This window comes from Stegodyphus dumicola, chromosome 3 (assembly GCF_044657685.1).
Source record: "Stegodyphus dumicola isolate Sdum_Otavi_A_Nest chromosome 3, ASM4465768v1".
Taxonomy (NCBI): Eukaryota; Metazoa; Arthropoda; class Arachnida; order Araneae; family Eresidae; genus Stegodyphus; species Stegodyphus dumicola.
In genome coordinates, this window is record NC_140770.1 from 60288380 (window position 1) to 60432558 (window position 144179).

Consider the following 144179-nt stretch of genomic DNA (forward strand, 5'->3'; position numbering starts at 1 on the left):
CATGCCTTCTCCGGGATTCGAACCCGAGCCCTTCGGTATCGCACTCAGTTTTCCCTAACCACCATAACGCTAAAAAAGGCTTGCAGCTACAGATTTAATTTTATTCTTGACTTATCATTATAGTCGTTAGAATATTTTATTCTCACAATTAAATATTGTTTTTTTTAGCTTGTACAACGATGATTCAAATTTTAGTGTTTTTCCAGCATCAAAGCGGTGCGCACATTGATTACAGACATGTTGTTTAAAAAAATAAAATTTACGAAAAAAAAAAACGCAGATCAATTTTTTAACAGTGGGAATCAATTTTTCTTAACTATTTCAGTAGTGTCAGTTAGGTCAGACTTGTAGAGATTAATATTAAAATATTGAAACTGAGACTCGGTCTTTCAGAAAGCCTCACAAGTATTTTCTCTCTTTCCATAACAATGTATGTTATTGTCATTATGATTGACCAATACCTGTATTCATCACCGATAATTTTTAAGAAAATCTGTGATAACTCTTTACCGACGTTTAAACAAAGGAATGAAGCTTATACAGGGTGAGCTGTCAAGTACTTCAGAAACTGTGTTCTTAAACGTTTAAAAATATTTCATATCTTTTAATGAAATACATCTGACACTGAATCATGTCTCCATTCGATGATGCCACCGATGCTTGAAATTATATTCACAGTTTCAGCATGTTTATAATAAAAATTGTAACCAATGTGCTACTCACTAGTTTTCTGATATACTCCTGCGCTTTATGAACTTTAAAATTACAAACGGCTACAACTGTGTCTCTGTTCACCTTGTTTATTTAATCAAACTACTTTGTCTTTAACTGACAGAGTGTTGGCTTTATAGTAATATATACTTTTCACACTTCTGCTGCTTTGTTTTGTGTTTAAAATGTTTCTTCAGTTTTATTTGGACCGTAAACGCTTGAAGAAAGTAATTCAGAAATCTGATTTAGAATGTGCGTGTTGATGATTGACTGATTCAGATTCTTGATTATTTTCTGATTAGATCTCATTTGCGTCTGCAAGAAGTGCTAATAATTAGGTAATAAATCTATGCAGACGTTTCGTCAAAACTCGTTGGTATGCAAGTAAATAAAATGCTCACACAAATGAATAAAATACTCCTCATATTACCATTTCGACGTTTCATATACAGATAATTTGACTAAAACCTGATAATAATTTATATTTTCTCTCTCATTCTAATGTTTCTTTATACTTTTATAAACGTTCTTCCAAATAAATGTTTCCACAAAATTATTACAATAGGTTCTCAAGCATTACCCTCTTAACCTTCTAAAACCGGGCCGAAATTCTCATATTATAGCTTTCAGACCAGCGCGATCCGAAACAGTTTTGCCCCCTCTTTGACATTTTCCTAATGAGAAAAGTCGTTAGTTCCCCTCCATGGATGAAGTAAAATTTACATGTTTGTCGGACGCCTACGTCCCATAGTAGAGGAGTTGCTAGATTTGCAATTTTTTCGATGATTATTTTGCTTTCATATTTAAATGAAAGCAAAATTCTAAATAAATAGTGCATAAATAAATGTGCAGTACTGGATGCATATCCAGTGCACACTTTATTTAGAACAAAATGTATGCAATGTTTATTTTTCATTCATTATTTCTAATCAATCTCGTGAATAATTTGTGAATTTTTTAACTTTGTTTTCACTCTTCATTTATATTCGCGTATTTTCGTATTAGAAATTAGAAAGCGAGAACAAAATTTAACAAAATATAGTAAATACAGACTAGATCTGTAAGTCTTCAGGCCGGAATGCGATTTTTAATAACATATTTTCATTAATAAAATAATGGTAATGACTAATTTAATGAAATAATAATAATAATATTTATTACCATTAGATGATTAGAATGAGATTCAATACAATTAGATTTTGAGATGAACTTACAGCAATAATAAAGCTTTACATAACAATAACAGAGATTTAAATCTGCTTTTTTCGATAATTTTGTTATTATAATATAAAAATCAAAATCCGAGATACATTGGTTGCGTTTAATAATTAATTTTAACAAATATTACATTGGACTATCAGGCAAAGAAGGTATATCTTTAACGAGAACTTTTCTTTGTAAAATTGGCTTTTGTTTATGTTAGCCGAGAAAAAAATTCGTGACTTATACATGCAATTATCAAAAGAATTTTGAGAACAGTTTTAAATGTTGATGAAGAATTAATTATCCGTCAATTTCTTTCCATAGGTAGAAATTTCGTCTAAAACTATCGTTATATCCAAAAGTTGAAGTCTATTTCATTTTCAACGAATATTCTATTTGCACATAATATATTTTCTAATTTATTTTAGAAAGAGTAATCTTTCACGTTTTCAAAAGAATAAGGAAATATTGGATGTTGATACCATGTAGTAAATTTGTTTTTTATATTTCTTCCAGTAATGAAAACGATTACCCTGCAATATTTTCAAAGAAAAATTAAGAAAACCGTTTACGCCAAATTTTGCATAAAGTATCTTCTCGTGTATATTTTTATTTAAAGTGTGGAATTTTCTCTTTGAAAATATCAAAAATCATGAAGAGCAAAATTAATTCATGAGAAATAACTTTGAAATGCAATAATTCCATTGTAATATGACATAGTGGATAAAAGTGCTATACAGTTTATTTATTCACAAATAATCCCCCTCATATGCGTAATTTATGTACTGTCGATTGAGAAATATAGGTTAGTAAATTAAACCGGTTAATTCAATACTTTTCCTTTATCAATATTTTTACCTGCTCTTCAGTAAAGCGGTAAAGGTGGCTGAACACATATAGCTCGCTTGGACTTGAATCCCGGATAAATAGTTGGATTCATGGTTTTGTGTAACGTAAATACAAGCCAGCTTCTCTTAGAAAGTCCTCCGCGAAGACATAACTCCCCTTATACAGGTAATCGTTGGGTGCTTTGATGTAATTCAGTAAGCGAACAAATTAATCCAATCAATACCGAAGAACGGTTTGATTACATGTGGAGTTTTCCACCAGGAATGTAAATGCGAGCAATTTTCTCTTAAAAAGGTTTACACGAAAGCATCCATTCCCTTAAGCAGATAGCGTTCGCGTGCTTTTCCGTAATCCAATCCTAATTTTCATACATTTAGTAGTAAGTTGACATACACCTTATTACAGACAAAATAACAACTTTTTTAAGATATTTTTTTATCAACTTGTCTGAATTCTCTCTATCTCTTGAAGAGTATAAGAATTTCAGCAAATAAAACTGGCCAAAATTTTATAACATTTAACTGATGTTTTGATTCAGTTTAGAAGTAACGTGAGCTTTACTGATATTTATATATTTTTTGGCAGATCTCATCCTAAAAGAGGGTGTAAAGATGAATTGATTTTATTTAATTTACAATCAATGAAAATCATTGAAAGCAATCACTGAATGAATGAAAATCAGAAAAACTATTATGCATACAATTGTCTCTTATTTATCTCCTGATAAATCAGACAAAATTGCCTGCATAATAGAAGCACTTTGAAAGAGTTGACAGTTTTTAAGGGTTTTATGCACTCCACAAAACAATGTCAAAATAAAATCTTATTATTCATAAGTATGAAAAGGAAGCAAACGAGTAAACGATAAAAACGGTTTTACCTATTTTCTAGAAGGGCATTAAATCTAAAATATTAATCTATTCTTATTTGTTATGATTAAAGACCATTAAATATGGTAAGCTTAAAGAGCGTACAAAATCGCTGACGTTTTAATCATAGCAAAAGTCAGTACTAAAAAAAATAGCATTAAAATTATGAGACAGATTGAGAAAGAGATGGCCTCTATTTAATTTTCAAGTATATTGGCGCGAGACGAAACCTGCGGTTTTTGACAAAATGTAGCTAAACTGATAAGAAGAGGGAAATAATGCGTAGCCAGCGGCTACTCTGAGCAGCGACAATGGACCACCCAAAGATCTACAGATAGGCGATTCTCTAAAATGGGGAGGGCATGGATGGTACGACAGTTGTACCGATGCCGGCGTCTGAGAAAGTCATTCTCCTTGTACAACTGCTGTACCAGCCGGCTTCGAGAGGTTAATCGCATTTACGTTTACTCGGCTGGAGAACTCATTAAAGGACTTCTTACCACAATGCCCACAGTTGGATAATCTTCGGTTTCTGGCAAGTACTATCTTAGCTATTAAAAGGCAGCAGACCAACAATAAAGTGCTATTCACATTCAATGTTCGCATGTTTAGCTATTGTCTATTTTGCCTTTCTGCTCACTTTTCGAATATTTGATTTTGAGTGAAACGATCGTTAAGATAGTAGGTGCTTTGAAATTTATAATCATTCATCCTTTGGTATTTAATTAGGAAAATTCTCATCGGAAGACTCAGTGTGAAAGTAATTCAGCGAACAGGGAAGTACTGCTATATGCGGTAGAATTACATTTGCATAAAGGTATAAAACCGGCCCTTTAAAAGAGCTTCAACGTTTTCATATGAACGTGTATTTCTGTTGAAATTCAACTAGTTGCATAAGCACAAATCTTCATAATTTATTTTGAGATGGTGGAAAAACAGTGCTGACGTGTTATCAAGCTAAAAAAAAAAAAAAAAAAGGAGGACTGTGCTATATCTCCCGTTCTACTGGGCCGATTGACAAAACTCAAACTGCGTTTTTCATGTCTCGAAAGCGCGAAATGGCCTTATATTAACAGGAAGCCGTATGTAGTACAGAGAACTGTTAACACTACAATACGTTTAAAAATTATCACGAGGATTAAACCTCTGGCCTGGAAGGCAACCAGCAACTGAGTAAAACTTCTAAGGTAAGCGGCCTGCTTCGACTAACTCCATCCTCTCTCTCGCTTGGCAAAAAGCCACAACTTAAGTACTTGGCGTTCGCCAGACAAATTTCGCATAAATAAGTTAACGCTTTTAATTCTGGCCGGAAGTAGAAAATAAGAAGTGATAGTAAAGATTTAAAATAAAATAAACGTTAGTAAAACTTAAGATCCTTACATAGATGATGCAAAACCATTTGCAGGTATAACTGACGCCAAACCATATGGTTCATTAAATATAGAAAAAATTGAGTGTTGGACATATTCAAAAACGAATGGGAATATGGCTACGCAAATTAAAACTTGAAAGAAAAAAAGTAAAATTAAATGACGGTAAAATCTGTCTGGTAAAGGGAGACTAACAGATAAGTTAATAAATGAAATAACTTCGTATTATGGTAATGCGATTAGAGAATATAATGAGTCTGTTAGTGATATGAGAAAAGCCATTTGGGCAATTTACTACCACAAAATATCGAGTGATGAAAAGCCGATTCATGACGTTTGTCCTACAAATGAAACCACATGGTGCAAATACAATAAAGCTAAGCAAAATAAAGCTGATTATAAGCATATAAATTCTGAACCAGTCGCTGTAATGGAGGCAATAAAGCCAGTTTTTATAGATTTGTCACAACCTTCGTTATTGAGTCGTTGCCTTGACGGCAAAACACAAAATAATAATGAATCATTTAATTCCTTAATTTGGAAATTTTCTCCGAAGACATGTCGTGCTGGTAGTAGGATAGTTCAAATTGCTGGAAATGAAGCAGTAATTGCTTTTACGAAAGGTCTGTTGGTAGACATTCTGTAATGAATGAGCTACAGCTTTTTAGAAGTAAGTTTTCTATTGAAGGATTTTACAAATTGATAACAAGAGAATAGATAACGCAGAAAAGAAAGGCTTGTCAGAAACAAAACAACAGCTAAACTTGAAAGGCAGCAAAAAATGTAAGAAGTGCAGGCCTCCATAAAAATGATGGGGATGTTTATTGTGCTGGTGCGTTTTAATTTGTAAATAAAATTTTAGCAGTTTAGCATACAATTTGAAGTAAGTCGTAAAAGATTTTTTCACCCATGTTAAATAATATGTATATTATACAATATAATACATATCATATGCTTAAATGCTTGAGTTTATTTAACTAAAGTGGTTATGTAAAAATAAATTTTTGTGCAAATATGCCACATGTATTTTAATATACGGCTATCATTCTGTCATGGTAATGTATATAGCAAGGTAAATTTAACGTGTTTCATACTAACAAAAGCTTCTGCAATTTATTAGGATTTATACTTTTTAAATATATTTTGAAAATAAATATACTATGCACTTTATTATTAGAAAGTTATATACTGAAGTATTGGCATTAAAACTCAAATTTCTTAAAATACGGTTTTTCGCAGTTGTATACATAGCATTTAAAGTATGCTAAAGTTACATTGTGGAAGAACTATTAAATGTTTTATATGTTTGATATACAGTAATATATTACAGAGAACTTTAGCTAAGACATTTGGCTATAAGTAAATTCTTATTTGTAAGGAAGTTTTAGTTTTATCATTCTTAGTCGATATGTTATACTTCGATGAATGTAGCAGTTTAGCATTCAATTTCAAATAAGTCGTAAAGGTTTTTTTCCCACATATGTTTAAATAATATTGCATAATATGATACATATCATATGCTTAAATGCTTGAAAGTACTTAAGTGATGTGGTTATGTAAAAATAAATTATTTGTTCAAATATGCTACACGTATTTTAATACACGGCTATCATTCTGTCATGGTATTTTATATAGTATGGTAATTTTAATGTGTTTCATATTGACAAAAGCTTATGCAATTTATTAGGATTTATACTTTTTAAATATATCATTTTGAAAATAAATATACTATGCACTTTATTATTAGAAAGTTGTATACTGAAATATTTGCATCAAAACTCGATTTTCTTAAAATGCATTTTTTCCCAGTTGTATACATAGCATTTAGAGTATGCTAAAGTTACCCTGTGGAAGAACTATTAAATGATTTATATGTTTGATATACAATAATACATTACAGAGAACTTTACCTGAAACATTTGCCTATAAGTAAGTTCCAATTTGTAAGAAAAATTTTAGTTGTATCATTGATAGCGTAGACGTTTCAAATCATTTTTAGTTGATATGTTATACTTTGATGATGGCAGCTTATTTTACATTAATTATGCTTATACCAACTATTGGAAATTGTATAATATTACAATATCTCTCAGAAAATAAGCATTTTATATATTTTATAACAAGAGAAGTATTTAAAAAAATATTTACATTAAAACTTGATTATCTCAAAACATAAATTTTCACTGTTGCGCACATGATATTTTAAAAACGGTTCTTGGTACACACTTTAAATTTAATGGACTTCTTTATGTGAGTTTTATCATCTAACTGAACCAAAAATATATTGAATATTTTAATAGTCAAAAATTTTACGCATGGAAATATTAAAAATTTTTTATTAAAATGCATTGTATAAATTTAGTTCTAAATAAAATGAGAATTTAACATGAAATTCTTAAGATTTTTGGTTCACAGTAGTCTTTAGATGCTATACAAGCTGTATATTAACTATGAAGTTAAAATATATAACAGAATGTTTTAAATTGTGCACGCAAAGTGGGAGTATTACGTGAACATATAAAAAATTACCTCACAAAGAAGATTAAATTTTAAAAACATTTGTGGCAACACAAACTATTTGCTTACTAATTCAGCTGTGCTATGTAGTCAGCTGTAAAAAACTGGAAGTAATAGGTTTAAAAATAAATATGCTATCCCAATTCTTACAACAGGATCATATTCAGAGGTTTTGAGGGTTTTAAGGTGTACGAGACCCCTTAACGTAGTTCAATTGAGAACGTGATGCAACCACTTCGCATTCCCCAAATGACTTTAGCTTTGGCACTTACGTTTCAACCGTCACCGGAATGACGGCCTTGATAATTCAACGAAAGAACATATTATTAGTACTCATTTCGTGCTCTTAACGTTCTTAGCATATTTCATAATGCCTTACCGGAAATTTCTGTTTTCAGCTATAATCCTGGAAGGAAAAGTTCTGTTCATGCTGGTTCTATCATCTCGACTTGAGGATTTGGATGATGGTAAATTACTCATGTATCGATTGTTATACTAAGGGAACTCTATTTGTATGCCTCATGATTGAAAAGTCCATTATTGCCACCAACCATAACCGAAATCTGAAAGGATTTTATGTGGGACTTCTCAATATCTGGCAATCTCTGGCAAATTCCGCTCAACATCCACGATTTGTTTTCGTGACTTCTTGCTGATTAGCAGCATTATCTTCTGTGTAATAATGTGTTCTGCAGTTCTTTCGTAAGTGTTCATCACCACTGCAGTTCTAGCATACTAAGGTCGCGTTCGTCTGACGTCTGTTCCGCCTCAAGGCACTTACTTAAGTGGGTAGACTGCCTGGACGAGCTGTCACTTGTCCACTAGCTTCTGGGTTGGAGTAGTTCCGCTTGGGCAATGATGTGTGCAAGTTTCTGAAAGGACTGCCACTTTTTCATGGCGTACACTCTAGGCATTTTTTAAATCCTTGAGATCCACTATTCGCAGTTCTTTCTATACCTCAGGTTCCCGTATGCCACCGAGGAAGTATTTCATGGATTGTACTTCACGTATTTCTGTTGAGCAGTCAAAAAAGGAGAGATGGGAGAGCATTTCGATATCAGTGGCGAGCTTCTGGATTATTTTGGTGAGCTTCTGCTATCGAGATATTAACTGCAGCCTTCTGTAGCCTTTAAAAACTTCTTAGTAGAGCTTTCGCGTACCAGGTACAGCATCAAAATCTAGCCTCTGGTTTTCTAAAAGAGTGGGACCGATATCGTCTTCTTCTATTCTCAGAGAAGCTGCGAAATTACAGGTTTGTCTTCGGAATCCTACCCATTTCCATTTGGAGCTATACAGAACTGAGTCTTGTACATATGCCAAATGTTTTTTCCATCACACGTGGAAAGCATGAGAAATGGGTCGGAAAACATAGGTACCAATTTAAAGGTATCAGAATCGTCTCCAGTTGTCATTATGAATGTGTTCAAGCTGTCAGATTCTTTGGCGACAACAGCAGAAACTCTGTCATCGATTTGTTGTTCGACATCAGAAACTCTTCCTTTGATTTGTAGTTTGACAGCATTAACTCTTTCTTTGATTTGCTGTTTGACAACAGAAACACGTTCTCCAGTTTCTCTAACTCTCCTTTCGACCATGTTATTTCTGCTTTCAAAATCCTCGAAAATCTTCTACTGTTGTCTTTTATTTCTTCTTGACAGGCTTAAGTATCAATTTTGGATAGATTCCATCTTTCCTTGAACTGGTATTATTTCCCCTTTCCCTCTTTTGTTGGACGCATTTATCTCTTCTGTAAAGGAATCAACCTCTCCTTTTATATCTTCCTGGAACGCAGCAAAGACTGTCACAAGCTGCCTCAGATGCTCCTCAATTGTTCTTGTCACTAGCATTCTGTCCTACTTCTAACACCCAAAATTGTTCCTGGCATAAAGGTTCGTAAAGCATGCGGAAGAGCTGGTAGCTTGTTAGAATTTATTTGTCCCGAAAAAACACTAAACAATTCTGGAGATTTTCGAAAAGTACGAGTGAAAAAATATAATTCCAAAAATATACGAAATATAAAGGAACACTGCTAGTAGTTATCACTTTAAAGTGCTGAGAATGATGAAGAAAATACGATGAAAAGCGCACGTAAAGAGCGAACATAAATCTGTCAATACTCCTTACTCTATGCTGAACTGCAAAGTTCAGAACTGAAGTTCATTCTGGTCTTATCTCATTTTCTCACTCTCCATACCAAAAGCCCGAAACTGACAAAACTGTTGGACGTTCGAAATTTTGGAAGAGAAAACAAATGAAGCCACAAGGAAGAATCTACATGGCTTATAATGATTGTCACATTAAAGAAACTATAAACTGTATTTACAGTGGTACCTCGATATACGAGTGCCCCAACATACGAGTGTTTTGAGACAGGAGCTACCGAGCGAGCGATGTTTTTGCATTGAGACGAGAGGAAGATTTGAGATACGATGAATCGCACGCTACACTGCTGTACACGACCGCAACATGCGCGCACATGTAGATGTCGTGTGCAGCGTCTAACAGTTTCTCCCACCTCAGACTAGTCCTCAGTCTGAGTGCTTGTTTCCCTCGTTTTGGAAGCATTTTTGATAAGTTGGGTTCGCGTTTTTTGCTTTTTGTACATTTAGAAAACATTATCATATTTATTTTTATAACCCTGGGTCCAAAGAAGATGATGATGTCTATTGAATTAAAGCGTTAAATAATAGAAAACCATGAGCAAGGTGTGCGAGTAATTGACTTGGGGAGGATGTACGGGCGTAACACATCAATGATATTTACTGTGCTTGAACAAAAGGAGTTGATAAAGTATAACGCCAACTAAGGGCGTTACAATAATTTTTAAGCTCCGACCTCTCTCCGTCAAGACATGGAGAAACTACTGATGGTGTGAGTGAGAGAGAAGCAGCTTCAAGGAGGAACCTTAACACAAAGCATCATATGTGAGAAGGCACTATTACGAGTTATTTACGAGCGATTTACGGTTATTTTCTAAAGAAGATCCCACACTCTTCTACAAACGTGGAATCGGAAGACCCGTTTAAAGCCAGTCGGGGCTGGTTTGACAACCTTAGGTAAAGGACCGACCTTCACTCCGTCGTCAGGCATGGTGAGGCAGCAAATCCGGATGTAAAGGCAGCTGATGTTTACATCAAAATGTTTTCCGAACAGATAGTAGCCAAAGGATACATCCCCCCCCCCAGCAAGTCCTCAACTGTGACGAGACAGGGCTTTTCTGGAAAAGGATGCCGAATAGAACTTACATAACGGCAGAGGAGAAGATGCCAGGTCACAAACCCATTAAGGATAGATTAAATCTAGCAATTTGCGTCAATGCGAGTGGCGACTGTAAAATCAAGCCTCCGCTAGTATACCATTCGGAAAACCCCAGAGGCTTTAAGTCATATAATATTTTAAAAGAAAACCTGCCAGTTATAATTTTAAGAAGATATGTGGAGGGCAAATCCGAAGGCGTGGGACAGAATGAACTTCTTTGTGGAGTGGATAATTCTGGTGTTCTGTTCTGGTGTTGGCCTCGACAATGCCCCTACTCACCCATCAAATCTCGAAGATGATTTACTCGAAGAGTTCAAGTATATAAAATTCCCTACCTACACCCAACACCACTCCTATCCTGCAGCCCATGGATCAGCAGGAGATTTCTAATTTTAAGAATTTGTACACCAAGCACATTTTTCGCCGCTGCTTTGAGGTGACAGAGAACACAATCCTTACCATTCGAGAATTCTGGAAAAACCACTTTAACATCGTGATGTGCCTAAGAATTATTGTTCAGGCCTGGCTGAGTGTTACAACGTCTGCATGGAAGAAGCTGTGGCCTGAGGCTGTAGCTGAAAGAGAATTCGAAGGATTGGAACCCAAAGTGTCAGTGGTAGAGGAGCTTGTTTCTCTGGGAAAATCCATGAGTCTGGAGGTGGAGGAGAGAGATGTGAACGCGTAGAGGAACAGTCTCAGGAGCTGACAACCGAGGAGTTACACGATCTGCATTTGCAGCAGCATACGGTGGTTCAACGAAAAATTAGTTTTGAAGAGGAGCCAGAGATGGAGGAGGTTATCCCTACAAGAGATATAAAACAGATCTTGAGAATGTGGGATAAAGTTGTAGAGTTCGTGGATAAAAATCACCGCGAAAAAGTTGCAACTAGTCCTAAATCGAAGTTGTTCAACGAAACTTGCCTAATTCGATTCCGCAATACCTTGACAGGTAGTAAGAAACAAACCTCCTTGGACAGTTTTTTTAAACGATCTGCGGGTGAAAATGAGCAGATCATGACAAAAAGAGCGAAGACCAGTGACAAAAATTAAGCGCTTCCGTAGGCACTTTTTCTTTTAATTATGTTTTTATAGAATATGTATTTGTTATTTATAAATAAATGTTTCTTCTTCTTTTTGAATAAGAAACTACATTTTTCGTATTCAAAAACACTTAAAAAAACAGCTGAGGTCGTGTTTTGGGAGCTGGAACGGATTAATGGCATTTCGATTACTTTCAATGCGGAAAATTGCTTTGAGATACGAGCAAGGTTACGAAACATATTAAACTCGTATGTCGAGGTACCACTGTACTTAATTATATAATCGTTAGCAAAGAGATAGTAATAAATAATTTTAAAACTGTGCTGCTATCAATATACAAATTATGTTGACTAGTATAATTAATTTAGAATTATGCGAATACATATAATATAAGATGATGTATCTTACTACAGATACGTGTTAATATAATACATATATAAGTCTGTGCATATATATGAAATCATAATTCTTTTTATACCAGTTAACAGTTAGAATTACTGAACAACCATGAAAGGTTCCCCAAGAATGAAATATGGTGTAACAATGAACACTTAGTTTAGAAATTCGATTCTATTATATATTGTTGTAAAAGTCATTGTAAGGGTGAAAATTCTTCATTCTGCCTTAATGCGATTTTTTGCGTTTAATGCGTTGTTTGGTGATTTTATGATCCCGAATTATATTGATGTGATATATTAATACTGTATTTGTAGATATACGTTTTTTGAGAAACGAGTCAAGGCGATTGATTTTTTGTAAAAATTTGGATTTATCCTTATTTTATTGACGTGCACCAGCACTGAATTGAGAATGGCTTGTGCTATGCTTCGATGGATGAAGAAGCGTTTGTAAGTAATGAATATTATGAAGGTTTGAACATATTTAAATGAATAGTATTAAAAGTATATATTTACTTATATCATATACTAATAGTTTATGGTAAATTTTTCATTATAAATCTCATCACAGTTTCATTTCTCATTCTATTGCATTTCTATAGCGGTACATAAATTTTGTGGTTTACATATTGTAGATTGCATCAGTTTTGCTGCGCAATTTATTCCTCGGTATGTTTAACTTATTTGATAAAATTATGATTTGAAAATTCAAAATAGATTTAAAATCAGAAGATGAATTTAAAAGAAATACTGTGCCTAAATATATTATTAATAATAATTAATGAGCCCACCAGCGGCCGAGCGGTAAAAGCTACTGAACACTGGTAGTTCGATCCTGGGTTCAAGTCCCGGCGAACGGGCTGGCTGCATGCGCGTTTCCGTGATTTCCCCATGTGTAACATGGATACGAGCCAGTTTCCCTTAAAAAGACCTCTGGGCATCCCTCCCTTTCCGTGGAGTGCCTAAGGGCGGAACACGTAATAAGAAAAAAATAAAAATAATTAATAACAAAAAAATTAAGTAATCATATAATAAATATATGCAATATCACACTTACATGATAATTTATACAACACTATTCCTACATGATTTTTCGATGAAATTTTTTTCTTATTCACTGATCACTCAGCATAGCTCTCCAATAACAATAACCGAAATCAGGTTAGGGTTTGCGGGTTAGTTAAGGAATATTTTGAGTTTAAAATTGCTGGTGGCATGTATCCGTTTGGTTTGGTGTGTTTTAATTATGTCAAAGCATGCAAAAAATATCTGCGTAAGAGAAGGTGTGCCTTTGAGGAGAACTTTATAAGGGATTTTTGGCTTTGCATTCCTGTAACATATTGAAGCACCGTGAAAACACCCATGCAATTAGCTGTCTTTTTTTAGATTAGGACCTAAATCAAACTACCAGAATTCAGTCACAGAACATCAGTTGGAAAGTAATGAATCATAGTATGCTTGTTAGAGTTACATGCAAAAAAGTTAAATTCTGCCCTTACTGTTTCTGAGGTTAGCATGATTGTTAATAAAAATAGTGGATATGTTAGTTTTTATTTTATGACACATGCACACATAAGCACACACTTATTTATGCATGCATAAGTAAGTCAGAGCAGAATATAATTTATTCCTATACAAACTTTATTTTTTACCTAGTCAAACAGTTGCAATAGTTTATATTTCAATGAAAACATTGTTTATTTCATTTATGTGATGAGAATTTATTTTCACTCATACTTTGGAAAGCATTTTGAAATTATGTAATGAAGGTACAAGTAGTAAAAGTGCCTTTTTGTTTCTCTTGTGTTTTGACAATTTCCCAAGAAACTGCACTGTTAAAAACAGGAATATTTTCTAATTTTATATTCTTAAAGCATATTTAAAGAAAGATATGAATTTCACTAAGTTATTTTTCAACAAATTGATAACTTTGCCATGAAAGACTCATTATTTGCTGTGATCTGGTTCTCTTTTAAATGGAGAAGACATGTATGTATCACCAAAATAGCTAATGAACAGTCAATTACGATCAACGCATTTCGCGGAAATGCGTTAACAGGCTGTTTTTCATTACAAACAGGAAATGGCATACTGCAAGCCAGAGGGAATATGGAGTTAGGGGATCTATGGGAACATAATATCCAGTCCTTTCATTGCTATTAACGATTTTCAGTTTACGGTTTGTATTACGGTTAACCTTTTTAAATATCTTGTAACGTAACTGTACACCGCTAAACTCATGGCCGATTAGCCGTTGACGAGCTTGGCGAGTAAATACGCTTCGCCGCCAACGGATCCTCTCCGGAAGAAAACCATCTAAGAAATCATTTAATCGAAAAAGTGCTTTACATGTGCACATGCACTTTCACACAGGAGTGAAACCTTATATGTGTGAAGTATGTAAGAAATCATTTAATCGAAAAAATGATTTAAATGTGCACATGCGCATTCACACAGGAGAGAAAACTTATATGTGTGAAGTATGTAAGAAATAATTTAATATAAAATCAAGCTTAAGCAGGCATATGCTTATTCACACAGGAGTGAAACCTCATATGTGTGAAGTATGTAAGAAATCATTTAATCTAAAAAGTTCTTTAAATGTACATTTGCGTGTTCACACAGGAGAGAAACCTCATATGTGTGAAGTATGTAATAAGTCATTTAATCAAAAAAGTTCTTTAAATGTGCATATGCACGTTCACACAGGAGTGAAACCTTATATGTGTGAAGTATGTAAGAAATCATTTAATCGAAAAAATGATTTAAATGTGCAAATGCGCATTCACACAGGAGAGAAAACTTATATGTGTGAAGTATGTAAGAAATCATTTAATATAAAATCAAGTTTAGGCAGGCATATGCTTATTCACACAGGAGTGAAACCTCATATGTGTGAAGTATGTAAGAAATCATTTAATCTAAAAAGTTCTTTAAATGTACATTTGCGTGTTCACACAGGAGAGAAACCCCACATGTGTGAAATTTGTAAGAAGACGTTTAATGAAAAGTATAGTTTAAAAAATCATATGCTTATTCACACAGGAGAGAAACCTTATATGTGTGAAGTATGTAAGAAATCATTTAATCAAAAAAGTGCTTTAAACATGCATGTGCTTATTCATACAGGAGAGAAACCTCATATGTGTGAAGTATGTAAGAAGTCATTTAATCGAAAAAGTGCCTTAAATGTACATTTGCGTGTTCACACAGGAGAGAAACCCCACATGTGTGAAATTTGTAAGAAGACGTTTAATGAAAAGTGTAGTTTAAAAAATCATATGCTTATTTACACAGGAGAAAAACCTCATGTGTGTGAAATATGTAAGAAATCATTTAATATAAAAACAAATTTAAACAGGCATATGCTTATTCACACAGGAGTGAAACCTCATATGTGTGAAGTATGTAAGAAATCATTTAACATAAAAGAATATTTAAGCAGGCATATGCTTATTCACACAGGAGAGAAACCTCATATGTGTGAAGTATGTAAGAAGTCATTTAATAAAAAACAAAATTTAAACACGCATATGCTTATTCATACAGGAGAGAAACCTCATATGTGTGAAGTATGTAAGAAATCATTTAATCTAAAATGTTCTTTAAATGTACATTTGCGTGTTCACACAGGAGAGAAACCCCACATGTGTGAAATTTGTAAGAAGACGTTTAATGAAAAGTGTAGTTTAAAAAATCATATGCTTATTCACACAGGAGAAAAACCTCATGTGTGTGAAATATGTAAGAAATCATTTAATATAAAAACAAATTTAAGCAGGCACATGTTTATTCACACAGGAGTGAAACCTCATATGTGTGAAGTATGTAAGAAATCATTTAATATAAAAGAATATTTAAGCAGGCATATGCTTATTCACACAGGAGAGAAACCTCGTGTGTGAAGTATGTAAGAAATCATTTGATCTAAAAAGAAATTTAAACACACATATGTGTGAAGTTTGGAAGAAATCATGTAGTCTTAACAAGGTTTGCAGGGTGGACATCATACTGCAAAGGCTTGTTCCTGTTCAGTAGTCCTCCTTAGCAGTGTAAAAGTAAAAAAAGTCTTAACAAGTAATTTGAACGTGCATATGCTTATTCACACAGGAGAGAAACCACCATTTGTGTTAAGTATGTAAAAAATCATTTAATTGAAAAAGTGATTTAAACATGCATATGTGCAATCATACAGCAGAGAAACCTCATGTTTGTGAAGTATGTAAGAAGATGTTTACTCAAATGGATAGTTTAAACAAGCTTATTTACATTGGAGAGGAAATTTGTGTGGGAGGGACATAAACATTCTTTTTCATAAAAGGGATTTAAATATGGATATCAACGTAAGAGAGAAATGTTATGAGTTAAGTATGTAACAAGTTGTTTAGGGCGAAAGAGAATGTCTTATCTACACAGAACAGAAACCTCCTGTCTTTTAAGCATAAAATAGAAAAAACATTTGTCTGTACAGTTAGGAAACCTCATTATGTGAAATCAAGTCTGGATTTTTCTCATTGAATTAGAGAATTTAGGTACTGCAAATTTCTTAGAATTTAGAAATGCAAATGCGAATGGCATAAAGATGACAGATGATCCTGTGGGAGAGACATAAATTCTTCTTTGATGAAAATGAATTATAAACCATTAATTTTTTTTCCCTCAAGATGAAATATTTTTCAGGATATTTTTATCTGATAATGGTGTTCAATTTTTATATCTGCTGCATAACAGCGTGTGTTATCTGGATAAGAACTTCAGAAACTGAAACTGTGAAAGTTGTCTAATGTTTTTTTCTGTATATATACTGTAAATTATATGCATGTTAAAGTTGTATGTTCCTGAATTTAATGCAGTTACGAATTGCAGCTCTGCCAGTATTGACGGAAATGTCTTTCTTGTTTCTGTCATGAAGAATATATTAGTATTTCCTCCTCGTGGTGAACCAGTGTTGACCATCCTATGTGATTCTAGTATCATATGTGTCAGTATATAACTAAAACCAGTGCAGGATTCGACAGCATTGTTAGAAAGGTGCTATGATACATCAAATATTTTCAGTCAAACCTTGAACCTACCAAGTAGAGCAATCCCATGTGTTTAATGCATATATATATAAAAAAAAAAAAAAAAAAAAAAAAAATGGGAAACATCATTTCTGTTTGGGTAAGAAATCTGTATATACTAGATATTTATTAAAATTGTTTTATGTATGTATATATATATATATTCCTTTTCATGTAATCATGAGATAAAACTAAAGTAATCCATTTTTATTTTGGGGTGTAATTATTTCTCATTTTTGGAATATTTTGTTTCTCAAATATAAACAGATGTAATTTAAACAGTATGATGCACTTTAAAATCCTATTATTGACAAAATTTTCTTGAAAATGTGAACACTGTTATAGCAGCTAAGGAGAATACATGTACTTTAACCCTGGCAATGGGTATATCTGTTTGAGGAAACGTATTTAGCAAATAGCGTGCTATTGGAAAAAAGATCAATTAAAAGTCTCATTCTTCTGGAAGAATTTAGAATAACTTCTATGATTGCTAAAGTGCTCTCAGGTGGCACTTCTTAAACCTTTTTCATTTATGACCCCTTTTGGTTAGCCTTGACTAAATATAAAGTAGTGATAAAAAAAATCTGAAAACTCAGATTTTATATTGCACGTAAAGAGGTGTTTTCCATGTACAACATGTCTTGCAAACATTTGGGCAGCTACCCCTGTCGTCTAAAAATATTTAAAATACCTTTCAAATTTCCGATAGACGGTATCGCTAAGTATCGACAAGGCCAACTTATACTCAAGGCCTGCCAGACTGAACGAAATTCCGGTTCCCAGTTTTCAGTGGCTTTCGCAAAATTCATCACTAGGTGGCGCTCGCATTCTGCTACAATTTTGCTATACGCTCACTATTTGTAACGTGGTTCGTTATTAACAAAAAGTGTATTTTATGGCTAGCTGCTGTATATTTAAAGGCTATACTTAACGAGCTTGGGTTTTTTGCGTAACTTTATATGCATATAGGTTTAAAATTGTGTATATACATCATTGAACTCAGTTCTGAAATTCCTCATTCTGCTTATTTAATTCTGAAATCTTTGTGCATCTAATGCTGTTATTTTCAAAACTTTGTTTGTAACTTTCTTCTGATTAATCTGGAATGGGAATAATACACATGGATTTATGTCAGCTAGTTACATGTAGGTAATGTATCAAGATGGCACTCATGTATATGTGTGCTTAATAGTGTTAATATTGTTTTGTGAAATTCAGTAATTTTATTTCATGTATACATTATTCTTGATAATGAACTAGGCTGAACTATATCAGTATCTGACGCTGCCAGCGTGTAAATAAATAAATTTTGTAAATAAAATTTTGTATACATGTCATTCTGATAAATGTTGTATGTGTGTAAAAATGTCTACCTGCTGTATGTTTAAGTGATGCATTTAATGAGCTTGTTTTTTTTGCCTAACTTTAAATGCATATATATCTAAAATTGTGTATATACCTCATTCTACTTAGCATTGTGGGCATGTGTGATGGATATATTATTTATATTCAGCCATTGCAAGTTTTCAAATTTTATCCTTGATATACAGAACTGAACTTTTCTTAAGTATATATTGTGATTATGAGAGTTATTATTTTTTTGTGTGCTGTTAAAATATATTTTATAATGCTTGTGTCTCTTTTATTTATAACAAACAGATTGATTTGATCAATAGCTTTATCAAAAATGTCATTATTTTCATTTGATAAATTGAAGTTTCTCTAACACTGAAAATGTAAATTGATGCAGTGCACTTAATTCAGTTACTAGTTTCTTAATGTTAACATCAATGAAATTTAGAATACAAATGAAAGTGAAGAGAAACACACCTGTGTAATATTAAAATTAGTCAAAAAAGCAACTTTGGGTTTGAGTTTCATTCAAAATCTATGCCACAGTAAGACCCCCCTTTTTTTTACTAATAATTTTATAATTTCTTTGAATATCTGCAATGCAAATACTGCAGAGAGATCAAAATCTGCATTATTTAAACTTTTATTGTTTAAGATTTCCTAAAAACAGGTATTTAATAATTTAAAAAAATTCTTCAGTATGTAAATTTAATCTCTTTAAGTAATATTCTTACTTTAATCTCTTTAAGTAATATTTTTACTCCAATGTCGTGGAAAAAGATATACAAATTTTAGATCATGGTGTATTAATATGTTAATTACATCTTTGATTGTATTAATATGTTAATTACATCTTTGATCTTTGATAATTAATTTTTTGGCTCAGTACAGCCGATAAAAATATTTTGAAAATTTTTCACTGAAATAGTACATGATCTGAAGCTATCTGTTAACTTCTTACTACAGTCAAAAGTCGTTAATTCGGACACCCATAATCCGGAATGATCTATAATCCGGACCTCAAAGCTAAAATCTTTCTGTGCATGCGCCGCATTGACGCATGCGCATAGACGTTTTATTCGTGCGCCCAAGACATTTACGACTGCGCATATGCGTCTGCGCAAGTGCAGAATACGTTTTCGCGTGCGCGTTTAATGTATAACGGACGGTATAAGCTAAAATTATCTAATTATCTATTTCAGTTAATGTTGATGATTGCGTTGTTCCTTAATCTTCGAATTGGATCCGGCTTATTATTTTTTTGCAGACTGTAAGAGCAATTTTCTAAAAGTAAGCTTGAACTTTTGATTATGTCAAATAGAATTTCCGATGCTGGAGCTCCCAAAGGATCTAGAAAACGAAAGTATGTTTTGATGTCCATCAAACAAAAAACGAATTGCTAGAAAAAATAGATAAAGGCATATTCTTTGTTTATCTAACCGTTCCGAAATCTGTTTATCAATTTCACGCTGCTCTGCGCGGGGGGGGGGAGACGTCGCGGCGCGCAATGAACTGGAAGTTGATTTGTCAACACTATCGTTATCTTCAGAGCAGATGTTTTTATTTTATTCGGATTATAATTCCTTACTAAATGTAGTATTTAATTTCGATGTACTCCGTCTTTGATATGATTTAAATCAAATTCCTCGTCATTATAAATACCACGAATACAAATCAAATAGTTTTCTGGTTGCAATTTTCTAATTTCGGTTATGCGTAAGGTATGCTTTACGCATCCGCGCGTTGAAAGAAATGTTTAATAAAGTAAACAAATAAATATTAGGCTTCTTTTTTGGTAAATTTTGATACCCTTTAGATCATAATTGCTCATTATTTTATAAATTACAGTTTCATATTTTTAATTTTATAATTTCTGCATGCCATCTTACCAGATTTAAACTGATGATCTATAATCCGGAAAAATCGATAATCCGGAATCGCCGAAGTCCCGACGAGTCCGGATTAAAGACTTTTGACTGTATATACATAATTAAAAAATAAGGTGTATACTCTGAATTACCTTTGAATTAGAATAAGTAGTTGTAATGCGTACAATTCAGAATAGCGCATGTCTAGATCAAAGCAGGAATTAAAATCGAGACCAAATAGCTGGTTAAAAAAAAAAGGTGAGATAGCTTAAAATTCCATGCTTTCCTTCTAATTAAAATATTTTTATTAATAAGAAATCAACAATTTCTGACTACTATGGATTAATCGTTTTTAAACTTTGCATATAACAAGACAGAATTCGTTTTTGGTACTTTTCCTATCTTTGTAAACATTGCAAAGTGTAGCAGAATTGTAGCGCCATCTTGCGATCAGTAGGAATATCACTCAGGCAACCGAAAACACAAAAGAATATTTTCACACTGGCAGGCCTTGAGTATAAGTTGGCCTTGGTATCGATAAAAAAGTTTAGTTCTGTACGGTGTTGCCATTGCTCGATTTGTTAATCCAAAATTCATGCAGAGATAAAAATGTTTTATTCCGTACAGTGCTGCAACTGCTTGCTTTGAAATCATTGAGTTTGCTAATAAAAAATTCTTGAGTTTTACAAAATATAAAATAGACAATAAGACAAATCCAAAATTGGGGCTTCCAAGTGATATTATTCAGGTGGAGGACTATGTTATTAAGCATTTGATGGCTCCAAGTCCCTTTTATTTTCACAGTGCAAGAAACATGCATACTTTCATGCAGATTCTTCATTATTTAATTTTTTTAGTACAGGGGGATAATATTTGGTGGCAACAATCTGAAACAACACTTTGAGTGATTAAACCTTAAATGTCATTTCATGACTAATACTGCTTCTGAGCTAATAAATATAAATATATTCTCAATGATATTTTTTTTCATTACTAGAAATATAAGAAAGAAGTAGTTTTAGGATTTGCTTCAGATATAAAAAAATATATGAAAGGAAATCATATTTTAACGAGATGGATGTGCTTAATTTTTGCAGGAAAAAAAAAAAAAAAATCTTAAGGCAATACTTGACACTGCTGGACATAAAGCACATTCAGCATTTTTCAACATCTAATAATATTTGCATTTAATATTTATTAAAGCTGAAAAATCATTTTGCGTAAGTTTGTGGTGCTAAATGGTAGAACATTCATAAATTGTCCAAAATTCATTTCTAGTCCAGAATACTGTCAAGGATTTTTGTGGAAATGAAAGATTTAAATTTTAGTTGCTCAAGAGCTGAATGTTTTCCTTTGATCTTTATATAGTAGGTGTTTAATCTCATTCATGTCAGTCAAAATATTCTTTTTAATCCAAGGTATGTTTTTGAATTTTGATAAAATATATTTGCCTAACTGTGTTACTCTGATTTTTAAGTTATCTGTAATAGTTTTTGCAATTACTTTCTTTTCAATAATAAAATTTTCACCATTTGAAAACATTTTGAATGGATCATTTTCCATCTTACTCTTCCGATCAGTTTTACCATTTGAAGTAATTATATTGCTAATTTTTCCTCAAAGAGAGAAGTTAAAATTATTTATTATCTCAAAAAAGGTAGTTTTCTGTTTTGCCAGCGCAGGCGATAAAGTCGGCAGTAATGGTACATTGATGCCAAACAGAATATCCTCGCTGGTAACCTTTTACGCGTCATTTTCAAAATAAGTCACAGCCATTTCTTATCAGATTGATTGTTTCTTTAAATACTGGTTTAAATACTGGTATACAATTACATAGAATTTTTACCAGATAATTTAATTTTATGCCCTAAGGTCATTCGCGGTAATTAAGTCAATTAGGGTGCAATCACACCGCTCACCCAAAGGTGAAGTCAAGGCTTAAATTCATCAATTCTAATGAGAATGCACTAGGGAAGTAAAGCACTGTGGAATTTACATAATTTCGGAGTAAGCTATTCATATGAATTGAAATAATTCTAGCACTTATATTCCAAATTAAGATTTAACTTATTAGATTTTTGTAATGTAGTTTACGTGAGATGAGATCACTTGGTGTCAAGTGATATGAACCGGCGAATCAGGATGTTGGAACCATAGTAAATTTTTAAATTAACATCTTTTTACAAATTTATTGACTTTTTACAAAATTTTAAACGATATTAAAATGTTTATGCCTTCAAAATAAAAAATTCTTAGAACTAACATTTGTTAACATTTTTTATTTGTCTATACAGTCAAAAGTCGTTAATTCGGACACCCATAATCCGGACTTCAAAGCTAAAAACTTTCTGCGTATGCGCCGTGTTGACACATGCGCAGAGGCATTTTACACGTGCACGTAAGACCTTTACGACTGCGCAAGCGCAAAATACGTTTTCGCCTGCGCGTTTAATGTATAACGGACGGTATAAGCTAAAATTATCTATTTCAGTTAATGTTGATGATTACGTTGTTCCTTAATCTTCAAATTGGATCAGGCTTATTATTTTTTGCAGACTGTAAGAGCAATTTTATAAAAGTAAACTTGAACTTTTGATTATATCAAATAAAATTTCCGATGCTGGAGCTCCCAAAGGATCTACAAAACGAAAGTATGTTTCGATGTCCATTAAACAAAAAGTGGAATTGCTGCAAAAAAATGGATAAAGACATGAAGAAGGTGACAGAGAGGTTAGTGAAAACGAAAAAATTTCGATTGACAAGCTAGTTGGTATTCTCGGCACAGCAATTACGGGACTTGAACAGCGGAACTTTGTAACTGAACAAGAAATTATGTCTGTTTATAGAATTAATGAGAAAGTATTATCACATAAAACGAAGCAACTTAAACAACTTACATTGAAAGAAATGTTTAATAAAGTAAACAAATAAATATTAAGCTTTTTTTTGTAAATTTCGACACCCATTAGATCATAATTGTTCTTTATTTCATAAATTACGGTTTCATATTTTTAATTTTAGAATTTCTGCATGCCATCTTACGAGATTTAAACTGATGATCGATAATCCGGAAAAATCGATAATCCGGAATCGCCGAAGTCCCGACGAGTCCGGATTAACGACTTTTGACTGTATTGTATGTTGTTGCTAATAAAGTCTGCTTTATGAGATTTGCACCGGCGAAATGGAAAAGTACCCTCAAAATATCTGACAGAAAACACAGGTTCGAGAGTCATTTAAAAAAAAAGCAGCAAGTTCAGATTATGGTTTAGTTAAAAATACTATAATTATATCTTTTATTAATCATAATCTTAAGATACACCTTCTTGACATTCATCTTACTTTTGCATATAATAACAAGTTTTGTATTTGGATCCCATGTCTTTACATATACAGCGCAAAGTCCGTAATCCGGACGTTCATTATCCGGAATGATCTATAATCCGGACCTCAAAGCCAAAAACTTACGCGTGCATGTTTGATGTGCGCATCCGTTATGCATGTGCCTAAAGCCAGTAAAGCGTGTGTGTGCTTCCGATAGTGAAGAAAGTAACAGAGAGGTTAGTAGAAACGAAAAAATTTCGATTGACAAATTAGTCGGTATTCTCGACACAAAAATTACAGGACTTGAGCAGCGGAACTTTATAACTGAACAAGAAATTATGTCTGTTTATAGAATTAAAGAGGAAGTATTACCACATAAAACAAAGCAACTTAAAGAACTTACATTGAAAGAAATGTTTAATAAAGTAAACAAATAAATATTAAGCTTTTTTTTTGTAAATTTTGATACCCTTTAGATCATAATTGCTCTTTATTTCATAAATTACGGTTTCATATTTTTAATTATATGATTTCTGCATGCCATCTTACCAGATTTAAATTGATGATCTATAATCCGGAATCGCCGAAGTCCCAACGAGTCTGGATTGCAAACTTTGTACTGTATTAGAAAATAAACATTTCCTCGTGATAGATCAGGCAATGTGTAAACTTTGCATGCTCATTTACAGCAGCTTTAACTTGTAATTAAAAGCCAGTGTTTTGGGCATTCATCACTTTTGTGTGTAATCCAGAGCAGTTTTTCTATTCTAAACCTTAAGAACATTTCTTCAACTTTGCAGTATATGGCTTCTCCTTACCCTTTAGTGTGTTCTTCCAAATGACAAGAAAATAATAATTCTTCATTGATCTACAAACAGCTATTTTTGAAATCTCGGTTGTAAAGTCGAGGTGAGTTGTAAATTTGAGGTTTTTTTTAAGCCTAGTATGTGTTGTTTGGACACAGCTTTAGCACTAGTCCTTTTGGCAACTTTTGGGAGTGATACATGAAAAATTATGATAACCCAATTATTGATGGTAACCCTGAATACTGAGCTAATATCATTTTTAAAAAAGCCAAAATTTGATAGTCAAGACTGATGCTTTAAATATTGCATCAATGATGCTTGACCCTTTTGTAAATGTCAACTCTGTATGTTATAAACCACTCCCCCCCTCGGAAAAAAAAATAGATTTTTAGTAGAATGAGGTAAACTCTTGGCGTTTTCTTTGCTAAGGAACGACATGGAAATTTAGACTTCTTTACGTGTTTCTTAAACTGGGCCATGATCAAAATTACCATGGTCTAAAAATACTTTTTTGCTTCATTTCGTAAATTATTAGAACTATAGGGATGTGTACTTGTCTGAAGTCCTATAGCAAAACCAGGTTTTCATTATGGCTTTTATAACATTCTTTGACCATAAAAAATGTAATGTTGCCTAGATTATGGAATATACTGCTTCTAATTCACAGTTCTTAAATTTGTGAATCTTACAATCTGATAGCTGTATATGAATAACATTCATTGAGTATCATTACTTTTATTAATATAGTACAAAGTCCGAAATCCGGACTCGTCAGGACTTGGGTGATTTAGGATTTTTCCGGATATTAGATCATCAGTTTAAATCTAGTAAGATGGCTTGTAGAAATTATAAAATTAAAAATATGAAATCGTGATTTATGAAATAATGAAGTATTTATAATCAAAATGTATCAAAATTTACAAAAAAAGCTTAATACTTATTTGTTTACCTTATTAAGCATTTCTTTCAGTGTAAGTTGTTTAAGTTGCTTCGTTTTTTGCGCTAATACTTTCTCCTTAATTCTGTAGACATGTGTAACCTTCAAGTCCTGTAACTGCTGTTTCGAGAATTCGGACTAACTTGTCAACTGAAATTTTCTCATTTTCAGTAACTTCTTTGTCACTTTCTTCACTATCAGTAGCGGTATTTTCTGGATCTAGAATCATACAACAAATTTCGCCATTCATTAATGATTTATAATTGTGAAGCATTGTCATCACAATGAAAAACTTCCTTTTATATCATCTTCATTTATTACCGCTTCTCCACATTTCCTTACAAAATAGGTAAAATCCTAGGAGAGCCCACACTCTTGGCAGCAAACCGGTAAAGTGCAGAATCTTCTTTGCAATCTTCGTACGTTTCTCAAAATCGCCAACTTAAAAATAATAAGTCAGAAAATTGCATAAACTCGGTATCTATGTACACATCGACATATTTACCCTTAAAAAAACATCAGAGAATTGCACAAACTTGGCATTGCATACTCCCTTATCTTTGTACATGTACACATCGATATAAGTGGATGCGCCTAGGGTGTGGGCTCTGCCAGGATGCAACCACAAAATACATTAATTGGAAAACTTCACAGGGTTCATAGCCACATTTTAGTTAATAAAATAGGCACCTATAAGCACTTTTCAAGCACATTTTAAGAAAAAAAAATAAGCACCTGTGTAATAACATGATACACAACTGCATAACCTCAAAAATTAGACTTGTAATTTAAAATATGAGAAATGCAGTATTTATTAAGAGAAAATAATTACTTTTTTTTATATTACATGATTTAATGATGAAATTTCAGTTCAAAATAGAGAAAATAAATAATAATAAGGCATATTTATTGTATTCGCTTGGAACCTAATAATAAATACAATTTATTTTTCCACTCATATTGATATTTTAATAATTTAAATCTAAATTCTGAACATTTTCTAAATTTTCATTGTCTATCAGTTTTATCTTAACAGATATTGCAAGCAAAGTAATTTAAGTAAAAAAGAGGAACATTTCTGAAATCAGACAGAAATTTGCTTCATGCAGTCATCCTTTAACAGTAAAAGCTTAACTAAGCCGCATACTTGGAAATTGGCGAATATTCGGACAGTTGAGCGTAACTTGAAAAAGAGGAGTGGAGGGGGGTAGACTGTAGCCGCTCATTAAATTTTTCCGCTAAATAAACGCTTTTGACATTTCGATATGTGCATCATATAAAAATAAACCAATGGAACTGAAAAATATTCTGCTTAGCAAGCACAGTAAAATTCTTTTAAGTGTTCATAAACAAATCTGGGGCCGAACAGCAAAATTAATTATCTCTGCAAAATATCGCAAACGTTATTGCACAATACGTGCGCCGTAAGCTTATCTGTGTTAAATCACAACCATTTTTTAAAGTTTATTATACTTCAGCAGTTACTGCAACTGTGTTATTATAAACATTCATTCATATGCTCATAATATAAGCATAACAATCATAATAAACACAAATATGAACTCACCAAGCGGAACGAGAATGCAAATTATTAAGATCTTGATAGAAATTCAAACGTGTGTAGTATTTCGGTGGGAGGAAAAGAATTCCGAATGTACCGGAATTTTCTACTGCTTTTGCAATTCTTTGACCAATAGAACGATGGGCACCTGTCTGTATTCTTCGTGCACACCAAAGGTTATGTTAATGCAGAGAAAGGGGAAAAGCTATTTCTGGGAGTATGATTCATCATCTGACATTCCATTTTTAGGAAGAAAAGTTGTTTATTTAGTTTCGGCTTTGGTACGGGGAAAAATAGCGCGTCCATTAAAAAATAAGCACTAAAAACAAAAAAATAAGGGCTTTAAAGAAAAAGTAAGCACCTATAAGGGCCTTTATATTTTATTTTCAAATATAAGGACTTATCAGCACTTATAAGGACTGCTACGAACCCTGCTTCACCTTTGTTTTACGATATCCAAAAACCTTTGAAATTAGCGGCTATCAGTTAGCTATCCTTCACTACAGTACTAAGTCTTTAATCCAGACTCGTCGGGACTTTGCCAATTCCAGATTAGGGTTTTATTCGGATTATAGATCATCAATTTAAATCTGGTAAGATGGCATGTAAAAGTTATAAAATTAAAAATATGAAACCGTAATTTATGAAATAAAGAGCAATTATGATCTAAAGGGTATAAAAATTTACAAAAAAAAAGCTTAATATTTATTTGTTTACTTTATTAAACATTTCTTTCAACGCACGCGTGTGTAAAGCATACATTTACGCATAATCGAAATTAGAAAATTGCAACCAGAAAACTATTTGATGTGTATTTGTGATATTTATAATGACGAGGAATTTTATCCGTCTTTAAATCATATCAAAGACGGAGTACATCGAGATGAAATACTACATTTAGTAAAGAATTATAAGCCGAATAAAATAAAAACATCTGCCTTGAATATGAGGATAGTGCTGACATATCAACTTCCAGTTAATGCGCGCCGCGGCGTCCCCCCCCGCGCAGAGCAGCATGAAATTGATAAACAGATTTCGGAATGGTTAGAAAAACAAAGGATATGCCTTTTTTATCCATTTTTTGCAGCAATTCCACTTTTTGTTTAATGGACATCAAAACATGCTTTCGTTTTGTAGATCCTTTGGCAGCTCCAGAAACGGAAACTCTTTTTGGCATAATCGAAAGTTCAAGCTTACTTTTTATAAATATGCTCTAACAGTCTGCAAAAAATAATTAGCTGGATCCAATTAGAAGATCAAGGAACAACAAATCTGCAACATTAACTGAAATAGGTAATTAGATAATTTTAGTCTAGCTTATATCGTCCGTTATACAGTAAACGCGCATGCGTAAGCGTATTATGCGTATGTGTAAGCGCACAACTTTCTGCCCATGCGTTCACGCATGCACAGAAAGTTTGTAGCTTTGAGGTCCGGATTATGGACGTCTAGATTGAAGACTTTGTACTGTATACATGTTTGGCTATGCATCACAAGCTTGGTGACTAACGACAAGTTGTTCCGTTAAATTTTATATTGCTTCAATCATACACTGAAACTATTAAGCTTGAATTGTATTAGTTGTTTTTTATACTTATGCCTATTTCTTGCACATGCTTAAGGCTTCTCAGAGTTCTGAATAAATAAATTCCCACATATACTAAATGTAATCTTTGGGTCTATGGGTATCATTAACAGAATCTATTTTTAGCATATGGAAAGAGATTTTTGCTAAATTTTCCCTTGTCAACATTTTTTAGTGCATTTAACTTAAATCTGTAATCATCTGTAAGTGTAATGTCAACATAAAAGTTTACCATACTCATTTATTTTTCAATTACTAACATAAAAAAATTGTTTAGGCATCACTACATGAGTCATTATTGAAGTTGTCATGTTGTGATAAACATGCAGTGATGAAAGGAAAGTATAATAAATAATAATTTGCCAGGTTGGCGTGAGATCAATGATGCATCTATGTGGAATTTTTTGGTTTGAGATGTGTGCCAAAGCAGATATGCAGCAACAAATCAAATTACTGATCGTACAAATTTATGCTAAAATCATTATTTCTTCAATAACAAGATATTTTATTTAGTATCGAAGTGAAATTAAGAATCGGGACTCCCGATACTTTATTATGTTCAGAGGAGGTAATTAAATGCGCATGCATGAAGCCTACAAAAAAATTTTGTGGGTGGTTTGAGGTCCGGATTTTAGATCGTTCTGGATAATGGACGTCTGGATTTCGGACTTTGTACTGTAGTATATTGACATAACTGTTAACCTTTTATTTTAAATTTTATGCAAATTTTGTACATTACTTAGACATTTAATCTAACAGAAATCTGAATCTTGTAATAAAAGTAAGACTACAGTTTATATATATGAAAATTTGACTACATGGCAAGTTCTTAAATACTGATTCCAACATCTTTAAATGTAATTGCTATAAAGTTTAGATATGTTCTTTGCAGTCATATAGTGTAACTAAAATTTAGGTAGACATTAAGCAAATTATCGCTATGTCTAAAGTAACAAATGGATCATGAGAATGGTGTAAAAGATCCTTTTTTAAAACTACTAAATAGGAACAGAAGGCACACTTTGTGCTTACGACTCAGCCAGCCACTTGTGGCAAGATAACCTATGATAACAATTAAGTTCAAATGTAAAATTCAAATTCAAATAAAGTAGTAGCGAAAGGCTACACAAATCAGTTTAATGCAAAGTTGGCTCAAAACTTCAGCGTCGCGGAATTCAACTGTCGGCAATTATAATGCAAGACTGAAGACTACAAATCTTATCTTAGCCAGCAACCTAGTTACATGGTCTCGAAAGGCCAAACACACTTCGTTTTACAAACTGGAAACCTCATTGCATTTTGGTGGGAAAACGGGATGGGGAAAGTAACAGTAAAGATCTCAACCGTAAAATAACTCTGGCTACAAAGTAAAGGAACATTACATTCACTTCAGAAATAAGATTTATTTTCTAAGAAATCAATTAATTTCATGTTAAGACACATCACTCAATTGCTGTTGGAAAAACTGTTTCAGGATGAAAAAAGTGAGGTAATTACAAATATTATTATCACAGTTTTAAACTATTGCTATGTAAAGCTTTCCTATAAAAATGATGTGGATTGCTACAGCAGTGTGAAACATAGAACAATAAAAACGAACATTACTTTTTAATATATTTCATTTAACTCATAATGAAAAATGTTCTTTTTTTTTTCTTTTATTCCAGCTAATTTTTGTTGCCCTATAGTTATTATAAAAGGGCAAATAAAATATCAGGATCTTCATTTAAGAAGAGAGAACAGTTTTTATGGATACAAAATTAATATATATGCAGGCTAGCAGAAGAATTCAAAAAGGACTTTTCAAGAGACAATAGCTCAGATTCACGTTACGTGTAAGGTCAACCACAAAAACCCCTATACAGCCAGCCTGAATGACCAGTGTTGAGTGGCTTATCACTCCACCACTAGTGGATGATGAGTTACAACAATTGTTACAGTGCATTATTACCATTGGTACAAAATTTGCTTCTTGTGATAGTTTAATTGTAGCTTTTAACTTATAATCATAAATTACTTGTAATAACTTGAGCAATTAAAAAACACATACTTCTTAATATTATTATTGCCATTTACATAATTTAAATCATAAAAAGTATTTCTAACACTGGTACAAAATTTACTTGTTATTATAGTTTAATTCATTTTATTTCAACATAAAACATTTTTTTATTTACTTTTAATAACAGAAGCTAAGAAACTAAAGTATCATATACTAGCTTTCAAATCCATTTATTAATCTTGTAAATTTCATTACTCATAACATATGATTACTTATAACATATGGCAGTGTCTCAGGAATTTATCTTAGCAGTACTAAGTGCTGAAAATTGGAGAAAGACTTTTTTGCAGTAATCTAATAAAGAGCCTATTTTGTAGCATTTTTATTTAGTCTAGATATGTATAAGCAAACTAAGCAGTATTGTATTTGATGTCAGAATTTTTTTTTTTTTTTTTTTTTTTTTTTAAATTTTATGCTTGTATATTTGTGCTTATGATTGGAATATTAGTACAAATTATTTTGGCATGATGTGGCCTGTTCTCACATAAAATGCATTTTGATTTTTTTTCTTCTGTTATTTGCATTATAATAGTTTGGCCATAAACTATGAATGCCAAATCAACATGCATGGGAATAACTGTATTAAATTTTGAGAAAACCTTTAGGTGTCATTTATTATGAAGATTGAGATGACTGTTTTTATAAATGCATTCTTTCTTATCCATTTAAGAATTATCATTTAACATAAAAATAGGAAAAAGAATAATATATTATAATACTAAATAAAATATACTTTGTCTTTTTTTTTTTTTTTTTTTTGAATATCCAAGGCTACTATATGCACTCTCAAAGAGATACATTTCTTTTTTGTGATGTGTGTAATGATAAATTACTGTTAAGTATCTTAAGTTGTTCATAAATAGTGCTCATTTTTCATAATGCAACAAACAAACCTCACATGATTAATTAATTAATAGACACATTTTTTAAATTGACATTAGTCCTCTATCCATCCGTAACTATGGGCCAGCTCCTGGGGAGATTCCTACTGTCATCTACAATATGCCCAAGCCCTTCGCCAATGACACTTTCTTCTGAATACCCATATTTTACAATTAAATTCACGAATCTGATCTGGCTGAGTTTCATATCAGGAGAATTAATGAAAGCAAAATACATTCATCACCTCAAACCATTTTTCTCCAGCTAGCTGGATGATTATGTGATTGGTGTGCATGGATGGTAATGTGAAAGGATGTGATTAGATTTCTTCTAGGTCACAACAGTTTTTAATAATGAAAAGGAAAAACCTTCAACCTTCAACCTTTTTTTTTTTTTTTTTTCAAAGTTCGTTTTTTAAATTTTCAGATCTCATAGGGGCTGCAACTAGTCAAATGATATTATGAAGACATGCCAATCTTCTAGAAACACTAGGTTGTAAAATGCTGAAGGTGAAACAGATTTAGCAATGATTCTCTGAAACCTAGTCATTGTGACCCGTGAGGAATGCTTTGGTAATGACATTTTAACTTGTAATTTGACAATGCCAAAAGATGTGTCAAGATTTTGTTAGCTAACAAATATTAAAATGTATCGAATTCATCAGAATATTTTTTTAAGAAATTCTGAGTCATCTAAAAAATTTGCGTGGGAAAGTTGTTCTCCTATACACTTTGTGATGCTTGTCAACAGAGAATCAATAAAAAAGCAAAAGTAGGTAGTAATTTTAGAAAAAATACATGATCTAGAGCTCTTAGATGTGTTTTTACAATTAATAATCAGAATCCTTTGTAAAATATGACCCAAGAAAATATAAAATATACTGTTGGAGACGATTACATAATACATAATGCAGACAGACGATTACATAATACATAACGGCTCGGCGAAGGTCAACAGACGGAGCGCCGCATCTTATTGGACTATTTTTTATTATTCTTATTTTTTCTTTAATTGAGAACTAAGCGGGGAAATTCCACTAGACCGTCAATCTCGGAACGCATGTTAGCTGGGCGAGTTCAATATACGTAGGTGAGAGGAATAGAAAGGAAAGGTGCCGGAATGGTTTCTAACGGAAATAATTAGATCATGGAATGGCTTTCAGTGGGTACTAGGGAAAAAAGGGATATGCTTGCTGACTTATTATTATTATAATACAGATCACCAGATGAAGCAGATCCCAAACCTGGTATGCTGGAGGGACTATGCTATTCGCACCACCGGTGCGATTAGCCGCTTAAGCTATTCGCACCAAGAAGGTTAGAATAGAAGGAGGGAAGGTTCAACTCAAACAGTGAAGCTTGGCGGCCATGTTTCTGTTATCGCTGTGACTTGTGCAAGGAAGTCTGTAATTGCAATATTTTTTTCTTTTCTTTTTGAAGCATGTCAGCTTGTGTTGTATATGGATACACAAACAGATTTTCGAAAAAGATTCCTGGGATTACTTTTCACGCGTAAGTATTGATTTTTTTTTATGTAATTTGATAACTATGGAAAAAATATCACAATGTCATGTTTTTTTCTTTCCAGATGTAAAAAAAGGGACTTAATAATAATCAAAATATGTTAAATACATTTTAATGTTTCTGTTTATAGCTGGTATCTTTGTTCCTTATGATGTATGCTAGGATTTAAACTGTATAATTTGAACGTTTGAACTGTATAATTTGAACGTTCGTTTGATAATTTTCATGAAAAGTAAGACACCAATTGTTACTATTTTTATGAATTTTAAAAGTGTTAAATAAAGTAATGCTTTTCTTTATGTATTAATTATTATTCATTTTAAAGTTTTGAACTATTAAGAATATAATTTGTGCATTTGATGAAGATAAACTAACTTTTCTATTGTTAAAATGCTTTTGCATAAATTTACAAATTTGTGGGCAGTATAGCGATAAAAGTAAGTAAAATATTTACACAACTGAACATGTGGAAAGATGTATCCAAAAATATAGGTATAATTCTCTAATTTAGCTTAATTCAAGGCAATTTCTTTGAGATTCATAAATATGAAAGCGCATAAACCGAAATCACTTAATTCACATAAATCTATTTTATTTTATTAATATTTATTTTCTTGTTGTTATAAGGGTGTTAGTTGTGAAAAGAATCTAAAACTTTCATTTAAAAAAATGCAACCTGTGACTATTTTTTTAGATAATTATCTGCTATTAATTTCAGGTTAAATATATTTTAAATGATTCTTTAATAAATTACAATATTGTGAATAAATCAGAAATATCACTTCTTAAAGGAGAAACTGGAAAGTACACCCAACAGGTTGCTAATAAAACCTAAACAAATTCTATTTTTAAAGGCCTTTAATGTTATGCACATGCATTTAGATTTCGAACTACTTCTTAATGATTTTCTGTACGTAGTAAATTACGGATATCACCTTTATAACTTTGAAACAAAAAACTAACAATAGCGAAGTATTTCATTATAAATTTTACGTATTTTTAGTGGAAAATACATGCACGGAACAGCTTGAAAACACGTACGTTTCACTGCCGTAATGCAATGCTTTGAAGTTACAAACATGGACGCCGCTTGTTCGGGAGTTTCATTCCCCGATAGTGGAGGAAACTGCGAACCCTCCCCCCTTATATTCTAACCTTCTTGATTCGCACCAACATTAACCACGCATGCGCATTGAGTTGTCATCCGTCAATTGAACCCCATCGAAAGGAACTGATTCTACGTACGCGAACTGTTGTAGTGAATTTTTTTTTTTTTTTAAGGCGGATTTCTACCTCGGCGCAGTTTATCATTTTTTAAGCGTTGGTAACTTTCAAAAGTTTAGAAAGGAAAATGGGTTCCCTTCCTTATAAAAAGAAGGAACACATTTCCTTTTATTAAAGTATATATAAAAAAGAGCAGATTTTTATGTTCGCAATGTTTATCCTTTTCCTGAACGGTTTGAATTGTTTAAATGTCTGATTTGGGGCGGGGACAAAATCTTATTTACATTTTTTGTACTTCTTAGAATACATTTAGCTTTAAAGATGTGTTTTGCGCAATCAAGACTTTAATTCATTCCTCTTTGAAAAATTTCGTCTGATAAAAGATACTAAAAATTAGACAGACGATTTCTGTCTAGAAAATTTACACGTGAAATAAGTTAAAAGCGATTATATCAACTATTAAATGAATTATTCTGTATGCCTGCTTATTTTTTTTATGGAAATACTTGGCATTTTCAGGACACAAAAAGTGCTTCAAAGAACTTTGAAATATTAGTACAAACACATTAATCAATTAAATTGAAATAAATAATGGGATGTAATTTAAAAGATAGAAATAATTTAATGTAAGAGATTTAGATTTAAAAATTTGCACACACAAATGATTTATCAGATTTTGTAAAGTTTCATTTCATAAATAACTTTGATTTTGAAATATGGCCTATAAACCTGTGTGGATACTGAAAAAGTGATGAATATATAAGAATATTATCATTTTCAGTAATTTTTTATTGAGTAATAAATTCTGATAGTCCTATGCTATAAGAATAGGGTCTAAGTTTGCATAAAAATTCCTCTGTTAAATAAAAGAATTTAAGTAAATTTTGTAGCCTTTTTGTCAATACACTAAAGATTTTTTTAACTAATTACTCGTCCTCGCTTGCAATTAGAACCATCATTAAATTCATATTTTATCTAATCATTTCCTGAACATTATCATGTACAGATTGACCTCGGCTTTGTAACTGATAATTATTACTTGCAAATTATTCTCTTGCTGGTGAACATTAACAACATTCGCTCTCACAACCGTCTGCCTAAAGGAAATCGGCGTAAAATGCTGGTACCCGGGCTGATTGTGCACATGCACCAACGTAGGTGGTGTGAATAGCCTGTTAGCTATTCTCACCGTCGGTTCGATTAGCCACTGCGATGTTGAAGTAATAACTACCCCGACCTCCAGAGGCACCCCCCCCCCTAGGTCAGGGGTCGGCAACCTGCGACTCTTTTGATGTAAAGTTGCGGCTCTCCAGTTCCATACAGAAAAAAAGTATAATTTATTATCAAAACTCTTAAAAAATAAGAAAATATATTTTTAAGTCCATAATTTCTCAATAGCTTCTATTTTTCATAATCGTTAATTACGCTTAACATGACCGTGGAGATAAATTTGAACCATTGTTACTGTACTGTTAATTTGAACTATTGTTCATTTTGTCAGCTCCGCCGTCAGCATGGCAGCTAGTAAAAAAAGAGAAGAACTGAAGAAGAAAACCGACAATTCAACCAGGATTGGGCGGAGTCGTTTGCATTCATATGCAACACAGATGGTCTTCCGAGTTGTTTCAGTTGCCACCAAAAAACCGCGCACAATAAGAAGTCGAATTTGGGGAGACACTTCACTACAAAATATACCCAGTTTGCTGGTAAATATCCAACCGCGAACGCACGAAAAAAGTTCTTGAAGAGCTTAAAAAAAAGGAGAGAGAGAGAAAGCAGTCATATTCCATGCTAAGTAACTGGGTACAATATTCCAATAATGTAAATCTGCCAAGCTCTGCAGTATCATTAGAAATTGCAAAAAGAGTAAACCCATTCACGTCAAATACGTCAAAGATTGTTTTATACGTGCATCTGAATAACTGTTTCGTGGTATTAAAATCAAACCAGAAATCATAAAAAAAATCAAAGATTTGCCGTTATCTGCAAAAACAGTACAAGATAGAACTGCTAAGATGTTTTCAAATGTAACACATATGCAGATGGAAGACATTCAGCTGGCTTCTGCCTTATGACTTGCTATAGATGAGTCTTGTGACATAAAAGACACGACACAAGTTACACTTTTCGTAGGGTATATGTCCTCCCAAGGTCCAAACGAAGAACCGTAGGATTGCTATCGCTCTCAGGGCAAATTCTCGTGGAGAAGATATAGTTGTAACGAAAATGTTATCAAAAATACCCAAAAATCAGAACTACGCCGAGACCCGTTAACGGTTGTTCTGCACAGGTTCATAATATACGTATATAAACCTAAATAATAATTAGACACCGTGAGTCTACTATTAAAATATCTGTTTACAATTTCAATGTTTATAGAAAAAGAAATAAATCTTATCTACTTGAATTCTGCACATGCTTCTTGACGAATAAACACTTTTATTAATACTCGACGTCAGCAATTTCACAGTTTCTTTGAAGCAAAGCAGGAACTATGATATTATTCAATAAAGAGAACACAAAATACAATATAATCATTGAATTCAATTCATATTAACATTCAATTCATAGAACACTTCTATCACTAAGCAAACACGGATTAGAACGTGCATGGCAACGCCGAAAACTGATGCCATCCACAAAAAAAAGGACACATAAAACTCGCGTCATTAAAACATTAATACATTAAAAGTCTCGTGTTCATTCAATAAAGTTATTCATAACCGTGGATATCTTCCGAAGTTTATTGACAGCATTACGTAACATTCTCCCACCTTGGTTTGCCACCTTCGAGGTAAATCAACAAAGTTCGAAAGTTCAATTGCCCAGTCTCTTAGGTATCTTGATCACTCTGCCGCTTCTTGACATCCGAGCTGCTGAAATATCCTTCTGAATTGGAATGTCATTCTGTGATGTTGCTGGTGGGTCACTAGTAGGATGTTGATCTGGTATAATGGGATCCTCAGAAGAATTAACTTCTAGAGGGTAAATCTTTTGGACTGGACGAACGAGATGACCAAGTGGAGTTTTGACTTTGACGACTCTCACATGGCCGTCTCTCCCTGGATACAGTTCTTCAATCACTGCAAGTGGCCAATTAATTCTCTTCTGGTTTTCAGAACCAACAAGGACCACTTCTCCTACTTTGAAAATTTTGTCAGATGTGCCAGCTTTTTGCACCAGCTGACCTAAGTATTCTTTCCAGAATCGTCGTCTGAATTGTTCACGCAGTTCTTGGCAATAACGTTCTCTCTTCACCAGTTTGTTCCTATCCAAATGATCAAGATCAGCCGTTACAATCTCTTTTACATCTTGGAGAAAGTTGGATGGTGTTAGAGGCCTCAACTCATCTGCAGCGTTGGAGATGTATGTTAACGGGCGGTTGTTAACGGTGGCTTCTACGTCGCAAAGAACTGTGAGCAGTTCCTCATACGTAACAGACGACTTACCAAGAACTCGAACAAGTAGATTTTTCACTATGCGAATTAGTCTCTCCAACCAACCGCCCAACCATGCTGCGGTTGGGGAAATGAATTTCCAGTTAATTGGATTTATAGTTTCAAGAGCAGCTATCTTTTACCACACAATTTCGTTCAATGCACCCAGAGACACCGATAAAGTTCGTGCCGTTGTCACTATAGATAACTGTTGGACAGCCTCGTCGAGCTATGAATCTTCACAACGCAAGTGCACAGCAATCTGCACTTAAGGACGTCACGATCTCCAAGTGTATTCTTATGTAGATTGCGCATGTAAACAGCACCACCCAGGCTTTAGTCCTTTTCCTAAGAATAAGGGGACCACACAAGTCAATTCCGGTGACTTCGAAGTTCGAGCGTCCCGCACTCTGTCTAAAGATGATTCGGAATGTTCTAAAGGTGTCTAAAGTTATGGTTGAAGGTGACTTTGCTGTGAATCTCTTGCAGGTAATGCATTTCTTGATTATTGATCTAATTGTTTGTCTAGCTGAAATAATCCAGTATTCTTCTCTAATCATTGACATGAATATTTGAACAACGACATAAGAATTCTTTTTATGGTATTCGAGCACTAGACTTTGGACAATATGATGGTTTGACGGAAGTAGAATTGGATATTTAAATCCAAATTCATCATCTCTTGCGATAATCTTTGTTTTCACACTTATCAGTCCTATTTCATCTCTGACGACTGAGAGACCATTTATTACATCTCCAGTCTGAGAAAACCTTTCACGCTGAACTAGTAGACTCAAAGTGTTTTTGGAATGTTTTAACGCGGCTACAGACAAGAATTTTGTTCTATTTACCGATTTTGCCTGGCAGCTTCTAATAAATCTTAGAATCCATGCTAAAATTCTTACAAATTCTGAAAATTTAGAATATTGGTGCGTGTGTACGGGTTCGTTACGAAATAAATGCATAAGTCCGATGAAAAATGAACAAAAATTTATTATTATCACAACAAATATGATTAAATGTCCTCAAATAATCGTGCAGTATCACAATATATCACACTAGTTATCCTCTAACTACTCAAACGTTCAAGAGAACTTAATTCAAAACAACTAAAGAAAGCTAATCCGCGAATTCGCTACAGTCAACAAGAGCAGTTTTCTAAACAACAACAAACTAAGTAACTCCCTAGAACTGAGAGGTTTTCCTCCTTTTATAAGATTTTAAAATCGCGCGCGAGAATTTTCTAAAATTTTTCTCGAAATCAAAAAGAGATATTTATTAAATGTTACATGCACGCGCTCTTGTATTTTCAATTTTCCGGCTTAGCTTTCTTTTAATATTCGTCACGCGCTGCGCTGCGCGGGAAATAAAAGCTTCTAATTTACAATTCAACTAACGTTAATTATTTAAATGCCAAATTCGTAACAATATTTTTCATACCACTTAGATGTATCAGTACTCACACTAACATTTAATACTACAGCTTTCTTTCTGATTTCCGAAGAAATTAATGCCTCGTTGGGCTTAATTTCAAGGCGTGGCCAACTATCCTTCGGATTCTTTAACCAGTTAGGACCCTCCCACCATGAATTCTTTAGAATTTGATGAGGTGTACAACCACGAGATGGTATATCAGCTGGATTTAACTGACTTCGCACGTATGACCATTGATTTTCCTTTGAAAGTGCACAATTATCTCTGACATGATTTCCTACAAAGGTTTCCCATTGATTATTGCGCTTGACATCCATGACAGAGCTGTGACGGAATCAGACCAGTAATGGTTTTCAATTTCGTCTAAGGATAATGCCTCTACAACATACTTCGCTAGACGTACTCCTAAAGCGCAGACTAAAAGTTCAACACGTGGTATTGTGATCTTTTTTAAAGTGCAACACGAGATTTTGCGATCAAAAAATTTACATATGTGTCACCATTGTTTTCGCAACGTTAAAAAAATTACGGTCACGTAAGCTCTCTGGCTCGAGTCACAAAAAAACATGGAATGTCCATGTTTGTTTGTTTCCATATTCTGTTTTGAGCGGTATTTTCAAATCTGATAAGATCTGTAATTCACCGTACCATTTCAAAAATTTTTGTTTGACCTCTTCTGACAGTGGAGAATCCCAATCTGCTTTAATAGACCAACCTTCTTGAATCAATAACTTAGCCGGTAATAATATAGGACCTAAGACCCCTAGCGGATCGAAAATTCCTTGTGTTAAGGACAAAAATCTCTCTTTTTGACAGGTTGTCTGGATTTCGTACAGGCTTAATATGAATAGAAAGGCTATAATCCGTTCTATCTCATAGAATACCCAAGACTGAAATCTGATTCTTAGAAAGAAATTCCGAATTATCATTCTTCGAAATTTTTTTAACGTCGTTTATAGGGCCGAATGTCCACATCCTTAGGTACATCTCAGCTTCTGCCAAATGTCAATTGATTTATCTATAAAATCTTTCAACTCTTCCTCTGTGTCAAGAGACGTGACACAATTATCGACATAAAAAGAATTTCGAAGCTTTTCTGCTACGTGACTTTGCTCTTCGTTTTTACCTAAGGAGCTCAAAAAATGTTCACAAGCAATATCTTCTTCCGCGTTCTTTGTAGAATTACTGCTGGAATCTGAAATTCCTCTTGTCTCTAAGTTCCAAAGATCGGATACGTTTAGGTCCCGAAACGTTAGACTTACATTCAGAGTAGATATACCACTACTTTGTGGTTCGGAATGCTCCTTAAGTCGACCACAAACAGTCCATCCTAATGTACTGTTAGTTGCAATCAAACCTCCATCGAGCTGTTTGACTTTCCCTGAAAGAATTGTACCGTAAATGTCACTGCCTATTATCATCTCTATATTCGGTCAACCTGTTCCTATGTCTGAAAGCCATATCATTTTACACTTAAGTTCTTTTAAAATAGGGCCCTTAGGTACGCGTGCTATATTTCCACATATAGCTTCCTGATCTAAAAACACAAATTCCATTTCTTTTCTCATATAAGGGTTGAGAGAGCGTAGCTTGATCCGATACTTTTTATGGACGTTCGGTTCAATTTTAACCCCTCCAAAAAGCGTGTGAGGTACAGTTTCCTCGGCAATGGGAATTAGTCCTAATTCCTGTACCGTAGACTTCAAAATGTATGATTTTTGTGATCCGCAATCGAGAAGCTCTTGTACTTCTCTCATGCTTGATTTTCCTAACACATTGACTTTAATTGTCATGAGAGCTACCTCTGTGGAACACATCGTCTCGCCGTAGTTGCCTGAATGGTGTCTGGCTTTGTTGCCTTTTCCTGACTTTCCTGCATCTGCAGATCCGGGCAGAAAGAAATTGTGTGAGCCTTACCACACACATAGCAACGTACAAACTGTTTATATGACTTAGCAACATGCCCAGGCGAAAGGCACTTTAGGCAACACCTCTTGCCTAATTTTATTCTTTTTCTTATCTAATGACAGACAGCGTGCTTCGAAACAGTTCTTACTATCATGTAGTTTATTGCAAAAAATACAGTTATTATCTTTCGTCGTAAGGAAATCTGCCGCCGTAGGGACATTCGTTAACTGTTTCGATTTAAATTTGCTTTTTAATCCCCTTTTCGATTTATTGCAATACTTGTGTTTTTGCCCAAAAATTTCAAATCCACTCTGCGCTAACTTAAGTCTTTCCTCCCCTTCCACTTTGCAACTTAAAAATTTCATCTAGTTAGGCGAGAAATATTCTGACTTTCCTTTACTTCTCCAAAAAGCGGACTTCTTTGCCAGGCTCTGAGGACTTCCTCCAAGAAGCATGATTCTACCATGGGATATAACCAACAAGCATTGCTTTCCGTTTTAATATCTAAGGATTCGAGAGCTCTTAGTTGTGCTTCAATCTTATCAAATAATTGCGGCAATGGTAATTTTTCACTACTGCCTGTCTTAACATTTGTTACAATCAACTTTACAAGCTCTCTTACGTATACCTCAATTAATAAATCATGATTCCCAAAACGTTCCTTAAGAGCACTAATAGCTTTTGAATAATTTTTCGCAAACATTGGGTAACTGTCAATAAAGTCTCTAGCGCGCGTCCCTTGTTTCATGCTTTGCACAAGATACTGAAATTCGTCACTTTCGTGCAAATCAGGGTCCTCGTGTATTTTTTCGAACTGAGACCAAAACGGAAACCAGTTCAATAATTCTCCATCGAACTTCTTAAGCTCTAATTTTGGGAGCTTTAACGATCTAGTATTACGAGGTGAATTACTAGAAACACTACCTTGCGACCTAGTTTCTAAATTTATCTGTTCTAAGGCACCTAACTTCTCACTAACTAAGCGAGAAATGGTAATAAATTCATCCTTATAAATATCCCAGCTTTCCATTTCATATTAACTTTTCAGGCGTTACATCAGTCGAAATTATAAAATTCAAAATCTGCTCGTCACCGTTCCTTGGTACTACTTTGGTAGACGGTTGCGATTTTTGGCGATTTACGTTGGCGCGATTTTTACAAACGTCAGCCATCTTGAAAAAAGCTGTTTTTACTTATAGTAAAGTATTCGAAACTTAAAAAAAACATAAATATCGTTAATAGTAATGGATTAATTTTTTGTTGAAAATGTCGTTTTTTAAGATGGCAGGCAAGTGTAAATAAATACATTTACTATGAGTATAAAATACTAAAATAAGGTTATTATTATTTTCATATAGCAAAGAAGAGAATAAAAACACCGCTATAAAAACATTGTGCCAACGTTTAATTAGATTAAAATATTACTGAAATTGAATATCGAATTAAAAACCATCATACCAACATTTAAAAGAATTAGAATATTATTAAATTCAAATACTTTAAAATACGTTATATAGAATATAATTAACATTAAAACATATGTGGCAATAATTATCTCAGCAATTTTTGAAAATAGTGTATTAATTTTTTTAACAAAAATTGAAGTATACAATTATAAAATAAAAGAAAAAATATGTACTTACATTTTTTAGTCATTTAACCTGTTCTTTATTGATAAGTACCACAAAAAAATCGGAATCATAATTTAGATATCAATGAAAAAAATTTGAAAAATGTAATATCAAGGGCAAAAATAAAAAAAAAATTAAAAGAAAAACCAAAAAAATTTATAAATAGGTAAAGCAATTTAGAGCCAAATTAATGGATCATGAAGATTAAAAATAACAAAAAAAAACTTGAAAAAAAAATCCAATAATAGGTATTATTTCGAAGATAAGATTTCGAAGATCCTTTAACCGCCCCTCCCTGAATTACATGCCAATCATCCCAGGTTATGTCTCGAATAATTTCGAGAAATTTAACCTATGGATGCTCATTCAGTGCAGAACAAATTTTCCTAAACAAATACCAGGCTATGTATCTTTCAAAATCTCCTCGACGATTGTAAACCGGTAAAGAATTTTTGAAGTCACGTCATTGTCTTTCAACTGTGTTAGTATAAGCTCCGGTTTCAGGATCTACGAAATGGAGCGAATGATTAACTTGAAAGTGACTAAAACCTTCTTCGCTCAAAAGGTCATAAGCTTTCCAGCAGTCCAAAATAATCTGGGTTCCCGGTTCGATCCAATCCTTAAAGCGAGAAGAGTATCCGCTATTCTGTTTGGCACAGCAACTTAAAAACAGCGACCTGAATCGCGCTCTATTCCCCCCAAAACCCACTGCCCTTCAACGAATCGACCCTTGGTAAACTTTCTTTTCCCAATTTTGGACTCATCAATCTCCACGATTTTCCCTGGCCCTCCGATTTTCTCCGTTTTAGTTTCTACAAAATTAATTAAAATGTCGGTTACATAACTGCGCCAGTCGGCTACAGCTTCTGAAAAAATACCGAGCTCACATTGAATTCTATCGTACGAATAACCCATGAATATTTCGTGCACTAGAGCTCAAATGACAGCAATTGGAAGTTTAGTGCCGGTAAAAAAGGAGAAATGTCTAATACTTTTTTTTTACCGTTACAGCGATTATTTCTTCCACCGTGACCACAATACCATATACGGCCGTCCTCGGAATCGGCTCTTTTAACCATCTTCATCTGTGATACACATTTCTCCCACTTCATTGAAGAAGCAATAAGCGAGGTTTCCTCCAAAAATTTAAAATAAATTTCTTCTAACCCTTGTAACAATTTGTAAACAAATCTTTGATTAGGAAAGCCAGGCTGGCCAAAATAAGTCTCAAAGGACAATTTTTTGATTCCCATACCAACAATTCTTGGTACTTATCAATAACAACTTTCATCTTAGAAACAGACATCTTTGAAGGAATTCGAAGATATGAATTAAATTTTAAAATGGTGCGGAAATGCACAAATTTTCAGTAACCAATCAGCGAACTGATTACAGCTCGTTAATGCACAAATATTCTATAACCAATCAGAGAGCTTATTACATCACGCCTAGAATTAAAATTATTTAAAAATTCATACATAATAAAAGCATTTTTTTTAAAAAATGCAAAATTAAATTGTATTTTAATATTTAACAGCCATAAATAATGTTTAAAACAATAGATTAAATTTATACATATTAAAACCAATTACTTTTAAAGTAAGGTGACGTCATTGATTACATCATCCACAATATAAAATTTCATAAAGTAACATAAACAATAAAATTTTTATTTCAAATAAAAATGCAAAATTAAATTGATTTTTAATAATTAGAAGCCACAAATAATATTTAAAACATGGAATTTATGCACAATAAAACACATTATTTTTTAAATAAAATGGCAATAAAGTATCGGTTACCATAGATAACTTATCCAGCAGTGGGTTTACCATAAGTCGTATTACTCGCCAAAAGAAAAAACGCCAAAAAATCGCCAAAATTCGTGCAACCGTCTACCAAAGTAACACCGATAATCATATAGTATCTCAATATCTCACAGTAGTTATCTTTTAAACTGCTATAACGTTCAACAGAACTTATTTCAAAACAGAGAAAGGTAGAGAAAGCTAATCCAATCGCGCTGCGAATTCGCTACAGTAAACAACAGCAGTTTTCTAAACAAAACTGAGCTGAGGTGTTCTTTCTCTGACTTTATAGCTTTTTAAATCGGCCGCACGAGATTATTCTAGCAATTTCTCAAAATCAAAAAGAGATATTTATTTATTAAAAGTTAAAGGCACGTGCTCTTGTATTTTTAACTTTCCGGCTTAGCTTTCTGTTAATATCCATCATGCGCTGCACTGCACGGGAAATAAAACAATTTAATTTACAATTCTACTAACATTAGCTATTTAAATACCAAATCTGTAACAATATATTGTTTTATTGAGGTAAGGCTCCCTTCAAAGCTTGGGGTCCCCTGCGCCCGATAGATCCACCCGCCTCTGATCTCTGCATATCAGTTTTAGAATTAAACTAATTTTAACTTCTAAAAAACACAAAAAAAATTAAACTAATAGAGTTATTTTTATTTTTTCAGCATAAAGTGACATTACATGTTGAATGTCAGTAAAGCTAGAAAAGAATATACATACGTGACAAAACACTTGAATTACATAACATTGAACATTGCATTTGGATATCATGTGCTCTGAGGTCCACCAGCGACTGAACACTGGTAGCTCGGTCCGAGGTTCGAATGCCGCGAACGGGCTGGCTGTGTTTTCGTGGTTTTCCCCATGTGTAACGTGTATACGAGCCAGTTTCCCTTAGAAAGTCCTCCACGAAGGAATCCCTACCCTTAGGCAGATAGCCCTAGTGTGCTTTGCAATAATTAAATACACCACCACACTATCATGTGCTCTGAAGCTTTGTCCATACCATAGTTTCAAAATCAAAAGAGGTTTAACCCGAGCTTCGTTGCTCGGGTTATACTTTGCTTTCTCACAAAAACTGGGGAACAGCTTTAGTATAGCCCACCTTCAAAGTTTGGCGAATTTGGTTTGGCGCCAAAGCACATGAAATACGTTGTTTTGAAAAATGGTTGCCATCCAGATTTTCGACGAAACTCCGTGTTTAAAAAAATGGGAGCCATCTTGATTTCACCAGAAATCGTGGATAATAGAAATAAGTTTATGACTATTATACACGGTTTTAAGAGAAAGAAATATTAAGAAATGATTAATAAAAATGATTAAGGTTAAAAGGATGTAATTTTAAAAACAATACCGGAAACCTTTAGCTATTTCACCTTTAATAAATAATTTGGTGTGACGTCACAATGTATTCTCCATGCTACGCGTAATTTGTATTTTCTCTTTAAAAAAAAATAATGAATTGTTTATTATTGTAAATTAACATCAAATTCTTTAAATTTACATTTCTGAGCTTAGGCGTAACTGAAAATAAGTACAATAAATTGTTTATATTTAAAATTATCATGATACAGTAAGCGAATTCTACCAGTTATTACAACGATAAAGAACTTCGCAATCTCTCATACTTGTATTTCATACAGCTTCCATATTTTCAAAGATTTTTAAGCTTTAGGATTTAAACAAATAAAAAAAAGTTTTTTTTTAATTAATACTCTGGAACATATCAATTTTATCATATTTACAAATTAACGTTTTGCTACGTAACAACATAATCCCTTATATACCAGTAAGTAGACAATTTTCATTATTTTCTAAAAATTTTAAACTTCACATTAATGAAAAACAGGTTTTTAAATTTCTAAATCACATTATATTCTCTGTAGGCAGGCATACTAGAATTCTACACATAAATAAATAAAAAATTTAATTTCTCGCAATGAAAGAAAATATTATAAGAAAATAAATACTACAAATTAGGAACACTAAGCAATGCTTCACATACACACACACATACAGTGTCTCACAAAAGTGATGGGACACTTGTGCTTTACAAAAGGAAACTGTAGTAAAATAAATTTAAAAAAAACATGTAAAAATTTTTTGTGGGTGTGTTTCATACTTAAATTTAGTAACAATTACTACATAACATACATTTTCTCAAAATATTAAAATATCAATTTAATAAAAATACAATTGTTTAGAACGGAGCAAAAAATGGCTCACATAAGTGATGGGACACTTACTTTTCCATCAAATATTTATCCAAAAATTTTACTTTATAAAAGGTTTTAATATTTTGTTGGATTTTCTTTTACTTTTAAAACATAATTTAATCTTCTTGGGATGGATTCGACTAATTTTTTTGCGATTTCTGGAGTGATTTTACCCCATTCTTCTTGAAGCACCGATTTTAATTGTTGTTTTGAAGAAATGGTGTGTTTGCGAAATTCTTTCCTGGGTTTTCTCCACACCAAGATTTTACCGTCAGAATCAAATATATTAAATTTACTCTCATCAGCAAATATAACTTCATTCCAGTAATCAGAATTCTTATTTATGTTGGATTTTGCGAAAGCCAGTCTGAGGTTTCTATTCTTTTCACTCACGAAGAATTTTTTCCTGGCTGCTCTACCGTGATATCCAGCAAATCGAATTACTCTTCCAATAGTCTCAGGATTAACAATTACTCCATATAATGCTTGTAAATCAGCAGCAACTTTGGGAGCACTCATTCTTGGATTTTTTTTTAATATTTCGAACGATAATTCGCTTTAGTCCATTGGATAGCTTTGATGGTCGGCCAGGTCTTCTTTATCCTGAATCATATGATTCTTTTTATATCGTTTAATGATATTAAAAACTGTTGAATGACTCAGGTTAACGGTTTCAGCAGTTTCTCTAATAGAATTTCCACCTTCAATATGGAACTTAATAACTAATTTTCGAATTTCAGGCAAAGTTTCTTTTCGTTTAGCATTCATGGCTGCACAGAGATAAAAAACACAAAAATTCCAAAACAAACTGGAGAGAAATACTGCAGACGATTGCGATAAATTATTGCCAATTGCTTTGAGTAAAAATAAAAACCCCAAAAAATATTTTTATTGCTTACTTCAGACGATTTTTGTTGCATAGTACGTAGTAGTATCTAATGGTGTCCCATCACTTATGTGAACCATTTTTTGCTCCGTTCTAAACAATTGTATTTTTATTAAATTAATATTTTGAGAAAATGTATGTGATGTAATAATTGTTACTAAATTTAAGTATGAAACACACCCACAAAAATTTTTACATGTTTTTTTAATTTATTTTATTACAGTTTCCTTTTGTAAAGCACAAGTGTCCCATCACTTTTGTGAGACACTGTATTATCAAAGAACTCATATTATCAAGTGCGATTACGATTGCAAACACTACGTATTATAATGATGAGGTAAAAGTGACTTATAGGGTCAAAGTTTACAGTTTTGCTACTGTTGAGTAGATCGTCGGGCTATCGATATATATCGTAAGTCGGAAAGCATTATAAACATATAAAAACCAAAACATTAAAATACAATTTAAATGAAAAATGATGTCTTAAATATAATTCACAATTAAAACAACAATACAAATTTAAAATACACAAACGATATGTTAAACATTGCATATAAAATACGTTACATTACAGCTCGTCATCACACATTATCTCGTTTTCCTTTGTACACAACGATCCGTATTCGCCCGAAACACATCAAAGCTCGGTGTCCATGTACACATCCATCTATTTCCACCTTAAAAATATCAGAGAATTGCACAACCTCGGCATTGCGCACTACATTGGCTCTGCCCATGTACACATCGATCTATTTGCACTTAAAAAAAACATCCTATAATTGCACAAACTAGGCGACGCGCACAACCTCGGCATTGCGCACTACATTGGCTTTGCCCATGTACACATCGATCTATTTTCACTTAAAAAAACATCCTATAATTGTACAAACTAGGCACCGCGCAAAACCTCGGCAAAGCGCACTACATTGGCTTTGCCCATGTACACATCGATCTATTTTCACTTAAAAAAACATCCTAGAATTGCACAAACTAGGCACCGCGCACAACCTCGGCATAGCGCACTACATTGGCTTTGCCCATGTACACATCGATCTATTTTCACTTAAAAAAACATCCTAGAATTGCACAAACTAGGCACCGCGCACAACCTCGGCATTGCGCACTACATTGGCTTTGCCCATGTACACATCGGTCTATTTTCACTTAAAAAACATCCTAGAATTGCGCAAACTAGGCACCGCGCACAACCTCGGCATTGCGCACTACATTGGCTTTGCCCATGTACACATTGATCTATTTTCATTTAAAAAACATCCTAGAATTGCACAAACTAGGCACCGCGCACAACCTCGGCATTGCGCACTACATTGGCTTTGCCCATGTACACATCGGTCTATTTTCACTTAAAAAACATCCTAGAATTTCGCAAACTAGGCACCGCGCACAACCTCGGCATTGCGCACTACATTGGCTGTGCCAAGTACACATCGATCTATTTTCACTTAAAAAAACATCCTAGAATTGCAAAAACTAGGCACCGCTCACAACCTAGGCATTGTGCACTGCATTGGCTTTGCCCATATACACATCGATCTATTTTCACTTAAAAAACATCCTAGAATTGCACAAACTAGGCACCGCGCACAACCTCGGCATTGCGCACTACATTGGCTTTGCCCATGTACACATCGATCTATTTTCACTTAAAAAACATCCTAGAAATGCGCAAACTAGGCACCGCGCACAACCTCGGCATTGCGCACTACATTGGCTCTGCCCATGTACACATCGATCTATTTTCACTTAAAAAACATCCTAGAACTGCACAAACTAGGCACCGCGCACAACCTCGGCATTGCGCACTACATTGGCTCTGCCCATGTACACATCGATCTATTTTCACTTAAAAAAACATCCTAGAATTGCACAAACTAGGCACCGCGCACAACCTCAGCATTGCGCACTGCATTGGCTTTGCCCATGTATATAGTGATCTCTTTTTACTTAAAAATCAGAAATTGAATAAATTCTGCATTGCTCATATACTAAGAAATCTGCTTTCACTTAAAAGAAATCGGAGAATTGCAGAAATTCGCGCATAAGCAACTCCATTGATTCGCGTTGGGAAAAAAAAAAAAAAAAAAAAAAAATGTTTCTAGAAAAATTGAGCTTACTACAGGCGAATCAACATCCTAGCCTAATTGATTTCTCAGCCGTACATTTCTTGCAAATACTACCATTCGATGACTTTTTCTGACTAACTAACCAGCATGGTATCTTACATTTTTCACAGAAAACGTTATCCTTCAATAATCGACAATCCATCAAAAATCCTCTAAAAAGTTCATACTCTATTGTTAATTCATACATAAAATATCTGTTCCCAAAATTTTACGCTTCTTTGAAAACTCCCACCTTAAATTTTCCTTTATTATCTCCTGATATTTAATTACAACATCACTAACAGCAGTTTTAGAGCAAGCAATAACTAAACGCAAAAATATCACCTCAAGTAGCCAAAAATATATACGAGTATACAAAATAGTATTCACGGTATCTGAGCGTTAAACAATCGCCAATAACAGTGTTACGAATTGTGTATTTAGATATTAATTTTAGTAGAATTCTAATTTAAAATGTTGTATTTCCTCCTGCAACGCAGCGTGAGACAAATTTTAAGAGAAATCTATACCGGAAAAGTAAGAATACAGGGCACGTGCTTTGAGTAAACGGATATGTCGGTAATTTGTATTGAAATTGAATAAATGTAACTGACTACTAAATTAGCTGTAACCGTAATTCCATCCTCTTGTTTACATTGCGTTTGGCAAATAGTATGGGTTACCAGATCATATCATTTATCGCCGCTCTTGGTGATATTTTTTTTGTTTAAAATTCCAGGTGGGCTATACTAAACCTGTGCCAAAACGGGTTTAAGGATTTTGCCAAAAATTTCTGATTTTCAACTTTATGCCGTCTTGGCCTTTTTAACCTTGCAAGCTTAACTTTCAACGTATCCATTATATAAAAAAAAAAAAAAGCAAGTGTAATTTACTTACAAGTACTCTTCCTGTCGTGAAACGTCAGATTTTCAAACGGGGATCTTCTTTATCGAACAGCCTCAACATTTTCCAGAAACTGTAATATTTAATGACTTTACTCAATAAAACTCAGATGCATATAACAAAAAGGACATGTTTATTCTGTATCTTTTGAATTCTACAACATAACCATAAGCTCTCGAGGAGATACATCGCTATTGCCACAAAGGAACTTTTAACATAAAAAATAATTGTTGCTAATTGAAGATATAAATGCTATCATAATACATTAATATTTAACAACACGGCACTTAGTTAAGCACACAGCATTGGGGATGGTGCAGAGAGGATGCTCAGAACGTTTCCAGTGACGGCTTAATTTCTAAAATTAGAAGTGCCAGAGCCCTATATATGTTATACAATAAACGGTAAATAGTTAATTAGTAAAATATAATTTTGAATCTTGTTTTAATTGGAACTCTGGCTGGAATTATAATTTCATTCAAAAACTAAGAAATAGCTCATCTGATCATGAGTCGAATTAAAGCTCTGAATGTGAAAATATACAGTATAATATACTACTTCAAGGAAGATAGAAACAAAAACCGTTCATTTTCCAGAGCACCAATGAAAAACGTTAAAGCGTCAATGATGAGAATAGAGAGAATGCTCTGAACAGTAATAGAATATGGAGGAAATTTTAACGGAGGATGTGTAGGTATGAAGACAAAGAGTGAAGAGTCCACCACAGTTCTCTTGTCGATATAATTCTAACTGACAAGCAGAATGTGACAGGGAAAAACTGTTTTTCGAATCCCAGGATTAACTGAGAACAAAGTTACATGTGGCAATTTTCTTCCCTCACACTTGGTTACATTGTTCCCCAAAAAGGGTGAAAGTACTCTTTTCTGAGGGAAGATGGTAGGGTTGGAACGAAAAAAATTACCCTCATGAATTCATTGGACTTCTCTATGAGAATAAGCCTTTGACATGTGGGTGTGGGCTTTATTTTTCCTTAAGAGTCTCAACTTCCATTCAAGGATTTGTTCCCCAAGGAAAAAGAGGCATTCATTCAGAATATAGAACCGACTTTTAATTATATTTTATTATTAAAAATAAAATTTTCGAGATCAAAATAATTTTCTGCTGCAACCTTACAAAAAAGAAATGCCGGAACCTTCTTATTTTGGGCTCCGGTGTGCTTCGGCTAGAATTACAATTTATCTAAGAAATTCAGAAGTACCGGAGCTGGGTTCCACCGCAATTTAAGCTTTGTTTCCAGTAAATAAATAAATAAAAAAGAATTTACATGGATGAGGGGACTTTATAAGCATTCCTTTCTTCTGGATAGGAATGGAACTCTCTTGGTCCGCTTCCAGCGAGATGTCTAAGATCAGTGGCTGGACGGTATTTAGTGTGGAAGTGTTACGAAATTTCCAGGAGCGGTGAGATAGCTTCCCCGCAAAGCAGGTTTAGGGTTGCCAGAAAATGGCAAAAGAAGGCAGGGTAGCCACATTTGGCGAGAAATCGCCCATTTGGTGACATTTGGCCGCAAAATTGGCGATATGGCGTTGACGGATGGAGAACCTTCTGGAACAAATTGTTATCAGTTTAGCCCAAAAATTCTCGAACACAAAGCAAACGCTATATAAACCTTGCTGGTACGTGGAGAGTCAGTTAGTGAGAGTCCATCGAGTTAATAGACAGTCAGTGAGTGCCGAGTTGATCGAAGAGTGAACCGAAAGAGTCTCTGATTGTATCGCGGTTAGAGCATCGTCGAGAGAGGGTGTTAAGATTCGAGAACGACTAAACTGAGGAGTCGGGAGCTGTACTCTAGTGTATCATCGAGTGCATCACCAGTTGTAGCGTGAGAGCCTTGAGAGTAAGTGAAGTTCTGGGAACGACCGAGCAAAGTCGGGAGCTGTACTCTGATGCTTTGCAGTGAAGCTGTCTCCACCGTTATAGCCTGATAGTGTGAAGGCTATGTCGCTGATCGTGTCAGTGTGTTTATTGTAGTTCTTCGACGACTGTGTAAACGTGTTATTGGAGCTGTTTTGAATAATACTGGTCAATAAAGTGTGTTCCAATACATCAAGTGCTGTTGTCATTATTCTCTCCAAATCCGCAAGAACCCCGTATGTATGTAAAGTAAAGGAAGAAAATAACGTAACAGAAGGAATATCCCTGCGCTGATTGCAGAAGGGTCAGTAAGAGAGCTCCATTTAGATCTCACGACGCACTCGAGAATTTGAAAAATAAACGTAGGTAGTTCATGAGATATATATTAACCATTATTAAAATGCATTGCACTTAACAGGTAAGATGTTTGTCTTTGAATGAATATATATGCCTCAAACCTTGCTCTGAAGGCGCGGTTATTCGGCTATCTCCCAATTTGCTGTAGGCATAGGAAATTCAAAGCGAGAGAAATTCATGCAAATAAGAAATTAAAGAAGCAAGGAAGACGTACATCATTACTTAAAAACTTTATACAGAAATCAAAGTTATTTATTTATATATTTTATTTATTCTGCGTTACACATATTTGAAACAGTAATGATTTGAAGGCATAACCTTATTTTCCATATCATTTTCTTTCATGTTCACTAGATGACAGCACTAATCAACAAAAAGTTTCACTTATAACTTTCACTAACACTAGAAAACAAATAAGAAATACCGAAAATATCAAATGCTCTGACTGTTATTAATTCCACCAAAATAAATAATTAACATCCACATAAAAGATAGCGTGAAACGAAACTAAAATATGTTGAGTGTGCTGGCAAAATGCTCCCTGGTTGAGATGCAAATTCCGAGTTTCCTGCAGGGCTGCATTTGTAGCATAAGCAGCATTTTGCAGTATTGAACACGTTTTTTAAAACACAAATAAATGCAAATATACCTCCCGTAACAGAATTTAAGAAGAGTGAAATAAATTAAATATTACACAAATTTAATTTCATGTGTACGAATATGAAAATTTCTTAACCAAAGATATTGAACGAAATTTAATTTTCTAACCTTCAGGGACAGTGTAGTCAGTGCCGGATTTACGTATAAACTGCACAAGCTATAGCTCAGAGCCCCCACTTTCTTCGGGCCCCCTTAAAAAATTGTACTGTATCCCATATTAAGAAAAGAAATGTCTCATATCCATCTCTATCTCAAATAGCTAAGAATCTCGTCAAATCTGGTCCTGAGTATAGTTCAAAGCTACAATATTGTTCTTCCTTTTTAAGTTTTTCGGGTGAGTTCTTGGGATAAAATAAGATTACAAAAACCTTTTCGTGAATACAGGCTACTTTATTTTAATTATTTATTTATTGTACACGCAACATCAAGATCCATCACTCTCGAAAAAAACATATATCTATACTATGTAAGAGGCCGATCGTTTGCATTCTATGGATTAACCAACCCTGATATATAATTTTGAAATATTCCTTTCATTCTATGAATTCGTCTAGGTAAATTACTTCATTTCGTCAAGCCTAACTAGATCCGTGCTAATAACCCGTATGGAAATTCATTATGCTTTGTCTGTACTGTCAGGCTCCCGTTTGCGTTTTTTCGCCAAGATCCGAAAAAGAAATATTTACTTCAATATGGGTGGCAACAGTAGTTTGTAGTTAGTTTGAGTTTGCTGTTAAAAAGGAAAAGTAATGCGGTTGATTCATTATTAAATAGCTGTGATGCGAAAAAACATGTTTTTGGTACTGGTTTCTTATTGAATAAAAGCTTAAAACACTTAGTGATTGATTTTGTTCCTAAATCACCCCGACTTTGCAAAATTCGGCTAAGGGGAAAGTTTTTTAATTATAGTATTATCAATGGACATGCACCTACAGAGGACAAGGAAGAGAAGGAAATTTTTTATGAGGAACTATGTTATACAGATCTTGTCCCAAGCATGACATTAAAATTGTCATGGGTGATATGAATGCTAAATTGGGTAAAGAGGATGAATTTAGACCAACAATTGGAAAGCATGGCTCACATGATAGTACTAATGACAATGGACAGCGGCTAGTACTTTTTGCTTCTGAACACAACATGATAATACCACTATGTTCAGCCACAAGAGAATACACAAGATGACTTGGCGTTCACCTGATGGAGAAACCTGGAATCAAATTGATCACGTACTCATCGATTCTAGGCATTCTTCCGATATCCAGGATGTTAGAACTTATCGAGGCGCCACCTGTGATTCCGACCACTAGCTGGTTATTGCTAAACTAATTGCTAAAATTTCAAACGCTCGAAAGATACGGAGAGAAAGGCAGAAAAAGTTTGATTGTGAAAAGCTGAAAATTGAAGCAATTGAACGAAATTTCCAGTACTCATTCAGGGAAGAATTAAGATCTAAAAATATGATTGAACTGGAAACTCTGGAAAATAAGTGGAGCTTGCTCAAAGACTCGATCACACGTTCAGCTGACAACACACTGGGATATATAGAAAAACCCAAACCAAGGGATTGCTTTGATAATGAATGCTTCTTTGTAACACAGGCAAAAAGAGATGGTCAAAATATGGTCCAGAAGCGACATTCAAGACTCTCTGTTGAGGGATATAAGAGATCTAGAAAACAGAAGATCCACCGGCTTAAGAAAAGACTTTTTCACGACGACCCATTTAAGGATGGTGAACATCTGAGGGGGGTCCAATGAAAGCCGTGCTTTCTATCGTGAAATTAATCTTAGCCACAAAGATTTTAAGCCTAGAACTACTGCCTGTAGAAATAAAAAGAACATCATCCTAAATGACAGAAAAGAGGTACTCCACAGGTGGAATGAGCACTTAAGTCATTTGTTGAACGACCATACACGGGATGGGTCTTCAACCTACCCAAATACCTCTGTAAACACCGATAATATCCCGCCACCAACTTTGGCAGAAGTTAGAGAAGGAATTAAAAAGCTCAAAAATGACTTAATTACTTCAGAACTCATTAAAAGTGCTGCAGGCCAAAACATTGAGGAAATACACCACTTCATCGAATCAGTTTGGAACCAAGAAATTTTACCCAAAGATTGGAAACTGAGCATCATCTGCCCTATACAAAAAAAAAAAAAAAAAAAAAAAAAAAAAAAAAAAAGATACATTTTTGGAATGTATCAACTATAAGGGAATCAGTCTCCTTTGTGGTTTCTACAAACTCTATTTTCCAATATACTTTATACTGGTAACTTATACAGAAAATATTGTGGGTGATTACCTATGTGGTTTCCGCAAAGGAAGATCTACAGCAGAACAAATCTTTAACATTAGGCAAATTTTGGAAAAACTAATGAATTGCATTGCAGCGCACCACCTTTTTGTTGATTTTAAGACTGCCTACGATTCAATAAACAGAAAATATATAATTGAAGCTATGGGAGTATTTGCAATACCTGAAAAACTTATAAATTGGTCACCATTATTCTTATTGAGACAAAACTTAGGGTTAAAATCCAGAATCATCTTTCTGAGCCTATTGTTGTTTCACATGGGTTCAGACAGGGTGATGCACTGGCTTGCTTGCTTTTTAACCTTGCCCTTCAAAAAATCATAAAAGACACCAACATTAATACTTGTAGAACGATCTTTAACAAATCTCTTCAGATTTTTGCGTTTGCTGACGATATTGACATAGTCGCACGCAGTTCCGAGTCAATTAGAGAGACTTTTACATCTGTAGAGGCTGCAGCCAGCAAAATGCATCTAGCAATCAACCAAAATAAAACTAAATACATGCCATGTGGTAATAACAGAAATTCCTATTTTGAAATTGGGAATTACAAATTTGAAACTGTTAGCAATTTAAATATTTAGGATCAGAGGTTAATAATCTCAATGATTTAATGCCCGAGATCCGTAGTAGAGCCAAAGATGCTAACCGATGTTTTTTCGGTCTAAAAAAATACTTGAAGTCTAACTTCATTAGCAGAAAAACGAAGATTTTAATTTACAAAAGCTTAATCAGACCCTTTCTTACATACTCTGCTGAGACCTGGGCGATGACAGAAAAAGCTAAAAGTATTATTTCTGTCTTTGAAAGAAAACATTTTGAGAAGTATTTTTGGTGGCATAAAATGTAACAATATCTGGAGAAGAAGAACTAACTCTGAACTCTATAAATGCTTTAAAGAAATAGATATAGTAAAATATATAAGGATTCAGAGATTTAAATAGGCAGGACACCTGTGCAGAATGGATGAAAATCGAGTAACTAAAAAGATCTTCTCGGCCAGCCCATTCGGCACTCGAAAAAGAGGAAGACATAAATGGCTCGACTGCTTGGAAACAGACTTAAGAATTTTAAAAGATAACCAATTGGATGTCCATGGCCAGGAATAGAAGAGCTTGGAATTCGATTCTGAGGAAGGCAAGGGCCCATCCTGGGCTGTCTGGCCATTGAAGAAGAAGAAGAAGAAGATTCATTATGAAACATGTTGTCGGTCATATAAATTAAAAAGGAAATGGAGAATAGTCTTTGTTTTCGTTTTAATACAAGAATTGTAATTAACTTCATCTCTAAATTGAACTATTATTTCAAAACTTTATCAGCCTCTTTATGGCGCAGCCAGTTTCTTTTTAAAAAAATAACAAAGAATAGTTGAATTTTTTCCGTGCAAGTTTCTAAGTAGTCACTATTTCTACGCTATTTCATCGTATCGAGTCGCTGTCGCCGACACTCAAAAGAAATATTTACTTGAATATATATGGCAACAGTGATTCGCAGTTCGTTATCAAAAAAGGAATAAAATGCTTTTGTTCTTATAGTCTTTCTTCGTTTTCGATTTAATAAATGAGTTCTAATCAACTTTATCTCTAAATTCCACTATATTTCAAAACTTTATTTTTCCTTATATTACATTCTATCCTATATCTTATCATATTATCTTTTCTCGAATCTTTATCAATGTTCTTTGGAAAAGATTCACGAGTTTTGGTTGCATAGATAGAGATAAAAATAATATCTATGAATATTAATACAAACTGACTATTGTTTCCTCGAAATCTTCAATAGAAAAAGAAAGGACCAATCTATGCTTGAGTTAACTTTAGTAACGCCAGTATACCCAGAAAAATAGAATAACACACCAGAAATAATATAAATATTACTGAGAAACTCTGAGAGAGAGAAATAAATTTATCTATACTTCATATTCCGATTTAATTATTAGATAATAAGAAATTTTTATGCACAGAAAAATAAAATAACATATATAAATTATTTTAATAAATTACTGGAAAGAAACAAATATAATCAAAAAGGAAAGTTTATATTTTTCTCGCTAAAAACCCACACAAGAAATGTTTGGTAACCAATGTTTGGTAACCACACCAAAAACCAATTTTTTGGTATTTCAGACGTTTATTCCACGCAATTTTCAAAATTTAATCTCTCATGCTCAAGGTCGTAAATGAATCGTTCATCATTATAATAATGTGCGTGCAGGAATAAACCAATGCTGTAAGCTACAGCTTCGTGGAAGGCCCTTTCAATAATCACCCCACAGGAGAAGGAAGTAACTGACAATTCTTTGAAACTAATCATAAAAAACCTTAAAATTAATGATACATAAATAATACAAAAAATCTTAAAAGATTCAGATTTTAACTGTCTCCCAAGAGGACTCTTTTTTAAACTTTAAATGTTTTTTATCATCAGAGGTTACTATTGGATATAGCCCAGGTGAAACAGCAGGACGTTGGTTTAATCCTAGCATACGGTACACACGGCGAATTTTGGCGATATTATGATTTTGGCGAATTTTGGCGATATTATGATGAGAAGTAAATGCGGTATTTATGCAGTCCATGACGCATTTGATGTTGGTTACAGTTTTCAAAATCGCGCCAAAGCTGTATCGTATACAAGGATGTTACTCAAACGTTTTATGGGATACTACATTTAGACATCTTGGAAATATTACGTATTTGAAAAATGAAAAAAAAAATATAATATATATATATATTATATTTGCATTATACCTTGCATAGTTTTGTAAAAATAGTTAATGATTTTTATGAGATATATTATAAATTAAATGCATTTTTATTTACATCAATCAGATTAAAAGAAAAAAATATTCCTAAGAACTGCATCTGTTGCTTTTAACTAGCTTAGTTTGCTAATAAGACACCGACAAATTAAATTTGAAAAAGAACTATCTTACATTTTGCCGAAAGACAGCAGTCCCGAATAAAAACCGTAATAGCTCAAGAAGAGCGAATATACTAAGCAAATACTCCTTAGCATAGAAAAAACTGTATTGTAAATTCCCAATATCACTTGCAGAGCAAATTCTAAAACACAATTCAGCTAATGCCTTTTCAGCGGTCTGTCTGAAGTACTCAGAAATCAATCATAAGTGATTCATGTTTTACTCTTCCTGATATGCATGCTGATCTATTGCTATATATCGAAGCCTATAACCAAATGGGCCATCACTTGTTCAATAAAATCAAATCTATAAGAGCCGATAATTCTAAGAGTGAGTATAGTGAGTCCTTCAAAGAAAAGCTTTAAAGAGCCGCATCCTGATTTTGGGAGCAGTAGCTACACAGCGTTGCATGAACATGGAAGGGAAAAATCACTCCTACTGGGTTTCAAAGATGCTTTTTCCCGAAGTTTCTAGACTTCGGAGATTTGTTAAATGTCTCCAGTATCAAGAAATTGTTAAATGTCTCCAGTCTCCGCCAGAAGAGCTTTTGCATCTACCTTGCATTCTTCTTGAGTTAAAATAACAATTGAAACGTTGTTCAAGTTAGAAGCGGAGAAATATACAATTGTATAGAAGAATTGAATATTTATTTATAAAATATGCATCCGCAAATTCAGTTAAATGCAAAATAAACCTTAAATCTAGTATTCTAAATGCAAGAATTAAAGAAATAAATGCCTAAAACAATACACAAAAACTACAGTGCAACCAAAATTATTTAAATGTTTGAAGAAATTTACGATACTATGACCTGATTTCATGAATGTTTTTAATTATAAAATTCATTAAATTCATACAACAAAATGTGAAAGCTCTAGATATCCCATTCTGTCCATAGTGCAATGAACTTTCCTATAGATTCTTCATTTTTTCGTAACAGATGAAACGGATTATTAGTTAATAGCGAAACACTTTTTAGATTTTTATCCCTTCTGTAAGAATGGTTTCGAAGATTTTATGGCCTGTTTGATATCAGTGATTGCATTAGATTTGTAGCGCCTTTCTGTATTACAGATTCTATCATTTAACTTATGAATGTTTGAGATAAGTTAAATTTAAAAAAGTGACACTTTAATAAATCGTAAATTAGACATTACAATTTCGTGTTAATATCGAAATCTAGTCCTAGTCTGCTTGGAAATCCTAGTCTGCTTGGAAAGAAGCAGTACTTGGCGGAGGCCGTAGAGATTCTCAAAAAATGACTGAAGTTGAAAAATACCCTGCTTCTAGTAATTTTTATTAGTGACGTAGTGAGAGAATATTTAGGTACTTTATTTGAAAGGAATTGATTTTTGATTCCAAAGCAAATTGTCTAGATTGTCTATTATAGCAAATTGTCTATTATTTCCGAGAAGAGAATCAACTTTCTAGTTGCCTATTCTGGTTTTAGTTTTAACTCACCAGCAGTAAATAAATAAACAATAAACCGTACAATAATAATCTTACCGAATTTTAAATTCGTATTTGCCCCCCATGTTGTAAATTGATTGTTAAGAGGACAAGTGTAGTTTCTAACACTTCATAAGGAACTGTGTATGAAATACCATTAGGTGAACATATGTTTAAGAACATTTAAGTGGTAGAAAACGAGTGTTTGCCGAGTGAAAAACGCATCTTGCCGTTCGGCGCATTTTCTGACGATCCTAAAGTCTGAAGTCCCGTGACTCACTAAATTCGAAAAATTTTCCATCTCTAAATTCTACTACCTGGTGCTTCTCTAACATCTAAAATTTTGCCTCTCTAAAATTCTGCCTTTCGGTGCGGCTGCACCGGTTACACTACCTCAAGTGTCGGCTGTGGGTGATGAATCAATATTTACAAGAATCTATCGCCGAAGATTCGGACTACTTTAAAACTGAAAAAGCGTACTTTTTACTGCATCAAGCTGTAATTAGAGAAAGCAAAGAAACCACAAAACTTCGCGTTGTCTTCCATGCATCATCAATTGCTGAAGGTAAACTCAGATTAAATGATTGTTTAGAATCAGACGTTTCGTTCCATTTTAAACCTATCTCATTACTTTTTAAATGACATAAATTTGGGCTTATATCTTTTGAAAGAGGCTGTTAGCACGTTTTTAGACGATTCCGCTTTGCTATAAAAAGAAATCTTCAGCTTGGAATTTCTTTTTTTTTTTTTTTAACTGCAACTATGTTTTTGAAAGTATAAATTACCGTCTGCCACTTGACAGTTTTGTTTTCATGCAAAATATCACTTTTAAGAAAGCAGTGGAAGAAAGGCTATGTTTGTGTTCCTTCCGAAGAAAAATATTTAAATCTAGTTAATAAAAAAACGTTGTAAAAGCCGTGGTTTTTCGATATCTAAAGCTATGATGGACAATGTTGTCAACAACAAAGGAAAAAAACGCCAAAATTTAGCTTCAAGTGGAAAAAATTGTTCTAAATACGTATCCAAGGATAAAAAACTGAATGTTTCGAATGTTGCAAAAGTAAGATCTTTATGTTAGTAATGTTAAAAAAAAATGCGCCATGGTCAAAGGACAGTTGCAAAATCATTGAAATGCTCAGTGTCAACTGTAAATAAAGTGATTAATGCTGATTTGAATCTTAAAAAGGTGAAAAAGCCTGAAGTGCATCGTTTTTGTCCATGACATATCGCCGAACGTAGAACGCCCTCCAGAATTCTTTACGAGAAATATTTATACGGACAAAAATTAAAAAACGTCGTCACAATAGACGAATCTTGAGTACTCTTAAATGACTGTAATAAAAAGAGATCCATTTACTACCATAAAAGAGGAGAAAATAATCTTAAAACATGGTTAAAGAAATCTAAAGAAAGGTTTTCTAAGAGATTTATGATTGGCTCTGTTTTATCATACAACGGCAAATTCAAAATGAGGAGAGTGGAGAAAAATGTTAAGGTCAATTCCATATATTATCAAAAATATATTTTACACCCAATTTTCAAATATGAAATACTTCTGTTTATTACAGTGTGATAAATCAGTAGATCTCCATCAAGACGAAACAAGCAGAGACAAGTCAAAATCTACTGTTAATTTCCTGGAAAAATGGAACAAGAAACGGGTATCAAGGTTATATCCCTCGTTCGTATCTCTATCTCTTAATCTATCAGCAAAGTATTTTTGCGCTTTTGAAGTTTTGAAACGCGGGTTGTCCACTCGTCGACCTACAACCTCCTTAGACTTTGGAAAGCTGTTCAAGAGCAAATGGATAAAATAACACTTTTGATACTACCAAAGTCTTTATTATCTTGAATATTACGGTGTATAAAGATACCGAAGAATAAGGGTTATCAAACAGAACATTTTAGGCAAAATATTTTTGTAATTACAATGAAAATCGTCTAAAATGTGTGCAAACAGCCCTTGCAGTTGTGTCTCTGGAACAATGACATTCAAGCATTATCAGCATAGTTTTCATAATGTTTAATATAATATTTCTTACTATCGGAAATATCAACATGGAATTATTGCCGTATAATGACTAGTAAAATAAATGCAGAAATTAATCTGTTAATTTGTGAGCCGTTAACTACGTTCCCAGTGCCGTCGTTTATTCGAATTAAGCTTTTCATTAAAGATTCTAAAACCACTAAAACCTTTAAACCATTAAAGATATATGTATATACACTTAAATATTCGGAACATACAATGTAACGAAATTAGCATTTAAAATACACTCATATTTATACTGATATCATCATAAGTTTCGCAACTAATTTTGCCATAGAAATTGATAATACTGTTAGCACATTACCTTTCTGCATAGATTAAATAACACTACATAAAACAGTTATAATCAGTATGAGATGAAAAAAGCCATGAATTATTATTATAAATTTTCCTGGTGCTTTAATAGGGTGCTAGAAAGATAGCCGAAACCAAAAGGAAAAATAGTAATTAACTACTCAGCCTGGTGTTAATACTAATGAAGTATACAGAATTATAAAGTGCGACATAAGATTCTTATGAAACTAATAGCACGATAAAATAAAATAATGAACAGGTAAATACATAGAAGAATAATGAGGTTCCTTTGGTTTTGAAACATTACTGGGATCAAAGAAACGATAAATCATTAGAAATAATTGAACGTACGGATGAAATATGTGAAGCACTTTCTTATCGCTGTTGATCTATAATTGTATGGCTGAGTATAACACCTGGAGATCTATCAAAGAAGGTGAGAAGTTTTCTTATTCGCAAATTTCTATGATTTAAGGAAATATTTTCAGAAAAGAAATAAAAAAAAAGTGAGTCAAAGGTTTAAATAATCTTATTCATGAAAGTAAATTATTATAATTAATCACCGGCTTAATTGTACTTTAATTAAGCAAACCTGCTAAGACAATAATGGTAGAAGTACTTTACACTTATTGTAGGACTTATTTTAATCAGCTTGTTATTTTTCTACATTTAATCTGCCTTGTACTTATGTTTCTTTCATTAGCTCCTCAAGAAATGTTAAGTGGTTTTAGATTTCGGTTGAAAGTGAAAGTTGAGAGAGAGTGTTAGGCAATACTTCTAATAACGACATTCTTTTTTTTTCCTCTCACTTACATCCACGCTAGTTTCAGTGAATGGCTTCTAGACTAATTATAAGGTATTTCTCCCGCCTTCTTGGCATGCCTTCGTGGTGTGGTAGTCTGCACGTAGGGCGTGTATTCCAGAGGTTTGTGGTTCGATTCCCGGCGGAGGTGTTTGCATATTTTTCACGACAGCCTGCTTCCAGAAATACCTAACGACTCTACACTGGCGCCCGAACTAAAAAATGGTGGTAGGTGATGATTCTCTACCATCTGGATTTGGAGATTGGGTCCATTAAAACTCCATCGCCCTTTAAAAGGAGGAGTACATAAAGTATTTCTCCTCACTTCTTGGCATGCCTTCATGGTGTGGTGGTCTGAACGCTGGGCATGTATTTCAGAGTTCCATGGCTCGATTCCAGGCGAAGGCATTTGCATATTTTTCATGACTGCCTGCTTCCAAAAATACCTAACGACTTTACATAGTTACTATTTATGTTTAAAGATTGCGCATCTTTAAGAGCCGGATAGATAGCATTTGGTATACTATTTGTGTTATATATATATATATATATATATTTAACCTCGAGGTATTCCAAGAACTTCGCAAAAAACGTAATTGAATTAAACAAGTGTTTAATTTAATGTACATTATCTGTAACTTTACAGTATCATTATAATTTAATTTTTCTGTTATAAAGCGAGTTTCTTGAAATTTTTAAAGTTTTAACGTGATACATATTCTTAATTTTAAACTTTTAAGAACGTAAATTTATCTATCTAAACAGAATTCTCATAAAAGTTCTCTCTCCCTCAGATATGCTGAAAGCATAGCACGCATTTGTAAAGTTCCAGACTGGTTTTGTGTGAGTTTCAGGTGTTTTTTCCGGCAGAACATTTTAAATCAAAATTATATGTGCTATTATTAATTTCTTTAAAGAATGATACTTATCCTATATTAAAGACTACAGAAATGGAATTGTTTTACTTTGTAGCCGTGCACCATCAGAGGCACGCGTTTTGACAGAATATGGGGCTATATTCTGCATTAAGAAAATGGATTCTTTCACTTTGACTCGTCTTCTATAGAATATTTTTCCAGTCATTTCAGATTCCTTGTATGTCTGTCTGTCCCAATTCAATAGGGAATCGAAACTTAATCCGCAGTATGCAAGATAAGTCAATTGAAATGCTTTCTAGCATACTTGTTTTCAGTCGAAGATGCATTTATAAATATAGTGAAACCTATCATTAGTCCCTGATGCTACTATGTTGGTTCACCAAGCACAGGTGTCCCTTATCTAAAGGGATCAAGAATCGTAGTTGATTTATATTTTTTTAGTTTTATTATTATATTCTGCTAAAATAATGTATATAATGTAATAAATATTCTTAATAAGCATGTTATGCATATTACTATAACAAATAAAAATTACTATACATAATTTATCTTTGAACGCCCAATAAACATTACCTTAAATGGACACACTTTTATTTAAATGCTTTGACATATAGTAGGTATATACAGTGGTGTCTAGCAAAACGAAGGCGCTGTTGGACTATAAACGGTTTCACAAAACGAACTCATTACAAATAACAACAGAGCATTACAAATCATACTCGAGTATCCTCGTACGTATTTAACGCATTGAACCAGGATCTAAATTGTTTTATTTTCTGTTCAGGAGATGAAGAGATAAAATATAAATAGAGAAAAATGACAGTATGCATGTAGAAAATAAATAATAATTCAGTAAGGGGCAGTCAGCAGATACACGGACTAAGAAACATATTTCTTAATATTATATAATCACTGAAGCGTAGCAAGCCCTCTTTAGATAAGAACAAAGAAACCCAAAGTTGAAGCATAAATAATTTTCTCTGATGAGTACGAGGAAGTTTATTCTGGGAAAAAGAAGAATAGAAACGATCTCTGCTTTCTGTAACCATCAAGGACATAACGAACAAAAAATGAGAAATCCACGTTACAACCAAGCAGTGACATCTCAATTAATCTAATTTATACACCCACATTTGATTTTGAAAGATGGGAAAAATGATAGTCTGTTATTAAATTTCATTTCGGATCTGGATTTTGACACAATTCTGTGTGCAACTGCCAGTCCTTACGGCATTCCCTCGAAAATTTTGAAACTCTTTGAAGCTTTTTGTGCAGCGAAAATGTTATGAAGCTTATTCCAAGGCTTTTGAATGGATTGTTATGTCTGAGATTACACTCTAAAATAGCAAAAATTTCGCTTTTTCGAGCATTCTGAAAGCGTTCTAAGAGCAGTCCTATCTAATACACTGCTGATTGTTGAAATTGTTACACCATGAAAGCAGTGCATGACAAACCTGAAGGAGGGTTTGGAAAGAATGAAAGGTAGAATATGCTTGGATATGCAGATGATTAACATTTCAGAGCATGTAGTCATTGCGGTGGTGCCCCAGCTCAAACTTTCCCCAATTCAACCGTTACAATTTTATTTCTAGTTCAGCTGGAACCGAAAATAGTTCTTGAGTATTACTTCTAATCCGGTCATCTTTTCTCGCCCCCTCAAATAAACGTGAAAGTCAGCGAGTTTGGACTTTTTACACTCCGTTCTTACTCTAAAATAACCATATAATTCATATTAACCTATCTCGGCAGATGACCGTTCCTATGGGTCAAACTTTAACAGCACTTATTTTCTTCTTTTCACTTGTTAGCTGATTACATAGTACTATAATGATAACAAGAAAATGGTTTGCCCTTTTTTTTTCTTTCTTTTCCTTAATTTTTAGTCCAAAGGACCTTTGTCCCTGAAGCACTATCGTTTTCGTTTTGCGTTGGTCACTATAAATATCCGCTTCACTTTTCAAACTGTTTCCACCAAATGTTAGAGTCCTGCATTATATTTGAAGAAATTTAATAATGAAAAATCTGCATAAATGTATGCGTATTTCTCACGTTATCATAAAACAACGGTACCTAGATCCATCGAATTTTGAATGACGTAATCCTACTGCGAATTTGGGCACGTGGAAGCCCACAATTGAAATTTGGAGTTTGTTCAAGAGGTTTTTAGAATTTTGTTAAGACTCTGGTGACAGACACAGATCCATTTCTCATCAGCATAGATTAGAATGCAAGACTCTACACCAGCGGTTCTCAACCTTTTGACTAACACGTACCATCTGAACAAAACTTGAAAATCTTTAGTACCACCACTACATTTTACAATGATTATTTTTCAAATTCTGAATAGAAATATTTAAAAAAGAATTTCTAAAAGCTTGCATATTTATATTACGCCTAAAGAGGCATTTTTTAACGTTTTGGGTGTCCCTTTATTTATTAAATATCATGTTCTTCGCACTTAAAACATAAAATTCAATTCAAACAACGCAGAAAATGATTCTCATTGAAAATGGAGCAATATGATCCCGGAAGTGGTGACAAAGTGCTGACAATGCTCATAAATCAATCAAAGCTAAGAGAATTAATGAGCTATTATCTTTTTTATAGCAAACTTATTTTTATTTCCTATTAAATACACCATCCATTTCTATCATTCCTTTTAAAAACATTTATAGCCAACTTTTTAATGTCTACGGCTAAGAGAATATTTACGAAACATACAACATGGAAGAATCACGAAAAGTGCCACGCAGACAGATCGTTCGCCTCTTGCTAAAGTCTGTAACTACTGACTTTGAACAAAGCTCAAAATGCAAAATTTACACGTGTTAGAGAAAACAAACCTGACCAGGATGTTGTGGTTTGGTTTTAATACTTAAAAATACTTTGCTTCTTTGTGTACCACACTTAGTTTTCTTTTGCGTAGCATCGGTTGAGAACCCCCGCTCTACAGCAATGAGTAAATGAATAAAAATGTCTTGGATATTTAGAATAAGTTTGAAATGATTATAAAATTGTATTTTGATTGTAAAATATTATTAAAGCGTACAAACTGCTTGAAGCCTTTTACGTGTTTGCGGCTTGAAGTATCTTCTGTTTTACTGGTTGCACCCAAAATGTGAGGCAAAATTTCTTTATTTATGATGATAATTGAATGTTTTTAAAGCACTGGCAGCAGCATCTACTTTTAAACATTTTCCGATTGCTATTCTTAAGTTGAACCAAAATCTTTGATGGTGTCGGCTGATGACGATGGTGTCGGCTGCGCGAGGCTCCAGCTTACGTCACGCTTTTTCATAATAGATGCTGGCGCGACCAGCTGGCGACACACATTGCCTTTACTTTCGAGTGCTGAAAGTTCTGAGTATAATGTAGAACCTTGATCAATTTAATGAAAATTTGTGTAAATAAAGTGATTGTTAAGGAGGTGGAGTCACGTGTTAAAGGAACTAACACAAGTCACATCCTTCCCGGTTACAACGATTACCATATTTTATTCAATTTGTTCCTAGGCACATTGGAATAAGAAAGAAGCAAGTTACGTTAATACTGCAGTTCAGAGTGTTGATGATTTTTCTAACAAGCCTATGTATATATTCGCAAGGTCATCAATAAAAATAGTCCTCATTAAATGGTAGCTGTAGTAAAGTACGCAAGAGAACAATAAATTTAAAAATTTAAAGCCCAGAGCTGAAATTTGGAATTTTAGTAGCAATCAAAGAAAAAATTTCTGAAGTCTGTCTCACTCAAAAATATAACATGCTTCATTTCCGTAGTCTTATTTAGGCTATTTATAAGTTGACAGTATAAATACCGTCATCAGCCAATCTTTCGTTTTTATAAACATGGCAGTTTTGTCTCTTGTATTGAAAGCTATGCTACATTCTTCTACTAAGCAACCACAAATTATCATTCTAATCTGTAATCCATGATTAATATCACAGATGAAAATATTATAGATCTGCATAATTGGTTTAATATTAATATCTGAAATATTATAAAATAATTATAGAATAATTAAGTTATAAAAATTGTGAGGTAGATAAAAGAAAGAGAAGATAAAGCAAAGAAAGCATCTCTTTGTTTTGTCTGAAACAAAGAGAATATTCATACAGTTGATAAGCGGGTACAGAATTCTTCTAAAATGAGTAGAAGTCGCTGTGGTTGTCAGGAATATTCTCAATATTATAATGCCTATTCATCCGAGGAATTCAGAGAATATAGCATCTGTTGAATTAATATTTTTTGTTACATATAATATGCGGCCAAAACAGAAATCCATGTTAAACATCGAGACAGTAAAACTATGTTACATTTTAAAATAAAATTATTTTATCAAGTGAAATGTTTATGATAAATATATGTTTAAGATATTATAATATGTTCTATGTTAATTATAAACATAGAAAGTTCAAAGTGATATGTGTAAGATAAGGTCTTAAGAGAACTATTCATAATACAATTATAGTAAAATTTGTAAGCATATTTTAATATGTATATAGACCTATTACTGAAAAATAACTATAAGTTCTGCTTATTTTTCATTAAATATTTTGGGTTACCTTCTTTAAGATTAATTCCTTTTTTTACGCCATCTTAGTGTCCCACTTTATTCCCTTATACAAAAGAGAGGAAATATTGTAATCGTAAAAACATTTGGATTTTTAAATTTCAAAGAAAAATCTATTTTGACTATTTCCGAATCCATATTGGCTATTCGTTTTTTGCTTGACATCGGTATGCACGGACATAATAAAGGAGTCATAATTCCAAAATAGGTTGTTAAATGAATTCAAAGTGGATTTTTTATGACGTCTGTACATACGTATGTTCGTATGTGTCTTGCATAACTCAGAGAAGATTATCCGTAGAACTTTGAAATTTTGTATATATATATAGGCTATAAAATCTAGTTGTGCGCTTTCCCCTTTTTATGGCAATCGTCAGTACCAAATATATATATATATATATACCTCTCTTACCCAGCTTTTATTTTCAAAATTAGTCGGAGACGCATAACTCTAGTTAAAGAAGTGTTTTAAATGGCAAAAATATTCATTTTGTCAATTTCAAATTTTAGAAAGTTTAATTTTAGGTAAATAACTAAATCTAACTTTTAATGTGGTCTCTTGGTTTCTATACCTGTATTTGGAAATGTTTATACTGTTTATGGCAAAATAAAATTATAAGAAATTTGACTCCCATATGAAAAAAATTCAGGATATTTCAACATTTTCAATTTTTTTGATACTACTTTCAACTTGCCTTTAGGGTTCGGTTAGTTAAATTCGGGATCAGTTAATAATTCGAAGAAATAAGCTTCAATGAAGTGCAGCAAAAAATGTGTATAATTTGGTAGGCTTACAAAAATGTCATGTGGTGTCTACAACAGATTTTTCCGTCTCATGGAAATACAGTCAGTCTATTTTACTTGTTTTGATTATTACTATATTACAGTAGGGTAACTTTTTTTAAAATAAATTTCACCCATCTAAGCTTCCACAGGATAACTATTTTCTTTTTATAACCTTTTATTAAATTCCCAGATTTGTTTGTTTGTCTCTAGAGTTAAAAGATTGCCATCGGTTTTTAAACTACCTCCTGATAAACAATTGAGTTCTAAAACATATAGACACACTTAGTGTGGATAACAGTACAATGTAGTAAAGTGATCTTTTCAAAATTCGATTCACAATTTTTGAAATTTAATATTAAAACGGTTTTTCGCACATCTTCGTTTAACAAATAAACTGAAATTCGGAAAATCGCAGAATTTTATTGTTTGCATTGTCATATAGAGAAAGGAAAACCTTTTTAAATGAAATTTGCATGAAAGTTTTAATGTAATTTCTGAATTTTCAAAATTTGCTCGTTTTTATAAAATTTTTTAACATGAATTATGTTTAAATTTTAGCATCTAAAAACGTATCGGTTATGAAGTTTTGAAATTTGTATAGAGTATAAAACAAACATTTCTCCTCCTTTTATATCAAGCACGATAAAGAAAAGTTCTAACTGGGTTATTTTTGCATTCCCTAAAAGAATACATTACCAAGTAGAAGCGGAACTATTCGTTCTTCCTGTTGCTTAGAAAACAGTTTTAAAGCTATTATGTCATCATATCACACTAATCAGTGAATTCTTGTTTCGATTTCAAGTAAATCAACAAAGCATTAAAAATAAATCAGCGATCCCAGTGATTCGAGGTGAGAGCACTTTTTTTTTTTTTTCGTTTAGTTTTGTTTCTAGTTAAAAGAAGTTATTCTCAGCCTGTTTTGCTCCATGACCCCTTTTACCATCATTACAAGATTATTCCTCCCTCTTCCTTTACACAATTAAACAAATAAATATATACATTTATTTAAATTTGGATTACTTTTTAATGTGTTTCATAAATTAAACAACAAATGTTCAGAAAATTTTGATCAATACCAAAACTTAGATAATAGTAGATTTTTATAGTTATAACCTGAACCTATACAGTCAAAAGTCGTTAATTCGGACACCCATAATCCGGAATGATCTATAATCCGGACCTCAAAGCTAAAAACTTTCTGCGCATGCGCTGCGTTGACACATGCGCATGGGCGTTTACGCGCTTACGACTGCGCATATGCGTGTGCGCAAGTGCAGAATACGTTTTCGCGTGCGCGTTTAATGTATAACGGACAGTATAAGCTAAAATTATCTAATTATCTATTTCAGTTAATGTTGATGATTGCGTTGTTCCTTAATCTTCGAACTGGATCCGTCTTATTATTTTTTGCAGATTGTAAGAGCAATTTTACAAAAGTAAACTTGAACTTTCGATTATGTCAAATAGAATTTCCGATGCTGGAGCGCCCAAAGGATCTACAAAACGAAAGTATGTTTCGATTCGATGTCCATCAAACAAAAAGTGGAATTGCTGCAAAAAATGGATAAAGACATGAAGAAGGTGACAGAGAGGTTAGTGAAAACGAAAAAATTTCGATTGACAAGTTAGTCGGTATTCTCGGCACAGCAATTACGGGACTTGAACAGCGGAACTTTGTAACTGAACAAGAAATTATGTCTGTTTATAGAATTAAAGAGAAAGTATTATCACATAAAACGAAGCAACTTAAACAACTTACATTGAAAGAAATGTTTAATAAAGTAAAAAATAAATATTAAGCTTTTTTTTTTTTTTTAATTTTGATACCCTTTAGATCATAATTGTTCTTTATTTCATAAATTATGGTTTCATATTTTTTATTTTAGAATTTCTGCATGCCATCTTACGAGATTTAAACTGATTATCTATAATCCGGAAAAATCGATAATCCGGAGTCACCGAAGTCCCAACGAGTCCGGATCAACGACTTTTGACTGTATTCGCAACAGTTAAGCAAAAAGTTGACAACGTTCTCTTCCTTGAAATTATGAAATTTCATTCCCTGATTTAAAGTAAGTCTCCAGTTGCTAAACTAATGAAGAACGAATTAAAACTTGTGGCTGAGGAATTAGACTTAACTTTTACTGGAGGCACAAACAGTTGATCAGAATAATTTGATGGAGAATAGTAATGTTTTAAAATCTGATCTTGTATTAGTGGAACATGCAGTACACACTGATGTTTATGGATTACAATATAATGTAATTAACCTATTGTTTTCGAAATTTAATTAACATTTGTGTTAAATTTACTTTTTGCACTTATCTTCCTATAAAGATAATCTAAAAAGCTTAAAATTTTACTGTTTACACCATCGGATGCAGGAGAAAAAAAGTCTTTTAAATGAAGCTTATAATATATTTTAACGTAATTTCTGATGTATTTGCAAAATTGTTGGATATTTTTGATCATTTCGTGTAAAAATTTTTTTGGAGGTAAAAGCAGAATTATTTATTGCTTAAAAATGTTTTCCCGTTATTTCTAGTTATAAATTTACGATTTTATTGAGTGTTTTGTTTGATAACCGGTTATCGAAATAAAAAAAATATTTTTAAGAATAAGCGTGGGTTCCTAAATAATAAAACCTAGCAATCAAATCGCATTGTCAAAAGTTTAAGCCATTATCTTTACATATTTAAAATCGCGTTCAATGCTTTTATTATTCGTGATAAAATATTGTACCTGAATTTTGTAAAGATAATTATTTAATCTCTTGCTCCTAGTAAAAGGAAGTGATGAAAGGCAGACAGATCGGGCTTTTCCTCATATTCTTTTATCGTCTGCAGCTTTATCTCAGAATGAAAAGAGGAACGGGAAATACGTCTTCGGCTGCGATATTATTTTAAGCCAATCAACATGCGGAGGATAAAAACCAGTTATTAGCACGAGTTGCGAAACAAAAACGTCTCTTCAGCTTGTCAAATGTTTTGCGGGAACGACTTTCTAGTTTCACTTTCGAGTTAATAAAACGGGCTGAAATTACCGCACGGTAACGACAGTTGATCTTTATTCAGAAGCGTATGTCTCAGCCTATACTTCTGATTAGAATCCAAACGCTTAAAGAATGGTTTTTATGGAAAATATTTGCGGCCGGATTTTTCATTTAAAAATGGAAAAAATTGTTATAGGACTCAAAATAGCATTAGATATTTTCCTCTTTTTATTAGCGGCCTGGTCTGAGATTGGATATTCTCTGTTTACTGGATCTTCAACATCAGAATCTATTTTGCACCCGTTGAAAAGGTATCTATATCCTTCAATATCTTCTGATACTGCAAATAAGATTACTCAATATTTAAACATCGTAACGCAGGCGTTAAGTTATTCTGATGCAATGCTTACTATAGCAACAATCCTCGATGTAAAGAAAAAGAGAGAAAAATTTGTCAATGAAACAAAGAAAGGATTCACAGAGCTTAAGAATGGAGAAATTAAGATTGTTCCATTTTTACTTAATTTATCAATATTCACATTCTCTTTCATGATTATTTCTCTTTCTCCCTGGGTTGGTCTTACAATGAGAAGTGACAACAGAATTTTTACTACAATTTCTGGTAGTACTATGTTTCTAGGACAGATGACTATATATATTTTACAGTACGGTAGTTATATTTTTGCTACACCAGCTAGGATTGCATATTTTTGCAAACTATCCAAATGTGAAAAATTGTCTATTTTGAAAAACATATTTTGTACTAAGAAAGGTATCAGCGTAGTTTTACGAACTTTGGCTAACACTACAGTAATGGGATTACGTTTCCAAGGAATTGCCTTGTTTACTAATAAACTTATATTTGGTAATAAGCAAATAGCCGGAACAGCATATGCAGCAGCAGCATCCGCTTCTATAGTTTACAGGACTTTAATGACACAGTCTTTAAATGACTATAAAACTAATTTTTCGAAAGAAACTGTATCTCAACAAGCAGATGTTGAGAATGTGGAAGTAGAAACGGAATGCCAAAATCAGAATATTACTGGAGTAGAAAATGTATTTAGAAAATTATTATTATCATTTTTAGGTGTGTTAATTGCCATGACATTCTTGCTACGGACCTTCTCAACTCCTGTGTTGTGTACGGGGCCGATAGATAATCCTGAAGAAAACTATGATGTTAAAAGCACAGTGTTAGCATGTTTTGGTTTATTATTAGGGGCGTTTGCTGCCTTTCAATACTGCAGATTTATGTGGAGCCTGGGCAAAGTTGCTTCAGAAAATATATCAAAAAATTTACCAAACTGTAGTTGCTTCAAATCAAAATCAATTAACTTGACTGATAGTCACAACGTAAGCAAAAACTATCGTAATAAAAATTTACGTCCTGATATTGCAGGGGTAACAATAAATAGTGTATCTCCAGTTGAACCTATATACTATATTCCTTACCATGTGTGTTAAAATGCCTCGTTACATATCTTCTCTGTTTTGTTAAACATATCATCACAGAAGAAAACTGAAAAGTTATACATATCATGAATAATTTTTCTATTGTTTTAGCTATTTAAATCTGTTGCATCAAACTTCATTAGACTGTGTGTATATGTTTGCCGTTTATACTTCATACTGCATATTCACACTTGAGGCGTAGCAGAAGTGAGAATTTGAATTTTTATGTTTATGTGCAATGCAATTTTAGTCTTATTTATTATTGAATGTTTTTAGATAAAATATGTTTGTGTATGTAAAATTTTTATATTTGTACATAAATTATATTTATACATTTCATATGAATGTTCTTTTGTATATATACTTGGTATACATGAACTATGCTAATTTACCACACAAGTTCCTAATATAGTGATATAGTGAATAAATGTATCTTTTAATTTATTACATATGCATATATGTACATATACCAACATTATTTGCAGTATGTATAAACAGATGTATATATTAATGCATGTGCAAATATGCATATGCATAAACAATATTTTGCAATACATATTGTTAGTTTTCAAATGTTCAGAAATAATGCAAAGTATTGTTTATGCATATGCATAACAATACTTTGAAATACATTTTGTTAGTTTTCAAGTGTTCAGAAAGTAATAATCACTAATTTAACTTTACATTATTTAAAAGGTATCATTTACAATACATTCAAATTTATGTTAAATATTTTGTTGCTTTCACATGGAAATATTTTCCATCCTGGTTTGTATAAAAACGATAATATAATCTGAATGTTTATAAGAACATGAAAATTTTATAAATATGTTAATGAAAACGTAGAATTTTGAGAATGTATGTTACAACTAAAAGAATAGAATAAATTATACTAGGCATTCACTATTAATTTGCAGCTGCAAATATGAAATTTGTCAACTCCAGACAAAGAAAGTTAATTCTTCTTCTATATAGTAGCAAGTAACGCAGCAAAAGTTCATAATCAAATGTGATATAAAATGAATACTTTAGATAGTACAATTTCTTCTGTGATTATGTATCTATAGCTATTTATCTGTCTCTATATAAAATATTTTCTTTATACGTGCCAAACTTTTATGTATTAAAGCTGATATATTTTTTTAAAAAGCATTTTCTTGCATTTTTTTGTACTTATATTTAGAAAATTACAATATTACATTACACTTTTATTACAATTTGATTTTTGATCAGCAACAAGTATAAGTGTATTAATTAATCAAATTGGCTTATTACAAGTTACTGTAATTATAGTATTCTTTTCATGACGCTTTATGTATCGTTAGGATTGCCTCAATCTAATTATATTCCATACCGAAGTTTATGTCTGACACTAAGTGGCATCCCGTTAACAGAAAAGTACCATATTTTGAGAGTATTTCAAATAATTAGCCAAATGTAATAAGGAAATTACAAAACATGTCACTTCTTCTATGGCATAACAGAAAGTCTATGAAAATGTTAAGATTTTATAACAATACACTAAAGATCTGCAGGTAAAAAATCAGTGATAAATTTTCCTTTTAATTTGGAATTTTCATGCATTAAAATGTAAAAGATACACTATAAAACACTGTATTTAAGTTATTTTCTTAATCCTAAAAATAAAATTGATTTTCAAATTAGAATGTATTTTCTGAAACGCTTACATACCTGTGAATATAAAAAAAATCTTAAATAACTTTTAATAACAAACACAAACATTTAACTTAAATAATTAAAGTATATACAGTTATATAAGTAATTAAATACCATAGCTGGTCTTAAAAACTGAAATTATAACACTTCTGTATAACATAGGTTTATTATCCTTCGTTAATCTTTATCAGTTCTATTTCCAACTAGTCATATAATATTTTTTCAGGTACTAAAATTGAGAGACATGTTAAAAATTATCTAGTTTTCAGTCTAGCGCTCTTATAAAAGACATGTTGAATAAAAAGGTCCTATTGAAAAAATGTTTTATGTCATAATTTTAATGTTTTAGAAATTAAGACCAATTAGCAATATAAATTTAAAATAAGTTGATAGGTTAGCTAAAACTTTCTACAGCATTAAATTTGTAATTATACTTTTTAATAATCTACTTAGCAGCTTACTTATTAAATTCTTTATACGGCTATTTCTGTGGACCCTTAAATTATATGAGAATCAAGACTGCAGATGTGCAGTTGAGCTGAAAATCTACATATAATGGTTACTTCCTTACAAACTAAGATTATTAATAGTCTGATGTTGATCAAAAGCATAAACAGTAGATTAAAATATATTTTGTGCATGTATCATGGGCTGCATTTTTATAATAAAATAATTCGATAATATACAATAAAATAATCTGATGGATAAAATCGCTGAAACTACGTAGTTCATCCCAATTTGAATTCTCTGCATTTCTTCTCTGCGATATGTGAACAGGAAGCCATTTTTTAGAAAGTCTTACACAACTAGATCTTACATGAGGCAGAAAGTGTGCTTTGTCTTAAGTTATTTAGCAAACTGTAGGAAACTACATTTTATTGTAAAGACTAATTTGGTAAATAAATGTAATGTTCAGATGGAAACAATCCAGGTGTTTTAAACAGATACAATACTCGTTACATAGCTGTGACAATAAGAGTAACTTCAATAGCTAACTTCATATAGATATGATTTCTCATCACATTTGCTTACATTTCTTTCACTGCCAGTAGTGCATATGAAAACTGCAAATGTTTATCCAGTAATTTGTGGCTAATTCCAACTTTGTTTTAATAGAATGGCTTTTGTTTTAGGCCAGTGAATTATAAAAGCAGTATTTAACTTTTTAAAGTCATTTGATATTTATAGACTACACGATTTCTTAGTTTTTCTATTTTCTGTAAATCTTCAAAACATTTTCATGTATATTTATTAAAACAAATCTGTATATAAGTGAACCCGTGCAATTTAAACTTATATTGTAAAGGTCAAGTGTTTTTATAAATTTATTCAGTAAGAAATCCTAAGGATATACTGTAAAAATATCTTACAGATATGTGTCTTTTTAGATTATATGATCTATCATTGTATAATTTATAAAAAATTAAAATGACGTTAAAGTACTGCTCATTACATACTGCAAGATAGTAAGCATTGTATATTATTTGTTTACATTTTACATGATATTTATCAAACGTATAAGTTTTTTCATTATACACTGCAAGACAAGCATTACATTCTACTTTAGGAGAAAAAGAACTAATGTAAATCCTTTTTGTGGTATATGATATGACAAGCTTCTGAGTACTTCATTACAGACACTAGAAATTTTACTCTTCTACATAAAATTACGGATGCTGTTGATTGGATGTGCACTTTATGCTATAATAATCATTTGGCCTACACCACTGGCTCCGAAATCGTCAACATAACTTGTTTGTTTTTTAGTTGAAGTAACTAGTTACTTTATAAGCTAACAGCATGTCAGTGTTGTCCATGATCAGCTTTCTTTAGCTTTTGTATTATATCTGTAGAAGTAACAAAGTATTGTATAATCATTTAAAAGCTGAAGAATCGATTGATCAACAGGTAAAATTCAGGAATGGTAATTTTGTGAAGTACAGTCTTAGAATGGTTTTAATTTAAAAGATCAGTATACGGAAATAGCATTAAAAATGAAACATTACTTTCCTATTTGCAATAAAAATACTGTTAAGATTTCCCGTCATAAAATATTATGCTTACATATTAAATATTTAAGGGTTAGATCTCTTTCATAAGTATTGTTTACAGCCACATTTGCCATATAGATGCACAGATACGTACAAATGAATATGAGAGTCTATGTATGGATATGACATATTGTTTGAATTTACATTTACAGACTATTTCATGTACTAACTTAACCAGATCAGAACTGAATAACAGACCAGAATGGAAAACTCACAAGAAATAGCATTACTCGTTCTTTTTCATTTGTAAACTAAATATATTTAAAAGATGTAGTAAATATACGGTTTATAAAAAGTATTATGTGATAATGATATCAAATGTTAAAAAAATTAAGCTTTCTTATATTTTAAAACAGTATTGATTGTAGTAATAACAGAATTCAATCATTTGGCAAAACAAATCCCGAAACTTTTGTAAAATGACTTGCTTCATCATCAAATATTCACGCTTTATATATGGGCATCATGACTGCGTCATGATTTCAGCACCATGGTTGGATTTTCCTTAAATAAGGCTTATTTTGCACTTTAACATTAACACAACAACTATAGGAAGGCCAGATTACTGAGTATTAATAAATGTGGTTATCAATCAAAATAGAAGTTCCTAAATGCAATCTTGAGGATTTTGAATGCTAAACAATGGTTAACAAGCTATTTTTTCAAAACAGTTTGAACTCCTCGAAGTGACCTGTAGGTACCTCGAATTACCTCTAGGTAACAGAAGAGATAGAATTCAGTGAAAATACATGGTTTTTTATTTCTAGGTTGATTAACAAAACTATTTGGGAATTATTTCAGATATTAAGTTAACTAACTTCCTAACCTAATTTTATTCAAGAATGCATTTTTACATAAGTCTGTCATATTGTACCTTAAGCATACTAAAATAAAATAACGTTGATACGTTTGATATAGGGGTTCTACTGCATTCGCAGTACTTTCCTGTAAACATGAAGGAAATCCACAAGTAAAATAACTTGCTATCTCTTAAACATTTATATATGAAATGATTCTTTAATAAATTATGTTAACATTATGAATAAATTAGAAATATAACTTCTTAAAGGAAAAATCGGAAAGTACACGCAACAGGTTGCTGATAAAACCTAAACAAATCCTTGAGATACGTAGAAGCATCATTTTTAAAGGCTTTAATATTATGCACATGCATTTAGATTCCGAACTATTTCTTAATAATTTTTTTACATAGTAAATTATGGATATCATCTTTATTACTTTAAAACAAAAGTTTAACTATAGAGAGGCATTTCATAATAAATGTAACATATTTTTACTGAAAAATGCATGCATAGAACAGCTTTAATGATCCAAGAAAATACTTTTAGCATTCCGCACAGTTGAATTAATGATAAAATTCGCTGATGAAGATTAATTTGCCATTTCATTCAAGATTATGCCAAGCTTAATCTCTTCGCCGACTTTCAGATTATACTCATAGACGGCGACACATTAGTCGCAAACTTCTACAGCTGGCTTAGTAGTCCATAGATGGCGCCACATTGGATCAACTTCGTTTAGGAAAGTTTCTCTTTAATGTTCCACCTCAGCGGATTTTACGATTTACCACTAATAATTTTGGAGTGAAAGCTGTCAGGCCGTATACTTTCTACAATCTGATTCACAGGATTCACGGAACAGCTAAGAAACACATACATTTCACTGCCATCATGCAATGTTTTGATATAACATGGACGGCGCTTGTTAGGTAGGGTTTCATTCCCCGATAGTGAAGGAAACTGCGATCTCTCCCTCCTCCTATTGTAACTTCCATGGCTTACTCCATCTTAGGCTCATGCAAAGGGCTCTAGTAACTTTAACTCCATCTATATGTAACCTCCATGTACAGTACTAGCTCAAAGAGGTCAGAAGGAGTATTACTCCATTATGCTTATAAATCCTTTTTAATTTAATAATGTAATATATTTATTCGTTAAAAATAAGATAAAAAAATTTCTCTAATAAATAGCACCAAATTTACCGAATAATCCCAATTTAATTTTAGATTTTCGATAATATACCGCTGATTCGGAAAGCAGTTTTTCTGGGTTTGCTTATCTATACATCAAAACTAGCAAAATGCACTGTCTTTCCTTTATAGGTGTACTCGTGTTAGTACTTAGTCAAACATTTATAATGAATTTTGCGTGTTTGTCTAAAGACAGAAGAAAAAGAAATTCTTAAAAATGAAAAAGGACAATTAGAAACAGCTTAGAAAGAGTTAAGCACATTTGTCCTCTTTCCAACGAAAGGGACTTTTGCATCGCGTTTTTGGGTAGGTATAATTCACTTTGTTTTGGCTATTATTTTGTGGTACACTAATATGATTAAATATTTAATTTTCCATTGCTGTGACGGCTTAATTTCTAAAATCAAGCGTGGAGCCCTACTGAAAGCCGTCAGGAAAGTAGGAAAAAATTAAAAAAATAAATAAAGAAGTAAAATAAATATTACAGTAATAATACACTTAATAATTAAAATAATAAAATACTTAATAATTAAAATAATAAAAAAGTAGTGATTAAAATAATGAATAATTAAAGTAACATAATAATTAGCAACTGAAACATAAAATAATTAAAATTCAATAAAAATGTAAACACAAATAAAAGTTTAAATAATTCTTAAATTTATGATGAATAGTTAAATAATAAAATATAATACCAGACCTCGTCTTATTGGCTTAGTACCATTTCGTCTCTTCTCGTTTCATCCCGAGCTCGAGAAAGTGTCGTTTCGTCCTCTGCCTTTCGTCACCAATTCCCTCTTTCCCGTTTCATCCGCTGTTCGAAAAACAGGTGTTCACTTTACGATAAGGCGAACGCCTGTTTACTTCAATTAAAATAGTTTAGAGGAGATGACTGTTTCTACTTTGACTTAGCTTTTGATTTTAAATACTATTTAATATTTTATGCAGAAAAATTATGCTGAGCAGCATAAGTAATTTCAGACGTGTTCAAAATGTGTGTATCTGAATATAATAATACTTTTGCTATATAGTATCCATTTTGTTAATTTCACGCATTTCTAAAGCAGCAGAACCACGATATCACTATTTTGACACACACACACACAAAAATGTATAATTAAGATTTATGTTACATTCGTTATTAAACGTAATGGGTTCTCTTTAAATGCAACCATTCATGCTTTTAGAGGATTTTACATGTGGTGGTCTTAAGGAAGGTGATGTTCAATACCAATGTTTGTTTATGTTCCCAAAAATAAGGTTTCTTTTAAAAAGTGACCTCTTCGAGATGTCGTCAATAGATGATTTGCTATAATTATTTTCTAATAGATAATGGAATTAATGTAATTTAATGTCAATTTAAAAAAATGTCTCTTTATATTAAGAGAGATTTATGGTTTTAATGTTTCTTTCGCAATTAGCTGTTATTTAAGCTTAATTATTTTCTTACACCATTTATTCTACATAACTGAAATATTTACTTTGAGACAGGCACACACACACACACGTGATAATAGTAAATCTTACATATAAACTCACGTTTGCGAAAATTGCAACACCATGAAGGACTTACGCGAGTGAGCTGAAATTTTCAGGAAATGCAAAGTAGCGCATGATATGCAAATGATTAGAATTGCAAATCCGTAGCGCATGCGTATGCTGAGCAGCGCCCTCTGAACGGCTGATGGATCCGAATAAATAGACGGCTGTAGCGAGGCGTGTATGGTTATCGGTGGTTATCTGCTAGTGGTAAACGTTAACTCAATCTGTACTTATGCCTCGTCGACGAAAGAGAGCGAGATTTGAACAACTTACAGAGTTTGAACGAGGGAGAATCATCGGCCTTCGTGAAGCTGGATTGTCGTATCGTGCAGTAGCCTCTCGTGTGCAGCGTAACAGCAGCACAGTGATGCGCGTTTGGAAGCAGTGGACGGACAAGTGTCGGACAACTCGGAAATCCGGGAGTGGACCCCGAAATGTGACGTCAGCTCGCGATGATAGACACTTGGTCCGCATGGCGCGGACGGACCGTACAGCTTCCTCTAGACAATTGGCAGCACTGTGGTCAATAGCTATAGGTGTTTCATTGTGTGCTTCATCAATTCGTAGACGTCTGCTGCAGTGTGGACTGCGCGCACGGACTCCTTTATACAGGATCCCCCTAACGCACGACCATCGCCGCCTGCGGCTACAATGGGCCAATCAGCATAGAGACTGGCGTGTTGATTGGCAGCATGTCGTGTTTTCTGACGAATCCCGCTTTAATTTGTGGTACCATGATGGCCGCATTCGTGTCAGACGCTATGCCGGTGAACGCCACCTTCCGGAGTGCATTATCGAACGCCACCGTGGACGAACACCCAGAGTTATGGTCTGGGGCGCCATAGCATATCATAGAAGATCTCAATTGCTACGAATTGTGGGCAATCTGAACAGCAACCGGTATATCCGTGAAGTTCTACAGCCCGAAGCTGTTCCCTTCCTTCAAAGCTTTCCAGGCGCTGTATTTCAACAGGACAATGCCCGCCCTCATACTGCTCGGATTGTTAAATCCTTCTTTGCAGCGCAGCAGGTACAGCTTCTTCCTTGGCCTGCGTGTTCCCCGGATATGTCGCCAATTGAACATGTGTGGGATGTCATTGGTCGGCGTCTTGCTCGTGATCCTCGTCCTGTTGCGTCTGCAGACGAACTTTGGGTACGCGTACAAACGATATGGAATGCTCTTCCTCAGTCAGACATTCAAACTTTGTTTGACTCCATGCCACGTCGTGTAGCAGCACTTATTGCGGCGCGTGGTGGCCACACAAAATACTGATTCTGATCTCTTGTTCTTGTTTGTTTGCTTTGAACATTTAATCATTTATTTGTACCACTACCACTCAACTGTGTATTAAATTGCATTCAATTATGACGATTCCTTCTTGGTGTTGAAATTTTCACAAACGTGAGTGTATATTAAAAAGTACAAAGAATATTCTCTATTACATTTTTATTTCAGCACAGTAGATTTAAATTATTTTGGAAATGAATATGATCTCTTTTAGGGAAATGAATATGATCTCTTTTGGAAATGAATATGATCTCTTTTAGAATAAAAATTTAAAATGAAAATTCTCTTTTTCAAAACCTTTTCTCAACTTGTATCATTTCATACTTTGTTATAATAATAATTCACATGTACACAATAAAATTTGTCCGAATACAAAGAATATCCTTGATTACATTTTTTATTTCGACACAACACATGTAAGTGATTAAAAAAATGCTGTTCCTTTTTCAGAAACTTTTTTTTCAGCATAAATCATCTACTTTTTTTATTGCATGTGGGTGGGCCAATAAGCGACCGAGCCGTAGTCGCTGAACACTGCTCCGGGGTTCGAATCCCGGCGAGCAGGCTGGCTGCATGAGCGTTTTCGTGGTTTTCTCCATGTATAACGTGTATACGAGCCAGTTTCCCTTAGAACGTCCTCCACGAAGGCATCACTCTCCTTAGGCAGATAGTCCTAGTGTGCTTTGCCAAATAAACCGGAATCGAAACTATAAAGAGGGAATGGTGGGGGAAGGCAGTGACGAAACAGCACTTTTTTAAGCTGGGGATGAGACGGTACTAAGAATCTGAGATTAGGAGGACAGTGGGTCAAAGTATTCTTATGCAGGTGACAGGCGATAGGAGAAAAATTCGACGAAATGTCATTTTAGAAGAATGGACTGCATAACCAAATTTCTATCCTTACTCTGGTAAACAGTACATTATCTGCTCATCCACGGCCTAAATTTAGCTAATGCTGGGCTTAGTTCTTAAGAAATTGCAATTTCAGCCACAGCCCCCAAACAAGAACAAATATTTTATTATTTAGCTATTCATCATGAATTAATTACATTTTCTTTTATCTTTACAGTTTTATTGAATTTTAATAATAATTAATTAATATTCTAGTTGCTAACTATTTTATTATGGTAATAAATATTAGTCCAAAGAGGCTATTTGCAGAGAAGGACTATTAACTTGGTTTTGGCATTTAGCGTTGATTCACGATAAGACTTGTTTCAGTTTTCAAATTGAATATTTTCGTCCTGTATAACATTTAAAGAAATTAAATAATGAAGAATCTGCATGAATATATTATGTTTCTCGCATTGTGTTAAAACAGCAGTACCTAGAGACATCAAAATTTGAATAACGCAATCTTTCACAGAATATGGGCATGTAGAAGCACTAATTTGAATTCGAAATTTGTATTATTATCGATTACATATTTTGTAACACTTCACAGAATTTTTGATTAAAAAACTAAACGATTTCAAAGCAAGAAATGGCAACATTGTACGAAAAATAAAAACTATTTTATCACCAACGCGCGAGACTCTGTATGGGAAATTGTAAAGAATGCTCATTTTAAAATTATTTTGCCATATTGATGTTGAACTAAATTTTATGGCTTGCGTACGTAGAACATGATATTTAATAAATAAAGGTAACCCACAAAACGTTATAAAAAAGCCCCTTACTGGAAAGGAAGAAAATTGACTTTTTAAATCGGGTTGAGTTGTAGGATGATTGATAAAATGGAAAATAAAAATTTTAGTATTGAGATAAATTGTGTAGAAGTTGTCTGCAAACGTGAAAAATGAAAATGATGAAGGAGAACAATATAAATGCAGTGATAAAATAGTAAATGTAATAACTGAAAGAAAATACTCTAATTTGGGAATAATTAAAAATGAAATTAAGTTTTTAATTTTTTTAAAAAAATTAATAAATTTTATAAAATTAGTTAAGTGTATTGAAAAACATAATTTTTCTTGAATTTAACAATTTAAAACTAAAAGTAATTTGTATGTAAAAGGGAGTAGGTAAAACTGTGGAAAGGAAAAATGCGAGTAACTGTGAAATATCTTCACGTATAATATGACAGAAATAGAAATTGCCATTTCATAGTAACAGAGATAAAGGGATTATGTACCATGGACATTTACTATTGTTATGCCTCCAATAAATACCTCGAACTTTGGTTTAAACGTTTCATATCCAAAGTAAAAAGAAAAACTAAATTGATCTTAAAATGTAATTCATGGAGAATTAATTTAAATTAAGGGGAATTTGATTACTAATACGTACAATTTCGAGATATGGAATTTCTTGAAGAAAAGTCTTCAGCGTCAGGGTAAATATTTTTAATTCTCATTATCTGCTTAATAATGGTGTTAGTAATTACTTTTTTTTAGAAATATTATAATTCCAATAAATTCAATAGTATAAAAGTTAAAAAGCCTTTTTGGGAAGAGGTCAAAATTTTTTTGCAGTTGAAAACATTAAGGTCAAGGTATTCAATTTTGCCATTACTGGTTTATTGATTTTATTAAGTTTTAAACATTTAGGTAAATATTAACAGTTTAAATTAACCCAGTATTATTGAAAGTGATATGGCCATCTATGTATCTAAATCTATGATAAAATTTTTCATATTATTCTCAATTTTGCATAACGTCTCGTACAAAAAAGAATAGATTTCAAATGGAAGTTCAATAATTCATCCCCATGGTAATTCCGCTTATCGATTGGAAGATTATAATTTCTAAATCTGAAAAATTGGGGAAAGTGAACATTCAAGACAGGTTATCCATTTTTCAAAATTAAGAGTACTGTTGAGTTGAGCTGAATACTAGCAAAACTTCGTGAAATTAGATAGGGTTCTTATTGATTTCTTTTAAGGAAAGAGAGGAGTATTAATTTCTGAAATGATTTCTTCTATTGAGCAGATACAGGGAAATAAAAATATTTGCACTTATGTTGAAGACCTTCTTAAAAAAATTCAGTTTCTCAAAATTACACTTTTTAATAATCAAATTTCCTTTAATTTTATTAATTTCTTTTTCCGTAGGTTACATACGAGGTCGTTTTTTCGTTTTTAGTTAATTTGTTACTTATAAGAAATACTTTAAACAGATTTCGTGGTATTTACTGGATGAGTAACAATATTAAATATCCAAGTAAATATGTAAGTAGTCGATCAATATTTGCTACTAATAAATGGCCGTTTCAGTTCCAGTCTTTTTAAACTTTTACTGTTACTCACATTTTTCTTTTTCACAACTTTTTCATCTACACTTTGAGTACAAATTAAATTTAATTTTAAATTATTAAATTCCAGCACAATTCTATTTTCCTACACACTTAAAATTATTTTTTTAAATTTATTAAAAAATTAATTAAAAATTTAATTTTATCTCATTTTAAATTTTCCCCAAATAGAACATTTTGCCGTAATTAAATATACTGTTTTATCACTACTTTTATACCCTCCACAATTTTCATTTTACGGTTCTGTACAGGAGACTTCTGTACGAACTGATGAAAAAGATATTAAAAGTGCAACTGGACAAGAACATGTGCCTGCTGAATTTTTGCATACTTACCGCCTGAGTCCATAGGTTGTTTTTCGTCGATACCTCTTTTGTTCTAACGTAATTTTAAAATCTTCGAAATTCTTAACAAAGCTGCTTCTCGTATCCGTGTAGTATTCTTCGTATCCGTAAGAGAAAAGTATGCAGTATGTGCTACCAACGTGGGCTTATTGCAACGAGTAGGCGTGCTCTGTATAATCTCATATTACTATCACGATAGGGAACAAGCACATGATGCACCAGGATTTTACTATATGGGGATACAGGTATTGTCCCAGGATGTTACTAATCTGACACCCACAGTTTCTCTTCGTTACCTGTCCAAAAGATTCATGCAGTTATTACTTTCATGACACTTATTTTAGCACTGCTTGGAAAGTTATTGGCATTTTTTAAATTTTTATGACGTTTTGAAGTGTTTATCAAATATGTTCGGAATTCAAGTTTTTTCGCAATTGGTTTGTTACTGGGTTGTGTTAATGAAAATGAGAAGAGGTAATGCTTTGATGTGTCTCTTTAATTGCAGATGCAGTTAGTTATCTTCAGCTCTGTGGGCTGCATGTAAGGGAAACACTCGACAACAAACTTCTGGACGAACTAGACTAAGTTTCTCAAGCCTTCAACACCAAATTTTGGTTTACGTTTTATCATGTTTCAACCACATCTCGCTTCCTGTCTTTGTTTGTTCCATAAGATTCCCAATCACTTCTGCAAGAAGCGCGTGCTAGTGTACTTGTATTATCCTAGGTAATAATTTTTCCTTTTTGGAGGAATTTAGTCATGTAACATAGTTACGTTCCGCTGGAGGGGCATTTGCCTTCGAATGAGCAATTGTATCGTAATAGTAGTTATAAATAAAGAGCAGTAAGATTCTGAGAACCATCAGCTGAGATTTGAACCATCAGCTCTGAGAGCCATGTCATGTCCATATCCTAAGGTCCATATCCATGTCCATATCCACTTGGGCTTGAACTCAGGAATAATAAGCAGGTGACAGGTGAGAGCACGTCCGGACACCCGGACGGCTTACATAGACTGATCGAGTATCGTCCAGATCCCGCAACTATCTGAAGCTACACTCCGAAAACAATACAAGGGTAAGTTACATGGCCATACATGGTCAGAATATAGACTTTTCTGCATGAGAAATTAAACATTTTCCTGGCTACATCGCATGTTAACACATTGCTACACATACTCGCGACACTATACATTTCATAATATGCATTGCGTTGATCATTGCACTGTACTTAAGGCACATTTACAACTCAATACTACACTTAATTCATTATATATTCTTTTCAGAATATTACGCTGAACATTTTTCTTGACAATTCAACATAGATTCTGAACAATTAATTAAATAAGACACAACTTGACTATATAGTACATAACTTGTTTATATACAGGCTTAAATAAATAACTTGATACAACAGATAAATAAATTAAGAGTTCTTTAAATAAAAAGCAAAATTGCACATTACAAACAAATTACACACAGAAATACACGTTGTTTACTTTGTGATGTACTTATAATATACAAAATACAGATTTAAGGACACAGTACAGCCCATATTACTTATTAATAATAAAATTAATAATAAGCATAATAAGCATGTTACTTAATATTAATAATAAGCAATAAAACTTAATTAAAAAGATATAGCCGAAGCTATTCAGATTCTAACAGAGTTGGCCCCTTAGTGCTAACGGGAAAGTTATCAAGCGCCTAAAGTACGGCCGAGCGTAATAATAGCTTTAGAGAGACAGAGTAGCCTAAAAGGCGAATGCGCACTGCTAAGAATATCTGGCTCTCTAATGAAGTCAGTAGAACTTCACAGTTAAATACTTCTTCTTCTCATTTGCATTCAACCGCGATTCTGAAAATACGTTCTGGCCGGAAGTTGCAAGCTGAAATTCAGGAAAGACAAGAAAGTAACTTTTAACTAAAAATTAACTGTTAGATAAATTAAGATAAACCTTACAGGGTTATTATTTAAATTAACCAGTTGTTATGATTCAGATCTTTGCAGTAACTTTTCTCCGCTTGCCTCACCAGAATACAAATGAGATAACCAGTATTTAAACAGAGGGCTTTTGGTATTTTAAGACCAGAACGTGTTCTTGACTTCGTGTACCCGCTACTTGTTAGCTCCCTGGGTGAGTTGCATACTCGGTTTTGCGTTTTTTCGCTGCCAATACTTTTATTTTGATGTCCCGGTAGAATTATTAAGCCAGCTTATAGTAATATTCAATTGTGTAGTCTTTGACTACTGTTGAACGTTCATTTTAAATTTGACTACTAGTCTATTTAGTTGCATAACCACGAGCTGTAGCTCATATTTTAGCACAACAGAGTGCGTTTATATTCTAAGCTCAGTTTAAATAAAGCAGTTCTGTAAACCTTCTCACGACTTTATAATTGCTTTAGATATAGCTATAATTCGCTTCATGTGTGTTAGGTTGATTTGGTTTGGTTTAGTTCATTACGGCAAAGTGCACTAAGGAAGGGATGCCTTCGTAGAGGGCTTTCTAAGGGAAACTTGCTCTTATATTCGTTACACATAGGGAAAACTACGAAAACGCCCATGCAGCTAGCCTATTCGTCTGGAATCGAAACTAGGTCGAAACTACCAGTGTTAACGATTTTACTGCTCGGCCGCTAATGGGCCCCCACGTCTGTTAGAATTTTTGGACTAACTGATATTGACAGATCAAGTAAAATCCCATAGAATTTTAGAGAGGAAGATAATTTAAACGAGAATTTGCCTATCTTGAAATGACTTGAAAAAAAGGCATTTCAACATTTTTGGAATATGATAAAGCTTTTCCAGACATGCGATGTCATGTTGTTACATGCAAAGTTTCGACTGGTGATGTTAGAAATTGAAATGAAAAACGCTGACGTCGAAGATTTTTCTTGTTGATAAAAATGTTGAATAAGCACAACAACATGGAAAGCGAGCTCTTTACCACAGCGGATGCCAAAGCAGTGAAATGTGTTATTAGTTAAGTTTTTATCGAAAAAGTGTAGAACCAGAACTGAGGGACTCTCTGCGATTTTTGGGAAAAAGTATGGATCATATTTTCCTTCAAATTATTTTTATACTTGGAAGTTAAAGGTAAATCCGTCAATATTTTTTTGGTTGTTAATTTATAGTGGTTTTATATTTTTTGGGATAACAAAATTATAAATGTGTTCTTTGGCGTGAGATGTCTAATTTGAGTAAAGGGTATGAACAATGACTTTTATGATAAGTAATTTGTAATTAAGACACAATAACATGCCGAATAAATACTAATACAGAAGTCAAACAACAAAAATCAGCGTTATATTTACGAAATTTTCACAGGACTAGTTTCGATGGTTTTACCGAACCACCATCTTCAGCTGCAAAACCGCAAATGAACAAGATAGGAAATAATGATTAGATAAGATAAGAAAGCCCGGACAAGAATAAGGAAGTGGCGCCATCTGTTGGTGAAACCAGAACTAAAACATAATTTCTTTAAAGGCCGAAGGCAAATTTGGATTGGAATTAGGATCGTTAACTAGAACAGAAAGATTTTTATGAATGTGAAATGCCTCTAGAAAATCCAGTTCTCCAATGGAAGATGTATTTTGAATAATTTTGGCAGCAGAAAAACTGAAAGTGTGGTTTTCGGACCAACAATGTTGAGCAACAGAAGACTTCTGTGTTTCCTTTTTTCTAACATATGCCTCATGTTCCTTGACGCGAAATTTTAAGGCTCTCTTAGTTTGGCCAATGTAAATTAAACCACACTGGCAAGGAATCCTATAAATACCCCAGGAATTCATATCCGGAATGGGGTCCTTGAGTATGGAACTCGGAATTTTATTGATGGGAGAATAAACAACCCGAAAGTTAAATTTCTGCAAAATATGTGCAACTTTATAGCTAATTGATGGAAAGAAGGGAATGACAACAGAATTTTTATAATCTCCTAAAACAAGAGTGTACCTTTTAGTGTGTTGAGATGAGAATTTTTTAACTGCTTGATTAATAATGTTGGGTGGAAAGCCCCTGTCAATAGCTATTGCTTTTAAATACTTTATTTCTTCATCAAGGGCTAGTTTAGAGGAGCAAACTTGAAGAGCACGGAAAACATAGGAATAAAATGAAGCTAACTTTTGTTTAGTCGGATGACATGATTTAAAGTGTGGTGGAAGGCAAACCGATGAAGGTTTACGGTAAACCGTAGTACTGAAGTTGGATGTGTTACGTGTGCCCAGAATGTATTAAGTAATTTGTAATTTAAAATTACGGTGAAACTGGAAAAGAGCTGGAAGCAAATTTAATAACAGCGCGTAATAGTAATCGCAATTAACATTTATATGTTTTTTTAAATAAGAGTTATTATTCACTTGTTTCAGTAAATGTAACAATATTTATCAGTTTTTTTAATCATTTATTTATCAAATTTACATTTGGCCCATTTCTTTTATCGGATACGATAGAGCGAACAAAACTTTTCGTCCCTTGAAATTCGTTACAGCAAAATTCAATTATATATATTTTTTGACGTTGCAAAAAATTCCAACCTTGCTTCTTTCAAATGAATTGTGTTAAAGATATTATAAGGTATTTTCTCTCTCCTTTCCGCATGCCTTCGTGGTGTGAGATGTAACAATTGGAAGCATACTCGACGCGTATTTGAGAGGTCTAGGGTTCGAGTCTCCGCGAGAGCTATGCACATTTTTCACATCTCCAGCATAAAAAATATATAAACACCATAATGGCTGTACCAGTGGCGCCCGAATTAAAAGGTGGTGGAAATTAAAAGGTTCGTCACCACCACGGCGATTAGGTCCTCTACTCTCCAGTCGCCCTACAGAGGAGAGAGTACATAAGGTATTTTCTCCCTTCTTTCCGTATGCCTTCGTAGTGCAACTTTACGCATACTTGACGCGTAATCGATAGGTCCAGGGAAAGCATACTTGACGAGTCCCGGCGAGAGCAATGCACGTTTTTCACATATCTAATTTCAGAAAAAAAAAACCTAATGACTACAATATCATACACCATTACTAACGCCATCCAGTATTAAAATTAAATACTAAATGACATTTAAACGGAACATTTGTAATGCATTATATGCAATATATATTTGAACTGTAATTAACACAAGCGACTCCAGGGAATTTATTCAATATTAAACACTGATTTGCATTTTACTTCCTTGTGCAAAATAAAGGAAATATTGTAATCGTGAAAAATTTCGGGTGTCGTATTTCAACGAAAATATCTATTTTGACCACATCCGAACCCATTTAGACGATTTTTTTGCCTGACATTCTGCGTATAGACAGAATAAAGGACAATTTTGTTTTCAAAACAGTTTGTAAAAGGAATTCAAAAGACATTTTTTTTCGGGACGTCTGTACGTACGTATGTATGTATCTCGCATAACTCAAAAAAGATTAGCCATAGAAATTTGAAATTTTCACATGGGATTGCTGTATCATCTAGTGTGCACCTTCCTTTTTTTGTCACAATCGGCTGCACTAGTCGGCCTAGTACATATATATATATAAAGACATAAAGTAAGAAATTTAGAACTAATTTTTCACAAAAACCAAAAATTTAAATTCAAAATTAATAAATTTTAAATAATTTTATAAATGCAACAAAGATTTTAAAATATGTTAAAACCAAAACTTTTCAAACAAGCAATACCCCAATGCAAAAAATTAATGAAATTTGAACAAAAATTAACAAAACAGAAGAGAAATTCAATTAGCTTCAATGCCACTTCGTCAGAGGGTGAGAAACATTGAAATCAATTTTTGGTGTTCGTGAAAAATTAGTTCTAAATTTTATACTTTATGTTTTTACTGATAGTTTTTCAGTGGCTTAATGCGTGAAAATACTAGGTGTGTTTATATATATATTTTTTCAAATGTTTTGTAATTATAAATATATATGCATACCACCCTCTTACCTGGCTCACTGAGCTCTGTTTTTTATTCTTACATTTTGATAAGTTGTGAGATTTTTGCTTTAAAAGTGATCGAATTATGTTGTTCTTATGGTTCGGTTAAGGATTTTATGCCTTTAGTTAATCATCATGCAATAGTTGTAGAATTATCAACAGTTTAAAGAGCCGTTTAGACTGGGTTTATCTGAGCTAACGGAGTCAGTTTCATTTGTCGAGAAGCTCCGCTGTGCGTGCAGTTCAAATTTTTCAGCTCGCTGCCCTGTAGAGAAAAACTGGTTTGGGGAATGGGTCGACTACGTTAGATGTCTCCGTTAGTTCAGATCAGTCTGAACAGCCCTTTAAAGTTTAAGTGGCATTAGGCCTAACTTAGCAGCATTTGTTTACATTTGAAACTCTTAGTAGAATAGTGAATTAAATCAGTTGGTGCACTAACTTCAGTATCTTTTTTGCCCAATGAGACCAAAAGTTGACATTCAGTTTTGCTCACTGCAATTTTTGTCTTCTTGCCCATTGGGCGAATTTTTTCTTTTTGCGTAAAAAATCTGATTTTAATTGCAAAAATTGTTTTTCTTTAACCGTTTTTTAACTGTATTTGGTGTTTTAGGTTTTTTTATATTTTACAATTTTTAATGAAGATAATTTGAGTTTTTATGTATTTCTACTTTGCCGTGAAGTGAGACTTGAATTGATTGAATAAGAATATTGACCTGAATTGAGAAGTAGAATGAGAAATATATCTCTAATGAATTCCAGGAAATAAGTTTAAATGAAATGCAGAAAAAAATGTGTATAATTTAATAGGCCGAGGAAGTCATATTGGGTCCACATCAGATTTTGTATTCTTTATAAACTGGAAAATATTGGAAAAGTTGAAAACAAATATAGAAATAATGCTTCCACTGTAAGATCTAATAACAAAAATTCTATTAATGAAGACGTAAATTTCCTTTCGAACTAAATTAAAATAAAATTTCATACAAACTTACGAGAGTTCTTTTCTTTTAGGAACAAAAATATTCTCTATATGATCAGATCTTAATGAATTCATCTTAAGGAATGTTACTTTTAGATCTGAAAGAATTAATTGAAGAAATGCTTAACTGTCTAGGATGCCTTTCCAGCTAACTTTAGTAGTGAGTCTTTCCAAAAAGTTTCTCTGAAAATTGCTGGAGTTTGAGAAGTAGAAAACTGAGAGTGGAGAAGTTTACTATCGTCATAAATATAATACAGGAAATATTTGAGCTTAAGAAGTTTTCAAAACCATATTGCCAAATTATAATTAATGTTTTTGCCAAATAATGACACCCGCTTTTCTAAATTTCTAATGAAATGTATAAATTCAAAAAAAAAAAAAAAAAAAAAAAAAAAAAAATAGCTCAGGAAAGACCCACCAGCTGCACAATACTGATGATTCCTTTAAAACATAACTTAATCTTTTAAACTTTGCTTTTACTTTTTATGATAATTCAAAATTTATGTGCCTTTATGAAATGACGTATTGAAGTGAGATTTTTTTTTTGGGGGGGGGAGGAATGGGGTTCTCGTCAAACTACATATCTTTTAGTATTGTTTTCATTTCACTTTCACATCTGTTGAGACGTTCATCACTGTGTCGGAAATAATAAGAACAGAGCATGGGTGCCATTTTTATCTCATCATCGCTCAGAAAGGGATATAAGGAAAGTTTTCAGTTTGTTGTATCTGCAGAATTATTTTTAGAATAATCGAACAAAAGAATTAAAGATATTCGGTTATAAAATAAGTAATTTATGAAAGTTGATAAAATTTCATAATGAAGAAAAGCTAGTACACGAACATTAACTTTCACATTAAAGTGATTATTAAAAGGGAACAGCTAATAATTTTGTAATACGATAAATATTAGCGTATACCTGAGAACCTTGTTTTCTGTAATGCTTCAAATCGGGCGATGGGGGGAAATTTGACGATTTTTGTAAAAAGCGGCTCTTGAATTTCATAAGTCATTCTTTATTGAAAAGGATACATACTAATTAAAAAAATAAGTGTCTAAGAAAGATACTGTATCAAGTAAATTATCTTGGCGCTGAAATCGTTACTTGGCGATTTGCATGAAGTCTTTTACTACTAGCCCAATACTGAAAAGAAATCTATGGTACTTTCACTTTTGCAGCCCAATGGTTTAAAAATGAGCTGAGTCACTAAAAGTAGTCAAAGTATCCTCAGAGACAGCCAGCTGTCCCATCTCATTTGATTGATCCGGTCTCGAACTGACAGGCTGTTTTCCGTCATTGCGAATCAATTTCTTAGTAAATATTCATCGTTTATGAAAATATAAAGCAGAGTTATAACGATGGAAAAAGTTGTAGCTGTGTTTGGATATAACAATACTAGATTGTATGATGTAAAGAAAATTAAAAATATTCTTTTAGAGAAGAAAATTGGAATTATGCTATGTAAAGAAGGCATTACTGATGAAGATAGGAACGTATCTCCGTATTGTTTCGATACAAAATTACACGGTTCGCATCAAGAAATTGAGCAAGCGTATTCAAATTTGCAGAAATGGCTTAATTCTCAAGATATTGTTGTTGTCGGAGTGCTACCATTTTCTGATAAAGGTATAATATTAGCATCGTATGTAGCTGAAAAGATGGGATTAATATCAGATGATTATAATACGGCTGTTATAAGCCTTGATAAATTTGAATTTAGGAAAGCTGAAGCAAACATGAACACTCCTTTTTGGTATAAGAAACCAAGATTCCGAAAAGTGGAACAACCTTCCGATCTTGTCCAGTTTTATGAGGAGATTGGAGCTCCAGTTTTTCTGAAACCTACTAGTGAAGGTAACAGCAGAGGTTGTTTTTTAGTGAATTCTTTAGAAAACATGGATGTGGCCTTAGAAAATATAAAGCCGTATTTAAATAATGGGGCTATAGCAGAAGAATATTTTTCAGGTTGTCGTGAATTTAGCTTTGATACGGTTGCTGGCAGATGCTGGATTACGGAAAAAGAAACAACTAGCGGTAATCATAAAGCCGAAGTGCAGCAAATTGTACCAGCACCTTTACCTCGAGAAGACTATGACCGTCTTATTGAAGCAGGTAAGTTGGTGGCAAAAATTAGTGGGTCTAAACTGGGTGCTGTTCATAATGAGTTCTTTTTGTTTCCTGACCGTACAGTAATGGCAGTGGAGCCCAACAGAAGACCTGCCGGAATGCATATATGGGATTTGGCTGCCTCTGCTTTTTCTATTAATCCATTTGAACTTTGGATAAATTGGTCTATTGGAAAACAACCTGTTGCTGATCAGGTTTTACGTTCACAGTATTACGTTGGCCTCAGGATGATTCAAGCTAGTACTGATGGAATTATTAAACAGACAGATAACGCAGCTATAAAAAAGATTAAAGATAATTATAATGAACTTTTAGAAATATGTCTGTCAAAAAGTCTTAACCAGTTTGTTCATAAAAATCCAAAAGATAACTCAGAGTTCTTAGGGCATATAATTGTTCAGCATAAAGATCCAAAAAAACTAAAGTTGATGCTTATTCAATTATGCCTTCGCATTCTTCAGTTTGTAAAAGTTGAACCAGTAAGCAATGACAATGATAAGTCTGTGGTTCAGAAAGTTCGTGAATATGCAAGAAAGGAGAAGCTACTAGTTCTTGACTGTGCTTATATGAGTACTTATATAGAAAACTGGTGGAATGTGGCCAAACATAATGAGAATTTTAAAGAAAATAAAGAGTCATTGAAAAAGCTCTTCCTAGAAAAATTTAAGAATAATGAACAACAGAAGTTAAGCATTGTGGGTGTAGCTGGCCATCATGTATCAGGCGTTGTTCTCACTGGGTTATTTCATACTGACGATCCAGAATTAGCTCATGTTGTCCATGAAACCTTATCTGATTTAGCAAAATTAAGAGATATTAAGTATCCTCATGAAGATCATAAGCATCTCTTTATTAAACCAGAAGGTGTTAAGAAAAAAGAATGGGGTAAAGGAGCTGGGCGTATCAGTCCACATTGTGATGATTTGTATGAAGATATTGACACAGATTTATTGTCATTGACGACATGTAGAGATAACCTAAAAGTCTCAACATTGCTTTTTATGGCAGATCAAATTTTCAACATCTTATCAGATGATGAAATTTATAGGTTGACTAAAATAATGCCGAGTTTTGTATCTGGAATTAACGTTGAAGGGACAGTAAAAGCGAAGAAACGTCCTATTCTATCGGTGGAAAATAACAATTTTTTCCTCCGTCTGGATTACAGGATTGATGAACTTACTGGGCTACGTATGCAAGTAGATAATGAAGTAGATATGTCTATATTAAAAAAAATTCAGGCATTCTTAATTCCACAGAATGCAATTAAAGCTGGAACAGAAGCAGGGCATTTTGTTGTTGTTGCAAATATGAAAGTGTTACATGCCAGAGAAGCCATACAAAATCTTGAAATAACATGTTCATTGAATCTAGAGACAACTCCACGACTACTATTTAGGAGCAAAGGTCCCAGAATGTAGTTTTGGTAATCTCTGGGTAAAGTAAGGTATTGATATAGAAAATAAGAACATGTTGGTTTGATACTTTTAAGCTAACTAATGGTAGTAATGAAGTTTTTATATAGTTTCTATCGTATTTGAGATAAATTGTTTATTAATTAGTTACCCTGTTTCAAGACTATGTTTTAAGTCTTAGAAAAGTTTTCTAGATTCATATTCTTATTAAAATAATAATCCCGTGTATGAAAAATATCTCGTAAGTTACTGAATTATAAGAGGGATAGCTGTAATAATGCTTAATATTTTTTTAATATAGTTTTATGTTGAAAACAGCATTTTATTCTGTTGGAATGTAAATAAATTAACATTGCAGCATCTTTGCTTGGATTTATAACGTGTAACATTTCATAGCTTTGTTTTAGCATTAGTTTGCTTCTGTAGAATTTCATTATTAGTTTTCTGTAATATTCTAGTACTAGCATATCTGTAAAACAATTTGTGTATTATAAACCATTATATGTCTTAATCTAGAAATATTTCATTAAAAGTAAAGATATATTGTATTAGCTGTATTGTATTACTTTGCTATATTAAACTGTTTGTACATTTATGTATATTGAGAAGATAAGTAATCTTAAATTGATTATGTAAAAAATATATTATGATATTTGGACTTTTTTGTTATTGCTGTTCCTGTAAACTGATGAGTGTTTAAGGCAGATGAACAGAAATTTTAAGTTATATTTTCTTTTTAACAGTATAGTTAGTTATTAGTTACAAAATAAGCATGTATAATCCTTTTTAAGTTTTGAGGACATTAAAAAAATTAGAAATTTTCATTCTGTCTATGAAAACGTACACTAAAAATATTTTTGATAGATGCAAATTTTTTTTGCCAGCGTGATAACAATAGTTAACCAAATTAAGTCATGAACTGAAATACCTGATATCATTTGGAAATACGCATAAACAATTACTCTAATCCAGGGTAGAAAAGTAATATTTTTGGGGGAAAAAATTAATGTGTTTTCCTAAAATGATTTTTATATGAAGGTAAAACATTAATTTTCCTCTTTAAATGCACTGAGCATTTTCGCTCAATAGCAAGGCCAAACAAAGTGTGGCCTTGCTATTGAGTTTTGATTGTGAATTGATTGTGAATTTTGATTGTGTTTTGATTGTGAATTATTACTATTCATTTCTCCATTCATGCATTCTGGAAATGCATGTTGTGATTTTATTTAAGAGTGAAACCATGAATCATGTATTTTTGTTATTTGTATTTCTGAAGAGTAATTGTGCAGAGTTGTTTATCTTTGTAACATGTTCTGTTCAAAGGTTCATTGTAGTTTAGTTGTTGTTTTTTTTAAAAAATTGCTAATATAAAAACTTCAGTGTGTTAGTTTCGCCATTGCTGGCAGAAAATAATATTTGCTTTCCTAAGTTTAAAAATATCTTATATTAATTCGTTTAATACGCAATTAAAAAAATCTTTTAAACTATAATATTTTTCTTGACAAATTTTAAGGAAAAGGAATAAGTTAACAATATAATTATTTTTCTTGTAAGGTTACATTATTTATGTGCATGAGAGCGCTAAGCAGTACTGTGAAGAATTTAATATAGTAAATGTTGTATGATTTATGCAAAGTTTCTTCAGATCCTTGTAATCTCATGACAAAATAGTATATTATTAGTCATGCATTTTATCTGAACTTTCCATGAAATGTAAAAATTGTTGCAAATTAAGTACTTCTGTATTTCGAAATTTTATTCTAGTTCATCACAGCATTCTAAATGAAATGTGAACAGATATTTAGTTCTAAATATAAATTATTTTCTCCTTAAGTTCAACTGTTATCTTTCTGAAAATTTAAAGTCACTTCTGCTTTCTTTTATATGCATGTTATATATATGTGTGTGTGTTTATGTAACATGTAGAAAAATGAATATGCAAACAAAAATAATAGACTTTTTTAGCAAACCTAATTTTTTTCATTTTATTGATGACAAAAACCTTTAATAAGTGGCTAGTTTAAGTTTGGGAATTTCTAAATGTAAAAGAATGTATTTTTTAACCATTACAAAAATAAATGTTGTAATAATGTTATCCATGAAAAATAATACAAACTTTGTAAAGAATTAAATTAAATACCAAATTTATAAATTAATATTAACACAATTAATCTCTTATTGATATATTTTAAAATTTATGTGGATTTGTTGCACGAAATCGTGTCGTCATATAATGTAGATCAAATAATTATATCCAATTTAATCTATTTTCATTCGTCAATGATTATTTTGTTTTCTTAGTACGTCACAAAATATTTGGTAGTTTGGAAACTGCCAGTTCTCAACATTTATCGGTTCTAAAACGTCACAAGAAACTTTTTAGCTTCTTTTTATTGTACATTATATTATTTGCAAAGGAAACATGCCGTTAAAAATGGTTGAAAGTTATAAAAATTTTATTCTGGATTGATAAATGCATTTTAAGATGAGGACAGTAATGTTATATGTCTCAGTGCAGTTTTAAAGAAATATTGTACTATTTTGTTATTTATAATTACTTGTGTTATAAACAGAATGAAAAGAAATATAAATCAAATTTAATCTAAATGTTAAATTTTTTATGCTGTTTTTCAGTAGAGCTTTTTGGTATGTACGGACAATATACTAATGATTCTGAAATGTTGCCTACTTCCCACCCCCCTGCAGAGAGAGGAAGTAATTGGAAATCAAAGCTTCTCTTATTATTTGCCGTAGTTTATCTTTTATGTATTTGAAATTACGAATTTTCTTGTGTATTTTGCATTCGCATATATTGTTGTGTTATATATTTTTTTCTTTAGTGTTTTTCAAAATTAGCAGTTACTTGAATGAACTAAAATCGGAAGGCCATGAAATTTTATCTCCGAATGTTTTAAACCAAAAATTACTTTCGGATTCAGTACTGTATTATAGATTATACGTTCAATTTGCATTTTCTGTTTAAATACAAATTTTATATTTCATAACTTGATCAACCTTGTTGTTAATTGACTGAAAAACAAAAATGTAATTTTCAAATTAGGTTTACATATATTGTATATTGTAAAGGAATTTACTTGTATTCTGTTATTAAATCAACGAAATGTAGGTGCTGTGTTTTGAATATTTAGATTTAATTTAACCGGTTTGGTAAAAAGAGTGAAGTTTTGAAATTTGATTGATTATTTTAAGTTTTATGATTGAATGTAAACTGTATAATCAGAAAATTTTGTTTTGTTTGCTACTGAGGGTTTCAAGATTGGTTGAGGCAAAGAACTGTTTACACTTTTCCTTATTATTTTGAGAATGTTAATCAGTGATTGACGATCAATTATTTAATCAAAGTATTTTAAGCATTAATTAAATAAGTAGTTCAAGATTGATTATATAATTAGAAGTATGGAAAATTATTGAATACTTTGAATGTAAATGTACTCAAGCAAAATAAAGAATTTTAAAAAGAAAAGAATTAATTTTCAGATGGAAAATTTTTATGTTAAAAAATCTCATAATTATTATTTTAACATCATTTTGCTATTGATTCCCTAATCTTAGAATTGTGAAGTGTGATTAATGACTTTTTCACATTACATTAACTTTTTTACATTAAAGTTAACATAGCCACATTAGCGTTTTAAATATGTTTGCATTAAACTACATTAGAATTATTTAAACAACTAGTATTATAAAGAAATACTTTAAAAAAATTGTAAGGAAAATTATTCCCTGTCAGACAACTAATTTACGCACATTTCGTTTGACATCGCTTTCATCACTTGAAAAATCCAGAGTTTGTGTAATATGCCGAGTAGTAAGTAATAATAAGCCAATAATTATTTCCTTCTGACGCACTGGTAGGGGCAAAATAGAAAATAACAATCAAATGAGTGCAATAATAACAAATAATATATAATAATCGCCTGCCCCAAATCACTTTTATTTGCCCCCCTCCCGGTGCACAATAGGAAACATAAAATAGTAAATTAACATAAAAAGAAAATAGTTTATAACAAACAAGAAAATTTAATTACGAATTAGTTTTTTTTTCCTGTCCTCAGTCTTAAAACGTCTTATAAACAGTCTTATAAACGTCTTAAAAGATAATATCAACTTTTTTTATACATGATGATGATGCATTTTCTGGTCATTTTTACTTCTGGTGACAGACAGTTTTAAATATTCAGACATGCTCTTTATTTTGTACATAATTCGTCAAATAAAACTCATTAAAGCATTCTGTAAATGCAGATGTATAAGCATTATATAAAGGTAGAGACAGTTATAATTGGAGACAAAAAAAAAAAAAAAAAAAAAAAAAAAAAAGAAGAAGAAGAAGAAGAAGAGAGATGATAGCTACATGTTACTAAAGCCGAAATAAGCTTGAGAAAAGAGCATACGATATTAATATTAGTCACGTTTCTGCTTTATTCCTATTGGTTAAAGTTTTTAGTTTACGAAATTTAACATATTTATTGGATAGAAAACGTTTTGCGCTATATGAATACATGTTTCATGAGCGTAATATAAGAAATATATGACAAAGATTAATTTTGAAATGACATAGCTCTGGGAAATTTATAATAAGCATGTAATGATAATACTTTTAAAGGAAAGCGGTGTATTTGTTGCAAAGAAGTAATAACGCATCCGTATCTTGCTGGATAAAGAAATAGCTTCAATTTTCTCTTGTCAGTTAAGTAATAATAGTGTAAGATTTCCTTTTCAGCTATTATAATATTCAATGAAATACACTTAAGTACTCTGCAAGTTCAAGAGTACTTGTTACTCGGGAAAAAAAGGCTTCATCTATCTACATCTTCATGCATTTTAGACTTCACCATTTAAAAAATATTCGGCATAACTTCGATGCTATCATCCAAATTTTTTATTACTTTTCACTTAGCTGACGCAAACAGATATATAGATATAGTTCATAATAATTTTTAATAGGAAGACTTTCCATATACCATCTCCAAGGGACACAAATTCAATTTAAAACCATGAATGAAAAAAAAATTTCTCTGAATGGTATATGGAAAGTTTTTGAAGGTATATGGAAAGTTTTCTTATTAAAAATTATTAAGAATTTTACTTCATTGCTACAACTTTAGCATAAATCATAAGTTTTTTAATTTACATTTAATTACTTTATTTTGAATACATATATACACGTATATAGATAAAAAATGGATAAAAATTAATGAATTAAAATAGTATTAAATTCTCGAAAAATGCTGCAAAAGTAATTCGTTAATAAAAAAGAGATAAAGTAAATAGATTTAATATAAACTTACTGTTAAAAAGTTCATCATTATATGTATCAGCATACATTCCATATTATTAAATATACATTCCATATTATTCACGTATTATTAAAATGATATAAATGAATAAAGCTTAAATAAATCTATGAATTAAACAATGCGTTAAAAGCTTTAGGAAGTTTATTGGGAATAATACAAGATGAAATTTTTTTATAATCCTTCCAGGATCAGCCGAAACCTGTGACCTCAACGTTTGTTGCATTGCAAATAAACTAAGAAAAATTAAGCAAATTAACCGTGGGTTACACTAATAAAAGATAATATCGCAAAAGAAAGAAATCAATTAAAATCAGAAAACCTGTCTGCCAAAAAAACTGGGTTATTAAATCAGATCAAAAGAGCAACACTTTGAAAACTGTAATGATAGTAGAAATCATCTGGTTACTACTAGGTAATGCAATAAATTATTAAATTTAAAAAAATCAAATAAACGTACTTATTGTAAGCTACATATGAAAAACAATTAGGATAATTAATTACAACAATATGGGTTTTTAACCAAGTAGAAGTTGTATTAGATTGTTACCTAGCTGCATTATATCCGAAAGTATATCAGTTAATTATATTAATTGTTTTGAATTAAAGTTTTGGTATTATTACACTTTTCATTGTGTATTTCAGAAACACAGCTAACCATTTTCTCGGAGTCCTGAAGGATTTTATTGATATATGGGGGGACCGTTTTATTTAAAAAATTATTTATTATTATTGTTTGGAAAAGTTTTCGGGCTTTTCATTTATGTATAACTTAAAATATGAGCCAATTTTCTTTAAAAAAATTTCTCACGGAGTTTTGCCTTCCCATAAGTTAGAAAACTTTCATATGTTTTGCCATTTCAAACAAACGCATCCTAATCATTTTACAAAAAGGGGAATAGATGTTAGAAATATTTTTACGCAAATCTGAGTTTTCACAAATGCTACAAAACATTGCATCAGTACTTAATTAAAAAATTAATTACTATAATCAATTCCGACTTACCGGCAACAACGTCTATGGTTAATTCCAAATCACGATTAATTCGAGAGGAATAAAAAAGGGGGGGCAGAATCTGTATTATAATTAACGTGAAAATGCTGTTGATAATTTGCTTATATCTTCAAGCAATTTAATCTGGAGAATGAGCTTACTTAATTATATATTGTAAATTAAATCAGTATTAAAAATGTAAATCACAGAAGACTAAACATAGTTAGAAATACACTTGAAACACTAAGTTTTAAATATATATCACTTCTTTCTGATTTTATTTTACGTATTTGTTTTTTTTTCCCTTCTTCTTCTTTTTGCATTTCTATACAGTTTTGTTAAACGATAATGGTTTTAATAATGCCAGATGTTAAAGCAGTTACAAATTTAAACCTTTTGTAGGTAGTTCGTGAATATGTTATAAGGTATTTTTCACGCCTTCCTAGCATGCCTTCATGATGTAGTGGTTCTGCACAATGAGCCGGTATTCCAGAGGTCCGTGGTTCGATTTCCGACGAAGGCGATTGCTCATTTTTATCTCTCCGGCATTTCCAATTAACCTAATGTCTCTAGAGTGGCGCCCGATCTAAAAGGGTGTTGGATGATGATTACCCAGGATTTGACGATTGGGTCGCCTAAAAACCCCAGTCGCACTTTAGAAGGGGGGGTATATAAGGTATTTATCCCGCCTTCCTAGCGTGCCCTCGTGGTGTAGTGGTTCTTCACACTGGGCCGATATTCCAGAGGTCCATGGTTCGATTCCTTCGAAGACGATTGCTCATTTTTCATCTCTCCAGAGGAGAATTAAAACATTGTAGAGACATTAGAGAGAGTTTTTCAAAACTCTCTCTAATGTCTCTACAATGTTTTAGTTCTAATGTCTCTACAATGTAGAGAGAGTTTTTCAAAACAATGTAGAGAGAGTTTTTCAAAACAATGCAGAGAGAGTTTTTCAAAACAATGTAGAGAGAGTTTTTCAAAACAATGTAGAGAGAGTTTTTCAAAACAATGTAGAGAGAGTTTTTCAAAACAATGTAGAGAGAGTTTTTCTACAATGTAGAGAGAGTTTTTCAAAACTCTCTCTAATGTCTCTACAATGTTTTAATTCTCCTCCGCCAGTCTGAGCTTGGAGTTTCTTTAATAATGTTTTTAATGTTAGTGTTTGATGAAATTACAGCTAAGACTTAATAAAACTTAAAAGCAGTCTTGAATTATCAGTCTTCTCTTCAACAAGAAAAATTGGAAAATACGTTTATTCTTATCTAAAACAAAATTTAATAATAAAATAGATTTTTTTTAAAAAAAAGAACAACTGATGATTTTCTCTTTAAAAAAATCTTAAAATTTTCTCGGTCGCCCAAAAGGGTTTCTTAAGGTTTTTACACTCTCGCTGAGCTCACAGTCTACCAATCCGCACTTGCACTCACTCCTGCTGATGATTTTTTGGGGGTCGTTTTAGCTGTTATTATTAAACATCGTTCTTTTCGCACCTGCACCACATTAGAGTTCAACAATAAAATAAAATTTTTAAAAGATGCATAGCAGCATATGTTTAGAATTCCCGATGCATTGATAAGTGTTAGCATACATTTATATATATTTTTTATCAGTTCATCATATTAGTATTCAGTTTGTATAATAAAATGGCTAACAAATTTTTTATTATTAACTTTTAATGAGTTAACTTTATTTATTAAATATCACGTTTTTACGCCACATAAAATTCAATTTAACAGCAAAATTACACAATATTTACAAAGGTAGTATATCTTTAGAATTCGCAATAGTGTGTTGGAGATTGCCATACGTATTTTTATATTCGCTGTATTTCTTTAAAAATTAGCCTGAAATAGTTATCATAAAAAAAGCAAAAGTATACAATGATTTTAATGAGTCCAGCTAGTGTCATTTGATAAAAATATTGAATATTTCTAATTAGACATCTCATGATTATAATGCATGTTTTTTAAATCAGTCACATTAAAATGTAAAAGGAAATATTTTAAGAACTGTGTTTATTGCTTTTAATGCTCTCAGTTTATTGCTCAACAACCTTCGAGATCAAAATTAAAAGTATCTTAGTCTTTACTGAATGGCAACACGCTGGATCGTTGAAGATAAAAGAATTTTATTTCTGGCCGCGGCAATGCATTGCTTTCATAGAGCCGAGTTTGTTAAGTAAAAATGAAAGAAAAATAGCTTACATTTTTTCTGAATGACAACAGTTTCGCACTAGCAGTTTTCCACTGCTCGCGCTTTAAATCGCCGAGTTTGTGAATAAAACACTTAATGTAGTTTTACAAAATATGAAACATGTAATAAAACAATTTCGAAATTCAAACTTCGATCTTCCAGATGAACATATTCGGGGGGAGGATTACATTGTTCAAAATTTGATGACTCAAGGTACCGCCGTTTTTCACAATGCGAGGAATATAATACATAAATGCATAAATACATGCAAATTCTTCATCATTAATTATTTTAAATAATACAGGGCGATAATGTTTAGAGCAACAATTTGAAAAGTGATACTCCGTTTATAGTGAACCAAACCAGCATTCTATTTCGAGACTAATAGCCCCTTTTGGGCAAAAACTAAAAACTGAAATTGCGGAAAGATGTCCGAAGATAATGCTATAATTTTATATTAAACTTTCGCTATCTCTTTTGGGTATAATTAAATTATCAGTAATAATAATGTTTTCTCATTTTTTATGCAAATCAAAATATATTTTGTATAATAGTACAAAAATAGACTGTACAAAATAAATAGACTGTATACAGTCGCTGTCATATGTATGTAGCACCTTTGGGACAGCGACTAAAATCACCCATCGTATGGAAATGGCATTTTGTACAGTCGCCTAGCATTGTGAAAGGGTTAAATATTTATGAAAGTAGTGAATTATGGAATACAATCGGCGAGCGCGACATCTTAAGGTTAGCCCTGACAAAAAATAGCGATATATGAGATCAGATGACCAACCACGTTGATGTGGAGATAAATTGCTTAGAAGTAAAAGTAAAGCTATTCGCGAATCTGTTTAATTTTCGCATTATGTCAATGGCAATTTTTTTAGATCACTATACATCTTTAGGTCAACGCTTAGTATTCCGTACTGTCCCAAAGTATATGCATGTATTAATCGCAGTTTTTCCGATTCCATTTTAATCGTGTATTTTGGAGAAAATATCGAAATATCATCAGCTGTATAATGTTTGCGCAAGCTGTTTTGCAAAAATGGAATGTACATTTATTTCGCCTTTTTTTTTTTTTTTTTAACTTTTCGAGGGAATCCATTTACGCAAAAGTATACGTTATTTTTCATAATTGACATTCACTTAAACATGACGTTATTCTCTTCGTGATCTGTTAGTATCTGAAAAGTTAGTAACCACGCCTTTGTAAGATGTAAAACTAGGCTAAAAAGCTAACAGTGATTACCGCAGGTTTTAAATAAAAGCCCTATCAATTCCATGTGCATATGAGTCAGTTTATATTAGAAAGTCCTCAACAATGGCATCCATCCCCTTGGGCAGATAGCCGTCGAGTGCTTTGACATAATCAAAGAAATCAAACTAATCGATTTCGATTGCGATCTGATATAGATCTGTTGAAAAAAAAATCCAACTAAGATTGCTTTTGAAGTCTATAAAGTTTTATACAAAATCTACGCTATTCTTTCTTGCCTAATTTTGCATTTTATCACTTCCTTTTGGCTTTGTTATAGTTTTATTTCTCTCCTTTACTTTTAGGCTTTCTTTAACACAGACAATGATTACTATTAATTTCTGTGGAAATCTTCATCAGTGTTGAAAATATGTGCATATATATTGTATCCTCATGATTCCTATTCTTTTTTAAGAAGCTTGAAAAGCTTTGCATATGAGACCTCGATTGGAAGAGTTTGCTGTAAAGAGCGGGGATTTTCGTTACAGTTCTGGATCCTGAGCTACTAAATTTTGATATAAGTCTGGGATTTTGCATCAAGATAAGAGCATACCTCTCATAAATCCATTTAAAATTTATCGGAAACTGAAAGAAAAGAAGTTATTATTTTAAGAATTTCCAGAGGAAAAAAGTTAAGCTTGTCGTGTAGGATAGTATGTGACAAATATTTGCCGTATAAAGCCATACTTCCATAGAATTAAGAAAAGAGGACTTCGTGACGGCCTTATAGTAGTGAGATAGAGAATTTCTGAGGCAACGACTTCGGTAACTTTAACTGTATTTTAATAATCAGCATCTTCTCTTCTTAATGATTTATATTTTTGTAATTCGTTTTGCTTTTGGAAATAAAAAAATACTATTGAGAAGAAATGAAAAAGGATTGTATTTAATACAAAACTAAATTTTTCAACTTCTTTTTAAAAGTTTTTTTCCTCCTCTTCCCTTTAAAGGTAAATTTTTATATTTTTGTAAAATAACGTTTTGAGAAAATGATGTTCTATTTTTCAGGATTAAAAATTTAATATTAATAAATGCTGTCATAAACATAACCATTTGTTATGAAAACAAACATTTAATTAATATCTTAGAGCGGAGAGCCAGTGCGACATAAACAGGACGAAGAAAATATTTTTGTTCTTATCTCGAGAATAATCATATTTTACAATTTCAACCCACTTTGACGCTTTTCGGAGATTTTTCTTTTCGTTGTCTTGAGTCAAGCAAAGGAAATTTTCTCGTCAATTACTCTTAGTTGCAGAATCCTGAAAAATGTTCCTAACATACAGTATTTCTTTAATTTTTTTATATTTGAGATTGCTTTCAACCATGATGGTTTGAAAACTAATGGAAGTGCCACCCGGACAGAAACTGTCAACAAGCAGAAGCAACTAAAATATCAAGAAAAGATACAGAAAAATATGTGGGGAGTTTGCGTATAAAGTCTTCAATTTTTGTTGTATGGAAGTCAATCTTTTTGTATGAGATTCAAACTACTTTATAAACTCTTATTAAAGCTAAACTGGGGAATTGCCTAAAAATTTAGATTTCGTAATTTTTATTAAATTGATTTTAAAAGTTTCAAACTGCCGTTATATGATTTTTTGCATAATTTAAAAAATTTCTGTTGTTGTTTTCAAATGGCCAGATACTTTGCAACTTTATGTATTCGTCGGTAATGGCCAAAAATCATCGGTCATTTAGCCGTCTCATCCCCGAGTGTGTTGCCCTAGCTGCATCACAGGAGTCAGCCGAGTTTACACCCGCACGAAGTTCTGTCTCAGTTTTGATGGAAGAACAGGTCTGAAGGTCTGCTTCTCCTACCAGAAAACCACTCGAGAGGACTTTCGGCTCGCCGTGTACTGTGAGTGCCACCACCATCGCACATGCACATGCCTGTAAGCATCTGTGCCTTCTCCTGGATTCGAACCCCACCCCACAAATACAAACAGCCAGGAGCACTAATCATCATTCCGGTCAGAGCGGCTTGATACCGTAATGTATAGTCGGTATAGTATAGAGCGGCTTGATACCGTAATGTATTATCAGCGTGGATTTCTGGTATACCTATGAGAATCTTAATCGAACTCTCAATTTTTGACAAAGCAGCATAATTGTTCAAAGGCCCAGTTATTGGTTTTCGAATTGTGTTTCTTAACAATGCTTTTGAATTGAGCAATTTATCTTTATCGTCCAATTTTAGTTCTTTGTCCTAAATGTAGGAAATTTATAGTTGTTTAAAAATGCATTATTTTTAGCAGTATTTTTCTGTTTCGCAGACACTAACTGGGATAATTTTGTTTTCTGTATATAAAGCTTTTTGAAGCAATTCTGAATGATTTTTATTTGGAAAATTCAGCAATATTAGCATTAGAAAGACCCGGTACGGGTCCCCTAATTCCCAGTCGCCCTTTTAAAGGGGGCTCCCGCCTTATTAGCATGCCTTCGTGGTGTAGTGGTTAGCACACTCGGCGCGTATTCGTGAGGTCCATGGTTCGAGTCCTGTCGAGGGCATTGCTAATTTTTCATCTTTCATGCTTGTAAAAAATCCTAATATCTCTACGAATGTATAATCCGTAAATCTTTTATTCTCTCTTTAACTCTGGGATCTCGAAACTAAGTCTTTTGGGTCTTTCTTTTCAGCTTTATTATTGTACATCGATCTTTTTTATTAATATCATTTAGATCAAATAACGCTTAGTCAAAAATCGCAACATATTGCCATTTATCTCCGGTAAAATAATTTTGATAAAAAGTTGTGCAACGTATTTTGCTTTCAGACAATGTATAACGTAATAGCAAAGTTTAGCCGTTTTTAAGATCTAACTCTGTCTTCTTCTTTTCTTCTTATTTTTTATCATTTATTAAAAGGTCTTACAGCGATATTATTCTGTGATTCGTTGAATATTCTACTGAGATCAGAATTTTAACATTTGAAATAATTGTAAAAGTACATATAGTACGGAGAATGTGGGATTTTCGAAATTAGAAACGTTAAAAATCAACTGTACTCTCTTCGGGACTCGAACCACAAGTTTCCTAATTGCCACTTCTATATTCTAACTATTTACACAAAGAAGGCACAGAGTACTACAATAATTTCTTATATTCTCCCGGGAGAACCACGAGATCCAGTCGACCGTATCTAAGTGGTGCCGAATTAGCATTCACACATCTTTACTTCGGGACCACAGCTGACAGTATTAGATTTTATCAAAGCCGAAAAGCATGAAAAATCAGTTGTGCTCGTCCCGAAATCACATCATAGATATTCGAATAGCTAGATGGATGTGCGCTACCTGCTCACACGACGTAAGGTTGAGATAATTCCTTACTTTTACAGGTAACAATTGAATTGGGGATTTGGCAAAAATTGAAGAAAAAGTAATAACTTTTAGCATTTGTGTTTGTTATTGCAATTCGTACGGAAAAATTAGGAAATTCAGATTTTCTAAAAATATGCCTTTAAAAATGTTCCCTAAAATGTGTTTTAAATCTAAAATATTTTGTATTAGATTAATAAAGAAAAGACTTTCCTTTCCTTTGTGAAATATATAGAACTATTCCGTCTATATGTTTTACAAAGACTATTGAAATATGTCAAAACAATGTATTCAGTGAAAGAAATCGTTTTATATTGAAAACATGTTTTCAATAAAATTTTAAAATTTTTAAAGTTTCTGTAATATCTAAATGAAGTTATTGATTTTAACTTAAGGTATATATGATTAAAATTATACCGACTAAAAATTTTAAAAATATTTTACTTTTACACAGTTGTATGAAAAAGTCGAAATTCTGCAGAATAGAAAACAATATTCAATTGTTTAGTGAATTCTCAATGTTTTCAGGAAGTTAAAATAAAAAACTCTGACCTACATATATTTAGCTACCCATTCCTTTTTGTCATCTGAATGTGAACTACTCGTTTTAGGCATCTGCTTCAACTTTACTCTTATCAAATTTCTAGTCATCTGAATGTATATAATATGATTTGACGTCTGCAGCTGCTGAAAGCGTATAGACATTTATAAAAAATGATACATAGTTCTAGAGAATATTTTCTGTCACATTTCAAAAGCACAGTGTTATCTTTTAAAGAATTGTAACTTCCAACAAAAGATGATGTAACGTCTGGCACTAAGAGACTCTTCAATACTGAGATTTAAAGTGTCTGTTTCTATTCTTATGAGTCACCTTCTTCCGAAAACTGTCAGTAGTTATATCATCTTAATATCTTTATAATAACAGAAGTTAAAACGTCATCTTTAGATGAATGCTTTTGGAATATCTTCGGAATCTGGAAAAACGACTCAGTAAGCTGTTCATTTCAGAACAATCTGAATATCTGAATTGATAGCAAATGGAAAGGGCATGAGCATATCACATGGCAGCAACGTGAGCAGTGTGTGCGTATCACATGTCGGCTATGATAATGTCAGACCTAAAAAAAAATCTGATTTTTGAGTTAATACCATATTGCGATTAGCAAGCTTTGAATATATAATGGTGGCGAGCGGTATTCTCGTATTTGGAAAAATCGCAACCGGTCATATGACGCAGTGTTAAAAATGCTGTGAACTAAATTTAATCCTTAACAATTATACCTTAAAAGATTACTTTTATGAGAAATAGATTAAAACACAAAGTGAAACCTTGGTTCTCGAATTTAATTCGTTCCTGATGGCTGTTCCTAAGCCTAAACATTTTTCTCGACTGGAATTAATGTAAAATGAATTAATTCATTGCTTGAAAACGTATGATTGCTTTTTCAAGCTTTATAACAGCACTTTATGACAAGTTTATAACCCAAAACGAATGGAATTTAATAATTATGAAACGAAACAAAATAAGCAAATATTAAATGGATGAAAGTTTAATTTAATTTTACTGTACCTATACGAAAGAGAGATGAACGACTTGAGTGAAAAATCGTGAGAAAAATTTTATTATTTGAATGGAAATTCCCTTTCATAAAAACATCAAGTAACTGTCTTTAAAGTAATCAGCTTTTATCTCTTTGCCTGGCCATTGGACTCAGTTGAGATTTCGTGGGCATCTTTCACTTTGTCTAATTGCTTACGTTTTTTGCCTATGTTTTAAATATGTTTCTAAATTAAGACAAGACATTATTGAAAATGCTGGTAGTTTTGATTATCAGGGTAACATTGTTGCTCGGAAACTTTGCATCTCCATTTCGAACAAATTTTTCCAGTCAGAGAAATTAGAATAATTTTCTTCAGAAAAAGAAGTCATTTCCACAATAGCCTTTTGTTGCTCTTTATGAGATTGTAGTTCTTTCTTATTTAGCTCATTTTTATAGTTATCTAATAACTTCTCCACATCTTCATTGTTAACTTCCTAGTCCATGATTTTTCCTAGAGACAAAATATTATAGATTAAATAAAGGAAAACAATTAGTAATAGTTCTGAGTTTAAGCACTCAAAGTTCTAGTCTGCCTACTCTGGTCATAATTTCCTCCGTGATTAATTCATTATCATATAAATAATTTATTACCATGCCTGGTTAATGAGATATAATGGAAAATATTAAAATGTTGTTTGCGGAAGTCCATGAATGTTAACTATGATCTCCCCGAATTTTCTCTTATAATACTTTGCATGAAGTTATTCTTTATACCCGCTATTGTAAGGCGCAGAATCGCTTAATAAACTTCTGAATTTTTTATTTATTCCTGCTTTTGGTATGTCGTACACGTATTTCATGAATCTCATTTTTGCTTATTAAGTTCACGTGATTTTCCTCTTTACCTGTATCCAAGGGCTTTTGCCCTCACGCTTTCTGCATTTTAATACAGCAGACTCAAAATAATGCATAGAAAAACAAAGTAACCCAATCTCACAGCGAAGGAAAGAAAACAAGAGAACGTGGCACATTGTTTGGATCCAGGCCGATAAAACAGACAGGTGAAAAATTATAGTTTTATAGAATTGTTAACGCAGTTACAGTGATTGAATCATTCTATTTATTCATTTAATGTACTTAAAATATGAAAGGTCTATCAAGAACCAAAATTCTTTTTTATAAAAATAAAATAATGATAAATAATTCATTATTTATCATTATTTTATTTTTATAAAAATTAGATATGTAATATTAGATATGTAAATTAAATTAGAGTATAACGATTTCAAATTTCTGCGAAGTAAATTTTACTAACTGCTGATTTATAAAACAGAACAAGAGGAGAATATAAAAATATTTCACTTGTTTCTTTTAATAGAAACAGTCCAGCTATGTGGCGACTACTTCAGTTACGAATGCAGTTCCTAAAGTAGGTAAACTTTGGAAGCATAAGTGTTTTCTGTATTTTGTTTTTCCCAAGTGCGGAATGGTGTAACTTGAAAAAAAAAAAAAAAAAAAAAAAAAAAAAAAAAAAAAAGATATAAATGTTACTAAGAATCGTGTTTCAATTTTAATAAAATAAAAAAAGAAGAGAAGATTGTTTGGTTTGATTTATTTGATTACGGCAAAACACACGAGGGCTATGTGCCTAAGGGGAGGGATGCTTTCGTGGAAGACTTTGTGAGGGAAAGTGGCTCGTATATACCATATATATAAAGAAAACCACGAAAACGCCCGTTCAGCCAATCAAAGTTTGCTTGGAATCGAATATCAAATATCCAATAGACACCTTTACCAGGCTGCCGCTAGAAGACCAGAAGAAGGAAAAGAATAGATGATATCAATATAATTTTTCAATGCAGATGATAGTATACAGTTATAAATTCTATAGCAAAGGTTCATACATTTTTATGTTAGAAATATCTTTCATTTACAACATATTGTTATAAACATTAATACAATATGTTGTAAAATGCTATTGAGTGTATATTGAAAGGTTGTACTGGCTTATGTCTTGTAATGTTATTTAAACGTCTAACAGTTGACACAAAATTACGTAAAGCGCCATCGTTCTTGACAGCCAACAGGATAGTCGATGTCCATGAACTGAAAGGTTCAGGGACGTCATCATCTTGCATCCTCATCACAGACTTTCCTCTAATTTCTCAAAAATAAGACACCGATAATTTTACGTAGGAGGGGGAAGACTTACTATGACGATTTATTGTTGGCAAGGCTGGATTAACCGTTAAGAAAAATAAAGACGAGCTTAGAGTCATAAAGAAACATTGGAGGGGGAAGCATCCGAAAAATTTCCATTGCCGGTTTTACCATAGAATTTACTATGCAAAAATGTAAATAAGATGGCTAAAAACAATAGGGAGAAAAAAGAATAAGATTATGGTTTTTATATAATATTATTTCTTTTCTCACTTCCTCAGAAATTTTTCTAATTAACAATGTTTGGGCGGAAAGCTTGCGATAGTACGTGAAGTTGTGCTAAAAAAGAAACCATATCTTGGGTGGGCTTCCAAAAGTTTTAAAACCTCAAAACTATTAACACCTTAGTCAACATTCAATGGCTTTTTTTTAACCGCTCTTTATTAAGTCAACAGGCATACCTATATTGTGTTTTAAGTAGAACTACGCAGAAAAATATCACCTTAAATCCTGAATCAGGAGAAATAACAGCAAATTAATATTAATTTATTCATAATATAGCTAAATACTTTCATGTCCATAAATTAAGGATAATGCAAAATCAGGCAAAGGAAGAGTTAGAAGCAAAACAAATTTGACTTATTTGTAAATCTTATTTATTAAACAAAAGGTAAAGAGAAAAAAAAAAAAAGCTATATGTTTGATATTATTAAAAAAATTAGCGATTTTTTCTCCCTGGAGCAAATTACAAAATAAACCTATTTACAAAAAACCAATATTACATGGTTGGTATGCTTGTTAATACATTGTATGTCTCCCGGACGATGCAATACAGTCCGTACAACGCCTAGGCATGCTGAGTATCAAATTATCGATCTGATCTTAGGGGATATGACACCACTCAAAAAGTAATGCACTCCGAAGTTCCGGTAGACATATAGGAGGAGGTTGACGGGCTGCAACTCGTCGGCCAAGCATGTCTCACACGTGCTCTACTGGATTCAAGTCCGGTGAGAATGCTGGCCAGTCCATACGGGTGATATCCTCCGATTGAGGGCATTCGCTTACAATGTTTGCACGGTGAGGACGGGCGTTGTCATCCATAAACATAAATTGTGTGCCCAAGACGCCCCGAAACAAACGTACATGTTGTTCCAGAATGATGCCTGATAGATTTGGCTTGTCATGGTTCCAATTTGAACATGCAGGTCAGTTCTGGAACCCAGAATAATTCCACCCCAAACGAGCACTCCCGCACCACCGTAACGGTGTCGTTCAATAATGTTGTCTTGGTGGAAATGGGTACTTGGAACTCTCCATATGAAAGTCCGGCGAGAATCAGACTGCAAGCTAAACCTGGACTCGTTGGAAAATATCACACAAGCCCACTGTTGCGGTGTCCACAATGTATGCTCTCTACTCCAGGCTGACCGCAGGCGACAGTGAGTTGCAGAAAGTGGAACGCATCTGATAGGTCTTCCAGCATATAGACCAATCTGCCCTAAGCGTCTGTACACGGTCTGCCTTGAAATTGTCGTACCAGTGGCTGAAGAGAGCTGACGAGACAGGTCTGAGGCTGTGCTTTGCCTGTTTCTTTTGGCAGTAACTGCCAAATACCGGTCCTCATTCGGCGTTGTAACTCTGGGGCGACCTGTGCTGTAACGTCTACTCACATTACCATCATCTTGGAATCGTTGCCAAAGCCTAGAGATGACACTCTGGGCAATTCCAAGTTCGTCTGATACTTCCAGTTGGGTATGCCCACATTCCAGACGGCCGATAATTCTACAACGTAAAAAATCATCCAAATTCGTCCTTTGTGTCATAACTATTCGGTTATTGCACTGAAATGCTTATAAAGCGCCTGCGAACAATTTTACTTCTTTGCCTGTATTCCTTATATATCACTCTCTTACATTCTCGTCATTGTGACGTACCATCGGTGTCATCTGGTTACTTCCTGAAATTTGCATATGATTCTTGAAGATGTGTGTAGTGATTTTACAGGTGATATATTTATTTTAGAGTTCGATTTCCGCGTGACTCCGAATTATCCTAAATTTATGGACATGAGTGTATTATACAATATTTCACAATAAATATTAATGAATATTAGGTTACTTTTGCTTTGTTATTCTTTTGTGTATCATTTCAGGCCCCGTGAAACTAATAAATGCAACAAAAATGCTAAGAGAAAAAAAAATTAATTTTCAGTGTTTATAATGAATGAGTTTTAGTTTCTTATTAATCAGGTATTTTAGTCAGGTATCGGAACACATTTGTGTTCATAGTGACGTAATAATACTATAATAACATGTAGTTGATGTAGAATGATTCAAATTGGAGAAATTTCCTTTTTAAATCGCAGTTACCTGAAATTTTAAAATGAAATATCACTCTCGTAATCTTTTTTCATGTTAAAGGTTTTTAAAATCTCTTAAAGTGTAGTCTGCTGTTGCTAGATTTATTAAATATTTACTTGATGTTACGGTATTATAAAACATTGATTGCACTTTAAATCAATGATATCATTCAAATGTTTCTACTTTCTTGCAAAGGAAAATTTTGGATTACATTTATTAGACTGTGGCAAAATACACTATGCCAATCTGTCCAAAAAAAGGTAAATTTAGATTCAGAGAATTAACTTTAGAGTATATATATGTATTAAGTGATCACTGCAAAGATCACCATCATAACTGTAAGAAGAATTAACTTTATAGTATATAGACACACGAGCGCGCGTGTGTGTAAACTGATTATGTGTAATACACTGAATATATATTCAATGTATGTGCATATACAGTAGGAGTAAAAATTACAGGAACAACAAATAAAGTTTCACTTAACTTAAATAATGTTACTGCTAAGAACATGAAACTTGTACAAGATCTTTATTTTGCCGTATGTGGCATATCTTCAATATAAAGAATTGCCTATTTATGCAAAAGGAAAATTTAAATAAGTGCATAGGAAGTCTGATATAGAGTGGAATGGGAATAAGTTGATGTTACAACATCTTAGAGTTACACAGAAAAATTGATAGTGTAACAGCGAATTTCCAAGCTATATACTACACCGGTATCACACCTACAAAGTACCGTCAACAGCATGTCGAAAGAAACATTTCTCAGAATCTTCGATTTTGGGATATCCAACTGCTTGACTTACGCGAAAGCAAATTCTTTAGGGAAAACTTACGAGGACAAAGCTTCAAGAGAAGCATTAGCTGGCACATCAGTTCGAGGGGAAGTTTTTCAGTTAGGAACCCTCCAATAGTAGAAAGAGTTGATCGTTTCTCTGTTAGATTGGTTTGTCCTAGCGTTGCTCGTCTCTAGATGTAATAACCCCATTAGATTGTAAGTGAGTAAACCAGAGAAGAACCAAAGAGATTGTAAGTGAGTGAACCCGTTTATAAGTGAGTGTACCAGTTTGTCAGTGAGTCAACCAGTTTGTAAGTGAGTGGACCAGTTTGTCAGTGAGTCAACCAGTTTGTAAGTGAGTAAACCAGTTTGTCAGTGAGTCAACCAGTTTTTAAGTGAGTGAACCAGTGAATGCACCAGAGTTCCTGTGGTGCATTCACTGTGAATAGATTCTTGGAGCCCCTGGATAGTGCTAAATGGGGGTTGCAACGATGCGAGTTGACGTCTCAGTGGGCTCCACCATTGTTCTATCGGATTTAAATCTGGAGAATATGCAGGCCATTCTATTTGCTGGATTCCTTCGCTCTCAAGATAAGGGGAAGGTAGGTTCTAGAAAATCTCAAAGCTATAGTTGAAAGTACGGAGTTAGCATTTGATTGAGTCAATTCTTACGATCTCTCTGCTCGTTTGATTTCGGATACGATGGATCGGGAGCTAGCAGTCGTTATCAAAAGCGCTTTCTTAACATCAAGAACTTCATGTTCTTATATGCATGGATTAATTAATTTTCATCCTGGTGGGAGTCAAAATACAAATATACAAATAATAAGATATTTGGAAATATAACAATAATAAGATAACGTGTTAATAAATCTAAAACGTGATTTGTATGTATTTAGCAGTATTATTGCTCACAAATTGAAGGATGATTGAATATGTAGCAGTAACAATTTTCGTAATGCACTGGAATGTGAAATATGAATGCAGAAACACAGTAACTTCGAAGATTATGGAGAATGAAAGGTCGCTTTAATCACGGAATATTTACCAGAAATAATATTCGACATTTACAAGAGTTGTTTAAAACAATAACCACTAACTGCAATACGTGCATCAACGACGATGAAGTGATTGGCTTATACTTTGGAATTAACTTTACATGAACACGTGGTTCTGCAGCAGGTTTTACATCTTGTAAAGCAGATCTGTCTTCGTTGTGATGAATGTATTGCAGATCATTCATTTAAACAATTCATGTAAATATCGAATATTATTTCTTGTAAATATCCGTAACTGAAGCACTTTTATTTCACCATCTTTTTCAAACTTCCCGAGTTGCCTTTCACATTTCACTAAACATTATATTACACAAATTCTTACTTTTGCCTGTTCTAGCCACCGCTTAAAGTTGCGACTTTGAGTTCTATTGTAAGATCTAACCTTCTTTGCTATCATACAGTTAGAGTGATCTTACTAGTAAACCTGGCGATTTCTCTCACAGGCGTGAGTAATACCAGCACAGAAGAAGGGTAAGACAAACTCTTTATTATTCGTCAAACTGTTAACACAAATGCACGTATACTTCGTGTTCACAATAACACCGACGACTTGCGGTGGGAACTTAAAAATAATTTAACAATAAATTCAAAGATAAGTAGTAGTGCTGAACTAACAATTTAGTTTAAGGCTAACTAGTTTGACTCAACAATTTACCTAGTGACAGACTTATTAAATAGTCGAAAGACGTATCAGCAACTCAGCGCAACAGCAGCAAGGACAAAATAGCAACGTGCGCTAGGCTAGCGAAATCACGCTCTGAATAAACTTCTAATTTCGTCTGTTTTTATACTTTCTTCGTTTAACTTTAATTTGCATTCTGGCGAGGAAACGCGAAGAGAAGTTGAGGAGTTCACAAAAGATAACAAAAATTAGAATAATTGGTTATTTAAACTAAGGGAAACCGTGCACTATTACAGCCTGTAAATTACTTACATAGTATTATTTTATAAACTAACCACGCGGATATTGTTTTAAGGCAAGAAGTACAGGTCAAGAAAAGAATGAGTTGTATAACGGAATTTTTATTTCTAATTGGTAGATTTCAGTGTGAATATTATGACTTTTACGCACTTACCACACTTTGGTACGTAAATCGGGGGATCTAAGGTGTTAAATGTGAAAACATGTGAATAAGTGTAATAATGTACACAGTGGAAAATTTCGGTCAATAACAATAATTTTTTTTTTTAATCTTAAAGAAGTCATCATGGGTCTCACGCGGTCTGTATCATTTGCTGACCAGCACTGGCATGTATATATTCCTTGAATATAATTTGATCGTTTCGAGCATGGTCCCTTTATATCAGTTTACGCATATTAATGTTATGTGCCATAATTCAAAAATATTAAAAAACGCAAAATGGTACATATCATTTTAATAACTACAGATATTTTTCAGTTTTCACTCGATTGACGGGAAGATAATGTGTAATAGAAACAAAATTTCCTTGCAATTCATTTATTAAAACTAACGAATTTATATATATCTATATATTTCTCTTATTTTCAGGATTTCTTCTGATTTAAAAACACTGAATTCTTGATTTATATATACTTTTTATTAGGAGATTTAAGGATTTTGCTGATTTAAAATTTCATTTCTTTCATATCTTTCTAGTTTTGGTGTTAAATTTCTTGCTATTCTTATTTCTTCTATTTATATATAACTTTGTTTCACTGTAAGCTGTTATTCCTACTTAATCTGCCGGCCTTAACATTAAGAATACATTTACAAATGACATTATATTGTTGAAGTGAACCTAAGATCGCTAATAAAATTTGTATTGATTGTATTTTTTTAATGTTTTCTTTCTTAAGTACTATTAAAAGTATTTTTAACCTTATCTTAATCCTGTTTTGCAAAGAAAAGATCTTTTCGGTGAGGGCATTTATTTTTATCGTTATCGTTACCTTTAAAGTGGTAGATACCAGAATTTCAGTTGTCGTTCCGCCATTGCTGATATTAAGTGACTGCGTCGCAATTAGGACTGTATTGCACTCACTGTTATCTGTTACTTGTACATAACTAGCGGATAGCATTGCGAAGTTTAAATGCAATGCTTCCGTTATGCTATCTCTGACTCGTAGACCATTGTTTCCAAGATACTTAAGGAAATCCGGGAAAGGAAAGGACGAATTCCCACACGCGAAGACGCAATAAATTAGTTTTGTGGAAAAGAATTACGTTAAATATTTTAATCGAAGTTTATAAGGCAATCTGGCAATCCTTTAATTTTAACAGAAGTGATGCGAGTTATCGCTATGTCTGAAATTAACAGGAAAATCTTAAGAATGTTATAAAACCAGCCTTAATATTTAATAAGAACTTAATGTTAAATGTACTCTGATTAACATCAAAGTTATTAAATAAGCATGGGAAGATAGTTAATTCTGTTTACTTATCATAATTTGTTTTATGTAAATTATAATAAGTAAAATCTTACTATATGAATAATTTAATAAGAGTGAATATTTTTAATAACTATCAAAAATATAAGTAATACGCAGGATACTACTTACAATTATTATTCATAATTAATATTCTGTGAATGTAAAGTTTATATAATTATTTGTATAATTTATGTAAGTAATCTGTGGGCGGGGGTGGGGGAATATGCTTTGAGATAAAATTATGGGTCGACTGCCTTTAATCATTTTCCTCAAATGTGTTTCCCGACAGCGAGCGGTATTCATTGAGATGCCTTTTTCGACAACTAATCGATGAAGGTGATCAAAGGAAAAGGTCAGCAGAACCTTCACAACATGCCTCGTTCATGAAGAAGTTCATCAATGGAAGTATTTATCCATTACTGAACTCATTAACATTTTCAGGTCCAACCTTATAGTTGCAAAAAAACATACGACTATGCGCATGTAAGAAGAGAGATAGACACAATCTACGTTTTATTATTTATTCATTTTTAATAAAAAACAAAGCCGTAGTCCTGGTCTAATTATTTATGAAACAACTTCGATATGCACAAGATGTTCCAGAATTAAGTCACCAAACACCCGCAGTACACTTTATAATCAAAGATAAACCAAAAATATCCGGTAAATATAAAATGGGAAAAGTTTAGGAGTTATGAGATGTTGAATGTTAATGTGGAACGGATATGAAATCTAGCTGCCTTCCCTGTGGTGTGCTAAGGATTCGTTGGACAGCAACATCTCTACATATAATAAAAGAGTCTGTTTGTGTGTGTGTGTCTTTCGTTCGCGCCATTTTCACATCGTCATGAAACGTAGGCACTTAGCTATTTTACGAACTTAAAATAAATTTCGTGTTTCAATAAATCGATTAAATAAGAATTTATTTAACAAAGAGAACTTAACACCTTTTCAACGGGATTTTTTCTAAAAAAGTTTATGTTTAAAAATGTACAGTTTATTTTTCTTTGATTTTTGGACACGTTAGACTTTCATCCTTGCGACTGCTTGGACAAAAAGAATTTTGGAAAGTGCTAATATTTTGTATTTTTAAAAAATTTTTTAAATGAAGCTTCCGAGTACACTTCTCACACCTTTAAAAATGTGGTTTTGGCAACAATTTTCCCTTCTCATTGTTGCTGATAGATTTTTGATGAAATCGCATCATTTTGAATAGTTTCATTCTTTTAGAAATATGGGTTTGGCAACAATTCTTCATCCTATTTCTTATGTCACTGTTTTTAATCGTATTTCTTATTTCACTGTTTTTAAGAGATTGGCGTATTTCATTATCATTTTTTATATATATAATGCATTTTATTGATATTTTTTTGATAAAGTTGTCCTTCAGAGTAAAATTCTGCGCGAATTTTTTTTTTTTTTTTAGTTTCTTTCATGCTATTTTTTGCTTATTTCACTTTTGTAAGATATTGAAAAGTTTTGCATGATTTTTTTTTCTTCAACGGAAAGTTGGTTAATTTTTTTATTAGGATAATTAATATTTGTATTAAGGGATATAGCTTATTTCATTGTAATTTTTCTCTTGAATATATAAGATAAAATATCATTAATTATACTTTGATTTTCAGAATTTTTTGTTTTTTGTATTCTTTTATGTTATTTATTGCACATTTCACTGTGTTTAAGATATTGAAAAATTTTGAGTAATTTTTTTAGGAAACAAAGTTTTTAACCTCCTTTATACCATTTGTGTGTGTGTGTGTGTGCAATTATGGCAAAGCCTCGAGGGCTATCTGCCTAATAGGAGGGATGCCTTCGTGGAGGACTTTCTAAGGGAAACTGGCTCGTATACACGTTACACATGGGGAAAACCACGAAAACGCCCATGCAGCCAGCCCGTTCGCGGAATTCGAACCTCGGACCGAACTACCAGTATTCAGCGACTTTACCGCTCGGCCGCTGGTGGGCCCTTTATACCATTTGAGTTCTTAAGATTTTGCAAAGGGAAGTTGGTTAATTTATTTGTTAGGATAATTAATATTTGTATTAAGGGATATTGCTTATTTGATTTTAATTTTGTTATACGTAATAACGTTTTTTTAATGAAGTTGTTCTGCAGAGTAAAATTCTACGCAGCTTTTAAATTTAACGTTTGGTTTTCCCTTCAGCCATTTTTCCGATACATTTAAAAGCCAGACGAAGGCTGGCAGCTAAGCTGCTAGTCAATAATATGCCAGAATTAGTTTATAAAAACTAATTTTAAAGCATTTATTATAGAAAGTTAAATAGCATAACAAAATGTCCGGTTTACCCTTTGCCAATAATTGAGGAAAATCAAATCCAAAATATGCATGACTACGCTCGACCAGACGTCGCCATGCATAACGCTGGACCTTCACCTCATCGACCTACAGACGCTAGATCTTCATACGACATATGGCGAGGCAAGGCCTTCACCTCTGTATATTTTCAGATATATGTAAAACCAGAGGATGTTCTAAAAATCGCATTTATTAGAAAATAACGAGTTTGTGGCTTTTCTTAGACTACCGTCTGGCATATGCAGAGCACCCACACATTTCAATGAGTCACGGATATTAACTACCTTCGAAAAATCTACTTTTATCTACTTAGACGATGTAATAGTCACTATGGTAGAGTTGATGAATATATTCGGGATTTACACGAAGATTTTTCGCTTCTGAAAAAAGGAGGGATAAAGGTGAATGTGGCCAAAGAACTTCGTTTTCTGGCTTATAGGATATCTCAAAGGGAAACTAAAACGGAAGCTTCTAAAATAGTACTGATCGAAAATTGTCCGCCGCCTAACACGGCAAAGAGCTTGCTCTCAATTTTGGGCGTTGTGTTCCTATAATATGATTTTCATGAAAACGTTTGCTCGTATAGCCGAGCCATATTAAACTTAAAGAAAAAAAATCAGGTTCGCTAGGTCGGAGGAATAAAACACTGTATCTGAAAGACTTAAAGTGACATTAATGCAAGCTCTCATCTTTGAAACTTTCAAAGCGAACGGCAAATTTGAAATTTCTGCAAATGCATCGGATTTTGCAGTAGGAGCCGTGCTTATGCAAAATGAACAATAGATTGAATATTTTAGCAAAACAATTTAGCGCAGAGAAATGATACTGCTACCGAGAGGGAAACGTTAGAAGTCCTTTCGGTGGTATAGAAATTTCAAGTTGATTTTGAAAAACTCCGGTTACCGTGTATGCAGATCATGCGGCCATCATTCATTTGTTTCCCGTTAAGAATTCATCTCCTAGACTCATACGATGACTCTTAAATTCCAAAACCATAATTTAATAATTAAGTATACCCTCGGGAAAGAAAGTGTTCCAGCAGATGCCCTAACAAGAATTAAACTAAATGATGAGGGGAAAAAATGAAATATGCAATGTTAACTTTAAAAATTTTAGAGTCTTGAGAAAATATCATCTCTGAATTAGAAACAGACCGAGAATTCAAAAATATAAACGCATATTTGAAAGATCCCTACCAATCTGAACATCAAGATATGCCGGGGTATTAGGAAATTATTGAATTTTTTCTGTTCTTCTTCGTAGTAACAAATAATAATAATGAATTAAAACCGGTCATACCAACAAATTTAAGGTTTTACGAAAACTACATAATGCACCATTTTCAGATTATCTAGGAATAAGAAAAGCATTCAGTAAAGTAAAGGAAGCTGTTTATTTCCCACAGCTACAAAAGTTTGTACCTAAATATGTCAAGTCCTGTAACATTTTGCTGTTAGTTAAAGAAATTAACAGTTAGTTTAATTACAGCCCGGCCGGGTATGTAAATAACCTGAAAGCTGCTTTCCCTATTGAAGTAATAGGAATTGCTCTATTGGGTTCCTAACCGCGTAATGAGAAAAACAATACAGATATTTGCTCGTGATCGCTGATCATTCCTCAAAGTGAGTAAAAATAATTCCCTTCAATAGAGCTTCCACTAAAATTGCTGCAGAATCGGATATGGACGTAGTCCTTGGCCTGAAACATTTTAATACGGCTTTTTATTGACCACAGTCGAATATTGCGCAGCGGGTAAATATGGCAGTTAATATAGCGGTTAAAATTTTAAGCAACTATGTATGAAATTATTATTAACATACGGATGACTGTGTCAGTGAACTGTCACTTATCTTCAGAATGGCCAAAGATGATACAACTGGGAAGACACCGGCTAAATTATTTTCTGGCAGAAGGTAAACTAAGACCCTTGGTAGCATTCTTTTCATTTTTACTTTTTGTTGTTCAAAACATTTCTGAAGAAATTAAGACAGCTGACATTCAGTAACTAGTGGATGGGGCAATTAGAAATTCCAATATGGCCCAGGTGCAAGAAAAATTGCATTACTGCAAAAAAAGGCGGGAAGTTGATTATTAATTGCAAAATAAATATTAGTTACTTCAGTGTGTTGTGATGCAAAGCTCAAACTGAGTTAACTTTTGAATTATGCCATGTAAACGAATTTTAATATTTTCCATGAAGTACGTTAGTTGTTTTGCAAAAGTAAAGTGTTCTGATGTTGTGTGTGGTAAATTTAAAGTACAGGTTAGAGAAAGATCAAGGAGTTAAACTAAAGTAAAAGCTAACATAGTGCATTTAAGCAGTTAAAAGTTAGGCTCGTCATCCAATACGTATTTTTTATTTTCTATTTATTTTTTCCCCTCCCTTTTCAAAAATTTTTTTTTTAATGGCAGACTCTAGCCATTTTAGGCTTTAGCCACTACTAATGCCAGAAGCGGTGGCCATTTTATTATATAAGACCTAATCAAGGTCCTTAAAATGATTGATTTTACTAACCTTGGCACATAATAGGTGACCACTATTGCCTTATAGGAAGGAACAGATAATTTATAACCAAGCTTTTTCCATGATTCGAATCCGGGCTCTTCGGTACAGCACTCACTAACCATTTTCCCGTCTGGGTGGCAGCCAAAGCGTATAGATTCCATAAAAATTAAGCTTAGGACTATTAGGATTCTTGAAATAGATTGTTGTTAAGGTCTAGTGTGTCTAAGATATTAACAATTTATAACTTCGGATAGCAAATGTTTGTTGAAACAATGTACATTTTTAAACGCACTCTAACGCTTTATAATGCTGGACAGCATGGTTGAGAAACTGATTTTAGAAGAAGCAAAATGTTAAAAAGATTTTGATGAAATTTTAAATGGCAAGTTTAAAAGTATGCATGTTAATATTTTTTAGTTAAACTACTTTCCTCCCCGATTCCTGGAAGGATATGAGATGTGGACTAAATAGTGATAGCATAAACACTGTACATGGAGCATTCCAGCATTTTTAAGAAAAACTTTTTAACCAGTTATTATGATTTCGATCTTTACTATAACTTCTCCTTTCCGTATTCGTCACCAGAATGCAAATTAAGAACTAGTACGTACCAAAATCCAGTTGTGTGTATTTAAGCTGAGATTTCTGGATCTTGCTTGAGAAAGAGAGTTCCTGGCATTTGCGCTCTACGTCTCTAATTTTTGCCAGTTATAGCAATTGTAATTATTCGGCTTTGCATTCTCTCGCCGCCGGTACTTTAAATCTGACGCGTCAGTAAATTGAATGAGTTAGCTGCTAGCTTAGTGTTTAATTGTGTAGTCTACTGCTCAACGTTTAAATTTATTGATTGTTCTTATTTTAATTGCATTTGCACAAGCTGTGGTCATTGTAGGACAAAGATGTAATTTGATTTGGAGTTAAAATTTAGATGAATTTAAAAAAGCTAAGCAATCATAAGGTATTTCTCCCGTCAGCTAATATTTAGAATTAGAAACAATTTCTTTGCTAAAATGCAGAATCGCCCACTTATTTGTTTGGCGCTTTTTACAAGAGTAAGAAGAATTGGATTTTTGTCAATTTTCTTTGACTTTTTAAATGAAAATAGGTCGACGTGTACATGGATAAAGTCAAGCGTGTGCGCACTGCCATTTTTGTGCAATTCTGGGATTTCTTTTTAAGTGAAAATAGGTCGAGGTGTACATGGATACCGCGTATGTGCAATTCTTAAAAACGCGCGAAGCAGTGGGCGATTCTGCACTTTCTCCCAATTTCGCACCTAATCTTCGTCATGATTAAACACTTTTGTTCCATAAAAGTTCTAGCATAAGCGTAATTTGGCTAGCATATTGTTGTAAAAAAATATTGAGGGGGGGGGAAACCATGCCTTTATATCGTGAAAACAAAATGGCATCCAAAAAAACTAGCAGGTTGCTGTAGCAGGGTTGGTCGCCAAATTTTCGCCAAAAAATCGCCAAGTTACCATAATTTGAAGATTCACCCTCCCGTCTTCTTGGCGTGCCTTCGTGGTGTGGTAGTCTGGACACTGGATGCGTATTCCAGAGGTCCGTGGTTCGATTCCTGGCGAAGGCGTTTGCTCATTTTTCATCTTTCCTTCTTAAAAAAAATCCTAATTTCTCTAGAACGACGCCCGAACTAAAAGGGTGATGGATGATGATTCTCCACGCCCAGGATTTGGCAATTGGGTCCTCTAAAAAACCCAGTCTCCCTTTTAAAGGGGGAGTATATAAGGTATTTCTCCCGTCTTCTTGGCGTGACTTCGTGGTGTGGTGGTCTGCACCCTGGGCGCGTATTCCAGAGGTCCGTAGTTCGATTCCCGGCGAAGGCTTTGCTCCTTTTTCACATCTCCTGCTTCCAGAACAATCCTACTGTCTCTACACAATAACTCATCAAACTGCATGTTTTTAAAACTTAGTCAATAAAATATTTATCAATATTTATGCTGATGCTAAGTATGCTAAGTATGATAAATTACATTGTCAGTTTAACATCTAAAACGACACTATAAAATTTCATTTCATATAAAAAATAATATTCAGTTTTTTTAAATGCTTTATCTGCTTTTTATTTTTAAGAATTAAACTCGGAATAGTTTTTAATATTTTTTTAAAAAATCTATTATGTTTTGTTAGTTATTTAAAGCGCATGACTTCAGTTTTTTTCGTGTATATATAATATTGTAATCAAACTTGAACAAGAAATCTCATTGTTTAGCTCACCATTAGGAAATAATTCAGTTTCACTTTCATTGCGAAAAACCTGATTATTCAACGAGTGTCAATAGAAGAAGATTTACTTTCATTTTCGATTTCATTGTTGAAAATTTGAATAATATCGAAATTTTTTATTTATTTTAAAATATCTCGAAAGAAACCACTTTTATTTATCTATTAGTTCCAGTTTTGCGAATTTCATGGCCTGATATTTTAAGCAGTATTGTCACTTAAAAAAAATATTTGTTGAAAATCTTGCGCTCAAGCGTTCTAGGGAAATGAACGTGTCTTTAATAATTAAATTTTGTGTTTGTTAAAAAAGTGCATGACTTCCCAGGCGACATTATTTTACGATGCATTACTTATAACGGCAGTTCTCTTTCATACCATTTATCTTTGCCCTTTTGAAAATCTCAAATATCTTTAAATTATATGAGACTAATCCTTAACTTAATCGGCTTAACACAATTGCTTGGTTCAAAATTATTTCGGATGTCAGATTGAAATTTGCATTCCGAGAACATATTTCAATTTCTTTTTAATGTTCTAAATATACATTTTTATAACATTCTGAAACTTCTTCTGTCTTCGAGGAGTTAGGCTGTAATCGTAAGTTATCATAATGCATTTCTTTAAATCGATTAATCTACAGTAAAATAGATAAGAAGAAATCTTCCTGAGTTTACATAATTATTTAAGTCCCGAGGCGAAATTTAAAACGTATACAGAATTATTTAGTCATGGGTATGAAATTCTGCTTATTAAGTTTTCCCGTCTAAAATGTCGCATTTCATTATCTCAAGAATATATACTCTTTATGAAATTTTAGTAGTTTAGTAAAATTTTAAATATGTACAAAAAATTTATTTTAAAAGTTTCACTTGCCGAACTTCTTAACCAATAATATATGGCAACCAATTTTCCAAAAAGGGCAACTCGTTCCTACCTTTTTACATTGTGTATGAGTGGGAAAAAAGGTCACATCATTTCTTACTTCTACATAATTTTAGCAGAGTGTCTAAGCCACATTTGATGTTTTAACGGTTTTAACAAATATGCCAAATTTCTAAACACGCCAATATATAAATTCACGTATATCTTCGGAAATTTTGAATAAAAAATTGTAATTTTTTCCAGGTATGCTTAGAAATACGTCTACTTTAAGAAGATTATTAAAATGTTATACATTATAATTCAAAAATTTTTTGAAAAATTTATGAAAAAAATTTTTAAATGCAAATTTTAAAAATAAGTCATAAAAAATGAGTGAATTTTATTTGGAATGAACCTGAATTTCGCGATGTGAAAGGAAGAATCAAATAAGCTTAATAAAAAAAGAGAGATCTATAAATATATACCAAACTAAATTAACATTGAGAAGCTAAAATTTTGAGAGCTAATCTTTTAAAAACTACTCGGACAAAACTTGGTAGTTTGGCGTAATTTGAGTTGTGGAATTGAAATATGGAAAACAATTTATATGTTATTTCAGAAAAAGTCCAATTTTGTGTCAAAATACCTATATTAGAATAATAATATATATAAATCTAATACGTATCCTAATTCACGCTTTCGAGACATGAAAAATGCAAGTTGAATTTTGTCAGTCGGCCCAGTAAAACGGGAGATATAGAACTGTCCCATTTATTTTTGCGCAGTATATGTTAAGAAGAAAATACTCCCGGGTCATGCATTAATTATTAAATCTAAGAATCATGTACATCAGCATGCCTTCAACATCAGCTAGCTTCAAATATTAATCCATAGAAGAGTGGAGTTTCAATCCAGAATATCAAAACAATAAAATACAATCAACTTTTAGTTAGTTGTTCCTCAATAGAGCAGCTCAGAAATCTAGAGTCTTCTCTTCTTTTCTCTAGTTAGGTCTAATGATATCTTTTGATGAAAATTCTTTAACATGAACTTTAGGAGAGATTTTTTTCGAAGTCTCCAGAAGCCCATGCAGCACCATATACAAGTACGGCTCCGATAGCGAGGATGAGTCTGTGGTAAATCTCTTTTCTGTTCAGAGTATTTCAGACAGATTGCCGTTCAAAACATTATTGATAGCGTTTTAAATTTTACTTTGTGAGTGATATCGGTAGTTTATGTCATTTTTCGTGTGCCAAGGACAATTCTCTAAATCTGTATACTCCTTGAGCTATTTACACTTATTTATTTTGCAGTAGGTTTTTTTTATTTATTACAATAAATTGTCAGTTTCTTAAAACTCATCTGTAGTGATTATTTAAAGAGACATCCACAAAGCAACAATATGGATTCTGGTGGTAGTTGATGGAAGAAATAGAAGAAAAGAATTAATATGGAACAATAGAAGAATCAGTATGAAAATAGCATGTTAGCTAAAAATAAACCTTACGAATGGAAATAGTTCTATCTCATTAGATAACAAACAATCAACGCTAATTCCATAAACCTGTGGCTTTTGAAATTTAATTTTAGTATAGTTACCCATGCAAATTGAAAACGAATTACATGACACAAGCAATCGCAATAGTGAAAGCAATCGCAAAGAAAAACTATGCAGATTAGACACAAGTTTTGCAAAAATAAGGTGAATGACCAAGATCTGATCATATTTTCACTGTCATGCATCATAACGATAGAGCTGTAAGTGTTACTTATTTAAGTGTGGTTAAGGATGTTTACCTAAGGGAAAGGAAATGAAGTACAAGATGAATGACTAATATTTGACAGCCACAGGTACACTAAAAATCTACAAAGGTTGTTTAATATAATCTTTTATTATTTTATTACGTTGAAGCTCAAGCATACATAAAGCGGAGTTCAACATATAAAAAAAAATGATTAGTTACTTAGATTCGCCTTAATTTCCTGGACATTTAGACTTGGTGTCATATCATTCGGACCGCCCTGATCGGTGTAGTGCAGGAATTCTCAACCATGCGGGGAATTCCATAGTTTTAGGGAAAGGAATGCGGTCAATCATTTACTTATTAAATATTTAGTTTATGAGTACCAAAAACTACTTTACACCCCGACCGTTATAGTGATTAGTAACTCTGACTGTCATATCGAAGAGTCCAGGCTCGAATCCCAGAGAAGGCGTGGATGTCTGTGAATGTGTAGTGTCTGTGCGGTATGGAGGCCCTCTAAATATGCGGCAAGTCTTCTCGAGAGGTTGATGGTAAGGAAAGAGGGGTGGGAATGCCTCGGATTCGTCTCCTTCCCCCCGGGTGCTCTCCTTCTGAATTTGGGCGGAACTAAGTCGTACTCCTGTATGTTGCCCAAAGCTTTTGCCAACGACAGGCACAATCTTGCTACGATGAATTCCGTGGGCTTGTTCTGATATCCACAAGCGAGATTAGTCACAACAACAACGAAAACTACTTTTATTCAAATATTGGTATTTAGTAACATTTTCTATACTTTTCTTGTTTAATTTATAAAACACATTAAAATATAATCTAAATTTAAATAAATATATTGTATTTTACGAGTTTTCGGAAGGAAAGGGGGGATGATAAACTAGTAATGGTGAAATGGGGGAAAAGATTCCCCCCCCCAAAAAAAAAAGCGCTGAGAATCACTGATGTAGTGATTAGCGACACAGGCCGACGTACTGGCAGGCCCAGATTCTAATCCTGAAGACGGCGTGGAGGTGCATGAGAGTACAATGTATGTACTGCATGGAGATACTCAAAATACTGGTGTGCAAAAGTCCTCACAAGTGGTTTAAAGAGAAAGGAAAAGGGGAGGGAGACTTATGGACCGTACCCCAGGAACTTTTCATCAAAATTGGGGCGGATATCACAGTTAGTGCAGTGCATCTATACCTGAAAGACCAATGGTGAAATTCTGATGTCCCGCCCACTTTTGTACCTTTACTTGTCATGTCGATTGAAGAGTCAAACTAATGTATGAGTGCCTTTCTAATAATTCATATTATTTTATTAAATTATTTATTAAATTTGTTACAATTATTCTGACTGAAATATTTTACGAAAGTTGACTCAGAAAACTTTTTTGAACTTTTTGTGTAAAGAACTCCTTTAAATTTGCTCAGATTCCTAAGTCAGAGCTTCAGCAGAATCAGAAAAAAAAAAAAAAAAAAAAATGTAAAACGTGCGCACCATTTAAATCTCACTGTAACCATAACTACGGATTGGATTCAATGCACGGAGAGAAACAGATGTTCTTTTCTTTCTCCGCGGCTTCGACAACTACTATTGAGATGATGTAACATTTTGGATCATGTTTTAATTTGATTTAGAAAAGATATTAAACGCATTATCTTTCTAAAAGCAATTTTGTTATATTACAAACTTGATGATTTCTATCTAGAGGCAAATTTTCATTTTTGCTATTCTGAATGCTTAGCCATGGTTGTGAAAAGCAGTGACAGACTGATTAATGATAAAAGTGCAGAAGAAATTTATCCAAAATTCAAAATATTATTAGATACGTTTTTGTTTTTATTGGCGGCATGGTCTGAAATTGGATATTCAATATTTTCTGGGTCATCTACTTCAGAATCTATTTTAGATCCTTTGAAAAGATATTTGTACCCGTCAGTATCTGCTGATACCGCAAGCAAGATTACTCAGACTTTAAACATACTGACACAAGTATTAAGCTACTCCGATGCCATGTTGACTATTGCAACAATATCAGACATAAAGGAGAAAAAAGAGCAATTTCTCAAGGAAACAAGAAGTGGATTTAATCAACTTAAGTATGGAGAAATCAAAATCATTCCGTTTGTACTTAATTTATTTATATTCATATTCTCCTTCGTCGTTATTTCCCTTTGTCCATGGATTGGCCTGAGAATGAGAGATTTTGATGTGGATTTCTCATTAGCGTGTGGTGTAAGTATGTTCTTAGGGCAAATGACTATATATACACTACAGTATGGAAGTTATATTTTTGCTGCACCTAAAAGAATTTTTGTTCTCTTTGAAATGACAAGAAGTGAAAAAATACATCTTTTGAAAAGTATATTTTGCACGAAGAAAGGTATATACGTAGCATTACGAACTTTAGCTAATACAACAGTTATGGGATTGCGTTTCCATGGAATTGGCCTGTTTTCCAGTAAACTTATATTAGGCAACAACGCATTGGTCGGCAGCGTTTACTCATCTCTAGCATCTTTCTCTATAGTTTATAGAGTTCTTATGACGCAATCTTATAATGACTACAGAACTAAGTTTAAAGAAGAAATTGACACTGAATCAATACCCACTGGTAAAATCCAAGAAGAAATCGCACCTCGGAATAAAGCTGGAAAAATAGTGGCTAAGTTATTATTAATTTTGCTAAGTATATTAATTTCACTAACATTCCTATTAAGAACCTTCTCAACGCCTGTACTCTGTACTGGGCCAATAGATAATCCCGAAAGAGATTATGATATAAAAACTACCTTATTGGCAACTCTTGGCTTATTATTAGGTGGTTTTGCGGCCTATCAGTATTGTAAATTTATGTGGAGATTGGGAAAAATGGCCTCAAAAAATATATCAAGTTCGGCTTTCTTCAGAGCAAATGATTTTGTTAACAACCATAAAATAAATGTTAGTGATAGTAATCAAAATGGCAGCTTGAAAAACGAAACTTCAATTGTTCTGTCTCAGATTCAACCTCCTGTAAAGTGATACTAAGGTACAATGTGAAAAAGTAAAGTTAGTACTTAAAACGTCATTGATTTTGAAATACCGAGCACTTAAAGAAGGAATTCTGCAAACTGTTAAAAGCATAAATAGGTGAAAAAATTGGAATTAATAAGTTTTGAAATCCAGAACTTGTCCGCTACTTTCTACTTCCTTCGACCGATTTGTCAAATTTGTTTTGTTGGCTATCATATTCCATAAACATTGTATTTTAAAGATGTATTGAGTATTAGTACATGTTTGGGTCTTTTAGTCAAAAATATGTTGAAGATATATCGAATTTGATAAGTATAGCTGGCACACTTTTCTACATAACAAATAGAAGTCACATAACTGTTTAACAGACTCAGGTAAGATTATGTTCTTGACAATATTCTAACAATTTTTAAATATTGACTAATGAACATAGTGCATATCATTATATATATTCAAAGCCGTAAAGCTATTTTTGGAACACATTTATTGTTGGAGTGACACTTATTATATATATATATATATATACATATAATTTCATTTTATTTTTTAAATCATAAGAAATAATTTTTATTCCTATTAAACACTTGAATCCTTTCAAAATATACTGTGATGCAAAATAAATAATTTTGTAATGTATTTAAACTTGCTTCAAATATTTTACCTCTTTCATCTGCAAGTAGAATATTTCCAACACTAATATTAATAAAATGAAAGGTATCATCATTTGCTTGAAACGTTAAGATACATTGCTCATGTATGAATTGAACACAAAATTTAAGTTCGAGCACTAAAGTAATTCTTAGAAATAATTATGATAAAAGCTATAGGCTCAAATTTAAGAATAATAAAATAACATGAATGATCAATGTAAGAAAACTTGTTATTCTATTTACAAGCTTGTATAGTTTTCCATTAAAAATAATTAATCGTAATTTATAATATGTGAAATAAATTAAAAATTTAATTTCTGAACAAATGAAGCATTATGAGTATTTTATTACTACCATTGTATGTACATAAAAGTATTCTGTACTTAAATTTTGTATGTAATGCAATCGCTAAAATAGAAAGTTATTTAATATTGAAGAATTGTTTTGCATCATATATATATATATGTATGAAAGATAGTAAGTTATGCGATAATTTTAATAACATTATGTTACATATTACAGTACATTTTAATAAACTTTACATATTTTATGCAATATTTTCATTTTGAGGTCGAGAGCATTTGGTTCTAATTACTTCATTTAGCGTAAATTTCTACTGCTACTTTCATTTTGATTCCATCTTTTATAGTATTAATTGCTGGGCTTATTTTCAGCCGGAGTCAAACTTCCCAATTTTTAAGCGAATTCGTAATTTCAAATGTAACTCCAAACAATATGTGTATATTTTAATCTATTGTTTAACTATTTGCCATTTATTTAACTTTATTAATTAACATTTCATTTAATTTTTTTCTTTATTTACTTATTTTTGTTCCCCTTTTCTGATGGACTTTCATAACGCTCTTGCACCTCCAGGTTTAGAAAAGAAGTCTTGATTAATTATAATTTATTCGTAAGTAGTATATGATTCACATTACTTATCCTTGCTCTTATTGCAACTACGTATATGTTGATAGTTTCATAATGTTTTTGTCTGTGCTCAAAAGTATGTGTTTTAAGTTTGTAAGAGTTTTAGTTATTTATTTCTTTATTCATCAAACTTTTAAATGTTCAACCCCCCAACTGGTTACTAATACTTTAACATTTGTCGATGTATGCCAAAAATATCAAGGAACTATGTTTAAATTATTAATTTCAGATGAACGCTGTTGTTGTTCATTTATAAGTTATATTTACAGTAGCTTTTTTTTTTCAGAGAGTTTTAATAAATTCCTCCAAAAAGGCAGGAGAGTATATTATATATTAAATTTAAATTTAAATTATTGTTAGAAAAACTATGTGATTCATGTAGAATTGAAATTATTTTAAAATCAGTCTTTTTTTCAAACACGATATTTTACATGATAACGTCGCGTGTTTAAGTTTTAAAAATTATATTGGTTATATTACTGAGTCTTTTGTGTTTCACCTGTATATATGATGTCCTATATTAAAATTATTCCAATATCAGCTATAGAAGGGTTAAATACTAATTTATTAAAGTTGACGAAAATATTCCTAATTCTATTTAGTCTAACAAACGTAAAATTCATATACAGAATAACTAGCTTTCTTATTAGTCCAAAGGGATTTGAATCCCGAAGGACTATTAGTTTCGTTTTGGCATTTTGCGTCGGACTCATAAATGTCGGTTCACTTTTCAAACTGTTGCCACAAAATGTTAGAGTCCTGCATTATATTTGAAGAAATTAAATAATGAAAAATCTGCATAAATGTATCTATATTTCTCGTATTGTGATAAAACAACGGTACATAGAGTCATCGAATTTTGAATAACGTAATCCTCCAACGAATATGAGCATGTGGAAGACCAAATTTGAAATTTGAAATTTGTTTTATGATCGATTTCCTATTTTTTAAAACTTTGACGAATTTTTGATTAACAAACTCAAGGATTTCAAAGCGAGCAATGGCAACGTTGTGCAGAAAAAACATTTTTATCTCCAGCGCGTGAGTCTCAGTATCGGAAATTCTAAAGATATGCTCGTTTTAAAACTATTTTGCGATATTGCTGTTGCACTGGATCTTATGGTTTAAGTGCGAGGAACATGATATTTAATAAAGAAAGGTAACACACAAAATATTAAAAAACGCCCCTTTGGACGTAATTTAAAATCTGAAACATTTCAGTTTTTTTTTTTTTTTTGAATAATTTACTTTTAATGCGAAATCTAAAAAAAAAAAAAAAAAAAAAAAAAACACGTACACTGCGAAAAAAAAAAGAAGACAGTTCTATATCTCCCGTTCTAGTGGGCCGACTGACGAAATTCAATTTGCGTTTCTCCTGTCTCGAAAGCGCAACATAGTATATGTATTAGATTTATATCTAACAAATATTCTCTATTCGTATAAAGTAAATTTTAAATTAAATTTTAATTAGATTTTAATTAAGAAATTTTGATTGCAAAAATATAAAAATGATTATTATTGCTGGGAACTAATTTACAATATCATTTAAACTCAAAGAGCATATGTAAATTAAGCGCATGTATCTAAAACCATGAAAAATATTATTCAAAAAAATTAAATTTATTATCCAAAAAATAATTGCATAAGTGAATAATTGTTGAGCAGGCAGGAGACAGACTTATCCGCATACAGGCAGGAGACAGACCTGCAGTTGCCTCCAAACCTAACTCTTCAATTACTCAATTTGTGTTTCGTCGTCCAAGGGTAAAAGTAAAATGCAAAATCAAAAGTAAAAGCAAATGTTGTGAATATTAAATAAGAAATTTGAACAGTGGAATTTTGAGAAAAAAAAAGCAAGTAAAAGACTAGAGTTAAAATTTATTAATTGTCAATTAAGTGTAGAAAACCAAATATTTCAGAAAACAAAAGAATTTTTTAAATAATTTTTTATTTTTATTAAAGTATTAAATTATTTTTTTATTTTTATTTCTTATATTTTTATTATTTGTTATTTTTTAATATTTTTATTAATTAATTAATTAATAATAGTTTTTATTATATTTTGGATAGCTGCATGTAATAATAAAAGCAAAGGAAAAAAGCCGGAGCAGTGTCGATCTGCGCTTAGATTCATATTGAAGAAGATTTTGATTGCGTAGTATGCTAGTAATGCTAACTTGGTAACATCTAAAGAACTTGGCAGTCGAGGCAGTTTTAATTCCATTTTTATTTCCAATTGATATTTGTGGCCACAATCACTTGGCACTCTAGTCGTGCCTTTCCACAGAAGATTTGCATTTTTGATGTTGTTGGGATAGAAAGCAAGCCAGCGAAATTACATCTTAGCACAGCACAGAGCAAGAGGTGAAGTGCGTAGTTATGAAAGATGGAAGCACGCGAAGAGAAAAGTTTTGGTATACAATTCGGTGATTGGTTGTCAAGAAGTATCTGGTATTAACGGTTACGTAAGATCGCATGATTAATTTGAATGATGCAATATTAACGGTTACGTAAGATAGCATGATTAATTTGAATGACGCAATGCAGATAAGTTATTACGATTTCAGAATAGAGAGGAAGAATTAATGTTTTTAGTTATTCTGATTCATACATTTTTATCTTACATATTTCCCCCTTCAAAAAGAAAAAAGCGTAGCGACAGAGAAGCCTTTTTAAAGAGAAAGAGTTAAAGCACTAGCAAATACAAAAGAAAAACTTAAATCATAAAATTTTGATTCTATAAAAGTATAACTTATAAATATCAATTTTTTTTTTTAAATAAATTTTTAATTTTTAGAGTCCTATTGCATTTTTCAGCATTTCAGTCCAAAAGTCTTTTTGTTTGAGAGTTCACATAATCATAATTCTTCAGGGAAGGTTCTTGTTATTACAGAATCTCACAAAATAAACTTTTACACAATCATTGCTTATAATAAAATGTAATGCACATAAATATTTATGATACTTATTTCCATACTGATAAATTATAATTTAACATCATAAATAATAGGATTAAGATCTTCAGAATTTATGGTTTCACCGTTATCATCTTTCATTTACAATTCCTGATTTTACCAAACTGGAAGCCTCGCAATACTTCTAAACAAACATATCCATCAATAGGGCTGTCCTCTTGAGCTAACCAGTGTGTTCTCTGCACTAGTGGCCCAGGGTGCCTAGGCAGTTACTTGAAAAGGCCTCCGTTCCTTGCATTAAGGTAACTGGCCTTTGAGAACTGCATTAATACATTCCATAATAATAATAATATAAAAAATTTACATGCATTCATAAAATGAGAGCCTCCAACATTATCTTGCATGAAGAGGGTAAAAGGAACAACTGTACAGAGGTAATTACAGGCCTGTGTTGAAGGAACCAGTACACCCTCAGCATACTATACTTAACACACAATAACCCATAAATTTTAACATGCATTTACCATAATTTCATATTACTTATCTGTACTAATTTCACTTATTTTTAACATCTTTATTTTTAGAATAATTATAAAATTCGTATTCAAAATTTCTCAACAAAATTTCAAAAACATAAAAACTTATCTTAATATCCTTCCCTATGAATAATTTAAATAGCTTAAAATTTGTTACTTAATTTGCTCAAACATAGTTATGAAAAATTAGAAAAATCAATGAACAAGAATTTCAGATTTTCCCAAACAAATTGCAGAAATTTTAACCACAGTTGAAATGAAAACTATACAATCCGCAGCACATTAAATAATTTAGTTCCTGAGCTAGATTCACACGAATAGAATAATTTTTGAGCTGTTGAAAAAGCTGAAGTGCAAATAATTTTCTATCGCACATACTTGCAAACACTAACTCGGATCGACCTTGAACCCGCTGTAATGCTTAATTCCTAAACGGTAATTCACTGATGATTTAAAGCACTTTTTTTTCTAAATATTGTAGAGATCGGCAAAGCAAATTCAAATTCCTTTTCACTAGGCATTCGAACTTCTCAATTTATCGAGAGATTACTTTCAATCTATTATTTTTTTGAAGCACTCGCAAAACACCACAGCAGAAGAATTATCTGTTATTTTTTAAACACTGAAAAAACAAATTTGATGATTCACTTCTTTCACATTATCTTGCATTTATCACAAAACGATGATTTGAAGAGCTGAATTAAATTTTTCATTGAGGTTTCAGGCTGAAGGAAACTATCCTTACCGGCTTAATTGCCATAATAAAAGCAAAAGGAAAAGCTGGAACACTGTCGATGCGTGATGAGACCCATATTGAAGAAGATTTTGATTGCGTAGTATGCTAGTAATGCTAACTTGGTAACATCTAAAGAACTTGGCAGTCGAGGCAGTTTTAATTCCATTTTTATTTCCAATTGATATTTGTGGCCACAATCACTTGGCACTCTAGTCGTGCCTTTCCACAGAAGATTTGCATTTTTGATGTTGTTGGAATTTTGAGAAAAAAAAAGCAAGTAAAAGACTAGAGTTAAAATTTATTAATTGTCAATTAAGTGTAGAAAACCAAATATTTCAGAAAACAAAAGAATTTTTTAAATAATTTTTTATTTTTATTAAAGTATTAAATTATTTTTTTATTTTTATTTCTTATATTTTTATTATTTGTTATTTTTTAATATTTTTATTAATTAATTAATTAATAATAATTATTATTATATTTTGGATAGCTGCATATAGTTTACTTTAGGTTTACATGCATAATTCGCGTTGGGGAAGTTTCCAGTAGGCAAGAGTTTCTAAACTACTTCGGTTTTCTTTATTTGATTTTTTACACTTGACTGACGTTTAATTACGTTAATTTTAGTCTTTTACTTGTTTTTTTCTAAAAATTCCATTGTTTAAATTTCTTATTTAATATTCACAACAAATATTCACAACATTTGGTTTTACTTTTGGTTTTGAATTTTACTTTTACCCTTGCCTATATGGATGACGAAACACAAATTGAGTAATTGAAGAATTAGGTGTGGAGGCAACTTGTCCTTGATAAGTCTGTCTCCTGCCTGCTCAACAATTATTCACTTATGAAATTATTTTTTGGATAATAAATTTAATTTTTTTGAATAATATTTTTTTATGGTTTTAGATACGTGCACTTCATTTACATATGCTGTTAGAATTTAAATGATATTGTAAATTAGTTCGCAGCAATAATAATTATTTTTATTTTTTTTCAATTAAAATTTCTTAATTAAAATCTAATTAAAATTTAATTTAATATTAGTTTTATACGAATAGAGAATATTTATTAAATTCAAATTTTCTTCCCTGCAGAAATGGCGCAAGAGAATTTTTAACCTTTTTTAAAATTTAATGGAACTTTATTTATTCTTGTGAAACAATATTTGATTTATATATAGCATTGTTCTAATATAGGTATTTTGACACAAAATCGGCCTTTTTATGAAATGAGATGCCAAGTTCCATCCATATTTCCATTCTACGACGCAAATTATGCCAAACTGCCAAGTTTTGTAAACATCACACAAGTAGTTTTTAAAAAATTAGCTCTGAAAATTTTAGCTCCTCAGTTTTAATTGAATTTGGTATATATTTATTAACTTCTCTTTTTTATTAAATTTGTTTGATTCTTCCGTTCAGGTTTCGAAATTAAGGTTCGTTATGATTTATTTTTAAATTTGTATTTTTAAGTAAATTTTATAATTTTTTCGAAAAATATTTTGAAATATAATCTATAAAATGTTTACCATCGTCTTAAAATACGTGTACGTACGCATACCTGCAAGAAATTAGAGTTTTTATTCAAAATTTTCGAATATATACGTGAATTCATATATTGGCGCGTTTTGAAATTTGGCATATTTGTTGAAAGCGATAATAACTTCAATTGTGGATTAGGCATTGAATTATATGAAAATAGGAACGATGTGACTTTTTTCCGCTCATGCACAATGTAAAAAGGGAAAGGAAAATAGGTTGCATATAAAGAAGTTCGCCAAGTGAATTACTCAAACTGAATATACGCAGATTGAAAAAAATACGTCAAGATAAATTTCTGAATTTCTCCGTAATTTCGCACCAAATTTTATAAAATTTAATATTAGGCATAATTTGAGTCGTAAAATTGAAATATGGAAAAAAATTGCCATGTCATTTCAGAAAAAGTCCGATTTTATATCAAAATACCTATGTTAGAATGATGCTATATATAAATCTAATATATATCCTAAGTCGCGTTTTCGAGACATGAAAAGCGCAATTTCAATTTCGTCAATCAGCCCAGTAGAACGAGAGATACAGAACTATCCCCACCTTTTTTCCCTTCTTTTCTTTTCTTTTCTTTTTCTTTTTTTTTTTTTTTTTTTCCGCAGTGTATATGCAGTGGTATTGTTAAAGATTATACTACAGCCCTTTTGATTCACATAATTAAATCTGGCTTGAATAGAGGTGCTAGAAAATACCCCATCATTGCAGAAAAAAACCCTGAGAATAAAAAAATCTGAAAGGGTACAGATTTTAACTAAAAAAAGCCTAAAAAGGCACTTTTAAAGTTTAATATGGCCCATCAGTTATGGATAGAGATGGCCCAAGTGGAATAGCAAAGTATTTTATAGGATAGTAGAGAAATATGCATTTAGACGAATGTTACATATCTTTCGCAAAAAGTACGTGAATTAATTCTTTAAAAATATTTAATATTTTTAATTAGATAGATCATTAATTAAATGCATTTTTATTAAAATCAATCAGATTAAAAAGTATAAAAAAATATTCTTAATAACGGCACCTATTGCTTTTAAATAGCTTAGTTTCTTAATTAATAACAGACATATTAAACTTGAAAGCATACTTACATAGCTTACATTTTTCCGCATTGCAAAAGATTCGAATGAAAAGTGAAACAACGCATTAAACCGAAGCAACACAAAATCATTTTTCGAGGTCTTTTTAGGTTAAAAAATACTTCTGTAGAGTTAGAAGGAGAAGCTCACTGATAGTTATTTTAGGATAAATAGATACATTGCCAGAAACTACATGCAGAATGACATATTACACTTTGGAGAAATTTGTATATAAATCACAGGTGACAAAAAAAGCGTTATGTTTATACAAATACCCGGGATCTTTAAGAAGATAGCATAAAAAAATTCAGAATATCAAAATCTATAGAGAATATGTTATCTTATATATAATACATTGGCACTCGTTGTAACGACCTCCCTCATTCTAAAGGAAAAAGATGTAATCTTGAGTAGTCACTACACTGAAAATAGATTTTATATAATACTATCATTAGTTGAAGGCAAATTATAAAGGTCATTGTAATGACATGGTTACTATAATCGATGGTGATAGCGAGTGTTAGCTACAATTACACCTATTAAAAGAATTTAGAAAACAAATTTTCTTCAATTACAAAAATTGTACTATCTTTGGAATAATGGTAATGAAGTTTAAAAGATAGTAATGTACTATTTTTTTTTTCAACAGTTCACTGAATTTACTCTTTACGACATTTCTGCATTATCATAAGTCAATTCCAAGTATCTTCAAATATGGTTTTCAATGCTGTAGAATATATAACCAAATTTTTAGTTCGAAGGAAAACATACCAATATAAAAATCTTTAAAAGTGGATCAAAAAAAAAAATAAATAAAAATAAAAAAAATATAGATCTTTTTTGTAGACACCTATCGTACAACAAGAGTGAAAAAAGTAACATTGTATACTACAGACCTATAAAAATTAAACTTTCAGTTGTACTCAACAGAGTTTCGAAGTATTCATTAACCTTAAATTATCAATTGTGAACTTAAATTTTATTAGTAATCTTAGGTACATTTTCGCAACAGATACCAAGATGCCATATTTTATCAATAATTTTTTGAAAATTAATTATTAGTTAATTAACAATTTAATATGATATATTTATTAAGACTTTATATTATGAGCATTAATGTACAGGAATTAACTTTAGTATTGTATAAAATATCCAAAGCTAATATGCTTAAAAATAAATAAAAACAACAGACATTAATGAATTTCATGTTAATGTATACGAATATTTTTTAACAATATCACAGATTAATGTTTATGATTTTAGTGTAAAGCTGAATATTAATAACGAAACAACACATAAATATATAATAATACATCTGCAAAAAAATTCAGAACAAGAGGATATAATTTTCTCAAAAAGGTTGAAAATATTTTTATAACTACTACAGGCTAGAAGTAGCCTGTAGTCGTTATAAAAATATTTTCCTTTTCCATTTAAAAATTGTTTAATTAAAATCCAATTTAAAAATTTTTCCCTTTTCCATATAAAGATTTGGAGGTGAATAAAGATAAAATCTTCTAAAAAAAGTGTAGAAAAGAAAATAACAATGAGACGTCATCAAAAGCTTTCTACAAAAGAAGTTCCTTGGAAACATGAGAAAAACCATATTATTTACTACTTATGAGCAGAAAAAAAATCATCTTATCCCATTCAGTTATCAGAAACTGAACCAATAATGAAATACTCATGTTGAGCGGCGTACACTCAAGTTATTAAGGCAAATCACCCACACGCCTTCTACTACTACTATTCTACAAATTCCACAGAAGGGAAAATTCTTTTTAGGACTTTCCAGAGGAAACCAATCAATCTTTACAATACACTAGAAAATACTTAAGTATTTGTATAAAAAAAAAAAGGAGTTCTTTAATTTTCAGACAACATTAGCTACTTGTTGGGTGCACAATCAATCCAACAATTCTTTCTATGATTCTTTCTCTCATGGTTGTAAGATAGCTGTTTTCTATTATTACTTCAAAACAACTCAGACATTTTGCTTTTGGCCTGAATCATTTGAAACTGAATACAACTACATTAGGCAAGTTCCAAGAAACAATATATACTTCCTGGGTAGAGAAAAAGCATAGCGTGATTAAGAGATAATTTTACAGGAATCATTTCAACTTAAGTAAACTGCAACCTATTTCAAAATAAAATTGAGATAAATTTATTGAATTATGGCACTATTATCTACGTTTGACTCTTATCACATTATTAGACATTAAGTATGGCTATAAGATCTCAATAATACCATCACCCATTTAAGGATATTAATTAGAAAAAACAAATGTTACGTTAAAAATACCCATGTATATGAGGTATGCAGTATCCCTCTTTGCGTTGACAGAGTAAAACATGGTATGCAGTATAGATAGTAAAAAAGGCATGCAGTACAACACTCTCGAAATTAATAATAAGAATTATGAAACGCTAAAAGTATTACCAAGAGTTTTAAATAATAATTGCATTAATATATAAATAAAAAATCGCTAATTAATTATGTTAAAAGTTCAATCACCATTTACAATAGATTGAGACAAAACTAGAATTATAAACAATCCAAGAGCGTAGTTTTAAAATCAGAGAAGGTATTGAAATCATCATCAGACCTCATCATCTTCTAATACATATAAATGGTTATTTTTACAAAATGAACAATCTCAAAAGGTATAAGGCATGTGTCTATATAAAAGAGGATTTCAAGCAAAGGAGAGCTACTCAACAACCTACCTGCATATTCTAAGATAAGGCAGCTGTTGTCTTTTCATTTGATCACTGAAAATGATTGCCTTTTGACTCATCTACTTCGGTTTGGAGTTGCCTCTTGCCTTCTCCATGTGGACACAAATATATTATCATCTTCTGCACTATCGCCTGTGCTGCCTTGTCTAAAGTTATGGTGATGGAAGGCGCGGTGTCGCTTAACAAACTTTCAAATTTTT

At 32.4% G+C, this 144179-nt stretch overlaps 1 long non-coding RNA gene across 1 annotated transcript; it reads right to left on the bottom strand.

Moving 5' to 3' along the window:
* Nucleotides 1–12901: 12901 nt before the first annotated feature.
* On the bottom strand, nt 12902–80724 carry LOC146998014 (uncharacterized). The gene is made up of 3 exons (XR_015040215.1): nt 80589–80724; nt 50754–50832; nt 12902–13178 (listed from the first exon to the last, which is right to left on the bottom strand). It is a non-coding gene; the product is annotated as an uncharacterized LOC146998014 (long non-coding RNA).
* Nucleotides 80725–144179: the final 63455 nt, after the last annotated feature.